Source organism: Protopterus annectens, chromosome 5.part0, assembly GCF_019279795.1.
Source record: "Protopterus annectens isolate FY-2018-M chromosome 5.part0, PAN1.0, whole genome shotgun sequence".
Taxonomy (NCBI): Eukaryota; Metazoa; Chordata; order Ceratodontiformes; family Protopteridae; genus Protopterus; species Protopterus annectens.
In genome coordinates, this window is record NC_056735.1 from 1,726,680,858 (window position 1) to 1,726,825,036 (window position 144,179).

Here is a 144,179-nt window from a genome sequence, read left to right on the forward strand (position 1 = left end):
TCTCAGGTCATTGTTACTAATTCCATCTCCTCCCTGTGCTTTGTTTGGATCCAGTTTATGCAATTCTTTTTCAATATAATCTAATTTGTTTCCAGTATCTGGAGTTACTTGATGTCACTCGGGCAACTTATCACTCCTTTTGTGGAGCCAAACTGTTTTGCAAAAGATTTTGAAAATATATCTATAATCTGTTGTGTCTGAGAGTAAATTTTAGAATCTGCACACAGTTTTAGACCACTAGACTAAAAAACAGTTTCTTTCCGCTATCCATTAGACTGTTGAATTCTTGGGAAAAACAAACCATGATATCTGTTACATAAGTAGGCTGTCAAGGGGCTTATTTTATGCTTGTGCAATAACTAAGTGCAATACTAAGGTAGCCCACCTACAACACTGAAGGACTGTAAATATACAAACTGTGCAATAATTCAGTCTATTCATAAATATGCTGCTATTGTTTTAATTTTACTTTGACACGATTACCTTCATATTGTTCCTTGTCTTCCTTGTCTCCTGGATGGGTGTGGGTCACTGCTGTCCTACTTTACTTACAAATTGCTACTTATTAAAATTCTATTGTGATATTTTATTAATTTTTCTCTGTCTATACGTGCAACTGATTCCTGCATTGAGAACGAAGCACTGTAATTTTGTTCAATTATACTGCTGTGTAGTTCTTTTTTTTTTCAATAATATTTCTTTATTGTTTATTTTTAGTATACATCATTTCACAAGAGTAAACACAAGTGATATATAACTGGTACAACAACAATATATTTAGAACATATTTACACTATTTACATGAATGCTTTCATATTTTAATAGTATGGAAGGAGATAAGAGTTGTTTTCTCCAGGGTTAGTACATCAGGTTAGTATAATGCCCTATAATGTTATGATTTTTATTGTGTATGTTGTAGCTGTCTTCCAAAATCAATGTTTTATGCAAGTATTATATTGAAAATTTGTTCCCAACATTTCAAATTATTGGGGTTTTTGTTTTGTCTGTTTATTATGTATTTGTGGGCTAATATATGTTTTATTGCTAGGTTCCTAAAGTTATTCCATGAGATTTTAGATGGGGTCAGCCAGTTTGTAACTATGTAAAGTTTCATTAATAGGAAGATATTAATGAGGATGATTGTTTGACTTTTAGATAGGCTAATTGGGGGAATATGTAGTATCGTAAATTCCCAAGTGAGCATTGATGATTGATATCCCATCTTTTGTAGCTGTACGTTCAGGGAGTTCCAAAGTTTGAATACACGTTTACAGCTCCAGAATATATGTAAAAGGTCAGCAGTTTCATCTTTACAATGTGGGCAAAATTGTGAGTTCCTAGAGTTTAATTTATGCAGTCTAAGGCGTGTATAATAAGCATTATTATATATCATGAGTTGGGTAAATCCTAGCTTTTGAAGAGGTATGGATTTTATTGTTAGGTTGATTGCTTGTAATATTTTATGGTTTTCTACCGATGGTATATTTTCTTTCCAATAATTTGATAAGAGTATGTGTTCTTGAAATTTCAGGTCCTTGATTTTATATGAGCATGTTATAAATTTACTGTGTTGCAGAAGGGCTTGCCATAATGAGTTAAATTTCATTAAGTCATCTTTATTGATGTTTATATCTTGTAGGTAGCTTATACGCAATTATTTGATCTGTCATAAGATCAGCAAATATGTCTTGGGAAGGCCCAATTGGTTTCTTATTTCGTGAGTGGGACAATTCAAATATGGGTATATATCTTGTAGTGTTATATTAATTATGAGTGGGAATTTTTTTAGGTCTAGTAGCTGGTTATTAATTCTCAAGTTAGGATTTTTGTGAATAGGTTGTAGTATCATCATGGGTTGAAGGAGATTTACTGACTTAAAAATATTTTGTGTTAATATTATAGAATTTTTAAGGCATTCCAATAGGTTATGTGCTTTAATGTTTTTACTACTTAAGAAAGGTATTGATTTGGGATTTATATTCAGACTTTCAATATGTTTAAAACCTAGTTTTACCCAATGTGGGGTCCAGCTACTTCCTAGCATATTGTATTTTGCAATTGTTAAGGTTCTATTGACGTTTATGATTGAATAGTAATTTTCAAAATTTGGTAGGTCTAATCCATCTTTGTTTTTCGGAGTCATCAGTTTATCATATGAGATTCTGCTATTTTTTGGTTCCCAATTAAATTTAGCGAATTCAGTGTGAATTTGCTTGAAAAATTTCTTAGGTATTGATAGCTTTAGGACATGAAGATGTATATAAATCTGGGCAAGATATTCATTTTAATAATCGAGACTTTGGCTAATGGTGGTAGTTTCAGATTTTTCCATCTTTTTAGATCAAGTAGAATGTAATCCCACTTTTGTTTGACATTATTAAGATAGAATTTTTTGTTATCTGTAGAGAATGTAATTCCTAAACATTTAATATTTGACCTATCAATGGGAGCAGTGAGAAAGGTTTCAGAGTTTTTAAAGGGAAGATGTTAGTTTTTTTAAGGTTTATTTTATAGTTTGAAATTAGTGTGAAGTCTTCAATAGCAGATAGTATTTTTTGGTGTCTGTGGTTGGCGTTGTACAATATATGTTGAGGTCATCAGCAAAGGCTGACAAAGAAATTTTTGTGTTATATATTACTGGGGCATTGTGATATACATTTTGTTTGATGTTTAAAGATAGGGGTTCTAGATATAGGTTGAACAATAAAGGAGATAAAGGACACCCTTGACGAGTGCCATTTCTGATTTGTATTCTATTAGACCACCTTTTATTTATGTATAATGTTGTATAAGGGTTGTTGTATAATGTTTGTAGGGTTAGAATAAATTATTGGGGTATGTTGAAGTAGGGTAGGATTTGGAATAAAAATGTTATGTTGACTCTATAGAAGGCCTTATGAGCATCTATAATTAGTGCATATATATTTTGGTTATTCTGATTAGCATATGAAATTAGTCTGTGCAGTGTTAGTGTATTGTCACTGGTTTGTCTAGATGTTAAAAAAACAGATTGTTCTCTCGAAACAATTATGTCCATTATTTTTTTCAGTCTATTAGCCAGGATAGATGTTAGAATCTTAGTATCAATATTGAGTAATGAGATGGGTCTGTAACTATCTGGATTTTGAGGATCTGCCTTTTCTTTGGGTATGAAGTTCGTTTTGGATGCATTAAAGTGTATATCATTAATTTTATTGTGTATTATATAGTTTAATACATGATATAATATTTGTGCAGTGATAAGATAGAATGTTTTGTAAAACTCCACAGTAAGGCCATCTGGGCCGGGAGATTTGTGTGATTTCAATTTTTTGATTGTTGTTATTATTTCTTCCATGGTTATTGGTTCTATTAATTCTTTTCATTGTTTCGCATCAATTTTCGGAAAATTTAGTTTTTGTAGGCAGTCTGTACTGTTTTGATTTGTAAGTAGGTGTTTTTTTTCTCCATAAATTTGTGAGTAGTTTTGATAATGTCTTCGGTTTTCGTGTAGGTCTTATTCTTATAACATAATTCGGAAATTTGAGAAGGTGTTTTAGACTGGTTAATAATTCTTGCCAGTGCTTGTGACGGTGTTTGTATATGGTTAGCATATTTTGCAAGTATTTTAGTTTAATGAAATGATAAATTATTGTTGTGAACCAAGAATAGGTCTTTCTGGCATTTCAATAGATCTGTTTCAGTTTGCGTGTTATAGTTTTTAATTAGATCCTGTTCCAATGATTTAATTTTAGCCTCTAGTTGTTGTTCTTCTTTAAGTTGGATTCTCTTAAAGTGAGAAGCTTTCTGGAGAAAGATACCTCTTATCTGGGCTTTAGTTGCCGCCCATTCAATATCAGGAAGGTGTTTTTGTTTTGTTAAATTGTCTAGGGACATTTTAAGAATATCCTGAACTTCCTGAATTATTTCCTTTTTATTTAAGAGATTGGGGTTTAGAGACCAGTTGTATCCCCGATGTAGTGTGTTCTTTTTGGTGGTCTTAATAATGTATAAGGTAATTTTAGAATGGTCAGACAAGTAACGAGTATGTACGGATACTGTGGGGTCAACATTAATTAGTGCTTCTGAAATTAGAAAAAAGTCAATTCTCGACTACATTTTATGACAGTTGGAGTAAAATGTAAAATTATTTGCATTATTTGTGTTATTACATATTTGAAGGGATCATATAAATTAAAGTCATATTTAAGTTTGCTTAATGTTAAAACTGCTTGTTTGTTGCATTATCTCTGTGGACTTGATTTATCCCTTTTTGGGTTCTGATATGTATTCCAATCCCCTCCTATGATCATGTAGTGGTTATTGTATTGGTTTAAGATAGGGTACAATGAAGCGAAGAAGGAGTGCTGGTTATTACAAGGTGCATATATATTGAGAAGTAAAATGGGTTTATCATAAGCAGGAGTTGAAAGGGTTACATAACACCATCTTCCTTCTTTATCTATTTTGGATTCTAAACTTTTATCTTTGTAATGATTCTTAATGATTATAGCTACTCCTGCACTGTTGGTTTTGCCTTCAGAGGCTATAATTTCTCTTATCCACTTTTTTTCTTTGATTTCTGACCATTGTTCATTAGTTAAATGTGTTTCTTGAATTAGTAAAAAGTTTGCCTTAGACTGTAGAGCTAGGTGAAGAAACAATTTCCTTTTCTTAATGTTCTGGAGCCCTTTAATGTTCCATGAGTCTATTTCCCACATTTATAAAGCTTTTATTTTGTGAAAGTAGTCTTATGAAAGCATTCTTTTATTCCCGTCCCTTCCCTGTGCCTACCCACTAATCTCCTGGACCAGGAATTTAACAGGACCTTGCAAGATTTGGTTTTTGTATTTGTTTGTATTATTAGTATATAAATACCTTGTATGTTAGTAATCAAGCGGTAAAAGAGTCTTAATGTCCCTGTGTGACCTAAAACTATTTGTACAAAGCCTATCCCACTCATTCCCTAACAAACACTACTTCTGAAATCCAAGTCTCTTCTTGTGAAATTTATAATAAGGTATCAAAGTTGAAAAATCCATTTTAACCAATTTTGATCTTGCCGAAAGGCAGGTAACATCAATTTAAGAAACTTATCTCTAATATTTTTGAAAGTTTATCCATTATAAATTGTTATTTCAAGTTTAATTTGTTAACCATTTTCATAGAGTATATTCATGCCTCATTTAAACTTAGTTTGTATGTGCCTCTTCCTCCCCTTGGTAGGAGATTGATGCCTCTGATTATTACTTTCCTTACTTTGGGGGAATATTCAAGTTTGAAGTTCAAATGCTCCAAGAATCATTACTCCCACCGGTTTTATTACCCCTGCCTTGTGTTGTTTCAATCTTGAATGGCCTTATGTTTAAAGAAGATCTTAACGTTACTTTTGTTTTACAACAGATTCACTATATGTCAGCTGTTTTACTTTACACATTCTTATTCTGATAAGTCCGGGAGAAAACGATATAACTATATAACAATATACACATATGCATAAACATGAATATAGACACACGTAGTTAGGCAATCATTAGAGATCAATTCAAGTAGGTGTGAACCTTATTGTTATTATAGCATTGTGGAATATAGGATAGAAACAAAAAGAAAATAAGTACTCTACTACCCTTAATGCATTATCCAGAATATAATATGAGAGCACCTAGTTCCAATCTGAACTCCGTAGTAGACTCAACACATTAATATATGTATTTTCTTTTTCATCAATGTTATGCAAACTTATTTTATGTTGATTTCAGCATCAAATGTATTGTGTACTATATGCATTTACTTAAACTGTAATTAGGTTTAGTGTGTCATAATAAAATTTACTCAGTAGCATATCTTATATCAAGCACATCAAAAAGCATTGTTCCTTTATATTATTGTTGAATAATTGTATGTGCAGACTTTATTTACAGTTCTATAAGGTTAAATTTACCTGGGTCTACAATATGATTTCCAAAGTAGGATGCTTTAAAGCTGATGTCTCAGGTATTATTAATATGTTTCTGTTGGTGTCAGCTTATTACATTATTACATTTTATTTGTATTAGAATTTGTATTAAATTACTTCATTCACTACCTTCAGTGTAATGTCAAACCTGCAAATTTCAAGTCCTGACATATTAATGTCATAAAAGTGATTTTATATAGAATAGATATCTCAGCTCTAGTGTGTGTGTTAATGCTAGCGCAAAGATTCTCATGTTATGTAGGTTATAACAGGTTTGCTTTTATATAAGGTACCAAACCTGCCATATGCTCTCATATTAAGTATAGGTAGAGGTTTAAAGAGGGCACAATAAGCTATGTTAAAATTATCATAAGTGAAAATAAACCCTATGTTTATAAACTCAAGAGTGTGTTCCTTTAGGAATATGTAGTTTGTTGTATTACCATTTAGTATTTTCATGGCTATTAGCAGTGTAATATACTTAGTATAAACATACGCAAGAAGGAGCACATGTTATAATAAACAAACAGAAATTCAAGATCATGGGTAATTATAATTGTGCTACTAGAGCAGTGGTTTATGTGGCTTTGTGTAATAAATGTCTTGCCTTCTATATAGGGAAGACTGAGAGGGTCCTGCGGAAACGCATATATGAGCATCTATATGCAATATCTAAGATGGACATAAATAATGCATTGGCCCGTCATGTGATGGAGTACCCTGGCCATACCTTCCAATTTTCAGTGTTAATACAGGTATCCACAGAGCAAAACTCAGGCCCCTGGCAGATTAAATTGGAGAAAGAGGAGCTCTTTTGGCAAATTAGGACAGGAGCACATATCTTCCCTGGTCTAAATGAGTCTATTTCCCTTACTTGTATTCTCAAACATCTAGCTTTAAGGAGGTAATTCATGGTCTCCACACAGTTCTTACCATATTGTAACTCTATTGCTAATTATTACCAAGGTTTTATCTTTTCATTTTTATATTTCATTATACTTAGTTTTTAGTATTCACATATATGCTTTTATAGTTGTAGAGAATTTTAAAATGTTAAATGGCTATAACTTAGCAGTCTGCACCTGGCAATATAGCGCACAAACATATACACTATGGATTTAAATATTTGTAGGCATTAATGTTTCGTTATGTTGCAATTTAAAATTGTATTTAAAAGTTTATTAAATTGTTAGTAAGACAATGTATGATAGATTAATATATTAATATATGTATATGGTTCAAATGTATCATATACATTTTTCACATTTTTTTACGATTTTATGATGGTTTAAAGTGAATGTGATATTTTATAATGGGATGTTTGCACCTATGAGGTCATTAATAGATTAATTAAGTGCATATTTAAATAACGTCTGTTTCTGCATATTTGTTTGTCTGAGGAAGGAAGGCTACAACGCCATCCGAAAGTTCTTGTACATTAATAAAGTGCTAACATTACGGATTTCATTTCGTGATTATTTTTCACTTATTGGATTCACCGTAATCACCATCTGCAGAAGGCTTCCTGGGTTGTTTTTTGTTTCACTAGTTTGTTCGGCAGTTTTGGTTGTTCATGTTAGTGTAATATACTTTGGTAACTCTATTTATGCTATATGAAGCTGGGAACATTAGTTATAAATGTTGACATTTAAAAGCAACTTTTGATATCTGTGTGTAAAGAGACTATGTGATTTAACTGTAACATTTACATATTTTAGAGATTTCACGTCAGCATTTAACTTTTTTTTTTTTTTATTTACAGTTCCATTGTTCTTCTCTTCGAGCTTCTGGACAGCTAAGCCGATTACTTAGCTTCTCGAAGGGGGACTCTGCATGCAGGCGGACTTCCAGAAGTGTCACCTCTTAAAACGGCTTCTGTAGCAGCAAAAGAACTTTCAGTTCCTCCCATGGGAAAGCGAATGTGACGCGGATGATATGTACTTCCTGTTGGGGCTCTCGTGGCTTGGAGAATGAGAAATAGGGTCATGCCATTCCAAAAAAGCGGCCTAGAGCAAGACAGGAGCAAACTATGGGAAAAGCAACTCCACGACTGTTATTGTGAGTTATATCCGATCTCAGAGGTTCAGTAATCACATCAGAGAGTGAAGATAGTTGTCCAAGGCGGGAATTCTTTTAAAAACAGACATAAAGGTAGATTTTGCTTCTGTATTGTTGGTGACTGAGTATTTAACCCCATCCACAGAAAATAGTAAAGTATTTGGATACTTCATTTGGAATTTTAGTTTTTTATCAATTAGAAATTTGCAATAAGGAGACATAAGCTGTCTGGCTTTCCTAATTTGAAGAGGCAAATCCTGGGCTAGAGAGATTCTGTTGTTGTTCCATATTAGGGGTCCCCCATTTTTCTTTGCAGATAATAATATTTTATTAACATCTTGAAAGTTAAGTAATTTGACATAGACTGGTCTTGGAATTTTTGAAGTTTGAGATTCGCTCAGGGCTCTGTGAGCTCTCTCAATTATTATTTGCTGGGCTGTTTTTTGGTCCTTGAGTAGTGTTGCAAATATATGTATGATAGAAGGAATCAGTTCATTGTGCTGTATATTTTCCGGTATGCCTCTAATGATTATGTTATTCCTTCTGGATCTTGCCTCCAGGTCAATGATTTTAGCTTGCATGGTTTGTATGTCTGCTTCATGTGAGTCAGCTTTTTTGGATAGAAGGGCTATTTTTTCCTCATTCTCCGCTGTTTTGGCTTCATATTTGTCCATTCTTTCCAAGATTTGGTTGAAGGAAGTTCCAAATGATTGCAGTTGAGCAGACATTTCTTTTATTGCCTCTTAGATAGGCAGTAAAGCAGCTTTTACATCATCAGGGTTTGCTAGTTGATCTGTTTTATTTTTATTCCCTGATTTTGCAGTGTCTTGTTGTCTTGTTATTTACTGCCTTTTAGAGTTCAGATCTTTCTCAGGAGATAATAATTCTGAGATTTTAGTTTTTGTTGTTGTAGTGTCCATATTTTTATCTTTTTTTGACATTTTGTGGAAGTAAGGCGTCTTGGTTTGTAGATAGAAGTGGATTTGTAAAGTGCCCTGAGCACATGGCTTCTTTTCCTTGTTTCTTTCCTCAGCTCCAGGTAATCTGATGTAATCTTGATAGATTTGTTAATTCTTCAGGTTTATTTTCCCTTTTCTGGTTTTCTGGATATAGATTAAAGTTGTTAACTCAGAATATTTTGTTTAAATAGGTCCTGGTATTTCCTCTGGGTTGATTTTATTCCATGAGTATTGAAGAGCTGTAGATTGGCAGTGCTTACAGAATGGCAGCCATCTTTGAATCATACTGCTGTGTAGTTCTGAATGACAATAAAGTTTTCTTTGACTTTGACTTTATCAGTTTGTATGTCTTTACTCCTTCCACATGTTATGTATCTATAAAAAGGTTTCCTATTATGCTCAATATCTTTATATACATTTTCTTCAATTTTTTCTTGATCTTGCCTCACACTATGCTTAATCTGTTTTTCCAGCTTGTTTATTTCAGTTTCCAAAATTGTAGTTTGACCTCTCTTCCATTTCTTATATTTTTTGTCTCTTACCTTAATCAGATATCTAGTTCTTATGGAAATATATCTCCCTGACATTGTACGCCTAGCTCCTGATGTTAAACATTTTTTTTTTTGATTTTTTGCACTCAAAACAATTTCTCTTTCAAATCTTTCTGCATTCTATCTGCAGTTTTTCCACTGAACACTCCAATTAGTTTTACATAGTGACTGTTTTGCTTCCATATAGTCTGTAATTAACCTTCTGTGCATTGGTTATGATTTCAGTTTGGCAGAATTTTCTAGCAACAAATTAACCTTTATAACCCCATGATCACTGCACATCAACGGTGGTAAAACCTGAATTGAAGTAACAGTAATTTCTTTAGGAACGCAAACAATGTCTAGTATATTCCATCCCCTGGTAGTTTTTTTTTTTTTTGCAATTTGAAGCATTTGTTGTTCCTGTATATACATTGTGAATAATTTCCTTACTAACATTGTTGAATCAATATTATTGCAGTCTGTTTCTGGTAAATTCAAGTCCCCAGCTAATATTATTCCTTCTCCCTGTGTTTCATGCAAGAAATGTATGAATTCCTATAGCTCATCTGCACTTGACTTTGGTGGTCTATACATTCCAGCAATTGTTATATGTTCTAGGGTTGTCTTTATTGTCACAGTTACACAGTCTATAATATTGGTGTTATCATTGAACATGTAATAATCACAGGTCTCATAACTATCTGTAATCCCTGTCATAACACCTCCACCTGATTTTTTGTTAGAATGTCTGTTACAGTAAAAACATTTATACCCTGACAGAACTGGTTTCCAGTCATTGTTCTTTAACCATGTTTCACAAATATTAACAACATCAATCTTGTGGGAACATAGCAAATTTTCTAATAAAACACTTTATTATTAATGTTTCTATTATTAACAACCATCAGAGATGCATCAAATGTTGCTCTCTGTGAACCGTTAAATTTTCGACCTGGCAAAAATCCTGCCTAGTGTTTGTCAAATATTGCAAAATATCTGCTGCAAAAATTCTCTTCCCAGATCTTGACAAATGCACACCATCCTGTCTGAACACATGTTCCCAAAACTAGGCTTGGATGTTCTACACATTTCCATTTTTTTCTGTGTAGGTATTTACCCCAAAAATCTTTTCATTAACGGTGATCTGACTATCCTTTCTATAGGTGATTTGTGAAAAATACGTCCTAACACCAGTACAAGCTATATTGTCTAAGAGGGCTGTCAGTGCCCTACTAACAGAGAATCCTTATAGATGACATTATTTGTACCAACATGAATAAAAATTGATCCGTACTTCTTAGATTAAGGCATTCCAAGGCTTGTCTCACATCTTCTACTTTTGCTCCTGGCACACATAACACTATTCAATGTTTATTATCATCTCTGCAAATATAAGTATCAGTTCCTGTAATAACTGAATCTCCAATTACAAGAATATCTGCTGGCCAGCTCTGAAGAATCTTCAGCTTCTAATGCAGTAATATCTGCTCTATCAATTGTTATGAAGGACAGAGCTTCATCACCATTAGTTTTATTAATCCCACTGTTTTCATTGTGTATTACATTCTCATCCAGTTGGTATTGTAAATCCACAGCTTGAGCCATGTAGTCAACATCTGTCTTTCTCTTCTTTTTTCTTACAGTAATATTCTTCAGTCTTCATAATGCTTTCATGTTGTTACGGCAACTAAGAAAATATTGCTAATATCAACAACTGCTGCAATAAACAATGTTTTGTATCTATTTATTTTTTTCATAATAGCCAACATTATTCAGTTTAGTTTTCTTCAGCATCACCATGTCATATATATGACACCAATGGAAAATGATTCTACTTAGTCTTTAGTTCAGTTTTACAGCCAGTCTGAATAGCATGTCATGTAATGATCCAAGGACAAATCACAGTTCTGCTGGGTTATCAAGAACATGACATTCTTATTACATTTATGCAATGATAATATTCATAACTATGTCTATGAACATTCATCAGTATTAACTGCCCCATGCAATGCTGCCACTCTATTTCTATGCCATTTTCTTACAAGCACCATGGTCTTGTAAAAGATTACTGTCCACGTGACCCTGGCCTTCCCCCTTCAGCAATATTACATTTCATGTGAAAGATATTTAATATTTGCATAGTATTTCACAAAAAAGGCAATAATTTCATTCATGTCTCATGTCATTGTCAAGTTTTCATGAGTTCTGGTTAATAATTATGTAGGCATTCACATGACACATGTCAGAGATACTTTAGTTCATTTATTTATAAACCAGGTAAGTGAATTGATCTTTCTCATACCCTTTACTGTCATAACCTGAGCCACAAAGGTGAGGATAAACATACCTCTCAACCTCCAAGCCCAAGAAATCTGGACAAAGCTAAAAGTAAAAGGGAGAAAAAGGCCCAAAATCAGGGGTAAATGTTAAATATCACTGTTATGTTACAAAGTTATTAGAATTATAGGTTTTGCATTAGTATGCATTTTCTGAAGAAAATAAAGTCTGAAACTCAAATGTATGTAATTATTTAGTGACTTCCAATCCTTAGTGATTTACCAGAAAAACAAAAACCCTGGAATTCATGAAATTCCATAGCAGGTCCTTCCAGTACAGTGGTGCAATATGCCCATATGTGATTCAGAAACATGCCAGCTGCAATGCGGCCGGATCTCATTATCAGCTAATTTACATGTTTACTGAATGACAGGTACTACTGAAACATGCACGTCATGGCTGATCTGCACAGAGTAGTAGAACCCCGCTCTTCATGTACACAGAGGAATCCCCCTTCTGTCACTCTCTCACACACATGTATACAAACATACATACATACATGCACACATACACACACTGCAGTCCCCATACCCATCAGTGCTCTCTCTTGACTCTCCCCATTCCCATAACACTTTAGAACCATTACATCATGCTTTACTTAGGCCATGGTGGTCTAGTGGATTCCATACCCTCTAATCCCTGTTATGATGTTGGTGCCATTATGGAACTTTAAAGAGTCAGCTTTGGTGGTTTAGTGGTTCCCCCACCCCAATCTCTGCACTAATATCGGTGACATTATGGCACTTAAGCTTGTAAGCCCTAGTATCCATTGGGTTACTCCTGGTCTCTGACATACTGTATGTGCCTTAGGAGTATTCTCTGGTGTCTAGTATATCCCCACACTTCCCATCCTTATAGTGATGTTGGTGACATTATGGCACTTTAGAGACCCATTTGTGATGTCCAGTGGCTGCCCTCACCTTCTGATCCCCATACTAACATTGGTGCCATCGTGACAATATATTCTCTGGTGGTCTACTAGTTTCCTACACCCCTTATCCCAATATTCCTGTTGATGTCATTACAACCCTTAAAAGTGCGTTCAGTGTTTCTCCCCATCCCTGTCATGCTATTCTGTGCCTGAGGGCACTAAACGCTGGTGTCTGGTGTACTCCCATCCCTGTAGTAACACTGGTGCCAGAACAGCACTGTACAATATGTATTCTTCTCACATCCCTATAGTAATACTAGAAGTGGTACTGTACTTTTAAACTTTTTACCTGGTATCCATTGATTCTCCCTACCCCCATCCCCATTTTGATGCTAGTGCCATTATGGCACCTTTATGGTAACCCCTGTTGTCTAGTGATTGTCTTCATGCCACGTTCATGTTCAATGGCTGAGCATGGTCTTTTGGCTGTGTTCACTACTGCAACATGGTTGGGATATCCATGCTGATCTACACGGTCAAGCATCTTGTTGAAATGCTTGTCTGTGTAGATGGCTTCCTGGAGTTGGCACTGGAATAGAACATATTGCTAATTAGCATATGCATAATCCCTCTAGAATGCCTCATTAGAATTCAGCACACCCACAGGGACAGCCCTTTGAGGTGCTGCACATTTTCATATTGGAAGATGGTGCAGAATGGCATAAGGGTGCTTGCTGAATGCAAAAAATGTACCATGACTTATACACAGCTGTGAGCGCACTGATGTACATTTATGAATCCAGGCCAAACTTTAGGAGGAACAGACCAAATATATGAGGTAAAAATCTGGACATTCTATGTAAATATGGATAGTTTAGAAGTATGAGGGTAAATGTGACATTGACAGTTTTGATGAAGTCAGTCAACCAGCATGGTTTGGTAGGGTGGATGGAAACGAGCACCTGGAAAACAAATCTGCACAGACATATGGGGGACTTGCAAAACTCTGCAAAGGCAGTGACCAAAAGCCAGGAATGAACCCAGGAGCTATGTAGCAAAGATCTTTTCAAAAAGTCACTGAGATGTCAAAGTAGTTTACTACAATATCATTATATCCATAAAGATATGAACTATTACCATTATTCATAATGACCATGATGAGCAATGTGATGGGAAAAGTGTAAAGAAGAAAAAATGTTCCATGAATATCTTATTTTGGAATCTATTTTATTGCAATATGTCTCATTATTATGTTAATCTGTTTTTGATTATCTATTTCCTGACAACATGAATATTGCCAACATAGAAAGTTCTAACTTGAAGTTTGGAACTTGTGCCTAATAGGGAAAGGCACAAATAAGGGGGTCAGTTGATTCTTAATTATCAAAAGTGAAAAGTTTTGATTAGTCAGAGGCTATAGTGTAATAGAGACAATATTTTCTGCCTACATACAAAAATACTATAAAAGAATGAAGTTTCTTGTGTTCTGGAGACAAGACCTTAATTGCTTAGTCTCCCACATATGTGTGTTCTCAACAATAAACAAGACTACTTTATTCTGCTGAACTCTGTTGCCTGAAGTTATTTGGTACCATAACAACAATCATTTTTATCTAAGTTCTGTATTCATGCACAACAAGCTATCTGTATATAATATGATTTTAAGCAATGCAGATAGATTTCTTACCTCAGGGAGGTGCTGCATGGAGCACATATCCGATCATACTAGTTTATATTTATATTCCAAGTGAGAAATACATAAAATAATGCAGTGACTGGTAGCCCTAAAACAAAGACAGATGATCATGAAAGGTGATATTAGCTAGGTTTTATAGACAACAGCTACATGCCTGCAAAATGTTCATATCCAAGGAGCTTTCTGTACAACATTTCAGCAGAAAGGAAACAGCACCAAGTATAACATTACAAACAGAAAAAACAGTCACAGCAGTACTATGAAGGGCAGTGCTATAGAAGAACTCAGCAGGATCAATGTCTGTCATCAACACCCTGGACAAAGGAAAATCAGTGCATATGGTCTGCCTAAACTTGGCCAAGGCCTTTGACACAATCCCCCACTCAGGCATCAATGAAAAACTCACCCATCTGGAGGTCAACCCATATACCGTGAGGTGGGTTGTAAACTGTCTCACTGACAGAACACATACAGTCAAAAAAGGGGACTCCACCTCCACCAGCAGATCCATTCTCAGTGGTGTTCCACAGGGATTGGTGCTGAGGCCCTTGATGTTTGGAATCTACTTCTCAGAAGTACAGGCAAAAAGAAAAGGTCTGTGGCTGAAATGTTTGCTGATGACTGTAAATTGGGAACAGATGATGTCAACTTTCTAAAAGAAAGACTTATGCAAACCCAATGATTGGCGCTAAAGTCATGGTCTTAAACTCAATGCAAAAAAATGCATTATAGCTCCCTTTGGCAAAGGCATTTTCCCAGCAGATCACCATATTAATAACAACACCCTAAGCTGTAAATCAGTAGTAGGTGATTTGGGCACCAAGGATGACAGAAACCATATTTTTGATCACCATAGCTCACCTCATAAGCAAGGCCATAGATTTCAGAACAAAAGAGGTTATAAGCCCCCCGTACTCTTCCCTCATCATGCCAATAATAGAGTATAATGCTCTCTTTCATATGTTTCTAAACAGGCACCTGTAGCAACTGGAGAGACCTTAAAGGTTCTTCACAAAGAAAATTCAGGGTCTACAGCCCATGTCCTATGTGGACAAACTGAAATCACTGTTACTATACTCTGTATCGTATAGACTACTGAGAGGTAACCTGTGCCTTGCACACAGAGCAACCTCTGATCCTGCTTTAATGGAAATGCTGCACATTCATAAGTCAAATGGTACAAGTTTCACTCTTTCTGGGGACCTTAAACTAGCATGTGACATCAACAGGACTTACTGGAGAGACAGATATGTCTCCCAGAGGTTGCTTCTCATCTGGAATAAACTTCCAATACTGGTTTAACATAATCCCTCATTAACCCTTTTTAAGTGTAACTTGGATGATTGGATAGAAAAATGCAAATTCACCCCAGTAGTTTCACCTGTGTCCCTCTTGGATAGGGGCAGTTGGTGATGATTTGGTATTTATAACATAAGCCATATACGTAGACCCTTAATGGAACAACCATTGAACTTGGCGAGGCTTATAAGGGCCCTAGGGCTATTTTGTAAGGGCCCTAGGGCCTTTAGCCTAGTAATCTCCTATGAAGCTATGAACCAACATGTATTTCTACAGGAGTGACATAAAGGATTTGAGCTCAGACACACTAGCCCCCTGCCAAAATGTATGGTACCATGCACAATGCACTGGTACATAGCTGCAACCAGTGTTCCAAAACCACAAGAAGAGCAACACAGCTCAGCTCAATGACAGACAACTAGTACTTGTAGTACTTCTTCAGGTTATTCGTCTGACTGTCCACTCTGCCCTTCTTCTGCTTTTGCTACAGCTGGTATGGAAGGCCCTGTAATGATGCCCATCTGCTGCTTCATTTGTTTTCACTGTACTATGTTATGGAGCATGGCACATACAACACGTATCTTGCTGTATATGTCCAAACTGTATTGCAATACCTCTCCCAAGGTATCTTAACATTGGAAGTGTTTCTACAGTAACCTGAATGCCCACTTTGATATGTTTTGGGTTTCTGCATGGGGTATATTATAGGACATTTCATACTTGGTCTGGATGCTGCTTATTGGAGCCATTAACCGTGGCTGCAGGACATATTCAGCATTACCTGCAGCACTCAGCTAACAACATAATAGATGTAGCCTGCTTCCTGCATGCATCAAACCTGTATGCATATGCTTGTGTATGTGGCATATGTCTGCACCTGCCAACCATATAACCCTATGGAAAGTCCCTCCACAGGAACTGCTGATATAGGACAGACAGGTGCCATATATGCAGTTTATGTGTACTGCCTGGATGGTGCACTGACACATTATAAATAATTCCCTGGTACTTACAGATCACCTGAAAGTTCAGGAAGTAGAAGCCCTTCCTGTTGGTGTATCTCAGAACATCCGAACCAGGAGAGACTTTGATATCAACATAGATGCAATCTATGGCTCCCAGGATGTTAGAGAATGTGGCTATCACATAGAAAGGACAACAGTAAAACTGAAAACCAAACAATGAACTTTGTAAACCAGGCTGCTGAAAACAAAAAACTGAATACAAACCACACTGTGCGGAACAATAAAAGTACAGTTTTAATAAGTTTATCACAAGAAAAAGTTTAAATGCTTTCATTAAGTTTAAAACACAGACTTCATCAGAAACAATTTGTAAAACATCAATCCTTTAAATACCTTCCAAACCTATCACATGACAATGTCCATCTAATCAGTGGAAACAAATCAATTTGTCTAAATTCATTCTTAAATCATCAAATCTTATAAAATTAAGCATAAAATAAAATGATATAAAATCACACCAGAAGAACGTAACTTTAAAATACTGTTGATCTAAACACATTCATTTAAACCAGGAAAACTGTATGCATTCAATTTTATTTGTCACTTAGGTTTATAGGTTCATAGGTAGGTACTAGGCTATCTGCCCAAAGGCATTTATAAGCCTAGCTGGAATGTGTTGGCTTTCGTCGCCCCCTTAGATTAGTTCCCTGTGCCTCTGTCCAGCAGAGCCATTGAAGTGATCCCCAGGGTAAACGTTCTGTTTCCCATCCATTTGTCAAGGTTTCTCTTGAAGAGGGTTAGTGAGGAGCTCTGCCTAATGTATATTGGAATCTTGTTTGACAGCATGGGAAGCCTCTGAGACAGGAATCTATCCCTCCAGCACGTCCTATTTATTGTTGTGGTGAGGTTTATATCCCTAGAGCGTGTGGCTCTAGGGGATATTTTTTTTTTTTAGGTGGAGAATGTCCGTTAATTCTGCGTTGGACACGGCCTTGTATGTCAGGTAGAGATCAACTCTGAGTAGGCAGTATGCAACTGAGTACAGCTGGTGTTTCTTCAGTCGAGCTGCATAGGGCATCTGTTTGAGGCCTGTGATCCTCTTAGTGAGATACTTCTGTGGTCTTTCCAGCTGTTGCAGGTGTCTTTTAAGGTACATCCCAAACGGGTCGTTGTACTCTATGATGGGTCTGATGCGTGATGCGTAGAGGGGCAAAATGACCTCTTTTGATCTGGATGCAAAACCTTTTGTGATTAGGTGGGCCACATAGAAGGATTTTCTAACCACTTTGGCAATGTGATTATCAAAGGAGTTTACTATTTACTTGGATCCCCAGATCCCTTATTAAGTCTTCTGTGTTTAGGGGGCTACCACCTATGTGGTAGTTTGTGGGTACTTTGTTTTTTCCAAAGGGGATGACTATGCACTTTTTGGCATTTAGCTTGAGGCAATGGTTTTAACACCAGGTATCTGTCTCAGTGAGACCCTTTTGGGGGATGTCTGTGTCAGCCGGACAGTCAATTATAGCCCCTAGTTTTCAGTTGTCTGCGAACTTGGTCAGCCATAGTCCTCCTGTGCTTTCCTGTACCTATGAGAAGTATATGCCGAACAGGAAGGGTCCTAGGACTGAGCCCTGGGGAACGCCACTTGTAACCAGTTTGGAGACAGACCTAGCTCCCACAACTCTTACATGTGGGTTCTGTCCATGAGCCAGTTGGCAACCCATCTCGTGATGTAGGGGTTTATGTTCAGGCTGGTGAGCTTGTCTATAATACCTCAATGGGGAATGGTGTCGAAGGCCTTTGCGAGGTCTAGGTAGGCTGTGTGGACCACCTTTCCCTTGTCTATAGCCTGGGTAACTGTCTCAAAGAAGTCCACCAGGTTTAGGAGGCATGATCTGCCTTAAACAAAGCCGAACTGGGGAGGGTCCACTGTTTGGAGGTTCCCAATGTCTCTATTAATGAGATCCACGATAATGCGCTCCATAGCCTTGCAGACCAAGCTAGTCAGGTTTATAGGGAGATAGTTCCTGGGGTCTGTTGTGGCTCCACCTTTGTGGAGCAGAATAGCCATTGTTGTGCACCACTCTATGGGCATGTAGCCTGTGGAGAGGCTGATTTTGAACAGTGTGTTTAGGTGAGGGGTTAGTTCATCTTTGACCTCGTGTGGGACACAGCCTGGGACATCGTCCGGTCCCATTGATGCTGTGTTTTTGACTTTGGAGAGGGCTGTTTTAACCTGATTGTCTGTGATTTCAGGGGCACTACATTCTTCTGGTATGTTTATGGGCTCTTTTGGGGGTGAGAGGGGGGTGAAGGTTGCACTGAACCTGTCTGCCAGGATCTTGGTGATATTGGTCAGTTCAGTGTATTTTGTGCCATTCTGCACTAACTCCAAGCAGATCTGAGCATTGCCACTTAGATTCTTGACATAGCTAAAGAATGCCTTGTGGTTATCTTTGGAGTCCTTGGCAATTTTTCTTTTGAAGCTAGCCCTGGATGACTTTATGAGGGATCATAGTTTCTTGCTGATACTGATCAGGGATGTCTTCCCTTCTTGGGATTTTACTTTTCTGTACTAGTTTCCTCCTTCTATTGTATAGCTAGTTTATAGCAGGGGTCCACCAGACTGGTTTCCTTTTCTTGGAGGAGTGAGTCTTGGTTTTGCTTGGGAAAGCATGATCCATGCATTCTTGTAGGTGCCCGTAGAGTGCATTAGTAAAGGATTTTGCAGCTTGGACAGCATTATCCTTTAACATGGGGGCTTTGAAACCTTCCACCTTGGTCTTAAGTAACCTAAAGTTTGCTTTTGAAAAGTTTTTCTTGGTGGTTTCTTTGACTGGGGGTGGGGGCGGAATGTGGATATCCAGCATGATTAGTTTATGGTCAGATCTAACCAGTGAGGGGTTGACCTCCGGTGTGGAACACCGGTCCCCCATGTTGGTGATGACCAGGTCCAATATGTTGCCACCTCTGGTGGGGGTGTTGACCAGTTGATCCAGGGCATTTGAGTTTAGAAATTCTAGGAAATGTTGGGCAAGGGAGTTAGTACTTGAGTAGTTCTCCCAGTTAATGTTTGGGTAATTGAAATCACCCAATAATAGGGTGTTTGGTAGGACCTCTATGTTTCCCAGTGTTTACAGAAATGCTGAATGGGGGTCCTGGGACATGGTGTGTGATCTGTAGCAATCTACAATTTGAATTGCAGTTTTGCCTGTTGTTAGTTGCACGTGGATGATCTCTGAAGCATTGTACTGTGCCACTAACCTGGCCTTAAACCAGGTTTGTGTTACTGCACATATATTGATTTTCTCCATACTGTGGAGTGCCTCGAGTGCGTGCATTTTGAGGTTTAGACTTCTGGCATTGAGTAGCATTACCCTCAGTTTTTTGTTACTTGTGCTATTTACAGCTGTGGGTTTGTCTTTTGAGCCTTGCCTACACTATGGGGGTGGCAAGAGCCTTGGATGACAGGTGCAGGCCATCTCTAGCTAAGCAGCGTGGCTTGTCGAGCATGTCATCCCAGGCTGACAGACACTGGATCCCCTTTGAATGACACCAGAAGCTTAGCCAGCTGTTGAAATTGATCATTTTTTCTTTATACCGTCGTATCATTTTTGGTGAGGGCTGGATACTACTCAGGGTCAGGGTCATACTGGCCTGAGCTACGTCATCAGAGAGCTCCTCCATGTGTATTTTCATGTAATCCACGGAGGTACAGCTCAGGTCATTCACACCAACATGGACAATGACAGAGTCGTATTTGTACTTGTTCTGGAGTGACCTGAGTGCTTGTCTTATGTGGCAGATCCTGGCACCTGACAGGCAGCTAACAGTAACCTTCTCCTTGTTCAGCCTAGTGAGTGGGACATCACTGTGCCAGACTATAGAGTCACCTATTACTAGTGTGTTGGGTATGTTATTTTGCCTTAAGGGCTGTGATTGCATGGCACGCTGGTTTTGTGAAGTATGTGTTTCATGGTTTGTGTTGGGGGTGGATGTTGCTTGGATGTCTGCTTTGGAGGTCTCTGTTGTTTTTGCAGATTTTTATTTAGAGCCTCCGAGTATGTTTTCATGTATTTATGTGTGTTTTTTGCCGATGCTGGTTTCATAGGTCTATGTGAGACTGGTGGTGTGATGCAAGTAATTCCCTTCTCCTCTTGACTGCCTAGTCCAGTCTTGGGTTGAGAGAGCTTAACCTCCAGTTTGGCTGTATAATTGCATCTCTCGCATGTATTTGTGTTTGGTGGTAGGATGAGAGGGTTTTCTGTGTACATGAGGCAGTTGTAACATTGCCTCAAAATGCCCAGATTCACCAGTTGGAACAGAGAGTACACCTGAATCTGCCCTTTGGACATGCCTGGATAGGTACAGTGAACTGTTTTACTGATTGGCTGGTAAGGTCGAATAGAGAGCCTTGTTCTTCTCTGCAGTATGGGGGGGGGGGTCTAGTGCTAAGGTTTATTAGTGCTTGCTATGAGTTTTGAGCAAGATCTGGCCTGAGAAGTGAATGGTTTGAGTGCTTAAGTTGAAAATTTGTCTAGTTCCAAGGGAAAAATTGAAGAGTAGACTTTGTGGAGCCGGGAATAGTTATACCCTACCTAACCGGCGCTGCCCGGCATGCAAAACCACGCAAATGCGGGTTTTATAGCAGGAAAATTAAAGTGATAGAAATTAGCCCACAATGGCCAATAAACTACTAATTTCTGGGCTGAAACCACTCCTCCAGGGACAGATAGGCTGCTCAAAGCTACCCTATCTCACAGATGAACAGAGAAACTTCCTTCTATCCAAGTAAGGTATGGGCAAACACAGAAACTCGTAACACAGCCCTGAATTCAGCACTAACCTGAAAACTGGACTATACTTTTATTTATTTATTTAATTTATTTTACATTTGTTGACCGGAAAAGTCCATCTTGATTACAAGTCCATTTTCAGTGGAGGCCCGGGGAGAAAAGCTCCAAGAGAACAATTTTATTTTACAAAACATAGTTTTAAGGAAAGACTTTTGACATACAATTTCCATAGAAGAGACTTTGACATACATATTAACTAACAGATAGGATACATTCATTCTGTATAATATAATATTAAATTTTAGAAGATATTCCTAAGTTTAGGATTGCTGTGATAGCTTTACTATCAGAGTAAAAGCAGAGAGACGTAGAATAAAAGGGTCCGAGAGAGCAGATGATGTTCACTATAGTTGAGAAAAGATAACAAATTGATTTACTATATGTCTTCGCCTGGTTTTAGTTGAGAAGGATAACAAATTGATTTACAATATGTCTTCTCCTGGTTTTAGTTGCTTATGGAAAGCACAACATTGTTGGGGTAGTTTTCCCTAACTCCTGGAGAGATGGGATGAGCAGTAGATTAACAGTCCTAAGTGGGTACAGTACTAAGATTGGTTGGCTTAGCAGAGTTACTGAAGTTAAGTGAAGTGTTCTAATGAGACATTAGACAGGGGGGATACAGGAGCACAGTCAATTATTCAAAAAGTGAGTTTTAACAAGTTTCATGAACTGTGATGGGGATTTGTTGTCAGTTATTTGGGCAGGAAGGGAGTTCCAGGTTTTTGCTATACAGTGGCTGTAGACAGACTTACCAGCTTCATTGTTATATTTGGTTACTTTGAGGAGGTTTTGTGTACTAGACTTCAAGGGCTTGGTGGTTGTATAGTGTTGCAAAAGATTTTGTTGGGCTGGGGTGTTATCAGAGTTATGTATTATTTTGTGGGCTAGTGATAGTTGATTGAGTTGAAGTAGTAGTGGTAGTTCTAGCCAACTGAGTTTTTTTAGGCATTCACAGTGATGTGTTCTGATGGGCGAGGTTGTAGCAAATTTGGCTATAACGACTATCAAGTTTGTTTAGGTCAGATTTGCAGAGATTTGTAAGCACGGGGGAGACATAAAGTAGGGTGGATAGTAGGTGAGTCCTCACTATTGTAGTTTTGGAGTGGTCAGTGAGGAATTTTTTATTGCGATACAGTAGGCCAAGTTTTTTTATGTACTTTTTTTTATGGTTATAGAAATATGTAGGTCAAATCTAAGGTGATCATCTATTTCAACCCCAAAGAGTTTGCTATGATTTGTGGGGGGTGATTGTGGTCTTGTTAAAGGAGGAGATGGAGAAAGAATCAGTGGGAGGTGTGGCTCTGTGGGAGCTAAAGAGTACTAGCTTTATTTTGCTTGGTTTCAGAATAAGCCTTTGGTTTGTAATCCAAGTATCTGCTAGGGAAAAGCATACTTGTGTTAGGGATTGAAGGATGTCAATTGATTTGGCTGTGCATATTATGGTGGCATCATCTGCATATTGCACTATTGAGGCTTTAGGAATATGGTTTGGGAGCTGATTGGTGAAGAGGGTAAAAAGAAGTGGCCCCAGGATGGAGCCTTGGGGTACTCCTAGAGAGACTGGTAGGGAGGGGGAGAGTTGGTTTTGCCACATAACAGCTTGTTTCCTTCCCTCTAGGTAGTTTTTGAACCAGGAGATGGCAGGGGTGGTAAGGTTTAGAGTTGCTAGTGAAAGAAGGAGTTTATTGTGGTTAACCATATTGAATGTTTTGGACAAGTCAAGGAAGGTGGCAGATACATGGAGTCCATTGTTTCTGTGAGTATTGACAATGTGGGTGAATTCTGTTGCACGGTGGTGGTGCTATGGAAGGGTCTAAAGCCATATTGTTGTGTTGCTATTAGATTATTTTCTAGGAGATATTTCATTAGTTGCTTGTGTATTACCCTCTCTACAATTTTAGATAAAGGGGGTAGTATGGCTATAGGGCGGTAGTTATTGAGTTCCAGGGAGGATCCCCCTTTATGTAATGGGATGATATGTGATATTTTCCATAGCTTGGGTACTATACACTCGGAGATGGATCTGTTAATTAGGATGGAAACAGGATATGATATGGCTTCTGCAGCCAGGTAGAGATATTCAGTGGGTAATTTATCTGCGGCTAGAGACGTTGGCTTGAGCTTGCGGAGTAGTTTTTCAATGGATTTGGTTGGTTCTGGGTGGAAGCTGAACTTGGGGCAATTGTTAGTTGGGGTGGGGGTTGGATTTGCAGGGGTGAGGATATTGTCATAGGGTTGGTTGTTTGCAAGGGTCTGGATAGTTTCTGTAAAGTATTTATTAAATTGAGTGGGGATGTCTTCTTGGTTGTTATCTATTTTTGGGGTTGGGGGTAGTTGTTTTACCTGGTTGTAGAATAGAGTTAATTGCTGCCCAAAAGTTTTGTGGGTTGTTCCTGTGCTTATCCTGTAACTTTTGGTAGTAAGATATTTTGTCTATTTTAGTGAGTTTTGTGGCTTCATTACGTAGTTCAACGTATATTTGTTTGTTCAACTGGAATTTACTGTTGAGGTAGTTGGTCCGGGCGTTGTTTCTTTTTTTGAGGAGGGATTTTGTGTCTGGAGTTAACCAGGGGGCATATTTAGTTTTAATTCTTGTTGTTCTGGAGGTGGCATGATGGTTAAGGGTATTTAAAAAGGTAGCATTGAAATATAGTACAGCTTCATCAAGAGGTAGGTTTTTTAGGGGGGTCCAGTTGCACATTTTTAGGTCGTTTATAAAGCTGGAGCGGTTAAGGTGTTTTTTTGTTTCTAATTAGGTACATAGATATTTGGGTCAGTTGTGGTGATTTTGATCTGAGTAAGAATGTGGCTTGGTGGTCACTCAGGGTATCTGGTAGACACCCTGCCAAGGATATCAGTGATGGGTGGGATACGAGTATCCAATCTAGAGTGGATTGGTGTTTGGTTCTCTTGTCTGTTCTTGTGGGGGAAGTGATGAGTTGGGTTAGGCCATGTAGGTTAATATGGGAGAGTGGGTTATGACTGGAACAGTTTTGCCAGTCAGCATTAAGGTCTCCTAATACTATGCTTTCCTGGGGGAGGGGGTTAGAAATCCATTCTAGGAGTTTATATGCTATTAGATAGAGAGAAGTTTATATTCTAAACTATACTACCTTAGAAAGGTGGAAAAACAAGTATATTTTTTTTTTGGGGGGGGGTTCGGAACATAAAGCAGATACAATCAAAAAACACTTTAAATGCACAGAAATGGCAATCACACTTGAGTGTGTAGCCTGCAACAGTTAAACAGGTAATTTAATCACAGAAACAACTTTGTTAAAGTACAGGCAGTAAAATAAGTACAATATGTAGCTGAAACAATCTTTTTAAATCACAGAAACTCTAGAAAATCAGTGTTTTAGGCGGAATTAGCTAAAGGCAGCAAGAAAATGTATAAAAATTATACTTAATCACTCCAAAGTCTCTCATTTGTCTCTTTGCTGCTGTAGAACTCTGCAGGGCACGAGGCAGTAGCTTGCTGAGCTGTATACAAGCGCAAAAACCTTGCAAATGCTGGTTTTATAGCAGGGAAATGAAAGAGAAATCAGCCCAAAATGATCAATGAACTACTGATTTCTGAGCTGAAACCACTCCTCCAGAGGCAGATAGGCTGCTCAAAGCTCCCCTTTCTCACAGGTGAACAGAGAAACTTCTTTCTATCCAAGTAAGGTATGGGCAAACACAGAAACTTGTAACACAGCCCTGAATTCAGCACTGACCTGAAAACTGGACTATACTAGATTAGAAAGGAGGGAAAACAAGTATTTTTTTTTTTTGGGGGGGGTTGTTTTTTTTTCAGAAAATAAAGCAGATGCAATCAAAAAATACTTTAAATGCACAAAAATGGCTATCACACTTGAGTGTTTAGCCTACGACAGTTAAACAGGTAATTTAATCACAAAAATGACTTTGTTAAAGTACAGGCAGTAAAATAAGTACAATATGTAGCTGAAACAAGCTTTTTAAATCACAGAAACTCTAAAAAATCGGTGTTTTAGGCAGAATTAGCTAAATGCAGCAAGAAAATGCAGAAAAATGACACTTAATCACTCCAAAGTTTCTCTTTTGTCTCTCTGCTACTGTAGAACTCTGCAGGGCACCAGGCAAGCGCTTGCTGAGCTATTCATGCAGCACCTTCTAGGGTCCCCCCTAGGATCTTCCCTTTCTATGCCTATACCCATAAATAAAAAATGGTGTTCCAGATAATGTATGATGTGTTTTGCAAGAGAATTGTTAACATTCTGCTTCCTAATATCCAGAGAGTGCTCGTAAATACACTCACAAAATTTTCTCTGAGTCTTGCCCACATAGAAATATACACATTTTATACATACAGCCAAATAGACAATGCCACTTGTATTACAGTCACAATAAATACTGGGCCTAATAACCACATTGTTGATTTTGAGCTTATCACCTACCCGCACAAAGTTACATTGCCTGCAAAAGCCACATTTATGGGTCCCTGTTTTTTGGGGGGTGTTAAGGTGAAGGACACTATTCATCCCTTCCAAGTGTTGTTTAATTGTCCTCTCTTTTCTATAAACCACTTGGGGGCCAGTTTCCAAAATGTCCATGTACCCATCAAAACAAGAGAATATGTTCCAGTTTTTCATTAAGATATCAATTAGATGTTCAAGTTTACTATTATACATGGTTACAAAGGAATAATGAAAATTCTTATCTGTCAGTGGTTTTGTTCTGTCCAAGGTTGTTTCACTCTCTCCATCAATCCTGAGCAGAGGTTTAAACCAACCTTCCCTTCTTTTAGCTTCTACTTCTTCCTTCACATTAACAATTAAAGTGTCAGGATATCCCCTGGCCAAAAACATATCGGCTAAAACCGAAGCCTCTATCTGGTAGACATCCTCTTCTGACACCAATCTTGTAAGCCTAACATATTGTCTCTTAATGATGGCTTTTTTTTGATGTACAGGATGACTTCTATTGAAATGAAGAATGCTGTTGCAATATGTAGGTTTTCCCATGTTTGTCATCTTTGGATACTTTTATATCCAATTAACTGATTTTAGTAACAGCGAAGGAAGATGTAAATTTTAAAAATGATGTGGTACTATTTAAATATTGAACGAAATTGTCAAATTCACTAGATGTCTGTTTCCATATAACAAAAGATCATCCAGGTAATGTATGTAAAATTCCCAGGGTGTTGATGTCACAGGTTCAACTACAAACTTGGTTTCCCAATACATCATAATGATATTTGCAAAAATGGGGGCACACGCTGCCCCCATTGTCACACCTTTCTTTTGCAGGAAATATTGGCTATCTAGAAACACATAATTGTTTTTCAAAACCAGTTCCATCAAGGTGACCAATACATTAACTTCACTGTTGCTAAATTCCGTAAACTCAAACAAAAATTCTTGGAACCAATGTAATCCTACCTCATGTGAAATAGCATTGAAAAAATGATTCACATTAATGGTGGCAAGTGTGTGATTGCTTGCATATTTACTTTTTTAAGCTTCAGTAAAAAGTCCCAAGAATCCATACAAATGTGTAAAAAAAAATCCACAACGTTTTTCAATGTGATGTCAATATATTTGGCAATAGGCTGGGACTTGGATTTGGAAGCATTAACAATGGGTCTCATGGGGGGGAGGGGTTAAATTTGTATGTATTTTTGGCAACCTGAAAATTGATGGTACAACAGGGTGTTGGCATTGTAAAAATACCCATTGATCATATCTAATCTGTTCTTGGTCCAACATATCTTGCAGTGCTAAGTCAATTCTAGAGTATGAAATGTTTATACAATTTAATGATGTTTCTTCATACTATTCATCATCAAATACAAAGTCATGCATTCATTTTTTATTTATGGGTATAGATATGGAAAGGAAAGATCCTAGAGGGGGACCCTGGAAGGTGCTGCTTAAATACAAAGAACTTAAGTGGCAAATAAAATTGAATGCATACAATTTTCCTGGTTTAAATAAATGTGTTTCAATCAACAGAATTTTAAAGTTACGTTCTTTTGAAGTGTGATTCTGTATCATTTTATTTTATGCTTAATTTTATAAGGTTTGGTGATTTAAGAATGAATTTAGACAAACTGATTTGTTTTCACTGATTGGATGGCCATTATCATGTGACATGTTTGGAGGGTGTTAAAGGACTGATGTTTTACAAATTATGCTTCTGATGAAATCTGTGTTTTAAACTTGATGAAAGCGCTTAAACTTTTTCTTGTGATAAACTTATTAAAACTGTATTTTTATTGTTCCGCACAGCGCGGTTTGTATTTGCTTTTTTGTTTTCTGCAACCTGGTTTACATATCTTATAGAAAGGTTACATGGTGTTGTTTCTTTATTCTGGTGTCCTGAGCAACCGGACATGCTTCACACTTGTTGTAGCATAATATCAAGGGACTGGTTTAGGATTCACAAGGCTGATGCATGAACCTTGACTGAGGATTCCATGTGTTATGTAAATAAGACAGTATAAGTACAAAAATAATAAAATACATACTAATTCAGGATGTTGGTATAATGCAGATGTACTCTTTAAGTATCAAATATAGGAGCCACAACATTAAGCATTTAGGAAAATATTTTCAAACTCTGTCCACACTATATACTTGTTTGCAGGAAGTTCACTATTTAATGGAAAATGCAAAGAGAATATAAAACATCTCTTACCTAAGAACATACATAGAAATTCAGTTTCAGTTAGAAAAGAAATGTGTGTGGGGGGGTGGGGTGAGTGATCAGGCTTTGCCTGGTCACCTTTCTTCTGGGGGGGGGGGGTTTGACAATGAAGTGCTGGTGGAAGCAGGTTACTTTCCCCTCATTTCAGTACAGACCAGTAGCCTAGCTAAGCTAGGCACATGGGTGGGTTTGGCAGGTGTTCCCATCCTTTTATCTGGGACAGGAACATTTCTAGGGCATGGCTAATAAAAGTGAGACCAGTGTGTAGGGCCATAACATGGTCAAAGACCATACCTCTCTGTTGAATGACAAGTGTAGCCAGTAAATGGAAGTTATCAGCAGGTTATTGTACACCCAACATAAATCCATCTGCATACACATCCAAGACTTGCTTAGAACCACCCCGCACATACTGCCTTAACTACAGTGGCTGTCAAGGTACAAACCAACAGAACATAGTCATTGTTCTACAGCCTCCCTCTTTAACTTTGTCCCTTATTTCAAATGTATGAACAAAGTTTGTTTTAATATTTTCTATAAACACATTCAAGAATTAAAAATCATATTAACAGTTCAACATAGCCTGTCTGATTTCAGGTCTAATTCACTGTATATATTTAGGATTGGGTTTGTAGACTCTTCCTGCCCATGTCACATACAGATTTTGATTTGAATTAGAAACAGGAACTGTCTTTAGAAGTTTATTCAGTACTGTAACATTACTTTGTACTTCAGAACTGTTTGAATAAGGCTGTTGGTCTTCTTGGAGTTGATTGGTTGGTGATTCAGTCGAGGAACTGGAATCATTAGTACACACAGTCTGTTGTGGCTTTGGCTCTGGGAGAGGCAAAATGTGTCTGTAATTTCTTCTGTAGTCTACTCCTTCTGATTGAATTATGTAGGACCTTGGTTCAACATAAATGTCTCTCACAATTCCAACACGATCATGACCTTTCAAAGTCTGCATTCTAACAATGTCACCTTGCAAAAATTGTCGAAGAGGTCTGCTGGTTTTGTCATTGAATGACTTCTGTGAGTGGTGCTTTTTTGATAGTTGAGCTTCAAATACCTCATTACTCTTTGAGGTTGGCACTAACAGTTGTTTGCCAATTGGAAGAGTCGTTTTTGATTATCTTGACAAAAGTCTGAGCTGGTGAACCAAGTGTCTGGTCATGGGAACTGTTTCAAAGGTTTCATAAACTGAGGAATATAGCAATAACCCACGCCTGGGTGTGGGTAATGCTGGATTTACCAAAGACAACCGTGGGTAAATCCAGCATTACCCACACCCAGAAGTGGGTTATTGCTATTATACAATGACATTATTTAAGAAAAGAAATAATTACTTTTCTTAAATAATGGCATTGTATAATGCCTCTTTGCTGCCCTTCCGCAGCTGTCTGGTGTTCCGCGGCAGTTCTGATGTACTGCGCATGCCTACGCAGTACATCAGAGCTGTGGGCAAAAGCAACAGAGAACGCAAGATCTCCGTTGCTTTTTTTTTTAACCTGTCTCGCTATGTTAAATGAGTTTAACATAGCGAGACAGCTTTAAAATAAGCGGAGATCTCCGTTGCTTATTTTAAAGCTGTCTCGCTATGTTAAACTCATTTAACATAGCGAGACAGGTTAAAAAAAAAGCAACGGAGATCGCAAGATCTCCGTTGTTTTTTACACACTGTGTCGCTATGTTAAAGGAATTTAACATAGTGAGACAGCTTTAAAAAAAGCAACGGAGATCTGTGTTGCTTTTTTTAAACCTGTGTCGCTATGTTAAACTCTTTTAACATAGCAAGACAGTGTTTTATACTAACGGAAAAAGTCCGGGCGACCAGACCTTTTTCCGTTAGTATATTGAGGGATTTACAACGGGCACGCTGGTTGAGCTGGCCAATCAGCGTGCACGTTTTAGAGGAGGCATTGTATAATACATTAGTTCCATCTCTTTTGGAATTTTCCATTAAAAGCTTTGCACTGTGGACAGAATGTTCAGCCAGACCATTAGCTTGTGAATATTCTGAGCTGCTGGTTACATGAATAAAATCCCAAGATGCAGCAAATTCTTTAAAATGTTGACTAGTGAATTGTGCACCATTATCTGAAATGACTTTATGTGGGTTACCATGGAATGAGAAGTGCCTCTTGAGTTTTCTAATTACTATGCTAGATATCAAATTACAGAGTAAGTCAACTTCAAACTATGTGGAGTATGAATCAACTAGCACCAGGTAATGCTGACCGTTCTATTCAAAAATATCTACTGCTACTGCTGACCATGGTAAATCAGGGATAGGGTGTAGGAGAAGAGGTTCTTTTTGCTGCTGTGGTTTGTTACTGTTGCAAACTGAACATGAAAATGTCTGTCTTTCAATATCTTTAGACATTGAGGGCCAGAACCCAATGCTTCTTGCCCTACTTTTATTTGATTCAATGCCTGGGTGGCCTCTGTGCAGAATTTTTATATAGTCCTTTTGCAATGATTTAGGAACTAATAGTTTTGGGTCTTTCATAATGAAAGCACAGCTCCACCACGCCAGTAATAGAAAGTGCATGGCCAAAGTGCAAATGCTCAAGGAAAACACCCATGCCAGCACAACTAGTCAGCAATATCATTTAATAAAGCAAAAAATAAACAAACAGACTGGTTTCAGCTAACAAGCCTTCATCAGTTTAAGCACTTATGAAGGCTTGTTAGCCAAAACCGGTCTGTTTGTTTATTCTTTGCTTTATTAAATGATATTGCTGACTAGTTGTGCTGGTCTGGGTGTTTTCCTTTCATAATGAAGCTATCTTCCACCATGAACTCATCCCTGAATCGGAAATACTGCTGAATTTCAAGTGGCAGACTTGTTTGATGTGTTGGCCAGCCTTGGTTGATAACATTACTCAATTTTTGAAGAACTAGGTCTGTAGTAGTGTGGTTTCTTAACACATCAAGCCATGATGATGAAATGTGCTTGACTTCCATGACTTCAAAAATCAACTGTTTCATTTTTGTGTTTTTCTGTCATCTTTCTGGGTGTGCATGACAAGGCATCAGCAAGATACGTGTTTACCTTTTGTGTAGACAATGCTAAAGCTGCATTTTTTCAGCTTTAACATAATGCTTTGCAATCTTGCTGGGGCTGTATGTATCGGCTTGTTCAAAATCATTACTAGTGGCTGGTGATCTCTTTCAATGTGAAATGGTCTTCCATCTATATAGTCATTGCATTTGGAGCATGCAAACACAACAGCAAGAAGTTCTTTTTCTATTTGTGTGTAGTGCATCTCTGTTTGAGTCAAGGTACGGGATGCATCTGCAACTGGACAGCCCTCTTGAAGACATGCTGCACCAAGTCCATACTGAGAGGCATCACAGGTAAGTGTCACAGGCTTATGGAGATCGTAGTATCTCAGTGTGAGTGGACTGGCAGTTCTCTTTTTTAAAGTATCAAATGCGTCTTGGTGCTGTTCAAACCAAGACCATTTTATATTCTTACGTGTCAACTCACGCAATGGTGCAGAAAGCTCATTAAGGTTTGGGATGAATTTTCCTAAACAGTTAATCATACCCAGGAAACGCTGTAAAGATGTAATATTCTCTGGGAATGGCATTTCATTGATTGATGTAGTCTTTGAGGATCTGGCTATAGTCCTGAACTTGTGAACAGGTGACCAACGTAGGTAACTTCTTTCAGCTTAAATTTACATTTTAAAGGATTTAGCTTGAGGATGGCCTCACGTGCATGGTCTAGAACTTTATTTAGATTTCTGTTTCGTTCCTTTTCTCCATTGCCTCTAACAATAATGTCATCCACTATAATGGCACAAGGATATCCAGCAAATATCTGTTCTATGGCATGTTGGACTACCTCACTGGCAGAACTGATCCAAAACAGCATCCTCAGAAACATGAATCTCTCAAATCCTGTGCTGAATGTTGTTAATAAGGAATATCTGTAATCCAGCAAGTTTTGCCAAAAGGAGTTCTTGGCATCTAAAACTGAGAAAACATTCAGATTTGGCATTAGTGCTGCTACCTCCTCTACTGTGCACATTGGGTGATGAGGACATTTAAGGGCTTTATTTAAGTCTCTAGGATCAATGCATATCAGAATATCATCTGAGATTTTGTTATGGACAGCAGCCATAGATGATACCCATCCAGTAGGCTCTGCCACAGGAGTAAGAACACCTAAATTCACCATCTTGTCTAATTCTGCTTTTGCTTTACTTTGCATTGCTACTGGGATCTTACATGCAGGTCTAACAACTGGGTTTATTTCAGGGTTCAGCTTCATGGAATATGTAACTGGAAGCTTACCAATTTCATCTTTGAAGATGCCGGCATATTCTGTAAAGATGTGTTATGAAAACTATTATTTTCGTTTGTATTTAGATGGTGAACTTCTTTATTGAGCGAAATCAGTCCCATTCTTAGGCTGTCTTCTAGGTCTAGTAATGACTGTACATCTCTTCTGACTACCTAGAAGTGTAAATCATAGGTGTTACCTGAAGAACGACAAGAAAGAACTACAGCTCCATCTGTCTGAATTTTTTCGCCACTGTAAGCAAATAGTTTTCTGATCCTTACTGAGTCAAGGTTCTCTCCAGTTTTTCCTTTTATATAAGCTTTTGCTGACATGACATTACATTTTGATCTGATGTCTTTTTTAAGCTCTACCGGTTTCCCATTAATTTGTACAGCGCAAAATATTTCACTCTTTGCTGATAAGTGGGAATTCACTGTCTCAGCTGTTTCACTGACCACAGAAATACCATCAACATAAGTTTTCATCACTGTTGTCAGTGTCTGCTACAGTCTCAATTGAATCCACTGTCTTCTTTGGATACATTTTATTATGAGTCTGTGTTGATTTCCAGAATTTTTTGAAGTGATTCCACTTTTTTGCATTTGTGACACTGCTGAACATAGGCTAAGCAGTTTTCTCATTTAGGTTCGTGACTGCCTCCACAATTGCAACAATTAACAATGGGAGGTTGTACGGCATAGCCCCTCAATTTAAACTTATGATGCCTTAGTTTTTTGTTGCACACTGTCGACATTTGCAGCAGCAGATACAGAAAGTATACTAGTATGTTTTTTTTCTGTGATTTCATGTACCTGGCACATTTTAATAGCTTTGCTCAATGTTAATTTGCTACCAAGCAGAATTTTCCTGACTGTATCATTATTAATGTCACATACAAGGTGGTCCTTTATTAAATTGTTTTGTAGATCCCCAAATCTGTATGTCTTGGCTTTATTTCTGAAGTCAGTGCCATGTGCATCAATACTTTTACCAGGCTTTTTTTTTCTTGTGTTGAATTTATGTCTCTCCGTCGTTATATTCACCTGGGGGTTACACAGTTCTAGGAATTTAAGCTTTAAGCATTCCGGATCTTCATGCATTTCAGCTTGAGCAATGACACTATGGTTTTCTCCTTCTTCTGCATAAACAGGGAGGGCTTATACAAAAGAACGTTCTCATTCAATAGCCTCCAAGCCTGCCAAACTGAGAACTATAAATGCTCTTGTGCGTGCGTTTTTGTCTGAATGTGCAGCCACTATGAAAATATCATATTCTTGTGCAAACACACGCCAATTATCCACAACATTGCCAAGTCACTCATTACACTTTAATGAGACTTGGTTACTGACTACTTCTGACACCATATTGAATGATGAGTGGAGCCAGTAAATGGAAGTTATCAGTGGTTTATTGTACACCCAACATAAATCCATCTGCATGCACAGCCAAGACTTGCTTAGTACCTCCCCCCCCCACATACTGCCTTAACTACAGTGGCTGTCAGGGTACAAAACAACATAACATAGTTACTCTTCTACACTCTCCTTGTGGCTATCATAGCTCTGTAGTCCTCTTTCTCCCAAGCAACCTCACTTGTCAACTCTCAAAAGGTTCTGGCAACTCTGAGGGAGAAGCATAAGCTATTTAATATGTGTGAGAACTGAGGTGGTTAAAGGGCTCATGGGGATGCTTTGTTTCAGTAAGAGAGCAATCACGACTCAACTATATTCAGATAAAGGCTTTTAAGAAAAAAAAATTTGCTGATGCAATTGTGGGCAAGTGAGTAACAGGAAAAATGGTGGGACTGCTCATTGATTCTTCCATGGTCAGAGCAAATTAAACAGCTATTAAGTGATACTATAAGAATTAAAATTACTAGATTACAAGCTATCTGTATTATGTTACATGCCTATTATTATGAAAGTTATAAGTAACCTTACTGCATACTTATTCATGAAATATTTAATCCTGAAGTATTGGAATCAGATTGTTCCTACTTCATTTTGTTTAGAAATACAGGAGTGATATTTCTTACAAGAGACTCAGTTTAGCAATATATCTGGTTAATGAGATGTTACATGCCAGGAACAGGATAGGGAGAAGGGTACCTTAACTGTTTGCTATGTAAAAATATATTTTTTAAATATTTTTATTACCATCACACATAGCATAGTGACATGAGTATAACGTCAATTATAAAACAGATAAAAAATTACATTTTTTCAATTGTACACATTGTACAGGTATGACTTTTATTTTTGCTTTAACAATTGCTTACTTAGTTTAATCTTACATAAATTGCTCAAGTCCTGCTTTCCCTGAAATATCACTCCTGAGCATTATTATGTTTCATTCCAACAGATTACATTTATTTCTATGTAGTTTACTCCTTCCATTTTCCAAAAATGCCACTTACAGTTCTTTTATCTCCTTTACAGCATTCAGCAATTTTGTTACAGTTGATTTAGTTTTTGATTTCCATTTCCTTGTAATTGCTTTTTGGGCAACCAACAGGATTAGACTTAGTAGGGCCTTACTGTGTCTAGACAATTCAGTTTCTATATCCTAGTGTGACGACTGTGCCCTGGCCCAGCAATCAAGGAGCCTCAATCCTCACCACTAACACCAGGGAGGTTGTCTCCTAGAAGAGGAAAGGATAACTAATACAGACAGTAAAATACAATTTCCCTTAAGTACACACAGAGATCACAGTCAGTCTGGAGTTGTTTGATCCCTTGCTCTCCAGGTCCCCAATAAGACTCCCCACTGGCACAGGTATAGGGTCCAGATCTCAGCCTAGCTGGCAAGCTAACCTCCAGTATCCTTAATGTCCAACCAGTGCTTCGTGTCCCTGCCCAGGTAGCTGACACACACCCACACTTTGAGATAAGTATTTATACAACTTCACATACACTCCTGGGAAAGGCTGACATAGATTCTCCAGCTGTGCCCCTTTACCCAGACTATATGGTAGTAATTCCTGCCCCCACCAGCTAATATAATTATCAGCTACCCAAAGACCCTTGAAAGGATGTCCAATTATTACTGTGCAATATTATTATCCAATTGGTAATGTGACCATTCAGTCTAAGGCTTATTAGAGTGGCCTATTACGATAACCTCTATAAATATGCAATGTACTCTAGAGCTTAACTTGTCTCTACACAAACCAGCCACAGGTAAATGTTTTTAAAATATTTAATAATAAATAATTAAAACACAAGAAAATACTACTACACCACAGAGATATCTAAGAGTTCAGAGATCACACAGAAACTTAAAATAATACAGAAGGACAGATCTGATGTCAAAGAAAAACACTTAATCTAACTTTCTAATCTTTAGCTATTGTCAAGAGAAAACACAGTGCTATAATCTTACATACATAAAGGGCATAAGCAGTGCTCAGGTTGATGGTCCAAGACAAATGCTTTCAGTCTCTCACTGAACAATAGTTTTTAAAACACTAACAAACAGTTCTGCGAAGGCCCTCCCAAATTACATGATTTTGACACTTAGGTTTTCCCAGTATTCACATTACATCATTTTGACACTTAGTCTGGAGTTCCCAGCCAAACAAACTGCATTATTTAGCAAGCTAACACCTGCTCAGGAAACTACAACAATAAAAGACATTTCATATGTACACTCTAACAATTATTCCTTAAGTTAAGGCAATAGAAAGAATGTGTTCAGCCAGCCGCTTTGGCATCACTTTTTAGATAATTGTAACTTCAAAGAACATTTGAAATGCTTGGCTTGATTTTCCTTACAGCAGATGGCAATGTTGCAACAATCTTGAAGTTCACATTTTACAGCATTTTCTTTCATTTAAAAACACAAGCCTGTATTTTACATTTATTTTACAAATGATAGAATTATGTATCAAATTCTATTTGATTAGGCTGGCAGCCTTCGCCCATCTTTCCCCAGTCTTCACACCTAGTTCAAAAGAATCATTTCTTTAATTAAACTAATTTGCTCCCTCAACATTTCTGACAAAATACCCTGTTGGGAATTTTTATAATCTAACCAATCATTACATTCCCAAAAACATGTCCCCACATACCTTTCCTATTAAATTTCCATCAATTGCTGTCTACCTGTAGAAAAAATTCTCTGAGTTCTACTTGGGGTATAAAAATACGAGTGCAAATATGTCCATGCAAAAATCTTAAACGTTCTAGATTTTTTGCATACTTGAGAGCCTTACATATATCCTCCAGTTATTTCTTTGCATATTACTTTTCTATTCTCATTTCCCAGTCTTGTCTAACATCTTCTGATTGATTCTTATAGTTAGTCTGCATTATTTTATATACCTTACTAATTATCCCTTTTTTACTACAACTTCTGTTCTCGACTCAAGTATAAACTCAGCCAGAGCTGGCTTTTCATTGAAAACTCTCCTATCCCTTTCTCTATGTCTATACTCTGTTATCACTCCCTGGTAGGGAAGGTAGTCCTCAACTAGCAAACCTAACTTTTGCTTGACTTTATCACACTCTATGATCTTTCCTAAGTTATTTGCTTTCAATATCTTGGTTCCTTTGCTAATTTCCCCCAATAAATTCCAGCTCCCTCTAGTCTATTTTCTTTTCCCCTATGTACAGTCATCCCCGCCGGTACACTTTCTTTTCTCCATTTCTGTATTGGCTTAGTTTTCAAGATACTTTTGCTACTTTGTACATATTATAAGTTAGAATTAAAGGACCTTTATCCTCTTTGAACAGTATAGGCAAAAGACGTGCCTTCCAAGATATTGGTGCTCTCCGTCCTTTTAAAATATTGTTAAACAAAACCATCCAGATATTTAGCACTTTTTCTCTCCCAGTTTCTAAATTTCTACAGGAATACCATTTATTTCTGGAGGCTTCCCTATTGGTTGATTATGTATCACTATGTGTATCTCATGAGAATTTCTCTCCCATATTAGCTGTTAATTCTTAAGCCTTATCTTCTTCTAATCATGGCATATTTGTCTTCCATAAATGTATCCATGTGCGCATTGTCTTGGTTTCCCTATTTGTCTGCTCTATACATATCTTCATATAATTGCCAAAATATCTCTAATAACTCTCTAGGGTCTCTAGTTATTTTTCTAGTCATAAGCTCCCTTAGCTTGGCAACACCCCTTTCTAGGTTCTGTTGTAGTCCTTTTGCTAATAGTTTTTGTGCTCTGGGGTTGTTATAAAAATATATATGGCCTTTCTATATTTCTGTGTATCATCCAAATGCCCCCTATCTTTCTTTTAGCACTCATTTTATGTAAAAATGTTATAGTTACAAAGAAATAGATGTAGTGCATTGCAAATATTCATTAAATACTGGCAAAAATACCAGTCCCTTCACAGTTTTTTAAAAAGGGACCTTAATGAAGACATGAAAACAAGTAAGTTTGAATGTAGTGCAACAGACATTAAGCTTCTAGAATGGCACTTGGCTGTAATTGTGTTACTGAAATGATCAACCTATGAAATGATGCATAGTCCAACTCTGAGAGCAAGAGTTCATGTGTAGATGGTAGCAGTGGGCTGATATCAGCTGTGGCTAGTTGCCCTCATGCCAGAGACTCCCAGCTCTCCATTCATCTGCATAACAGATCTCTTCTTTTTTTTATTTGTTCTTGCAGCACTAAAAAACAGCAAAGCCACCAATGAATAAAACTAAATAAACAAGTAAAGGGGGGCCAGACAAATAATGTGCGCAGAAAGTGGAGGTGGAAAATAAAAAACAGAACTTGATCCACACAATTCAAGGACAGAAACCACAATTTATTGAAAAATTAAATGCCTTTGTTCTGTTACTCTCATCAGAATGAAGGAATCAAAACAAAACTATCACTTAAATAGCAGACATACGTCCTGCCCTTCATAGGATAATCAACTAATTAAAACAGCAATCAATGAATTCTTAAAAAAAATCCCATTAAAATACATAATGCAAAGCATTTCTAAATGTTATTTCAGGACATGCCTGCTATTTAAGTGGATAGTTGTATTTTGATTCCTTCATTCTGATGAAGTCCTGAAAGTAACAGGAGAAAAGCATTATATTTTTCAATAAATCGTGGTTTTGTTTCTCGAATTGTGTGGATCAAATTCTGTTTTATATTGTCTGCCTCCACTTTCTGTGCACCTTATTCCTGGCCACCCTTTACATGTTTATTTGTATGTGTTAGACCTAGTGAATGCAGTCCTCTTATTCTGCTGTAGTTTTACAGTTTAAGTCTGACTTCATCATTTAGCTGTAATGACGTATTTTGTAAAACATTGTGTACTTATATATCTCTCAGTCTGAAATGGTGCCTTTTATAGTTTTGCAAATATATTCTACTAGAATGTTAAGAACTACTGAAATGGATCAGAAAGTCCCTCTACACCAAGGGTCTATATTAGATAAACGAAAGTTTATCTTACCGAATGCTAACATGAGCAAAAATCCCAGAACCCGAAACCGGAATTGTGAGATTGCAGTACAGTGAAGATGGGAATATTTGCCCTTTCCTCTCTGTAGTGTGATCTCGGAGTTGGAATATATATTTAGCAGGAGGTGTGGGGGGGCACAGCCCCCCACAATTGCAGTTTCGAGTTCCGGGATTTTCGATAATGTCACCGTTAGGTAAGATAAACTTTCATTTATCTAATATAGACCCTACACTAACACTACCATCATCCTCACATCCAATCACTGTGACTTATTTCAGGTAAATTCAGAAGCATGCATCAGATGTGGGCTCTCCACTACCTCCACCATCCTCACATCCCATCACTGTGACTTATTTCAGGTAAATTCAAAAGCATGCATCAGATGTGGCCTCTGCACCACCATCACCACCCTCACATCCCATCACTGTGACTTATTTCAGGTAAATTCAGAAGCATGCATCAAATGTCACCTTTTGAATTGCCACCACCATCCTCATAACCCATCACTGTGACTTATTAAAGTAAATTTAGAAGCATGCATCAGATGTGGCCTTTCAAATTACCACCACCACCACCCTCACATCCTATTGATATGACTTATTTCAGATAAATTCAGAAGCATGCATCAGATGTGGCCTCGTAAATTACCAACACCGCCATCCTCACATCCTATCACTGTGCCTTATTTTAGGTAAATTCAGAAGCATGCATCAGATGTGGCCTTTGTACCACCATTGCCACCCTTACCTCCCATCTGTGTGATTTATTTCAGGTAAATTCAGAAGCATGCATCAGATGTGGCTAGATTGGAATTTGTAGAAAGCAGGACACTGAGGAGATGAAGCCTGTAAAGTGAATGGCTAGAGATATCATTCATTCACTGATGTTCTCCTGATATACTTTCCACTCCCACACTTAAATGGATTGCATAGCATCACACCAATTTCAGAACTGATTGTTGAAATATTATTACTCCAGCCTCTAACCTGATTTGGGACCATATCTGAAAGCTTCTGTCATACTGCCTCCTTAGGTTCAGTATTCACCTATAGAAACTGCTTGACTGGGAATCATTATGGGAATTCAGCTCCAGTTCGACTGCCAGTAGATAGAAATTGAATGAATGTAGGGTTACTGTTCGTCAGTGTTCATGTATGTGATCGTTAGACCTTGAGTAACAGCACTAATAAAATAAGTTATCTGCAGACTCTGACTTGGCTAACTATAGAGTGAACTATTTGACTAACCTAAACTGTTGCTTGTTTCCTTTTTTACTGTGTTAACTTGGTAAGCCCTGGACATAATTGTCCCTTTTTAGGGCCAACCTAGCAGCACTATAAGGTTAAGTGATCTACCCAGAGCCATACACGGTAGGTAGATGGAGGCTGAGGAAATCAAATGTGACAATACAGGAAGGAGCATGTTAGCAACCCACAGCCTTAATCTTCTGTGCCATCTGCCAGACTACACTGCTGTTTCAGAACACATGAACTCACTGAGGCTACAGTTGGTCTGTCAAGAGAGCAGGTAAAGAGGATTCAGTACTCACTGCTGTTTCAGAACACATGAACTTGCTGAGGCTACAGTTGGTCTGTCAAGAGAGCAGGTAAAGAGGATTCAGTACTCACTGCTGTTTCAGAACACATGAACTTGCTGAGGCTACAGTTGGTCTGTCAAGAGAGCAGGTAAAGAGGATTCAGTACTCACTGCTGTTTCAGAACACATGAACTTGCTGAGGCTACAGTTGGTCTGTCAAGAGAGCAGGTAAAGAGGATTCAGTACTTAGTACTTTTTGTACTTATGAGCTGTTAACTTTTTCAGAAATGTTCACTGATTTTAGATAAAGACCTCATGAGTTTGGCTCAAACAGTCATTTGGCCTAGTGGAACTAATCTGGCCAAAAAGTGTAAATACAATTAATAAAAATAGTGTCTCTTCCTTTTCCTTTATCTTCTAATTGTTTGCAACTAATGACCAGCCACCTTCCATCATCTAAAAGAATTTCCTTACATCAGTCTAATGCAGTCTTCAATTCTACTGCTGCTTGTGATCGCACTGCCTTATTCTCAGTATATAGTCTTAGCATTTAAATTTGTCTCAGTAGGAAATCAGGGTTAGAAAATTAATTTGATGTAATTAAAAACAGATGTAAAATAATCACAGTCAAAAGTTTTATTTCTATCTGCTTCTTTCTTTAAATTTACAGGTTTATTTTTCTTGTTATCAGCAAGCTTTGTCTGTATATTACACAGTTATGTAACCAATTGGCCACAAGATGGCAGTATCATATTTATAAAAAATACCAACACCTTTGTAATTGTATAAGCATACACTCCTAGATGTCATGATGTACAGCTTTTGTGTAGGGTAAAACTTGCACTAAAGTCTGTCTCTGTCCCTCAAAGGTTTATTGATGACTTTCATTATGCCAGTCCTATTTTTAGAGAAACAGAATTACAATATCAACCTAGCACATATAAATTTTGTGATACTACATGCAGACAGCCCACTATCCGGACACATTGTATTTCAGATTAACAGTGTACGGTATATGCTAACAATATACATTACTTTTTTATGGCTATTGCTTTGCACTTCACTGCTAACAAATTAAAAGAAATTCATGCACAAAGAATGCTTAATAATGTGCTGCATTTCTTTTTACTGTATACAGTTAGGCAATGTAACTGCAATTATTCAGCCGTGTAGCTGCTTTGTTCATCTTTTTATATAAAGAAATAGTCATGAAACATTTTGTCATATTTTAGCTATGCTGCCATTCACAAATTCAGACATGGGGGAATTTAATCAAGCCTACATGGACTTATTTTCCATGTAGGCATCATGGCACACTGCTTACACGAAAGTAAGCAGGTTTGTGATCCAGTAAACAGTGCTGGATGGAGCTCACACAAGTGCCAACACAGAAATATCTGTGGCATGCAAATCACCTCATAAGCAGGTGAATAGCATGCAAATGAGGGAGGTAGAGTGATCCAGCAAGCGGATAGGCAGTCCTGCAGACCCCGTGTTGGTGTCCATAGTGTACATGGAAATATTCTGTGTACAGGAACTTAAACAGAGAACAGGGGCAGCAAAAGTGTAGTTAGAAGGACAGAAATAGGATAGCAGACACAGATATGTGCAAAATTATCCACCATGTGTCCAAAACCATGAGGCAAATACTTTAAAATATTTTTTTTAATGATCTGTGTATGTTTGCATGTCACGCTGCAGTGCACAAACATGCTGTTATGAAAAAAAAGAAAGAAAAAAGATTGCAAAACCAAATTTAGTAGTATGTGACAGTAATGTATTATAGGACCCTGTGTGGAGTATCTACAGTGGTGGAATGGTGCTGTTACCATGAGGCAGGACCTGGAATTGTATAGGTTCCAGGTTGTGTGCACAGATTCTTATTCAAATTAGGTGGGGTTAATGAATAGCACAAATGGATATCAGTGTCCACAGATCCCATTCGTGTAGGCACAGAACCATGTTGGTGTCCAGAGAAGCGGTAGCTAACATCAAGAGAGGGGTGTGTCTGAAGACTTGTAAGCTCAGTGGAGCGCAGCTGCACCTGTTTGCGTGGTGTGCCACCAAGCTCAGCAGGGGGTGTGTACACTGGCTGCTAAGCTTTGTTTACCTTCAGGGCCCATGTTTCAGTGTGTTTGCATGGTGCACCGCCGTGTGACCTTTTACGGACGGGTGTGCCATGACGGCTGAGCATTGTTTACCTTCACAGTGCCTGTTTACATGGGGTGCTGCTGTGCTCAGGAGGGTGGTATATACACTGTCTGCTAAGCCTTGTTTATGTTCAGGGTGCATGTTTGTGTGGCACACCACATTGCTGAGCAAGGAAGGCTGTCCAAAAAAATTTGGCTGAAAAAGCCAATGGTATATTAATTACTGGTGACCCCTATTTCAATTAAACTAGAGCCATTAACAGTCTGTAATGATGTACTTGGCAAGTGGAATCCATCATAGGTAGCCAATCACACAGGCTGCACCTACAACAGAGCACTATAAAGGTTGCATACACCCTACAATCTGATTTCACCCCCATACTCTGCACCAGTGGAGTACAGACTTGGGATTTTTAACTGAAGGAATGCTAGGGGGTGCTGCAGGTCTGCTACATCTATATGTGCTAGATGCTGAGGTCAATCCTGCTGCTGCTGTGGCTGACAATAGGCCTAGACTGAGAAGGAGAAGATTGTTCAGGCCCAGGGTAACCTTCCAGGGGCTACATGAGCTGGAGATTATAGAGCATTAAAGGGTGGGCAAGGGCATGCTACAAGAACTCACTGAGCTCTGCTGCCCTCAATTCAGACTCAGAGCCAACAGAAGGGAACCCATCCCAGTGGAAACAAAGGTATGTGTAGCTCTTAGGGTACTAGCTACAGGTACTTTTCAAAGACCAAATGGGGACAAGATGGGGGTCTCGCAGGCATCTGCATCCAGGGTACTCTACCAGTTTCTGGATGCCATGCTACCACATGCCAGTAAGCACATTTATTTTCCCCACACCCCTGGGAGAAGGGCCAGCAGTATGCAACACTTCTACCGTGTAGCACACTACCCTGAGGTACTGGGTGCCATAGATTGCACTCATGTATACATCAAGACACCACCCAGTGAAAAGAGTAGAATCTATGTCAACCACAAGGGGTATCACTCCATCAACTGCCAGATCGTGTGCAATGCCCAGGACATTATCATGAATGTGCATGCTGGCAGCCCTGGCAGTTATCATGACTCCCATATCTGGCACACATCACAGCTGTACCAGATGTTTGCTAGGGGGGACATCCCGCACAGCCCTGGAACCGTGGATGATGACACCCATCAAAAATGCACACACCCATGGAAGAACATGATAATGAGGCACACACACAAACTAGGAACATCAAAGAGCGTGTTTTTGGGCTGCTGAAGTGACAGTTCTGGTGCCTTGATATATCTCGTGGAGCCCTGCAGTACTCTCCAGCCACATGTGCACAGATGTTCACAGTATGTGCCATGCTACATAATATGAGACTGTGAAAACAGCTGTAGCAGGATCAGCAAAGGGAAGGGATACACAGCCCCCCACCAGTGCCTAGGTTCCCACAACCACACCCACAGGGGGACTCGGAGGAGAAAACCCCTGAGGATATCCCTGTAGGCAGATGTAGGTATGCCCAGCATGCCCTGGCCTTGGACAAGAGACAACACATAGAACATGCACTGACAACCTAAGGCCCTAGGGACTGACACCTTACTCTGACTCACAAACATATAGTAAAATTGATGCCAGGCAACCCACACAACCTGTATCTAACCATGTATCGGCTGTGTACTGTGTGCATCAGACAGAGTCAGCCCTGAACTACAGTTCTGTCAACTCCTGCATTCACAAGGTTAGTCACTCACCTACACATCACTTGTAAGGAGTACTATAATATGCTATCATATGTATGGAACTGCTGCACGTATGCAAGGGAATATAGTGGACTATTTGGAGAGATGTAACATCCACATTGGACTATTCATATAGTATGTGTTCTATAATATTCACTAGGCCTCATAGTTGGAATATTCACTACAGCAGTCAAGGGAGATGTTAAACAATGGGATCACATGATATTTTCACTACTATTTATGCCAGCAGATCATGTACTGTTTTCCCCACCAACAAACACATTAGTGTTCTCATACAACTGCTGTAACAGTAAGTCTGCAATGATATATCAGCAGACCAGCCAATTCCAGGGCTGTGACATAGAACCTGGCCAGACGTTGTATGTCTCATGTAACACAGGGTTAACAATGTACTTCTGTATGTCTGTATGCTGTTGATAGTGTGAGGAATTACACCTCTCTGTCTGGTGGCTAGTGTGGTTCACTGGACTATGGACATTAGCATAAGTGATGGTGTTGATGGTTTGAATCTGACAGCATCCAACATCTTTTGCATGTCAGGTACTCATATGGTGGTATTCCCACAGACTATCATACCAATCAATTTGTTACTTCTGGAAAACAGGACAAAGTCAGACAGAATGGCGGGACAAAGGGCCAAAACTACAGACAGACATTACACATGCTCTGATGAATCTAGAAGGTGACTAGTATAACAGCAGGTTGCAACAGAACAGAATAGCTGCAGGATGTAAAGGCCATCACGTAAATGTGTCAGTAGTTAGAACAATTCAGTGACTGCATTATACAATATTATACTGGAACACCATAAATGTATGAGGAACAGACCACACATATGTGGCAAAATGCTGGACATTTTGCAGAAACATGTACAGTGAGAAGGATGCAGACTGTCATCCTGTGTGCGGTATTACATTATGTATCCCATTCACATATTAAGTACAGCACACAGCCGGGGAATGCCTTGGACAATTTCAGAGAAGTGATGTACTGTGGAAACAGGTGCAGCAACCAATGTCTGCACCACACAAAATCCCAGACCGGAGTACAGGTAGCTCAGGCCTGGAGTCAACTTGTAAGTTTTGACAGTCCCACTGGGCATGCTGCTACACTTAGCTAACTTGAACTCTAGTCTGTTGCCTCTTCCTCACAAAGACCTGCTGTGCAGAAATACATCTGTACATACAGATAGCTTAATACACATATCTGTCTGTCCCTATCCCTCTCACACATGATTAGTGTATCTATCAGTATGTATCCCATATACATATGATACCGATATACGTATAACTATATAAGTCATGACGCCTCCAGGTGTACCTGCAGTTAACTCCTACTGACGCCTCTAGGCATCAAATATTGCTTGTTCATATTTGCATCAATAATTCCAAAACCATGCTATATACAAGGTATTAAAAATTTCCATCTTAAAACTTACACAATGGCAAACTCAACTGCATTAATATTTGACCTCTGTCTAGTGCAGATAAAGAGATATTAACTTTGTTTTTATGATATTAATTTATATAGATATGATTTTCACATTCTTCTAAATATTTCAACAACCAAGTAACACACAGAATTCCTTAGCCTCTCATGAAAGCTCTCAGCTACATGAACAAAATGCTGCTGACAGTATGTGTGTAACTTGAGTGGTTGCTGAGATACTGTAAGTTGTTTACAAAATATTACAGATGTAATAGTTACTGTGTCTACTGTGACTTATAAAATTCACTTTAAGACCTAGAACCTAAAGAATACTACCACCATAAAAATAGTTTGTGCTGAAGGGTTTGCTATTTATACTTCTTTCATAACTCCTGTGGTTCCAGAGATATGAACAATTGTTTGACATGTGAGGACATAATCTGATAATGTAAAAAGGCTTAGGCTCTGCCCATTGGAAGTTACAGTGCAAACTCCTTCAGCTCCATTGGAGTGAATGAGATAAATTACAATGATACATAGACTCTCCACGTATATCTACCTAACACATGTACAAAACGTGCACACACAGCAACATTTACAGAGACATCCCTGTTATGCATACACACACACACACACACACACACACACACACACACACACACACACACACACACACACACACACACACACACACACACACACACACACACACACACACACATATATATATATATATATATATATATATATATATATATATATGGATCTATGTCGTTAGATCGAAAGCATACAACATCGATCTAACAACATCGAAGCCCATAAAAGAGAAAATGCACTATATCGAATGTGCACTTTCACAAAAGCCGGTTTTCGTAACCGGCAAACAACAGACTAACAACCTCTAAACAGTATTTTGCAGAGGGGCAAGCCCCCCTGCACCCCCCATGCGGGGGGCTGCGCCACCCCAATTTAATATTCTAACTGCGAGATTGCACTATAATGAGGAAAAGGGAATATTCCCTCATCCCCACTGTACCACGATCTCCACAAGAGGTTTGTTAGCTGTACAGCAACAGTATATGCAGGGGCGGCTCGTGGCATAGGGCTGCCGGACTGCAGCCCCCTCAAAAATAAAAAAGAGAAAGAAAAGGAGAAAGAAACATGAAAAATAAAAGGTCTGTGCGCATGCTCAAGGCAGTCCGGCCGTCCCCATAGGGGGACACAAGGAGACGTCTGTGCACTTTTACAGTGCACAGACTCGCCAGGATTATGGGACACGTCCGGACTGCAAGAGCAGCAGCAGGGACTCGGGACAGAGCATTAGGGATCTCGGGAAGGAGCATTAGGATCTCGTCGGGCAGGAGCAGATCTCGCGGGTCTTTCAGTATTGCGCGGGAAATATTCAGGTAAGGTGCCTTTTAATTTACAATGTTTATTTGTATGGTGCTTATGTTTTACTGGAGTTTGTGCTTTTTAATTTACAATGTTTATTTGTGTGTGTTGTGTATGGTGCTTATGCTTTACTGGAGTTTGTGTATGGTGCTTATGCTTTACTGGAGTTTGTGTATGGTGCTTATGCTTTACTGGAGAGTGTGTGTGTGTGTGTGTGTGTGTGTGTGCTTATGGTGGTGCGGTAGGGAATGCCTCAGGCTTGAACCCTGTACCCTGTATGCAGGTGTTAAAGACTTGAGTTCCCTACCCACCACCATTTGTAAAAAAATTTCAGATTTTTGCCTCATATTCGATCTGATCTGTTCCTCATAATATCTGTGGTTTGTAAATGTTGCAATGCTTGATATTTGATGGTGTAGTAGTAGCATTGTTGCCTCCCAGCTGCAGGTTCTTGGGTTTGATTCTTGGCTGGGGTTCCTTCTTTGTGGGATCTGTATCTTCTCCCTGTGTTTGTGTGGGTTTGCTTTTGTGTCCTCCCATGTTACAAAGACATGTCTGCATTATTTCTTCCTGGGCCTCTGCTGAAAATTGTTTATTTGTTCCAAGTCAGACTGTCCTGATTAAAAAATGTTAAATAAAATTGACAGGCATTTGAATTTCAGACTTAAGGGTTTCTGAATTTTTAATTCCTTGCATATTTGATGGTGCAGTGGTAGTATTGTTGCCTCACAGCTGTAGGTTTTCCGGTTTGATTCTTGGTTGGGGTAGCTTCTGTGTGGAGTCTGCATCTCTTCCATGTGTTTGTGTGGATTTGCTCTGGTGCCCTGCCATTTTACAAAGACGTGTCTGCAGTTTTAATCCCTGCTGAAAATTGGTTTTGTTCTGTCCGCAGTAAAATTGACAGGCATTTGAATTTCAGACTTCAGGTTTTGGAATGTTTAATTCCTTGCATAATTGATGGTGCGGTGGTAGTATTGTTGCCTCACAGCTATAGGTTTTCTGGTTTGATTCTTGGTTGGGGTGGCTTCTGTTTGGAGTCTGCATCTCCTGCCTGTGTTTGTGAGGATTTGCTCTGGTGCCCTGCCATTTTACAAAGATGTGTCTGCAGTTTTAATCCCTGCGTCTCTGCTGAAAATTGTTTTTGTTCTGTCCGCAGTAAAATTGACAGGCATTTGAATTTCAGACTTCAGGTTTCTGAATGTTTAATTCCTTGCATAATTGATGGTGTAGTCATAGTATTGTTGCCTCACAGCTATAGGTTTTCTGGTTTGATTCTTGGTTGGGGTGGCTTCTGTCTGCATCTCCTCCCTGTATTTGTGTGGATTTGCTCTGGTGCCCTGCCATTTTACAAAGACGTGTCTGCAGTATTAATCCCTGCGTCTCTGCTGAAAATTGTTTTTGTTCTGTCCGCAGTAAAATTGACAGGCATTTGAATTTCAGACTTCAGGTTTCTGAATGTTTAATTCCTTGCATAATTGATGGTGCAGTCATAGTATTGTTGCCTCACAGCTATAGGTTTTCTGGTTTGATTCTTGGTTGGGGTGGCTTCTGTCTGCATCTCCTCCCTGTATTTGTGTGGATTTGCTCTGGTGCCCTGCCATTTTACAAAGACGTGTCTGCAGTATTAATCCCTGCGTCTCTGCTGAAAATTGTTTTTGTTCTGTCCGCAGTAAAATTGACAGGCATTTGAATTTCAGACTTCAGGTTTCTGAATGTTTAGTTTCTTGCATAATTGATGGTGCGGTGGTAGTATTGTTGCCTCACAGCTATAGGCGTTCTGGTTTGATTCTTGGTTGGGGTGGCTTCTGTGTGGAGTGTGTATCTCCTGCCTGTGTTTGTGTGGATTTGCTCTGGTGCCCTGCCATTTTACAAAGATGTGTCTGCAGTTTTAATCCCTGCGTCTCTGCTGAAAATTGTTTTTGTTCTGTCTGCAGTAAAATTGACCGGCATTTGAATTTCCAACTTCATGTTCTTCAGAATACATAGTAGCACAACCTTTTTTTTTTTAGCAATTTTCAAAGTTTATAAGATGAATATTTTAAATTTGTCCCTATTTTTGGGACTGTATTCCCCCATTATTGGCTTCGTCCAGGTTTTTGTGCTAAGGTTGACAGCTATGGCAAGAACTGAATTCACTGAATATGTTTGAGGGCTTCCTCATTACTGGGTTTGTCCAGGTGTTTTGTACTAAGAGGTTGACAGTTATGGTGAGAACTGAATTCACTAAATGATAGCCATTTAAGTTTCAGTCTTCCTCTCTTTTACAAAGCAGCTGATGTGGCGTAGTGGTATGTTACTCTGTTTTTTGCTCAAGGACCTTGGCAGTAAAATATATGGTGGCAACACAACATTTTATTCTAGCAACTTTCCAAGATTATACAAGCAATGTTTAATGTGTCCCTGTTTTTGGGCTTTTGACCCCCCCCCCCCCATACATTTTGGCTTTTTCCAGTTTTCTTGAGCTGCGAAGTTGAGATGCAGTTGAGTATTGAGTAGATTTTACAAGGAACTGAGAGCTGCAGGGGAATAGAAGTTTAGTGCTTTGCCAAGTTAATACTATAGCACAACAGGCTGTGTACTTGCTTTTGGTGCAGAAGGTTGTGGGTTCTACTCCCACTAGGAGTAGATGCTGCCGTACTGAGAATGTTCTCCTTGGGGAAGATACTAACTATGAGTTCGTTATCAGTTTGCCATCCATTTCCTCTTGCAATATTATTACTAGCTTATCATTTTTTTAATGTAATATAGACAATTTATTCCTGAGGGGCAACAGACACTTTATATTTCGATGAAACCATGAAATATAAAGGTGATTGCTAGCAGCAACCACTTCATTAGTTACAGATTTCTTTAATGTGAAATTATTTAGATGACTGACTTCAGAGATTGTGCATATTTACTGATAATGGACTATAGAATTGTGCATATTTACTGATAAAGGTGGACTGTAGAATTGTGCATATTTACTGATAATGGTGGACTGTGGAATTGTGCATATTTACTGATAATGGTGGACTGTGGAATTGTGCATATTTACTAATAATGGTGGACTGTGGAATTGTGTATATTTACTAATAATGGTGGACTGTGGAAGTCTGAGTAGACTTTTATGATAAATGTTCTCAACTGGGCAGTTTTGCCATTATGGGTGCATATGGTTTGTTTCATTGCTTACTGGAAAAAATGTTCAAAACAAATTTAAAACATCCTGTAACAAGTGTACTGTATTGTACAAGGAATATAATTTTAGTACAATGAGGAAGGTGTATCAAAGAGCACATGTATGTTTCATATGCAAGGAGCCTATGATTCAAAACAGCCCAAAATTAATCTTTATCTGCCACTGGCAAAATGTATTTTCTTTGAATGTGGGTTTCAATGCTGTTTCAATGAATGTGAGTTTCAAGGGCAGAGAAGTTTTAATGCTAAGTTTTCATTGTGAGACTGCATTGCTTTGTTTAACAGATGACTTAGTGTTTGTGCTGTAAACTACAAAATAAAACTTTCAAATGAAGTCCAACTCATCATAGAAGTAAAGCAGTATGCACATTAGTGTTTATGGTAAATGGAGTGAAATAGCCAAGTATAATGGTTCATTGGAATGGCTGCAGAGGCTCCATTCAACCATTATTTTGTCAGGGGGGGAAGGGCAGAAAACTCAGACAGGCCCAGCTGAACTCTACCTCCCAACTGTCGAGATTTTCAAAGAATGAATAGATTTTGCTTCTTATTTTTGGTTTGTTCATAAAATTTGTAGTTTTAATTCCTAAATGATTTGCCAGAAGTCACTCTAAGTTTCAGACTTCATAACCTTCAGAAAAATGCATGTTAAAGTAAGAGCTGTTCTATCAACTGTCTCAATTTATACAAGAGCAATTTTAGTACTGTTTATATGTGCCCCCAATATATTTGGCCTTGTTCAGATTTACTGCATTAACAGGTTGAGAGGTACATGCAAATAAATTGCTTTATAGAATTAGGCATAGCCAACCTCTCAACTGTCCCCAATTTTGGCTCAAAATGTTGCTCTTCCCCCTTATAATCCCTCCATAAAATAGCAATTTTGGAAGAAAACATGGAGGGTTTACAATTAAGAAATAACTGTAATAATCAAAGTTATAGATTACTTGAAATGCATGTAGATTCTTTTATATTTTGTCAGCTGCTCAAGGTAGCAGTACTAATATTAAAGTGTCCCTTCTTTGACAGGTAGCAGCTGTATTGTGTGTCTATTTTATATTTTGCATCACGTTTTTGTCCATTTTTCATAAAATTGTGTTTTTTGGCAAATTAGTGACATCACTAAAGACTGAAGTTAGAAAATGACAGACATTTGAGTTTCAGATTTTATACCCTTCAGAAAATTCATACTAATGCAAGACCTATTCTATTATCTTTCTAAGTTTATTAGAGCAATATTTAAAAATTGTCCTTATTGTTGGGCCTTTGTCCCACTTCTGTGTATGGCTTTGTCCAGATTTCTTGCTCTTCAGGTTGAGAGGTATGACAAATGTGTCAGGGCCATCACAGTCAGCCAGAGAGATTTCAAATTGTGACATGCTTGTTGCACCCCACTCCCCCATGTAGTGACTCTGGATGTGTCCAAGCAAGGCAAGGAGTAGTTGTATCTACCTTGGATGGGGAGGACACACTGCATAAGTACTACAGTGGCTTTTCATCTGTCCTTGATTTTGCAGAATGGTCTGGTTTCTGTCATATTTTTGTACTGTTGATTTATGCTTATTACTCAAAGTGCCTGTTGCTCTGTGTTTTTAAGTAGCAATGCTTTAATGACCATAAGGTAAGCTTGTCTGAGATCGTAAGATGCAAGTAAGCTTTAATAAGCATACTGTTAAAGAATTGCCAACATTGAAAGCCTTTCTGTTGTTGCCATGCAGAGAATACTTGACTACATAATGTATACTTGGGTATTAAAGGACAGGATTCCATTATTTTAAAAAGCTCATTACACTTGTTGGAGACTTCCAGTCATCTCTACAGACTTTACCCGTAAACTAAACAGAATGCCAATCATGTGTGGTCCATAACCTGTACAGTAATCCTTTAAGCAATGTATCTTGAGCTTGTTTCTTGTTTGCTTTTCATTTTTACTTTTATCATGTTTTCCCCATGAAACAAGTTGTCAGGCAGCAGGTCTTTTTGGATAAGAAACATTTTTACAAGTGGGGGCATCACATAGATTTCTACTTTCAGCATGTTACTTGGTACTTTAATAAAGCTGAATATATTATAATTAGGACTGCAGTGCAAGGAGAAGTGGTTTGAGTTGAGTGCTTCTGGTTTTCTTATACTTGATTTTGACTGGCATTCCAGTAATGTATTTAAAAAGTAATTTATTTTTTCATGCCTCACAACCTTTTGTTTCCATCTAGATATTAAGTAAGCTGTCATGCAGCCAATGCATTGAAATATTTTTATTCTTCTACACTTATTTTTGTCTTGATTGGACTTTCATAATGATGGTTTGCCACCCAGGGCAGCGTATTTAATTAAAGTTAGTTTTTTGTGGTTTTGTGCATAGCTCCTCCCCTTTCTGGTTGACCACACTCCCTCCCCTTGACCCCACCCATTCAGCTGTCTCCTGCAGCCCCCCTGTGATTTGAAGTCACCAGCTGCCACTGAGTATATGTTGATGTACAACTAACAAAACATGCAAACAGCATGTTTTCTCCTTTTTTCAGTCTCCTTTAGCGAAAGTGCATATTCGATGTTATGCACTTTCACTAAAATGTGTTCATCAAAGTACGGTTTTATGAACTGGGCTTTTGATGTTTTAACAGAGACTCATATATATATATATATATATATATATATATATATATATATATATATATATGTGTGTGGGGGGGGGGGGTGTACGAATGTCCCCACATACCTTAGAAATGCTGAGGTTGTCTGCACTTACACATCACAGCAGCTGTCTGAAGGAACCAGACCAAGGCTACAACAGTGCATAATCCACTCACCCACAGACCCCTGTGCCTGTGGAATGTCACCTTGTAGACAGACACAGGTGAGCAGGCATTGTAATGTACAATGGTATCAATGCATGCCTTGGACAGGCCATATTGTCCCTGGCCACATGGTTGCCTATCTAACTGCAACCGGCCACATATGGCCATACTAGTAACTGTACACACATAGCAGGGATATTAATAGGTGTCCCACTACTAGAACACTAGATACAATAACAGTACCAAGCAATATCACTCGGCAAGCCACACATGTTGTCTAACACAAGGCTACTTTGCATACTCCACAAGTACTGTGCCTGCAATCCCATATGCAACAGACATAACCTGTGGCACCTACAGTAAGCACTGTGAGCTATAGTAGATAGGTAGGGGTCTAATCTCACATCAGCCAAGTGTGTGTGTGTGTGTGTGTGTGTGCGTGTGTGTGGTGTGTGTGTGTGTGTGTGTGTGTGTGTGTGTGTGTGTGTGTGTGTGTGTGTGTGTGTGTGTGTGTGCATATGGGCTGTCTCTGTAAAATGGTTATGCATTTTACAGCCCTGTGCCTACCTGCTGGATTCTACATTGCCCTCCTCTAGAAGGCCTGCTGATGTCATCCACCTTAACAGTCTAATATTAGATAAACACTGTAGTGCATGCAATAAATACCGCAAGCTATAGTGTGTAATAGTAGACAGGTAGGGGTTCTAATCTCACATCCGCCAACTGTGTGTGCGTGTAAATATGTCCCCTTGCAGGACTACAGACATGCCCATGTGGGCCATCTCCATGCAATGGTTATGCATTTTATGTCCCTGTGACTTCCTGCTGGCCTCTACATTGCCCTTCTCCACATAATCATAACTGATGTCCACAACCTGTCTGACCTGGACATATGATATTTGTAGATGTGTCAACTCCATTGCCACACCTTCTAGATTTGTAAGTTCAGAAAACCCAAGTGACACTTAGCAAGGGTAGCAGATCTTATCACAAAGTATGAATGCATGATTACATTGACTGCCTCCATTGTCCCTGATAGACTGTTTGACACATATGCACCTTGGAAACCATGCATGTATACTGCCGTACTTTGCTGACATCATATGTTTGTTGTGCTACCATGTCATCCAGTGCAACTGTATTGATGCCTTGTGTCCATAGTTTATGCCATCAGACTCCTAGAACAGAAACATACACAGGTCCATGACACACATGTCATTCTGTAATACTACCACTAGTCCAACATCATATGACAGAGATACACAAAGTGTGATGTGTGGTCATGATACATGCCTGCATACAGTACTTGTAGAGGCCCACAACAAGTGGCAGAGCAAAATAGCACTGCACTCACTGCACTACACAAGTACATATCAAGTAATATAGGCATCCTGTGCATCAGACACATAGTAGCATTTCACTGCTTTGATGGCATGGATGGCAGGGATGTGGCATATGTATCATCATATGCACAGGGTGTGGTGTGGGGGTGTCAGAGGCCTAGGCTGTGCCAAACAGTTGACAGCATGTGTGTGAGTCAGGAAGGGGTGCAAATTAGATGAGCCATGGAGAGGTGCCGTGTGTGTCTGTTGGTGAACTGCAATGTGACAGTGTTGTTTGAGTGAGTGCGTGTACACAGTCAAGCCCAGTGCTATCCCTACATGTGTGTATGTTGGACAGCTGCAGACCATACATGGCAGAGTGGACAGTTTATCATCTCTGGCCATAAGCATGGGAACTGGTTCTGCCAGGAGTAGCACTGGCACCACCATGCCCAAGGTCAGATGCGGTGCTAGTATCTGGTGGTGACTGCTGTCTGCTGGGGCTATGTCCCCCACTGGACTGCCCTGGACCACGTGTCCATGGCCTGCCATGTCATAATGTGGACAGCACTCCTCCCTCTGTAGCGTGGAGGTACAGCCACTATGAGATCGTGACTCTGCACGGCCATGTGGACACTCAGCAGATGGTGTTGATGACCTACATCCATGTGTCCAATGCCCAACTCCAACCAGATGTTCCACCACAGACAATGTGCGGTCCAAGACAGACACTGTCTCAGCCCACCTTCTGACCACTGCATCAGTAAACCAATCCAGGGTGTCCCCAAATTGGTGAAGGCAGTCATGGATGTCAGACTGTGCTGAGTCCATAACCCTAAGCATCCATCTAGTGTTGTGTTCAGAATGTGCCTGTGCCTCCATGATGGCCCAAAACATGCACCAAGTGACCTGTGATATGACACCTGCAACAGGTGGTGGATAGACAGAAGTCCTCCTACAAGCACCCCTGTCAATCCTCCTGTGTGGGACCTTGCCAGATCTCTGGCTATGGACATTGTCTACACTCAGTGATGCTATATTTGAAACACTGCCCTGTTTAATGTTGCCACCCTCTGACTGTCCAATATCTGTGGTCTCTGGGGCCTGAGTATGTGTGGGCATACTGACTGTGTGATGTGACAATGGGAGCAGAAGAGGGATGTCAACCTCTGGAACAGATTCAGCCTCTGATAACCCCACCTGTGCCTCACTATGGCCACCATCATCATCAGAGACCAATCTGACACTGACATCAGATTGCGAGGGGAACAGACTCCAAACAATCCGGTCACCTGTGAAACCCAAGACAAAAGCAGTACTTTACTACCTGCACTTTTATGTATGGTAAACCACACAGACTAATACAAATGATGATTCACAACTGCATTACCTGTCTCATATCTTCTCATCTCCACTCCCATGCACAACAGACAACCTCACACCAGCATACACAGACATGTCCAGCCCTTTATAAGATGCACTTCAGCCACATCCATTTAAAATTGCCAGTACAATCTGCCTACAAGTTATGCAATATGACACTTTACATGATAGAACTACACATAAAACCCAGTACACATATCTTGAGAATAATATGCCAATACTAGTGTCACTGACTCAGGTATGTACCATCTCCCTTTTGTGTTTAAACAGGCATCTGGGAGTAACTGCCTCATGTATACCAGGCTGTATAGCTGCTCATAACTATAAGTACAAACACGTCGATAGTCATTCAAATACACACCTGTGATTACCCAGTCTATGAACCATAGTTAACTGCTCCAGAATGGAACATACAAATACCCTACTCTGGATAAACAGCACATTTGTACAAAGGGAAATATGGCAATCCTTAACTTTCATAGGTTATATATGATCCATAAAAACAGTATCACACTTAACAGGTACAGGACCATGGAATTGGGCCACACCTGATGGACCTATGAAAAGGTGAGGAAGATTTATTGTCAGCACCACCAAATGTTGCAGCACTGCAAGGTAATATGTGCATATATCTACATGTACAGTAACTACTGTGATGCTGGCTGTATTGCTGACATTCTGAGTATGTGTGCACAACTGAGCATAAACCTCAACTTATCCCCTCTAATTCAGATAGACCTGACACTCTTGTACAGGTATGTACAGCCTGCCACAATGCCTGATACAGTATTACATTGGTGAACACAGTATACTTACCTGGACGCTCCTCTGCTGTGGATACTGTGGTATAGTGTGATGGATGCCTGAGAGCTGTCATGTGTTCCTAGGTTCACCAGGAATTCTTCTGTGGCTGAGAGTGGTTGTTCTGTCACAGGCCCTCCAATGGTGGTGGCACGATCCCTGGCAACATCAGCTGCCCTTCATCATGTAGCATTCAGCCTGTCTGTGGCCCAATCTTGGACCTGCTCATAGGTCCTCTCCTGTTAGCCAGTATGATTGACATCCTGCCCAAGGTCTGCCCACAATGCTGCCCGCTGTTCCTGATTATGCCTCTCCCTGGAAAACAATATATAATAGTGCTGTCAAAGTCCATCCACTATTATGTCATTCTCCACATCAGAGAAGGGAGCATGTCTTCTGTGGTACATGGTTCCTGAAAGACAACAAAAGGGGAACACATTGCAGGACCAGATACATAGATGTCCACTATGTACAGATACAGCACACCCATAATGGCCTGCACTATCTACTGTTGCCTCACACATCATACCCCACAGTCTGGCAAAACACTACATGTGTGAATACCACCAAGATAGTAGCAATACTGGGGTATGTCCCTGTGTGCCATAACAGATTCTGCTATATGTTCCTACACCCAGCACTGCAGTCTGCTGTGGTGTATCCCTTATGGGCAAACTCCCACTAATACGTCATGCGGCCACTGCCAGACAAATAGCAGTGTGCTATTACAATCACTATATGGGGGCATCGAGCAACACCAGTGTACCACAATGACAGAAAAAATGCAAACCTGCTGTAGTATATGTTCCCTGTAGGCATCATACCTCTCAACTATACAGATGTTTGCAGGATGCCAAGATGTTTGCCTCATAGTTTTGGTCATTTTCACAGAGCATTGTCGATTTCTGACAAAAGGTCAGCCAATCATTGATGGCTGATGTCAGAAAATAAAGGCAGACATCTGAGTTTAAGACATCATACCCTTCAAAACACAGTTATGTTGCTGTAATATCTGTTATTCTATTCACTTTCTTACTTTGTATGAGCAATAGTTACAGTGTCCTTAATTTTGGGCCTTTGTCCTTCCATTAATTATGGCTTTGTTCAGATATCTTGCTGTAACAGGTTAACAGCTATGGTAGGCATAGCTCTCAACCAGACAGGAAACAACGTAAACAGGATCATGGACTTAGCCAGAGTACATCAGGGGTAATAAGGGACACTTTTAAAATGTTGGACATATTTACGTGAGACATTGACAGACTGAGAGGAGGTGAATTAGTGTACATCATCTGAAGTTACAGGAGTATATACCCTTACCTCTTGTCACTATGTTTTACATGAAATTCACTAGCTTCCCTACAACAGGCAACCATTGTAGGTGAGAATAAGAGGGACACAGCTAAGATATGAGTAGAAATCGGGACATTTGAGAGGCATGCCTGTAGGTGTAGGACTGCTGAGTATCAATGACATGTCATTATGATAGAGCTAAGACATGCTTACTGCTATGATTCCTATTCATCATACCTCCATCCTACCATCTACATCCTGTTATATGGAGAAAACAATTACATATCTGGTTGACTGCAGTACTCCTTTGTTGAACTTTGCTTCTGGTAATCTTTTGAAAATAGACTTTCTGTGTGAGGTAAGTCTCATATAGACTTGTTTCCCATAACCAGCTGCTTGCCTTTTTAAGGTACTGCTCATTAGCAGGTAATTACCTCTTCACCAGTCTGTGGCTCTGCTATGGTAATTGCAGCCAAAACAGCTGAATTGCACTATCATTAGCCAATGACATGCCACCACAATGCAATATATAAGGCCTTCATGTAGACCTTGGCCTCTTTCTTAACTGTTAATATGGACATTACTGAGGTGTGGAAACTACAGCACTACAGAAGGTACATAACATAAATGTCAACTGTAGAGATTTATGCAGTATTCCCACAGTTTTGCCTCATATGTGTGGTCAGTGTCCCATGACATTGTGGTCATCTGGCAATTCACTGGCAAACATTGTAGGTTGAGGTCAGTAATGGAAGAGACACATTTGAGTGTCAGACATCATACCCCTCTGAATATGCATGCTAATGCAATAGATGTTATTGTAGCAACCTACTATCAATGTAGAGGCAAACTGTAAAACATGTCCCAATCTCTGGACCTTTGCCCCCCCCCCCCATTAAGTATATCTGTGTCCGGTTTCTTTGTGCTAGGGGGTTGGGAGGTATGTTAGGTCTGTAGTAGCTACCTTTACATAGATATGTGTGTGTGCTACAAACTGCAGCTACTGATGCAGCCTAGAACACATAGAGAGGAGTGTGAACACTTTGGAGGACAACAAGCTATATATGTAACCAAGGCAACTGTTGCAGCCCTGTCATTATGTCAGAGCCAGGGTAAGGGTACCCTTTACAGTCTAATTAAGGAATGTGATTAAGGTACCTCTGTTATGCAACTGTGCCAGTAACAGAGTAGTAGGCGACAAATACTTATGCTATACAGATATGTGCAGTGTGTCCCCCACCTGCAGGCCTTTGACTTGAAAAATGGATAGTAGTTCATTAATTAGTGGTAACCTGTGCAGATAAAGATTGCATGACTCAGTCTTTACTTGCTGTCTTTACAATAATGTAACTGAACTGCAACACAAGACTGGATTTGAACCCAGGACTGTGTGTGGCAAAATGTATGGCATGCAAAGCATTTAACAGACTGAGCTACTGAGTCACTGCTATAGCAGATGTATTCACAAGATATATGTGCACACATACAGGCTGTGACAAACATTTTCTACATCCATCAGTATCTGCACGGCTTTATATAGATGTATTTCTGCACCAGAATCTCAGTTGAGGATGTATTTTTCCATGAATGCCTTAGCAGGTGTCTTTCTACATGTTGTTGATGCAAGGGCATATTTACCTGCTATCACAGGCTTCAGTTGCATCCATTTTTATGTCTTTGGCTGTCTAGTGGTATATAATTGCACCAGAGTCCAAGGTACACTCCCATTTTTCCCATTATTTTTTTATTTTAGTTTGTTCAGTGTGGCACGGTCCACAGCTCCTCTGCGACATGCCTAATGACTGTAAGTGGTAATCACATGGTTTGAGAACAAAACCTGCTTTAATTAAATCTGTTTGGTGTGGTGAATTAATGCAGTATGCTGCCGGTGTGATGGGCTTTGGTTTGTAACTTGGCAGAGGTGTTTATTTTATACATGTGACTTACAATGCTATAAGCACATATACTCATTAGAGCTCCATTTAGCTGAGCTAAGCAAGGCTGCTTGATGTGATACTCTGCGCAGCTCCATGCTACAAAAATATAAAGAAAAGAAAAAAGAGGAAAGTCATGAAATGGAAGCAAGCAGGGGCAAAACAGTGAAAGGCATATAGGGATGTGCAAAGAAGGGTGTAAGAAAGAAACATAGTTATCCATTTCTTGTACAGCAACAGCTGTACACTTTGACAGATTTTGTTGATGAATTTGAACTCTGAAACCCCAGTGAGAAAGGGGAGGAGAACATAACTGTGTTGTCAAGCCAATTGGACCAAATTACTTGTGTCCAGTGGACACGTGTGAAATGCAGAGCTATGTATGGAGCAATATTTTTTTGGGACAGGTGCCCTTTTTTTAATAAGGTGAGAGTGGAATGTTGGGAAATGGACTTAGGTATATATGGAGAGGTAAGTTGGGTAGAATAGGATGCATTTCTGGACAGACAAGACAGCAGACAGTGGCAGTGTGTGACACATGAGGTGCGGGAACACCTTGGATGGGGAGGGTGTTGTTGAATCCAAGTCACACGTGCCTCCAGATGGCAGCAACATGACTCACATCCCCACCCATTGGAAAGCTGACACTGCTCCTTAACTGCCTGAGAGTGGCTGTGCTGGAGGTTGGGTGCCAGGGCAAGGCTGCTTCACCAGGTTGACCAGCATGCCATCAATCTGGCGCAGGTGGCATTCATAGCTCCAATGAACAATCCTGCACACCATGAACAGCAGTTCAGCCTGGGTGACAATGCCACCACTGCTCTCAGGGGGAGGCCAGGCCCAGTTCCCTGAGACAGTCCCACCTGACACCACAGGTGGTGCAAGGGCAGTGGAGGGGGCACCACTCGTCTGGGTCCCAGATATGCTAGTACCCATTGCCATGGCCACTTGAGGCAAGGTAGGCACATCACCCAGAACCGGCCTACCCTGATGTGTTGTAGTACTGGAGGTATAGCAATAAGTATAGGTTAGTTGTGAACAAATCATTGTTAGTAATAACAGCATGGCAAAACATGGGAAATAACCCACTTATATATCAAAGCATATTACATAAAACACAACAATAAATAACAGAACAGTCAGTATGTTAGCATGCCAGTAACAGTTATAGCATAATGCCAACAAAATAGATAATGTAACAATATATGTTAATATGCAACCATTATAAAACAAAACAATAATAAAACACATGTCCCAAAATACAGTTATTGTAACAACATATGTTAATAGTAAACTATAACCAATGAATAACAATAAAAAATAAATGAAGATTAGGGGTGGGGAGAGAGAGAAAAACAGTCCATTAGTAACATTTCTGGTTATTTCTTTGACAACAGTACTACTATCTACTCTATGGGTCAGTATTTTGTTTATGTGTACAGTGACTATAAGTCTCATATAGCTAATGTAGCACATACATACCTCTCAAGCTATTTGCATGGGACACTATGGGCCAAGCAGTAACAACTGCAGGTACACAACTACACAGAACACTTGCACATCAGGTGGACCTATATAAGTACCAAGGTGTTCTGTGGGCTTATTTGGTGATACTTTGCAATCTAGGTAATCATTTTCATGATAATCCTGTGACAGATGGATTACACACTATTAATTACATAACATGAAATCATGACATTTGAGAGACATGTATGTGTACAGTACAGTCACTAAACAGCTGTCACACCTTGGTTGGCAGGCATGGGAATAGAACCCAATAGCAGTGACTGCAGGGGACATCTGCAGGGTCTACTTCACATTGTCATAAGCTGACAATATCGAGTCTGATATTGTCGGCACAGCAATATCGAAAGTGAAGAACATCGTGCAAGTAAACAGAAATCTCCGTAATGGGAGATTTCCATTTACCTCAATGTAGTGCAGTCTCGGAGTTGGTATATTTAAGTAGGGGTGTGTGTGGGGTGCAGCCCCCCACGTGGGGGGTGCAGGGAGGCTTGCCCCCCCTGCCTATGCCATTTAGGGTTTTTTTATAAATTTGTTTTTTTTTTACGTTATTCGATGTTTTACTTAATCGCTCAATAAAGTTTGACCTTTATTGATTCGATTAAGTAAACTTTTGATAGCGTGATATAGACGCCATCTGCATAGGATGTATTAATTGACTGCAGCAACTTTTAACAGACACTCCAGGCATACAACCATACCGGGATTACACATTTTATTTCTGACTGAACACTGATGAACACATTCTTGCTAATGATTTTAACAGTCTGTGACATCTAAACACACAATTATCTACTCATAATATGGGCTACCTCACTCATTTACCTGTAGTTCCTCTTGTGAGAGAATTTGTAAGCATTACGTGACTGCTACCATAATATTTAGTGCTACATAGCCCTGGATTTGAACCCTGATCTGTGTGTGGCAAAATCTACTATATACAGAGCATTTAACAAACTGAGCTACTAAGTCACTGCTGATTACTGACTGACTGCTATTTGCCTAGAGCTCACCTGGAACCAAAATATGACCTGGTAGTACTACTACAGTGCTACACTAGACTGCAGTGGCAGTAGAACACACATGCATGAAATACAAGCATAACTCAGATAGTAGGTAAGCTATATATCAGTATAAACAATGCTGGTATACACAAGTTATTGTTAGTGGTTTGAAATATCTGTGAAGTCAGCAAACAATATCAGCTCATGAAGTGGGCTGCCTCACCCATATACCTTTATTACCTAATGTCTATGGATGACAATGCATTATGTCAACAGTATTAGCCTAGAGACAGCCTTGAACAGTACTATACAAGTTAACCACTACAATTTGCATCCATTAGATTTGCATTCTACAGCTATGACAGTGTTATACTTGACTGCAGCACCTTACCTTACAGCCTGAATGCATATCTACTGTAATGGTTACAACAAGACAATTCTGATGTACATTTTCTTTGGTGTCATTGGTATTGTTTCATGTTTTATTGCACAACAGTTGGCATTATTCATTTATTGCAATACAGCTCTAATTTCACATTTATTGCACTACAGACTTCATTGTGTATACTTTAATGCAGTTACTGGTATTCTCTCATGGTTTTATTGCACTATAGTTGGCATTATTCATTTCTTGCAATACAGCTGTAATTCCACATGTATGGCACTACGGACTTTATTGTATATATTTTAATGCAGTTACTGGTATTGTTTCATGGTTTTATTGCACTATAGCTGCCATTATTCATTTCTTGTAATACAGCTGTAATTCCGCATTTATGGCACTACCAACGTTATTGTATATACTTTAATACAGTTAATACTTTACTCTTTCTTGCTTATTTCACTACAGTTAGCATAATAGATCTGTACTCATCACACTCACAGCACAACCTGGTCAAGCACCTAGCATGCAACTTGACACTGTGAGCCCTCTCAGCTGCAGCTGTTGGGAGAGAAGCACACCATTATGCATACCAGCTTTGCAGACATTCAGATTACATTTTGTTAAAACACAGATAAAATGACTTGCATACTTGTGGGGCATTCCTTGCCTGAGCTTATTAGACTCAGGTGTTTAAGAGTCCCCTCTTTCATTGTTTCAGGTCATCATGGTGGTGACGACACTGCTCATCTGTATGGGGGATACCAGTAGCACTGGTGAGTTCTCTGGCCAGCTGCTCCCAGGCCTCTGCCTTACACTCCAAGCCCTGGAAACCTCCTTGCAGCAGCCAGTCATCATGGTTTTTGACTAGTAGTCCAACTATGACCCTGGACTCCAGAATGCCCCAACACTGTGCCATAAAGTGCACATCTTCACCAACACCAGCCATAGTAACAATCAGAGAAAGAATTCCAATAATTTCTGCTATATTCCCTCCTATTGGGCTTAATATAGGCTATTTTCCCACCTGTACACATCATTGGGCAACATTCAAAAAAGCACTGCATCATTTGGCACCATGCAAAGCAGCGAGCTGAGTTGAGAAGTGTGAAAACTCACAGAACCTTAGACTTAGCGGAGCTTAGCAGCATGCAAAACAGCCAAGCAGAGCCAAGCAGGGCACAAACATTGGCAGCTGTTACCATGTTTATGCAGTGCTTAGTAGGTCTCAGCATAGCTGAGCAGAGCTTGACAGAGTGCAGCGAGGCCATCTGTTATTTAACAAATGCATAATTTGTATATCAAAATTAAATACATATTTTCCCTTCCATGTATTCAAATGCTGGACCTACTGCACATGAAGCTGTAACTCTACCCATTTAGCTATGAGGATGTTAAGAAACCCCTGTATATCTTCATATATACCACTGACCTACTTATAAGCAATGCTGAGCACTGTGCCACACTGCATTGCGCAAACACAATTAGATACACTTAAACACACCTTTAAATAGATAATTAATTGCATCCAGTTTCTATTTTTAGATGTCTGGCAGGTGTCTGCTAAACATGTTTGTTTTTAAATAAAATAAAAATAAAACAAAGGAAAAAATAAAATAAAAATAAAATATAGAACATGGCAGGGGGTCTCATACTTATCTGCAGCTATAGTTATCACTACATCTCTCCCTACACTGATTCAATAACCAAGTTCCTTAGCTCTCCCTCTGTACCACACCATCATTAATATGCATTGCATGCTGCCGAGGGGGAACCATGTACACGGACATGATAACAGTCTGTGCAGGCTCTACACAGTGTTTGCATGGATGCAGGCTTTCTAAGCAGGTTCTTAGCATAACCGTTCACTGCACTCAGATGTAATTTTATGTACAATGCAAAATGTTGACTTCTCATAAAAGAAAAAAAATGACTACATTATTATAAGCTGTCTTGATCCTTCATTGTGATATCCCAACAGATGGATACACTGAGGTTACACTCAGACTAACTGCAGGCTAAGTAAAGTAGGTGCAGCTCTGTAGTATTTTACTTCCCTCATTGTAAATATGTCCATCTCATTTCTGCATTTCTGAAGACGAAGATTTCTGCACAATATTCTAAACCAAATCATAACAGAAGTTCACACAAAGGATTAACTTATTTCTATCAGTATATAATAGAAATACTTGATAATGTCACATCCTTTATACCTCGGTAGTCCTTACTGCCTTCCACATTGTCTCTCTGCTTGCAGTTCATTTGTGATTGCCACCCCAATTATATTCACTTTTGTAGTTTTTAATAGCACACTCTCCCCCAACCTTCAATCTGTGTTTTAGTGTTCGATTCTTGCTATCAGTCATCTCTTCAAAACCACCATATGCAGACAAGGCACTCACTAAAGCAAACCTTTTTCTTTTTTTTCTGCTTTGTATGAATGGCTTAGTGCCTTGCAATAGCATGATTCATTTAGATTTTTTGGTATGAAGCATACTGATTAATGCTTTGTACCATTTACTACACAGAGAGTTTTTTCTCATAAATAAGAAAATATATAAAATGGATAATGGAAGATCTTTCCTTTGGAACTTGTAGCAATCTTTGAAGGGGCAGCAGAAGCACTTTATAAATGACTTGGTGTGCATGTTGCTCATCTTGACCTTGCGAAGGCATTGAACTCCATTTCGCATAAGAATATAAATGAAAATTTTAAGGTATTAAATTCTAGTCCATTTGTGGAGCAATGAGCAAAACACTGGTTAAGTATCAGGACAGAACAAGTCAGAGGGAGGGTGTTATCTATTTTTTTTCAAGTGGGCATTACCAATGGTGTCTCATAGGGCTCTGTGCCAGGACACTTTCTTCTCAGATATAAAAGTGAAAAATAGCTTTTAGATAACCAATTGTGCTGCTGGCTGCAAAATGAGTAGAATAATTATATCAATAAAACATGTCAAAGTTCTCCAAGAGTGTCTACAAAATTATATACATGGTGATTTAGTAATATCCTCATCTTTAAAGCTAGGCTTGGCAAAAAGAACACACTGGAATTATAAAACAAATAGTCATATCATAAAAGTAATATATTTATTAATGATCTACAGACAGGGATAGACAACTTAAACTTTGACAAGTGCAGTTCTGTCTAAGTAAGAAATAACTATCTAATTCAAACAAGCATGTTTAGGTACTCCAGGGACATCACTGTACAAATGTATATTTCATTTATTTGAACCATTATTAAATATTGTGCTTCATTCCATAAACTTTGAACAATATACCTGTAGTAACTTGAAAATGTGCAATGAGCTTTACTAGAAAAGCCACAGAGTTGGAAACAATGAACTACATCAAGGCTTTAAGAATTGTAATTATATTCTGATTCTTATAGGTAAATTAAGAGTGATCAGTATTTGGTCTATAAGGGAATGTCTGGTCTGGTTCTATTTGAAAGTCTGTGTGCATGGAGTACACCTCTGGAGAAGCTAATTCCATAATGGGGAACCTAATATTAAAAATAAGTATCCATCACAACAAAAGCATGACAGTAACAAGATAGCTGCATTACACAATGTTTTCTATGGTTATGGAATAAGTTTCCCCTTATAGTCAGAAATAAATCAGCAGTTAACCTCCTATGTATGTGTGTGTGTGTGTGTGTGTGTGTGTGTGTGTGTGTGTGTGTGTGTGTGTGTGTGTGTGTGTGTGTGTGTGTGTGCGTGCGTGTGTGTGTGTGTGTGTGTGTGTGTGTGTGTGTGTGTGTGTGTCTGTCTGTCTATGTGTTTGTATATATGCATGCATGTATGTATGCTTGTATTTATTTGTTTATTTATTTAACATTTATTAACCTGGAAAGTTATCTGAAAATTATTTTCAGGCAAACTACACCACAGTACTACATAGCAGAACGTTATGATTTGGTGACATACCCTATGGTACAGTGCATTTGCAGATATAACAATATTCTTTTGTATATCCTATAATTTAGCACATTTAATAACCTACTCAAAAGTAAATGGCTAACAGTAAAAACTCAAACATTTTAAAAATATCAAAATTTTATTTAATAATCTCATAATGATCAACATATCAAAACAGCTTGAACATTTCCTTACTGTATCTATAACTGTATATATAGCTTTCTGTCTGTCTTTCAATCAGTTAATGTATCTATCTAGCGTAATGGGGAGTTAAGGCACTTATTTTTCTAATGCAACAAACGACTCAGGTACTATCTTGACAAAACAAAATCTTTCAGCTCTTTGGACCAATAGTTCATTTCTTGTGAAGGTTAAAAAAGGGAAAACCTGTGTCAAAGCAGACTGTTTCCAAATGTTTTTCCCATGCTATTAACGTTTGCTGTTACCACTACACCTAAATATTCCAGGCAGGGTCAATTCACATTCTACTTGGAAAGGGTTAAACTCTAGAAGTTTTCTAGAAGCAACAACTCTGTCCTCTGTTCATACTTTTTTTAAAGTTCTACAAGCTGCAGCATTGGGCCTCAGAATACCCCTGGGCATACATTATTTACACAATAACATACACCCTATTAGGCTTTACTACTTACATACCAAGTCCACTTTAAAACCTACAATCTAATGAACACTTCCACTGTAAATATTTATTTGTGCTGAACAGTTAGTATTTTACATTTCATCAGTAATGATTAAGATAATTATATTTGTTTGAAATATGAGGGTGTGACGACCCTCCACCTCTGGGCCAGTAATCAAGGAACCTCAATCCTCACTACTGGCACCTGTGAGGAATGTTCACTGGGAGGATAACAGGTATATACACAGTATCTCCAGATGCAGCTGTCTGCATCAAACACAATTTCCCATAAGAGCACATAGGAAACACAGTCAGTTTGGGGACTGGTTCCTCTCTCTCTTTCTCCAGATCTCCAATAAAACTCCCTATTGGCACAGCTATAGAGTTGATTCCTTAGCCAGCGTTCCATGTCAAGTCCTCCAACACTCTCTCTGTCCAACCAGTGCTTTGTGTCCCTGCCCAAGTAGCTGACACACACACACTCTTTGAGATTTGATTTGCATAAATACACACACACACACACACACACACACACACACACACACACACACACACACACACACACACACACACACACACACACACACACACACAAACACCTGGGAAAGGCTGGCACAGGTTTAGTAGCTATGCCCCCTTCTGCTCAGATTATAAGGTAGTTATCACTGCCACCAGAACCCCTCATCAGCTACTTTAAGGCCCTTAACAAAGGGTGTCCAATTTTACTGTGCAATATTAACACTAATGCAAATGATAGTTTGACCAAGAGCAAGGTTATTAGGAGTGGCCCACATAGTGTCACAAAATAGATATGCAAATATTCTCAAAACTTAAATATCTCTACAAAGATCAGTGACAATGAAAGGTTTAAATATATTTAATAATATATAATAGAAGAACAAGACAATACTAAATATCTATTCACAGTGACATCAGAGATCAAAATCACAGGAAATAGTTAAAATACCATTCAAGGACAGATTCAGACAAATAAAGAAAAATAATATCTAAACTAAGCTTCACTATATTCTTGACTAAATCTAAGAGAATCACTATTCTCTACTTACTTAATTGAGCAAGGCAGATGATTTGGTGAATTGTTCTTCTTGCTGTCAGGCCCAGGACAGAATATAGAACGCTCAGTCGCACTAAGAAACTTCTCAAATAATATCTAAAATATTACTTCTGGGATAGCTTGCAGAATGACATCACTTCTGGTCATCTGACTTCTAGTTCCCATGCAAACCCCCATTCCTGGAAGCTGATAGGATTTATCACCTAACTGTAAAAATATACATACAAGGGTGTTTGCTCAGATCAGTGGTAGGTGCTGGAAATCATAAAACAATTGCATACCTCCCCACTTTCAAAGCAGTAATTAGTTCACCCCAAAGACAATACAGAAAGATTCCTAGTTCAGATTTTGGGCCGGATTCATGAAGGCTTGCACGAAGTCTAAGAGTAGAGTAAGACTCCAGCAAGCCAACATGTCCGCCAAGCGATCCAGGAACAGCCGGCATGGGTATGCAACTGAGCTCTCCAAACTAGACCTACACAGACAGGGCTGGGATATGCAAATTACCTCAATTGCAGGCGAAAACCATGCAAATGAGGTAAAATTGAGATCCAGGAAACCCGAACCTGTCCAAGTAGGAGTAGTGTTATTTGCAGAAATGTACTCAGTTGATAACTGATTACGGTTCTGCAAATAGCAAAATGGAGCCATGTCAGCTGGAACAAAAGCATGCATTTACAGGAGGAAGCATGCCAATGGCCAAAAATATGGCCATTGGCAATGGGAAGTGTTGCAAATTAAAAATAAAATATTTTTTTTTTAATCCCGATTTCCGGGGTTTAACTGTAGCGCAGCGCTGCGCAAATGCACTGCGCCCTAAAAAGCAGAAAATTAATAATTAAGATCCACAAATGTGGATTTCATAGCTAAAATGAATTTACAATGCAAGGGCATGGCAGGCTGAAGACAACATGGCCACCGAGTAGAGGTTGCTAAGGGGGGAAGCTCGGTATAAGAGATATAACTAAGCATTAGTAGGCAATTCTATGCAAATGAGAGTTATGATAGTAAATCGCAAGTTCACATAGCAAATGAGCACAGTCAGTGGAGTGTAGGAGTAGGATAAGGGGAGTAACAGAGTAGAAGATAGGTGACATCACGAGGGGGGGTATGTATGAAAGGAGTGCAGCTCATTGGAGAAGAGTGACATGTGTCAGCTTATATTTACATAATAGTGAAAGAGGTGTTTCAACAGGTAGGCCAGGTAAAGTCAAGAAATCGAAGGTGTATGCTGTGGATAACACCAAAGTTTCTTGCTAAGCGTGCATGCGCACGTGTGCGCACCAGTAAACCTGAGTAAGACAGTGTGTGCGCGTGTAAGTGTGTGTGCACGTGTGTAGGCTTGAGTAAGCATATGTAAGGCTGTGTAAACAGTTGTAAGCGTGTTTGAGCCGGTGTGCGCGCATTTTAACAGGAATAAGCAAGTTTTAGTCCGTCTTAGCATGTCTGCGTGCCTGTGAGCTGGTGTGCGTGTGTTTGCACTTGTTTGCGTGGCACTGCCCCCTGATGAAACAGAAAGGGAAAAGGAAGCACAACAAATAGCAAGAAGTTAACCAGGGAGTACTAGCAGAGCTAGCAGGTGAAAACAATCAGAATCAGCCAATTACACAGGCATTACACTAGCCCAGCCCAGCACTCAAAACTCAGCAAAAAACATTCCAGTATGTATTTCTCAGACACACTGCAACACTGCAGTAAGCTAATAGAAGTGAAAACTGAAAAAGCTTTACTGAGCCAAAGAAATGTTAGGGGCTGCCATTACTGTCATAAGGCGACATATGCAACATGCTGAGGGTGGTGACAATGCAAATGCTGCTGAGCAACCCACAGTGAGGAGACGGAGAAGAGTGTACAGACCTAGGGTAACCTACCAGGGGCTACATGAGCTGGAGATAGTGGAGCACTATAGAGTGGACAGAGACCTCATGCAGCAAACTGTTGAGCTGTGCAGGCAATGCCTCACACACAGAACCAACAGAGGGGAACCCATCCCAGTGGAAAGTAAGGTATGTGTTGGCCTAAGAATATTAGCAACAGGTACCTTCCAGAGACCAACTGGTGATATGATGGGGATTTCACAGGCATCAGCATCTAGGGTACTGCACCAGTTCCTGAATGCCATGGCAGCACATGTCGGTGATCATGTATAGTTCCCCAATTCCAGTGAGGTATTGGCCAGCAATATGCGTCTCTTCCAGCAAATAGTGGAATACCCTGAGGTAGTGGGTACAATAGACTGCACGCACATTCGCATCAAAGCACCAGCCAGTGAGTGGGGTAGGGTCTACTATAACCGCAAGGGTTACCCCTCCATCAACTGCCAGGTCGTGTGTGATGCCCAGGACATAATAATGAATGTGTGTGCTGGCTGTCCTGGAAGCTACCATGACTCCCATATCTGGCATCTGACACAGCTGTACCAGACATTTGCCATTGGGGACATCCCTCATGGTCACCTAGTGGGGGATGCTGGATATGCACTCGAGCTGTGGCTGATGACACCCATCAGAAATGCACACACACCTGAACAGGAATGCCATAATGAGGCACACGCACAAACACAAAATGTAATCGAGCGTGTGTTTGAGCCGCTCAAGTCATGGTTCCAGTGCCTGGACACATCTGGTGGAGCCTTGCAGTACTCACCAACTACATGTACCCAAATAGTCATGGTATGTGCTATGCTTCACAATATGATCCTGCAAAACAGCTGCAGCAGGAGCAGCATAGGGCCGGGCACAACAGCCCCCCACCATTGCCAAGGCCATCAAAGGCAGAGCGTGACTCAGAGGAGAAACAACCTGAGCCTGCCCCAGTAGGCAGAAGGAGGCATGCCCAGTATGCATTGGCCTTGGCAAAGAGGCAATGCATAGCATATACACTGGCTCAGTAGGAACCCTGGAAATGATACCTCTCTCCGACTTGCACATACAGTAAAAGCGATGCCTAACTTGACACTACCTGTTTAGGCAGCCCTGCAGCACCACCTGAGGCATGATTGCTATGTGTTAAGCAATATAAAGCACTGCTAAACAGCTTTCACCACTATTTAGTATATGTAAACAAAATTGCACACACTAAGTAGCACAACTACTGGCAATGTTCAGCAATATTGTGCACTGTCCAGCAATGTTGGGCAACATTGAGCAATGTTGTGCAAGTCTGGTAAAATGTGGGTATAGTTCATCAAAAGCAGGTTAACAAGTTCATATTTGCTTCACTTTTCTTGAAGTAGTCTGTTCTGGCATGTATGAAAATATAAAGCAGTGACAGTCCTCAAACCCAGGATACAATGAACTATAGTCAAAGTACAGAACCACTAAACCATGACAGTATGTCAATGGTCAGCTTGTATGAAAAAAATTTTGATAAGTCAATGCTAAGTATATCATGGAAACCTTGCAGGAATAGGATAATCCCTGTTGAGTTAAGACACAAAGGTAAGGCCTGCAGTAATAATAGAACCTGATATTCAACACACATATAGTATAAATGTTAATATTAGTAATGTTCACACACATCAACAAACGTAGTGGACCTCAGACAGCAACATACTGCAAGGTCACACTGGGCATGCTCACAAACTTGAAACTATGAGACAAATGTCAGGCAACAAAACACTGAAAGTCTGAACCGGGCATGCTCACACACTTAGGGCAAGTTTGAGTACAGCAGTGGGCTACACATATCCCTCAGTTGCAAGTGTCAACCCAGGAACCTCGTACTATTCACCAATCCACCATGTGCACACAGTGATATGACAACAGACACAATATAATATAGTGAAATCCTGTCACAATCAAATATGTTATGCAGAAACCTAGGTTGTTCATAGGAAGTGGTAAAGCAAAGAAGAAAAAAAACCTGCAATCAGTACCATCACTGAACAATGTGCATCCCGAACATTAGCATAGGTACAGAGGTTGACACTAGGCTATCTGCCCTAGGGTATGTAGAAGCCTAGCCACAGTGTGTTTGTATTCTGCAATCACGCTAGATCAGTAGACTGTGCCTGTCAATAGTAGGTCACACAAGATATCTCACATATGTTCATTTCATTCTGCCTCTGTCTAGCAAGGACCCATAACATATCCCAGGGCTAAACATACGATCACCCGTCCACCTGTGAAGATGTCACCTGTAGGTGGTGAGCGTGGGTCTGTGCAGATGTGGTACAGTGATCACATTCCCGAGTGAGTGGAGCCTCTGTGATGGCAATATGCCCCTCCAGCATATCCTATTAACATCATTGCTCACGTACCTGTCCCTGGAGCATGTAGCTGTAAGGGACTTTGATATCCTCATGTGGAGCCTGTCCAGCAATGTTGTGATGGACATGGCATCAAACAAAAGGCACAGACTGCATCCAAGTAGGCAGTAAGCAACTGAGGAGAGCTGGGTGACCATAGCCAAACTGTGCATACCATCTGTGTGAGTCCCTAGATCCACTTGGTTATGTAAATCTGTGTACATTCCAGTTGCTGCAGGTGTTGGGTAAGGTACATCTGAAATGGGCCATTGTATCCAAGCATGTGCCAGATAACTACAGAGTCACAATGACCCCACCTGATCTGGATGTAAAACTGTATGGGATAAGGTTGCCTAAATAGAGGGTGTGTCCAACAACATTGGCAACGTGAATGTCAAAAGCAAGAGTACTAAGTATTCATGTCCCCAAATCATAAACCACACACACTGTATGTTGTAATGTGTGTGCACAATGTTACTACCAAAGGTGATGACTATGCATCTAAAGTAAGGTAGCTGTAGGCCATGGCTGGCACCAGTCATCCATCTCTGTGAGAGCCTTTATGAGGATGCTTGTGCCAGCTGTGGAGTCGAATATGGCACACAGTTTGCAGTCATCTGCAAACATGGTCATCCATATTCCTTCTGTGTTATGCAATATGTATCAGAAATATATACAGAACAAGAGAGGTCCCAGGACTGAGCCCTGTGGGATGCCACGTGTAACTGGTGTATAGTCAGACATGGCACCTGAAAAACTGACCATGTGTGTGTGCTATCCATTATCCAGTTAGCAATCCATCTTGTGACATATGTGTAGATATTGAATCTGGTGATTTAATGTGTAAAGGCCAAGTGGGATATTGTGTAGAAGTGGTGTGAGAGCTCCAGGTAGGCTGTGTGGACAACCCTGTGTATTTCTATGGACCTGTTAACTGTTTAAAGACATCAAACATCTGCAAGAGGCAAGATATGCCCACAACAACACCAAATTGTGTAGAATCCAGTGTCTGTAGGTTCACAATGTGTATATGTATGTGTTCCATGATGATACACTCCATAGCATAGCAGACCAGGATAGTTAGGCATATATTGTGACAATGTCCAGGGTCCCTTGTGGCACCAGCACTGTGGAGCGGGTACACCGTAGCTGTACGCCATTCCATGGGTACACATCCTGTAGTAACTGTGATATTGAACAGTGACATAATGTGAGTGTGAAGTTTGTCATGAATCTCGTGTATGCCACAGTCTGGGACACTATCTGTTCCCACTGATGCTGTGTTGTCTGCTATGGAGAGGGCAGCACACACATGTTCATCTGTGATGTCAGGGAGGCTACACCCTGTTGTGATGGACATGTGCACTGCAGGAGGGATGGTGGGGAAACATTCCCACTGAACCTGTTGTCCAGGATGTTCACAATGTCAGTGGGTTCACTGTATCATTTGTAATTATGCAGTAACTCACAGCATATCTGTGAGTTCCCACACAGGTCCTTGGCATAACTAAATAAGGCCTTGTGATTGTCCATAGTGTCTGTTCCAAGTGTCCGTTAGAAGTGGGCCTTAGATGAATCAACAACTGATCGTAGCTATACCATAGTACTGCTCAGAGATGCCTTCCAGATTGTGATTGTGCTCTATAATGTAGTAGCCTCCTCCTGTCCCTGTATAGTTCAGTAATGGCCGTGGTCCAGTAGACAGGTCCCCTGCCTTTGGAGGAGTGAGTCTTGTAGTTATCTGGGATAGCATGATCCATGAATTCCAGTAGTTGTCCATAGAATGTGCTTGTAAAGTATGAAGTTGTCTGAGTCGTAATTAAAACTGTCCCAGGGTCATTGAGGGATACCGCCTCAGTTTGTACAAGTGTGCCATTTGCTCATGAGAAGTATGTCACTGAGATCACATAGGATGTGTGTGTGTATGGGATATGTATGTCTAGTGAGATGAATGTATGTTCCAACCTTAACAATTACAGGTATACCTCTGTTGTGGAACATAGAGTCACCATGTGGGTGATGATCAGGTACCACATGTTTAACCCCCTGTGGGTGTGGTGACCAGGTCTGCCCTAGCATTTGAGTGTAACAATCTTAGCAACTGTTGTGCGAGGGTGTCACTGCTTGAATAGTATACCCAGTCAATGTTTGTGTATTTGAAGTCACACAATATAATGGTGTTTGGTGAGACCTTCACATTTCCCAGTGTTCCCAGGAATAACGACTGTTGTGCCCATGTTTGGGAGTGTTGTCTGTAACAGTCTACAAACTGAAATGCAGTTTTGCCCACTCTCAGTTGCACATGTACGTTCCACAATGCTTTGTGTACTGCTACCAACCTGGAGGTGTGTGTATGAATGATATATATGGATTCCCCCCTATTGTTGTTGTCCGGTCCGAGTCTTGTGTCTGAAACCATGGTATGACATAAAACCTGTTAGTGCTGCTGTGCTTTTGTGAGCCTGAACCAGGTGTTTGTTACTGCACATATATGGACAGATTCCATACTGATGTGAGTCCTGAGTGCATGCATTCTGAGGGTTAGACATCAGTTGTTGAGCACCATCACTCTCTGTTTCCTATACCCTGTAACGTCTATGGCTGTGGTTATGTCTTCTGACCCTCGCTTCAAACAGCCACTATGTGTGCTTCAACAGCCTAAGGCAGTCTGTGAAAGCCTAGGGGTGACAGGTGCATGGCGTCCATAGTGAATTTACATGGCATGTTGAGCATGTAATCCCAGGCTGACAGACACTGGATCCCCTGTGAATGACAACAATATGTTAGGCAACTGCTAAAAGTGATCATGTCATCTGTATACTGTGACATAGTACTTGGTGAGGGTAAGATGCTACACAAGGTCAGGGTCATACTATCCTGGGCTACATGATCAGAGAGCCCCTCTATGTCTCCTGTCATGTAGTCCAGGGAGGAACGTCTGAGGGTCTACACACCAGAATGGTCAATGATGGAGCCAAATTTGTACTTGCAGTGGACTGACAACAGTGCATGTGTCATGTGGCATATCCTGGCACCCGACACACAGCACAAAGTGACCTTCACCTTGTTCAGCCTGGTGAGTGGGATGTCAGTGTGAAGGACAAATACACTCACCTAATACAAGTGTATGAGGTGTGTTGTGTAGGCCTAAGGGTAGTGACTGTGTGGCACAATTACTTTGTGAACTATGTGATGATATGTGTGTATGGTTGTGTGTTAGCAGTTGTTTGTGTGTCTGTTTTGGATGTCTCAGCTGCTTAGGCAGAGTATATTTAGATGCTCCAAGTATGTCATTGTGTGTCAATGTATACGGTTTGCTGTTGTCATAGGTGCATGTATGACTGTATTTGTGGTGTGTGTGGTTACCTTCACCACCCGATAGACTCTGCCAGTCATGGCTTGGGAGAGCTCAGCCTCCTGTCTGTCTATACAGTTGCAACTCTCACAGATATCTGAGTTTGTTGGTAGGAGGACAGTGTTACCTGTGTACATAAGGCAGTTGTAACAATGCATCAGAATTCCAATATGCACCAGCTGGACTGGAGAGTGCACACAAAACCAACCTTTGGACATGCCAAGATTTGATGATGACATACACTGTCGACTGATCACAAAGGATCAGTAGTGTGTCAAGTGTGTAAAAGAGTATAACAGGGTTTTAGTGTTCAGGTTTGTTGTTGCTGTGGAAAGATAATCTGCAAAGGAGTACAGACAGAAACATTACACCTCCTTCAGCTATGCCAGAAATATTGATGTACAGTCATATATGTCCTGAGTCAGGGTCAGCTGTACCTGACTGACAATGTCAACATCCTGTCAGACAGGCCCATACATACATACCCACCTCCCAGTGACAAAAGGCACTAACATCATACCAGGAAATATCACATGTAGAATGTGTAAACTGGTCTTCCTCATGCCAAATGAATCCCATCATGTGGATAACATTGTTTCCCCACATGTTTCATAAGTGAACGACAGGACAAACAGACACTGCACCTGAACAGTCTGTTGAGCCTCACACTCTCTACAGGATCTTACACTGTTGAATGTGTTACAGCAACATGTGGCACACCCCACAAGTGTTGGTGTACAACACACCATGGGGACTATATTCCTATAAGCCTACGAAGTCTGAAATGCTAGTCCATGGAGTCCATCATGATTGCAGTCAGGAACAGAGATATTGTAAATGGACAAACACACAACACAAACTTCTGTGGTATGTTAATGAGCACATCATGGTCCCCAAACCTGCTAGATATCTTGCAAGGCAGCCATCCAGGACATACATCACTGACAGGAGCAACACAGGTCCCACATAGACTTTGAATAGCCCTTTACCAACATCACAGACACATGTGGTATCCACAAAACCTACAATCCATGCACGAATATGTATTGTCATATGAAGGAATGGTAATTTGTCCACAGATAGATCACACCAGGTATGAGTTGTGTATTCCTGTTCAAGATGTTCACACCTGCTGACCCACAAGGTTCATTCGTGGGATTGCATAACACTAAGTGCACACACATTACCATGTCCAGTCTGATGATGTCAGCAACCTACAAACATAGCATGTGAATCAAAACCACACAGTAAAGCATATAATGCATCGTGTTAATGTGTATCTAACTAGTATCATAACATAGTTAGGTAGTGGTTTGAATCCTGCAATTGCTGAGTGTGTATGTGTCTGTGTATGTGAGATTGGCTGTGAGAGGAGTGGCCTTTTTGGAGACTGTGGAAGCACATTAGGAGTGGTGAATAACTCTTTGCCAAGTGTGATGATGTCAGCATCCTACAAATAAAGCTTTGGAAATGAATGCTCCCAGTAAAACAAATAGCGTGTCGTGTTAATGTGTATCTCACTAGTGCCATAGCATAGTCAGGTAGGGGTTTGAGTCCTACAAATGCCAAGTGTGTGTGGGGGGGTGTGTGTATGTGTGTGATTTCCTTTGACAGGAGTAGCCTTTTTGGAGACTGTGAAAACACATTTTAGGTACATCCCTCTTCAGAAAGTCTGATGATGTCAGCATCCTACAAATATTCAAGGAGAACGAAAACCACTGAGTAATGCATATAGCGTGCCATGTTAATGCGTATCTCACTAGTGTCATAACATAGTCAGGTAGGGGTTTGAGTCCTGCAAATGCTGAGTGTGTGTGTGCGTGCCACAGGTGGTCAATGCAGTGTGGGTTTTGCTTTTACTACGGTATGACGTATGTTTCAAACAATATGTGCATTGCACACATCAGGTATCTGCGTGTCAAATAGATTTGTGTACATGTGACCTCAATCAGTACATAGGTGTGAAGCCTGCATACTACATGAATACATTTGTAACCTTCGACAGATTGTGCTGCTGCTTCTCAGATCATAGGCCACATATGTATGTCTGCATCAAAACCGGCCAATGTAGTGATCCGTGGCCAAGGACATCCCTGCCACACACCCATGACACATACTATAGAGTACTGTGAGTGAGGGTAATTGCTGGGGTGTATGTCAGTCATGTTCATACACAACAACAACTGGCAATAATGGACAGTCATGATAGGTGTGCACTAGCCCTGTGGATATGCATGCAGGCCCCTAATGTGTTATGTGAAACACTGAGGAACCCCACAATACCTATAGATATGTGGATGCCAAGGGACAGATTACAAAACACGTGTCTGTACACATTGGTACCCAACATACATGTTCAGGGCTACCACCTATGTGGTACTGTCAGGATAGTATGTATAGTAAATGTGGATGACTATGCCATAGACGGCGTACTGCTATACAGCATGTATTGGACAACATGTATCTGTCTGTATGATACCCTTGTGTAGGATATGCGTCCCATCTGGGGAATGCAGTGTAGGCCAATGCATGCATTTCCAGATGTGGATGGACATATCCCTAGTATGTTTGCATGTACTGAAGAGGGCTTTATGCCACACAGGTGTGGTCCCAGGAACGTGTGGCAGTCAACACCACTGGTTACTGTTCTAGTATAGTACTGGAAGGATCCAACTGTTACTGAGTTCCCTACAACTGTGAGTCATTTGTCAGGACATCATCTAATGATTGTTTATAGTCATGCTGTTGAGGTGGTGTATACTGCCAGACTGCAGATCATTGACAGATATCAACGGTATCACCCACAGCATAGTGCCAACCCATGTCATACACACATGTATATCCATGTTATTACATATCTGTAGTAGAATGCATACTGGCCATGGAAAGATACCATGAGATGTTAACAATGTGTAGAACAGGGTATGTCGCACATCTCACATGTCCACTATGCATGTACATGCAGACAGTGCGCACACACCATGTTCACAGATGTACACCTGCTAATTTGTAATGCACACATCACACACGTACTGTCCACTCACTAACACATGCTGGCAACACTGTACACTTCAGCCAAGTGGCACATGGGTGGACAATACATTCTCAGACCTAACACTGGTGTAAACAATGCTACAATGACTATCAGAGCTGTGATGCGCAATGCCTGCTCAGATATTAGGTTAGTACACCTTCCTGTTGGCAACTTGCTACTATTGCTACACTGCTATAATGTCACCCTGTGCATCAGAACCATGTTAGCCTATTCCTGCATCAATGTGACAGATGACAGGAGGTGGCACAGGTGTCATCATATGCACAGGATGTGTTCTAGGTTTGCCAGAGCCCGACATTGACCCATTCAATCGGCATGTGTGTGTGTGTGTGTGTGTGTGTGTGTGTGTGTGTGTGTGTGTGTGTGTGTGTGTGAGAGGAACAACAGTACTGCATGGGCCAATGTTGATGTAATGTGTGTGTGTATGTGTGAGCCCTAGTTGTATGGTAAATGTGTGTGTGTCTGCATGCACACAACTCCACCATGTGGCTGCCATATACGGGCGGTTGTGGGACAGCCACAGACTGTACCTGCTAGGCCATACAGAACACTGTCTCTGGCCACGGACACCATACCTGTGCCTAGCAGGGGTGCTACGGGCAGTATCAGGTACCAACCCTGACTGGGTGCTATCATCAGAGGCAGAGGTATGATGACTGGACCCATGTCCCTGCTGGGACTGGCCAGCGCCACGTGCACGTGGTCTAGTAGGATGGTCAATGGACAGGCCAGCCCCAACATTGCTGGGGCTGGTACTGCCACTACAGGAGCGACTGTGATCCGTGGTCCATCCACAACGACTGCCAGCTGATGCTGTTGCTGGCATGCATCCGCGTCAGCTTCTCATCTTTCCCACATGGTCCTGGCTCATGGCTAACACATTGTGGAGGACATCTAATGTCTCCCTCCAACGGCTATCAATGACGGTGTAATTCCGGATGGCACCGGCAAGGTCACGGATGCTGTCATTGATAGCAGTGTAATGGGCCCTCTGCGCCCTTAGTCCCTGTTGGGTGTACCATTCCATACATGCCTGTGCCTGCTTTACAGCCCAGAACATACTGGAGGTTGTGATACCTCCGGCGGCACATCTGCCAAGGGCAATATGACCAGTGGTGCTCCCCCGAGAACCCCTGGACATCCGCCTATGTGGTACTGTTCCGGTAATCCAGCTATGGCTGCTGTGAGGGGATGCATGTGCCATAGGTACCACACTCTCCTGGTCAATGCCAACTGTATGCTGTCCCTCAGCTATGGCCATTGGTGACGAGGGATGTATTGGCAGTATGAGTGTGCGCATAGATGGGGTTGACCGCTGTGTACTGTCGATTGGTGGACCAATGACAGACCCTGTCAGACCTTCCTGTGCCACAATACATGTCTCATCATCTCCACTATTAGTGGCGGTGACATCAGGTTCCATGCTGCATTCAGCCACGCCTAACACAGCACCTGTGGAAGGAAGACAGGAAATGCACTTTACAATCTGTACATGATGTTAGCACACATGCACACATGCAGAAATGCACACATGAACACATGCACACATGCACACATGAACATATGCACACATGCACACATGCACACATGAACACATGAACACATGCACACATGCACACATGTACACATGAAAACATGAACACATGAACACATGCACACATGCACACATGCACACATGAACACATGCACACATGCACACATGCACAGATATACACTGCTCACCACAGCACATACACACACACACACACACACACACACCAGCAATCCAACACATACACAATAGTGGGTGATGGTGTGTGACAGTATCACAAGGAAAACAGTCACCGCACACGTGTCAGCAGGCAGACCACGTGTTGCTCAACACCATGCAGTGCAAGTGTAGTCAGCCATATCTAATGACATTATACATGGCTTTGATGCATGTGTGTAGTTGTTCAGTGATTGGCTACACCCTGGAACACAATGTGTACATGGACACAGCACTGCTGTGCAAGTATTATCTGCTCTGCAATGTCATGTTCACCATCACTCAATGGTATACTTGCCATGTCTGATGACAGTGTCTGTGTCCATATCACGTAATAGTGGGCACAGGTGTAGCAAATGCATGCAATGTACAGACATGGGATGAGTGGTGTATGTAGATGTGAAGGAATCACAATGCACGACATGGACATTGCACAGTGGTTATGGTGTGTGTGGGACATATTGCTGATATGTTGTTGCCAGCCATGACATGGCATGCTACATGACTGCAACATTAAACACCACACATACCCAATGTGTGTCATGTGAGCATTCCAGGACATATATGTGACTCTTTGTACAGATGGCGACTGTTGTGCAAAATGTGTATACTAGCATATGTAAGCACACACACAACATGCTATGCATGGTGTGTATAGGTGCATATGTTTGCACACACAGAAAAATGAGGTGCACAGCAAAGACTGCTATGTGTAGTACTGTGGTCACTGTAACTGGATGGGGTGTAGTACCATGTGCCATCATCATCATCATCATGCATCTTGTGGTCACTCATGGCTACTACTGTGTGACAGACCACCACCTAGCATGCTGTACCTGAACTGCAGTGCCGTGGATATGTTCACTATTATACAGCCACTTTGTACATGGGTGTATGAGGTGCCCAGTAGGGTGCATTGCCTAACATGACTGTGTTATGTGTTGAAGAGTGTTGCACAGCCCCATGATAGGCCTCTACCCCTGAGGTACATCATGTGTGTGTGGATGATATGTGGGATACTGATGTGTGACCTTACAGCGGGTGTGTACTTATGCCATATGTAGCATGACTTTGTGTACTGCATGTGATAAATGTCTTATGTTGTGTACAGGTGTTGCAACTATGCCTATCCAATGTGCAATACGGGGTTGACACAACTGTGTGTCATGCTCTGTGTATTGCATGTCATTGAGGCAGCTACTGACATTACTGAGCTGTGCATCGTCTCACAGCAAACATGCATGGCATGCATTATGTGTAGGTATGTTATGTGTACATGGCCTACACCTCACCTATGACATGCATATTTCATTACCAGCATTGCAGGTATAACACACTCACCAGCATGGATCAGCTGCCCTGCTGTCACACCAGAGGGACCTACAAGAATATGAGAGGGTTCATCAGTGGCCATAACTGTGGCATTGCTACAGTGGGTATGCTAAACTGCAGTACAACAACAGTCAACAATCACAGGTGTAGGGATATTATACAAACTATCTGTATTGCACAACAGTAGGCAGCGGAACTGCTAAACACACAGTACACATCTCACGTACACATAATCTAACAATACAGTTCACTGTAGTCTACAGATAGGGCATATTACCTGCTTGCTCCAGGTGGATGTGCTGGGTGGCTCCAGCCTCCATTACAACACATGTCAGAGGTTGCTGTAGCTGTTGGCCAGGAGCCACCATGCTTAGGAGCAGCTCCTCCGCTCTGGTGATGGGGGGGATGAATGGCCACCCCACCACCTGTGGCAAGCTGCTGTCTTTGGATATCAGACGCACGCCGCCGGATTTGTCTAATTAAATCACCTGCTCATATGTCCAGTTATGCATGCCTATGTCATTTACCCAACTAACAAGTTCCTGCCACAGTGCAGTCCACTCCTGCTGGTGCTGGCTGCTTCTGGAGAATAGCATAGTGTACTGCTGCAAAAGGCTGTTGACTATCACCTCTTCCTCTTCTGCTGCATAACCTGGGTTGCATTGGTGGGCCATCTGGCTGAAAAAGATAAGAACAATATGTGTGAGAGTGTCCTGTGTCACACTTTACACCTTTACCCACAGATATCACTTTACTGACATATATACCATCCTATTGTCTGTCAGTGGTTACACACGTTCAATAACACTTATTGGTTCTCAGGCCACAACTAACACTGCCTGGCAGACTCTATATATCACACCACTATACAACAGTACCCGACACACTGTTTGTGACACATTGCACAACCTCAAGACAGGGGTGTATATCACACCAATGCACGAACAGAGATGTCATCCATTGCAATGGATGTAAAGTACAGGTACAGTAGTACCAATCAAACACCCTAGTCATTGATGCCATAGCCCTGCCTAACAGATGTGTCCAGTTGTTACTATAGGTGGCATACTGCTGTAACAGACTATATATGTTGCTGGATACACACGTTAACCCTGTAACACACATATTATTGCAGCCATTGTACAGGGATAATCACACACACATCAGGCAAACATACAACGTACCACTGTATGCCAACACAGATGAGCATTACCTGTGTACCATACAGTGCTGTGTGCCACTACTTACACACCCTTATGCCTGCAGTCTGTCCTCTGTGCAGACTACAGGAAACACACATGACAGTGTTTCCAAGCAATGTGAACGCACACCATACTGTGCTGTTTAGCCCTACAGCTTCAGGTAGTACTACAGTTCATAATGGTGATGGATTCACCAGCAATACCACTCACTAAGCATACATGTATTGCTTTAGCCTACAATGAGACACCACATTTGTCAATGGAGAACTACGTCACATCATATGCCGTACTACTATGTCTGCCTAACAGTACATTACACATCAGTTGCTGTCCTCACAGCTAGGATAAGCACTACCATGTCAGATACAACATCACACTAAGCTATCACACATTTACAGACCTTGCACACATTCAGCGTTACACCTATTCAACCTCACATAGCAGCTATTGCATTCAGTACATGTGTGAGTGCATCGTGTCATAGGTAGGTAATATGCTATTGGCCCTAGGGCAGCCTAGCTATATGCTACCCTGGCCTTTGACACACATGTACTTTGATTACACTTGCCCCTGCCAAATGGAACCACAGAGGTGTTTCCTGGGGTGTATTAACAATCTCCCAAGCAATCATCAGGGGTATTTCTAACAACTGCTAAAGAGGAGCCTTGTTTGCTATTGCTATGTGGTCTATTCCAGTGTATGGCATATGTCTGAGATGGGAACCTATCCCTCCAGCATGTGCTGTTTAGTGAGCTGACAAGGTTTAGGGCCCTAGAGCGTGTAACCCCGAGGGATTGTGATATGTTGCCATGGTGGTTGTCCCCCAGCTATAGGTGTGACATACCTCTGTATGTCCGGCAGAGGTCACCTCTGTGTGGCCAGTATGCAATACAGTGTAGTTGTAGTTTTGTGAGTCAGTCTGCATAGGACATCTGTTTGCGGACATTATTACCCTTTGGGAGGTCTGTCTGTGGCCTGTTCACCTGGTGTAGTTGTCATGTGAAGTACATACCACACAGGGCATTGTGATGAGTAGAGGGAAACTCTAACCTATACTTCCATAGATGACACACCTGTTGTCATGACACATACCACACAGACAGATTACAGGTGTAGTGTGGCACTGTCTTCATCAAAGTGGAGGCTACAGTCTACCTGTGTCCCATGTTCCCTTATCACACCTTCACTGTTAGGTAGATCTCTGCCTATGTGTTAGTTAATGGGTACACTGTTTTGGGAAGGTGGAATGGCACTGCAGTATCAACACTTGTCTACAGTCCATCTCTTGTTCACCACACACCTGTTGCGGTACATATGACCCCGTGTCTCTCTGTCTCTCTCTCTCACTCTATATGTATATATATATATATATATATATATATATATATATATATATATATATATATATGTATGTATATATATATATATATATATATATATATATATATATATTATATATATGCATATCTATACACATACATGTATACATCCATTGCTGTACACATGGATGTACATATAGGCACATGTACAGTCCACCTTTCATGGTGGGGATCTCACTTATGTGACAGTTGTGGGATGTACAGGTATGTGATTACATTGCACAGTGTTGTGCAGAATGCATGTGGGTGTCCTCAGCCCTTGTAGCATTAGCAGGCCTCACTGTCTGTAACACATCAGATCTGACAAATCTGTCCCACAGCATTTAACCACCACATGACATATATCAGCACTACGATAGCTGACTTTAGACATAGGCCTACTGGGTGGCCACCTAGGGCGCGGCTCTAGCAGGGGTGCTTTTCCACTGTTTATGTGGACACAAGGATGGGGTCACCAGGAAGTGTGGTAGGGGGTGCCGTGGGGCCCTTTTGCCTAGGGCACCAGTTGACCTAAGGTCACTCCTGCGCACTGCATGCTGTCTTCTAGGCCACACACTACGACCTACATGGATATATGCACATATCAACATTCACTGACAGATAGCTGTCCACCCTTCACTAACAGTTGCAGTATGTCCCTTGCCATATGCACATGTGCAGATACAGATAGATACATACTGCTGCCACACATGGATGATTTGCAGTGTGTAGAGTACTCTTCTGGAACATCTACAACATGCCAACACATACATTTGAGTTACATACCTTACCTTTGTATTTCCCTGCTCCGTGTGTTACGTTTTTTTTTTATTGCTGTTTTGTTTTGGGTTTTTGCCCTCTATTTAACCTTCGGTCTCTGTTTCTCCCTCTCTTCTGTCTCTGTCTCAGTCTGTGTCCGTGTCTCTCTCTCTTTCACTCTCTATCTCACATCACCTGCAATGATATAATTGCATGTGTGGACTGCAGGTACAGCTGCTTTTCTAGGTATCTGCACTTGTGCATGTGACAGCCTCTGCACCAATTGCTGCCCACCATTCAGTAATTGCATGCAGCCTGCTGTTGGTGATTGCATTACTCACTGTGATTGCAGCCCACTGCTATAAAATGCTAGGTTAGGTAGGCGTAGCCCTTTCAGATTTCAAAGGTGGGGCCCATTCTTGTTTGCTCTGGACACCGTTGTGTTAGCCTGAAGGTTGGTATATGTCTCTTATCTGATGCTAGGGTTGTAGCCAGCTATATGCATGTTGTACTCATACCTGCATGTTGCTGCTTCCAGTACACACATTTCAGTGTAGACATGTATGCACCCCTCCAAATGCCAACACAGGATACATGGGAATATGTACTTTTTTCTTACTTACACAATTAACTGCCATACAAATGTGGTTATTGTACTGTATTCCTGTGGACAGTATTTATCCTGGTCTGATACTGTGCGTTGTTTGTAAGGTGCTACTGTAACATTTTTCCCTGCTAGGATGGCTGGTTTTCCTTTCACAGTCATGTCATGCAATTCCACAACCACTGTTGGTAAAGACCCACAGAAAAGGGTTTGTGTTATACCATTCCTAATTTCCATTTACATTCCCTCATTGTAATGCATGATATATTTATTTCAGAACCAGGTTATTTGTATATCTGCTGTGGCTTAGTGGTAATTCATGCAGTCTGTTGTGTCAATGGTCTGGGGTTCAAGTCTGGCAGAGGTTTTATATTTTGCTGCTCAGCAGAACAAGGGCCCTGCCATAGAGTGACTAAGGCACTTTTAAGCAGTAGTAAGCGGGTTTGCACGGGTTTGAATGACACTTAGCTAAGCGCACATATGCGCACACTCGCTTAATCCCGCTTACTACTGCTTAAAAGTGCTTACTCCCGCTAACCCCCGCGCTAATTTCTTTGAAAGAAAAGAAAATGGGGAGATAGGAAAGTGGTGAAAAAGGGGGCACAGAGAGGGAAATACAGTAGGGAAACAAGCTTGGGATGTGCAGGACGGGTGTAGGGAAGGTCCATAGCTGCCCATTTCTTTATCAGCAACAGCTATGCATATGATGAAAATTTGGAGTGAAATTTGAAACCTTCCACCCCTGAGAGAGGGGTGAGGACAACATAGTTTCTTGTACTGCCAATTAGAATTATCAGTGTGCATGTCCAATGGACATGTGTATGAAATAGGAAGCTATGTATGGGGCGTAATTTTTTTTTCGGGTACAGATTGCCCTTTTTGCTTTTTTTTTGTTTTTTTCAGTTTTCAGGGGAGAGTGGAAAGTGAGGTAGAGGAAGTAGGTATATTTGGGGATGTAGGTTGGGTAGATAAACAGACAAGACAAACAAAATGCATACAGGGGCAGAGTATGACACATGGGGTGGGTAAACACAATTGATGGGGACGGATGTTTGGAAATCGCAAGCCCATGAGCCCACAGATGGTAACAGTGGGACTGAAATCCCCACCCATGTGCAGTCACCACTGGACCTTCACAGACCCAAGGGTCATTGTGGTGGGGGCTGCGTAGGAGGGACAGGCTTACCCTTGAGTTGTGCCACTCTCACCTCGAGCTGGCATAGGGGATCAGTGACTAAACGCTGCATCTCCCTACGCACCACAACCCGGACCCTTCGGAGGGTGACAGGAGGACTTCTCCGCCCATGCTTGCAGGGGGGGGGGGTGAGCCCCATCCCCTGCAGCACTTCCACCTGAAGGTGGCACAGGACCTACGGAGGAGGGTGGCCTGGGCTGGGCACCAGACCTGCTGGTGCCAGGTGCAACTGCCAGCTGAGGTGGGACAGGTGGGTTCGCTGGGACCGGCCTTCCCATACATTCTGTGATTAGGTGTGTTTAATTACAACATAGACAACAGCATTCCAAGTTAGTTGTAACAGCATGCAGTAATATTCCCATGAACCCAACACACCAAGTTTACAACAGTTGAACAGCAAGCATAACACATGCATGTATTGAATGACAGTGGACATTCCAACAGCATGCAGGGATGATTGGTGGCAACAGGCCACCAAGATTGTGGTGTTTTAACAGGGGACATGCATCAGAGTAAGTGCAGATTTTATATAACAATAGGACATATGTCCCAACAAATGTTATGAGATTAGACATACCTACTGAGGTGTGGAATTGCATTGTTTATGCACATGGAGTAGGGTGTAAAAACAAACCTCCATTAACATCTTATTAGTACTTTAACTGTGCACTACATTCCTATTGTCTGCAGGTGTATATCCCCTACATGTATTCTTACACTAGGCAACATGCATTTGATTGCATTATGGGTTTTGCTACTTCATGATATACCTGGCCTATGTCTGACATGGTAACTGTCCAGGATGCAGATGTTACTGCTACATACTTGTATTAAATTGACTTGTTTATGTATCTGCACATCTGGATGTGTTCACATGGCTTTTTCACTTGTTTTCTACACAACCCTACTTTTCAGGTAACACACTAACATTTCTGGGGAACACCTTGACAGGCTACTTGTGTGCCAGATTTACCTATGCATGGCAGCCATTTCACAACTGTTAAGGACTGTTGCATACTTCACAGCTACTGGCACTTCCTTCATCCACTTTATATGGGACTGCACTACTGGGGGTTGTCAGCACTTACTACAACAGAGTAACATTTCTTCATTGCAAGGGTACAACAACATTTCTGAGTAACTGGCACATACACACTGCAAGTATTATACCTTTCTCATTTACAATAAATCTCTTTTCTACAGGCTCTCTCCTGTATTTGACATTACACTACATACAGTAGACCTATTCAGTACATGTTATACCTTTATTGATAGGTTATAAGACTGTTTTACAGGCTCACTCACGTTTTATCTATGACAGTGCATGCAGAGATAGTATTTCAGACATGTTTTTGCTTTATTCATGGGTTACTACACTCTATTCCTGCCTATCTGACTTATGATATGTAACAGTACATGCAGATGATTTATTCAGGGAATGAATGTTTTATACTTCACAGCTACTGCCACTTCCTTCATCCACTTCCTATGGGACTGCACAACTGTGGGTTGACAGCACCTAATAAAACAGTACTATTTATTATTGCAAGGGTACAACAGCATTTCATAGTAAGTGACACAGACACACTCCGAGTTTTATATCTTTATTAATTACAATGAACACTCTTTTCTACAGGCTCTCTCCTTTACTTGTTATTACAGTGCATACGGAAGAAATATTCAGGACATATTATACCTTTCTTGATAGGTTACAACACTCTTTTTCAGGCCTGCTCACTTATATGTTATGACAATACATGCAGGGATAGTATTCCAGAATTATTTTAGCTTGATTGGTGGGTTAGTACACTCAATTTCTGGCTCACTGACATTTGTTATATAACAGTACATGCAGAGGATTTAATCAGGACATTTTATTGCTGTATTATTGGGCTTAAACACTTTTCTCATGCTCACTCACATATATCATGTAACAATTCATGCAGAATATTTACTAACCTGCCTAGTGTCACAGCCTTAGCAGCCTATCTGCATAGGCTTGCTGATTCATAGCATGAGCACCTGCAGCTGTGGAGTAAATAAAGGGATATTGAGACATACCTATCCATTATTTAGACTATATTAGCTTATCTTACATACTGCATTCCATGGCTACCTACTTAGTAATGGGGCATCCCGCATTTGACGGGCCTCCTGGATCCACTGGTTCAGAAGGTCCTGCTTCCACCTTTTCAGGTCTGCATGGTGGTGATGGAACTGCTCATCAGTCCGAGGGACGCCTGTGGCACTGGTGAGCTCATGAGCCAACCGGTTCCAAGCCTCCGCCTTATACTCTGTTCCTTGGAACTGGTCCTGCAGGAGTCGAGTCTCATGCCGATGGACTAGGAGCCAAACCATATATCTTGACTCCTCGATGCCCCAGCGTTGCACTCAAAAGCGTGTTCCCTCTCCAGCACCAGACATTCTAACTGCAGATGGGAGCTACAATCAGTTATGGCGAGTATTCCCGCCTATGCGGCTTACATATGCCGCATTTCCCGCACTTTTCTGTGATTGGCCATTTTTGAATATTCTCGGCTGACTACAGACCTGCTTAGCAATGGTTAATCAAACATTTATTACTATATATATGTTCACACTGGATGTTTATCCTAAGCTGTCTTGGCTTAGTGGTTCAGTACTTTGATTATGGTGCACAGTGTCCTGGGTTCAAACCTTATCATTGCTTTTTATTTTACTACTATCTAGACAGGTTAGGGGGCGTGGCTGTGTTTAAGCTGTGTTTAAGCGACTTTGCTCTACGTTGCTCCATGTTGCCCGATGGTGCACTGGTTGGCGCGGCGCGCACCTCCGCACAAAACGATTTAGCTATTTAGCTTTGGGCAACTATTTTGCACTGGGTAAAGCACAATTTAGCTATGGGCAACTACATTGCACTGTGTAAAGCGCAATTTAGCTATGGGCAACTACACTGCGCTGGGTAAAGCACGAGTTAGCTATAGGCAACTATATTGCGCTGGGTGAAGCGCTGCTTAACTGCGGGCAATTTTATATTGGGATCCTTTAAAATATTTATTTTATTCACTGATACATTGGCCATTTCACTGCTTTTTAGTTATGTTTAAACATATATGTTGGGTATTATTCCATATACTGATTTAAAAAATAAATATGAAAGGGAGTGGTGGGACTCGAACCGTGAATGCCTCTTCTTTGTGCGAATGCTCTACCATTAAGCTATTGCTATTTGGAGTGATTTGCATAAACATTCTTTCTTATGCTCTTCCATGTGAGAATTGCTAACTGTAGCTAAGCAATGGGCATACCCACACACACGCGCACAAATACAGGCAGCTATTTTGGGTATTTAAAAATAATTTTAGGGTTATGCGTTTTAGATGTGTGATGGGGGTTTACAATATTAGGCAGTGAGGTGTTGGGTGCAGAGACATTTGAGCGGACTCGCTCTTGTTTATTTCCTTTTATTTTAAACACTTGCAGGGGCGTGGACATTTAGACTGCTCGGCAGTCAGACACGCCCCCTGCTTTCTTACACAGTCCGTGTAGGACTTACGGTTGGGTCAGCGTGCCCTCATGTATATTCATGGCACACTGACGTCATACCGTTCAACTGCAGCCTCCGAGTAAGACTTATTTAGTCTTACATGGAGGATTCGTGAATCCGGGGGTTTGTGTCTCTGGCTGCATTGAAACCTGTAAGATAGCATCTTTTTGACCTAGCCAATAACGTGATTTAATTTCAGATATATTTTAAAGTCTGCTGAACTGAAGTTAACCTCCTATATTCCAGTTTCCTCCATTAAAACTTATACATTTAAGCAGTTAAAATAGTGTATGTACATTTCTGTTCTCTACACTGCGGTACACTGTGGATACATTTCAAACACAAGCACTTTACAAATACCTTTTCAACACAAACATCTGTACAAATCAGTTTGATATACACATGACATACAGTTCTAGTACATGTGTAGCACAGCATCTTGTATAAATGAGTTTGATATTCACAAATAACATAATTATTTCCAAAATCCCAGCTAGCTGTGCTGGCAGTACTTGCTATCATGACACCCCCCCCCCCCAAAGACCTAAGCTAGTTTTTCAAGTGCCCCTTTATAAATGCTGCTTGAGTGGAAAGAGCTTATTTGGAAATATATTACCCCATACCCTGTCTTGAGATTCCATCTGCCTTTGCATTGTTGACCCCACTATAGTGTTGCACTGTCATATCATATGCCTGCGACCCTAGGCTCCACCATAGTAATTTGTGGCTTTGCTAGCTGGCTCCCTATAGCTGTAGATCCCCTCAGACTCATCCTGCCTCCTACTGAAAATACTCAGCACAAGTGCCTCTCTATCATAGTAAGGCTTCATCATGTTAACATGGTACAATTTGTGGTCCTGCCTCCTGCCTAGCAGTTCTACCATGTAGTTAATATCACTGGCTTTCCTTACTACTTTGAAGGGTCCATCCAAAGCTAACTGCAGCTTATTGTGTCTGACAGGAATGAGAACCATAACCTGCTGCCCCACAGCATACTTTCTGGTTTCAGCATTCCTGTCATACCAGGCCTTTTTCTGCTGTTGGGCTTCTGCCAGGTTTTCCTGGGCCAAGCCCATAAGTTCCCTGTGCCTTGTCCTGAGATTTAGGACATATTCCACAACAACCCCCTTGTGGGATTCATACTCACTATCCCACTCATCAGGAATCAAATCTAGAGGTCCTCTCACCCTATGCCCATACAGCAACTCAAAGGGTGAAAAACCTGTGGATTCCTGGGGTACCTGTCTGTAAACAAATAACAGATGGGGCAAATATTTGTCCCACTCCCTCTTAAACTGGTCTGTAAATGCCCATAGCATGGTCTTTACTGTAGAGTTTAGCCTCTCCAAAAGACCATTAGTCTGGGAGTGGTACAGTTGGTCTTTAGGTGCTTCACCCCACTGCACTCCCACAGACAAGACAACAGGTCTGACATGAAACTGGCACGTCTGTCAGTCAATATTTATCTTGGGAAACCTACCCTGCTGAAAATCCCTAGCAAAGCATTTACCACCTTCTCTGCCTCGATGGAGGACAGAGCCTCCACCTCAGAGTATCTAGTAGCATAATCTAATACCACTAGGATATACTTATTCCCTGTGGAACTTTGAGTATTCAGAGGCTCCAAAATATCCATAGCTACCCCCGGAAACAGCCCCTCAATCACAGACAAAGGCATCAAAGGAGCGTTGGACTTGTCTCTTGCCTTGTCTTCTTTTTGGCCCTGCTCACAGGTCCTGCAGTACCATGCTATATCCCTTGTGATCCCAGACCAAAAAAAGTTCTGCATTATACATGTCTTGGTACACTTCATGCCCATATGCCCTGCAAAGGGAATGTATAGGGCTATGGCTAGAATTGCCAGATGGTAGGCTCTGGGAAGTACCAAATGCTGTCGTCTCTCACCCTCTCGCCCTGTCTCATGGGTCCATTCTCTATACAGTAACCTACATGGAATCCCCTTTTCCTTGAGAATAAGGCGCTTCCCTTACTACTGACACCTGTGGGGAATGTTCACTGGAAGGAAAACAGGAACACACACAGTATCTCCAGATGCAGCTCTCTGCATTAAGCACAATCAAGCACAATTCCCCTTAAAAGCACACAGGAAACACAGTCAGTCTGGGCGCTGGTATCTCTCTCTTTCTCCAGATCCCCAGTAAGACTCCCTACTGGCACAGCTACAGAATTGAGTCCTTAGCCAGGTTTCCAAGCCAAGTCCTCCAACACTCTCTCTGTCCAACCAGTGTTTCGTGTCCCTCCCCAAGTAGCTGACACACACACTCTTTGAGATTTGATTTGCACACACACACACACACACACACACACACACACACACACACACACACACACACACACACACACACATATCTTGGAAAGGCTGGCACAGGTTTACTAGCTATGCCCCCTCCTGCCCAGACTATATGGTAGTTATCACTGCCACCAGAACCCCTCGCTAGCTACTTTAAGGCCCTTGACAGAGGGTGTCCAATTTTACTGTGTAATATTAACACTAATACAAATGGTAGTTTGACCAAGAGCAGGGTTATTAGGACTGGTTCACACAGTGTCAGCAAATAAATAAGCAACTACTCTCAAAACTTAAATATCTCTTCAAAGATCAGCTATAATAAAAGGTTTAATCAGAGTTCAAAATCACAGGAAATATTTAAAATAAAATTGAAGGACAGATGCAGACAAATAAAGAAACACAATATCTAAACTAAGCTTCACTATATTCCTGACTGAATCTAAGAGAATCACTATTCCCTACTTAGTTAATAGAGCAGGGCAAATGATATGGTGAATGGTCCTTTTTCTTTTCACACCCAAGACAGAATACAGAATATTCAGTCTCACTAACAGACTTCTCAAATAATATCTAAATTATTACTTCTGAGATAGCTTGCAGAATGGCATAACTTCTAGTCACCTGACTTCTAGTTCCCATGCAAACCCCCATTGCTGGAAGCTGGCATAATTTAGCACCTACCTGTAAAAATATACACACAAGGGCTTTTGCTCAAATTTGTGGCAGGTGCTGGAAGTCATAAAACAATCACGTACCTTCACACTTCCAGAGTAGTAATTAGTTCACCCCAAAGACATTATAAAAAGCTTCCTAGTACAAATTTTGTGTTTCTGGCTGCATCAAAACCTGTGAGATAGTATATTTATGCCCTAGCCAATAAAGTGATTTAATTTCAGATATATTTTAAACTTTGCTGGACTGAGGTTAACCTTCTATATTCCAGTTTTTGCTGTTAAAACATATACATTTAAACAGTTACAATAGTGCATGTACATTTCTGTTCTCTCCAGTAGGGCACACTGTAGATACATTTCAAATGCAAGCACTTTACAAATACCTTTTCAACACAAATATCTATACAAATCAGTTTGATATACACATGACATAGAGTTCTAATGCATTTGTAACATGAGCATCTTGTATGAATCAGTTTGATATTCACAAATTACATATAATTATTTCCAAATTCCAGCTAACTGTGCTGGCAGTACCTCCTATCATCTCAGAAGGCATAACTTAATGTTGTCAAAAACCTCAGGATGCATTCTTTGGAAGTTAGAGTACAAATATTCACACCTCCACTGGAGTGAATGAGTTAGGAAATATTATTCACAGCAGCTGGAATTGCCTGAACCTCTGCCAGCTCCTCCTGTTCTTCCAGCTTTGGAGGATATTTTTATTACATCCTGTAACTTGCCTGACAGACAGCCTGTTGCCTCCAAGAATGCAGATAAGATTATATGAGTTCCTTACTCTTATAAGTTTTTATATTTTAACCCCAGATCAGACCCAGTAGTGATTTCATTGGTAAACCCAGCTGCTGCTGAACACCTGGTTAATGCCAACCCACCCCTTGTGACAGTGGCAGGAAAGCTTTCAATAGATTTTGAGAAAAAATATTCTTCTGTAACAATTATTTTCAGAATTCTCAGTTGTCAAGCTCATGTGTTGAAGTTTATACTTGCCTCTTCAGAGGAAATAAACATTATGGCATCTCTTCCCGCATTCCCTCAAATGAGGAAAAAGCTTAAATCTTATTCCTCCTGTGCCTCAAGTGACCACCCACTCTTTGAAATGTGCTTATGATTCAGCTGAGACCTCTTCTAGGCCTGCTGCCACTGGAATTATAATGAGGAGGTTTGCTTGGTTGTATACTAAAAACTTCCTGAGGATGTTGAAGCTGAAATTTTGAATTCTCACTTAGACAGAGAGGTAGTTTTTGGACTGTCTGCAGCAGAGATCCTTAAGAAGTGGGGTGAGAGAGGCAAACTAATTCAGAGAATTTCACAGATTTTTCAGCCTTCCTTCTCTAAATTTGTCAAGAGGTTTAGTGCTAACGCTGCAATGTTTTACTTTTACAAAAAGCAAAATAAGCAGACACAGCAAGCTGCAGGTAAGCAGACGTTTAGAAAGTAATGGCAAAGAGGTGTCAAAAAGAAAGGAGATGCCCCCCCAGAATAATGGACAGTCTAACAAGTCTGAAGGATTATCTTCAAAATCTTTCCCCTTCCCACCTTGACAAACCTTTAAACTTTCCCAAAAATCTGAACCTCCATTTTTTTCTCTGGCAACAGACTGTTTTAGACTAATGGCCTTTGAAAGTGATTTATCATAGATACAGGTGACAATGGGAATCTTTCCCTCCCTTTCAAGGGGTTCTGCCTCATCTGCCATGTCAAATTTCTCTTTTTCTTCCTGTCATTAAGCACCTGCTGACTCAGGGGTAATAAAAGCAGTATCTCCTCTTCGGATAAGAGAAGGGTTTTATCCAACAATGTTTCTGGTGCCAAAGAAAAAAAGCTTCATGAGGGCCAGTTCTAGATCTTCTCCTTTAAACCAATTTGTGATAGTGCCTAAGTTCAAAATGTTATCGCTTCACAAGCAGTCAACTCTCATTCCCCATTTAAGTTTTCTGGTAGCCTTAGCATTAAAATAAACGTATCATTACATTCCTATAGCTTCAGATTTCACACGTTGTTTAGGGTTCTCTATGTCTGGATCATGCTTTCAGTTCTTTGCATTTATAAAGTATATAGCTATGGGGATAGCCCACTGCAGAGTGCAAGGTATGCATGTTTCTCAGTTTAGTTGATTTAATCCTCATTGCTTTTTCAAGTGTCAAGAATCTCTCAATTGGGTGAGAGATCTCCTCCCTGCACAGACTGGGGTTCCAGGAGAGCATCTACAAATCTTGTTAAACCCCTTCTCACAGGATTGTTTTCCTGGGGATGTCACTTAGATACTTCAGTTCATAGGTTCATAGGTAAGCACTAGGCTATCTTCACCTGTAGGCCATTTTATGTCTATCTAGTTTACCTCTTTGTGCTTCAAATAACCTATCCTATTTTGTTATATACTGGCCTTACCTATCCTAAGGTCGATAATTATATATTATTTCTAATGAGAATAACTAGGATCATACCATAGATAATTTGAGGGGATCCATTGCAAGGGATAAAACATTTAGGAGCTGTATCTATCCATTAGTATTACAGGGGGCAATCCTGTGGTAAATTTTCAGTTTCCCATCCATAGGTCTAAGTTATGCTTGAAAATGGACAGGGACAAACTTTGTTTTGTGTGAATGGGGAATCTGTTCCATTGCAGCTGTACCCTCTGCCAAATATACCTGTCCTTCCAAACCATTCTGTTTAGATTCCTAGACCGAGTATTTCTTATGCCATTTGACTTGCTGATATGCAGGAAATCCATCAGTAATGGGTTGAAGGATACCTTATATGCTAGACAAAGGCAACCTGTTAGCAGTCTGTAGGATACCAAGTATAGTGACACGAATTTTAGTCAGTCCATATTGGGCATGTTATTTAGGTATTGTATCCTTTTAGATGCATGCTAGTCGGGGCATTATATTTAATGATTAGCCTAATGAGGGCTGAGTAAAATGAGACAATGACATCCCTGGATCTAAACGCGATCCCTATATTTATAAGTTGTGCAACATAGAAGGACTTTCTTACAACAACAGACCCATGTTGGTCAAAAGTTAGGTCACTGTCCACATAACTTCCCACATCCCAAACAAGTGGGTCAACTCTTAGGGGCATATTGTCAATGTGGTAGTTCCTGGGGTAGATGACTTCCCAATGGATACAATAAGGCATTTTTTGGCATTTAATTTCAGACCATGATTTTGACACCAGTTATTTATTTGAGACAAATCTTTCTGTAAGATAGCTAAGTCATTTAGGGACTCAGTCACTGTTCCTAACTTGCAAGTATCTGCAAACTTAGTCATCCAGAGCCCTTTGATATTGGCTTTTCCCTCAGAAAAGTAGATACCAAACAGGAAAAATCCCAGCACTGAACCCTAGGGGACTCTACTGGTGACTGGTCTCTTTGCAGAGGTATCTTCTCTTATTTTATTATCAGCATCCCATCTGTAAGCCAGTTGGCAATCCAACAGGTGGCATAGATGTTTATTCCCAGTTTATTTAGCTTTTCTACTATGCCAGAGTGGGAAATTATGTCAAAACTTTGACCAGGTTGAGGTATATAGTGTGAACCATTTGCCTTCATCTATTGCTGAACATCTATTTGGTGACCTTTTCAAACAATTCCAAAAGATTGAATAAGCATGTCATATCCTTGATTAATCTAAACTGAGATGGGTCTAGTGTTTGGAGGTTCCCTATGTCCTAATTGATTAATACCATGATAAGTATTTCTATGGCTTGGAATATGAGGCTGGTCAGACTTATGGGTCTGTAATTGCCTGGGTCTGTGGAAGGTCCTCCCTTATGCAGTGGAATAATTGTAGCTGTTCTCCATTCATTTGGTACAAAACCTATATGGAGACTAAGACTGAACAGTGTTGTTAGGGATGTGGCTAAATTGTGCTTTATGCTATTGGAGACGTATCCAGAGATATTATCAAGACACATCAATGCAATATTTTTAGCTTTTGATAGCACTTTTAGAACATGGTTTTGTGTGATAGCTGGAGGTGAGCCAGTTTCAGGTATATCTTGAGGGAGAGATGGAGAGGAGAGGGAGTAAAGTTAGAGCTGAATTTATTAGCCAGTATGTTCACTATATTTACAGACTTAGTGTACGTAACATCATTCACAATCAGCTCAGCGCATTGCTGTGTAGTGCCTTTGAGATTATGAAAATAACTAAGAAATGCCTTGTGGTTGTCTTTGTCTTGGGTAAATGCTTTAGCCTCAAATTTGGCTTTGGTGGATTTTATTAGGCTCCTGAGTTGTTTGTTTATTTCAGTGAAAAAGGCTGTAACATTCTGGGAATTACCTTACTTACTTCTGGTCAAAATTATTTTCCATGTATTATAAATCTTGTTGATGTTATGGTTCCACCATGTGGGTTTGTTTCTGGTGTTTGCCCTGCACTTGTTCCTATGGGGTACAGCTGCATCTATGCAGCTGTTTACATGCTGGTATAGTGTAGTGGTATACATTTTTGTGTATTCAGTAGAGTGAACTGGGTTTGATGGGAATTTGAAGATTACCAAAGTATCACTTACAAGTAGGTAGTTTGTCAAAGAAATTTGCAGAGGTACCTTGAGTGGATGTGATCTGTGGTTTCAATTTTATCTTGAAGGAGACTACTTTATGGTCAGACATAACAAGTTATGAAGATATGCAAGGGATGGTGCAAAATGCTCCCAAATTCGTAAGGACAAGATCCAAGATGTTATTCCCCCTGGTTGGTATTCTGACTAATTGTTTCAGGATATTTGTATAGGCAAAGTCCAGGAGTCTCTGTGCTTGTGCATTAGTGGTGGTGTAGGTTTCCCAGTCTACAGCTGGATGGATTAAATAATCTAGGAAGATGGTACTGGGTTTAATGGTAAGTGTTTCAAAGAGCTTTTCTTCCACAGGAAAAGGTAGAGCTGTATCTGGATCTATTCCTGAGTTTTTCAGCTTAGACAACTGCCTCAGCAAGGGAATTTCTCAGTATTCTAGATCTTGTAACATCTATTATTCTCATGATTCCTCCAATAAGAGTCTTCATAACAAAAATAAAATGCTAAGTAAAGTCTGTACAGTCTCAATATCAGCATCTCCTGACAGTCCAGATTCCAGTTTTGGGGTTTATGAGTAGGGAGATTCTTTGGTGGACAGAGCAGTTTTATTTGAATCCATGTCTCACATTTTTCCTTCCAGATGAAGCACTGTCTGAAAAAATATCTCTCAGACTTTGCTTGGAGAGCAGTGTCTATTGGAGTAAAGGTGCAGTGTCTTTGGAAAAGAAAAGGCAGGTTAAAATGAATAAATGTAAAGAGATTTTGGGAGTTAAAACTGCTTTCAACACTCTCAGTCAGCTACAGCCCCCAGTACCATCCCACGTGTTTGCCGACAAAATTGCAGTGATGTGGCACACAAGGAAACAGAAGGAGCCAGATCCTGCCCTCTATGGAGACTAGCTGTAGTTGTTTGTGGTACAGGTTTTAGCACAGTCTCATACTACAGGCATTTTACATACTGTCAGAGCAAACATTTGTGGAACACAAGCTGAGCAGGACCATGGTAGAACCTCATGAATAAAAAATTATACAAGGGTTTCACCTGGAATTTATCCAGTTGTATTGAACACCACAGATAGATCTGTTTTATTTCAAAGCACTCATTTGGCAAAATTCTGCTCCAGGACTTTTTCTTCTCCTTGGAAAGGAATGTTCCTGTATGTTTTTCATCCTTTCCAGTAATATCTAAGGTCATTCTTAAAATTTAGATGGACTTTCCAAAGATCATTGTGCATTGTGGTGACTTCCTTTTGGCCCAGGCAATAGTGGTTCTCCCTTCTATTGGAAAAGGCCAAGGACAGTTATCATGCACTTTCTTACAGACTGGACCTACTCACATAAGATAAAGGGTATTTGACACTTCTCAGCTCCAAACTACTGCAACTAACTGCCTGGATGATAGAGCCTTAATACCTTTTAGGCACCTATTTTCTTAGAAAGTGCAGCACGTATTAAAGGAGACAAGAAAACCTGATACTAGAAAATCATATATTAGCAAATGGAAAAGATCTTCTAGTCCATGGCAAAACGATAACCAGGACCATGTTAAGGTTAATGTTTCTCTGATTCTTCATTATTTGTGTAAGTTACTCCAATGTGTTTTATTTATAAGTTCGTGAGGATTTAAATATTTAGTCTGAGTATTTGTGAAGCTGTTTGTTTTGTGAAGATGCAAGATATCAAGGAAGGTTAGGTCCTTAGAGACATGGGATGCTAGATGTAGATCTCCACAGAGGAGTTCATAAGAGATAAGTACAGGGAGAGGACTTCAAGACTCTCTTGCCACAGTATAGTTCTGTACATTTTTGGTAATCTGACAGAGTTTACTAGAAAAAATTATTAGACATCTTGGGACTCACTAGTTTTTTGTGCCCAGTGATTAGATGCATATTGAAGACTTTTAGCATTTGAACAATATACATATCTAGGACAGATGATGTTGAGTCCCACATTGCACTAGTCCATTGTTGTGAACAATTCTAGAGACATAAATATGTTTTTATTCTCCTCATTTCAAAATAACCATTGGAAATTACAGATGTATTTTTGTATTTAAATGAATGTTGTAACTGTTTTATTGCCCTGTGTATATTAGTCAAGGCATGTGGTACACAGACATTACCCCATAAATGTAGATGGGATATAAATAGATTGTCCCGTTTTCTGACAGTATACATATAGTCACTCTAGCTTTGAACTGTTCTGCTCAATGTAAGTTACTGCACCTTTGGAAAATGTCCTTTTCTAGAAACAACTGATATATTATATTACTCACCTCTTTAGAAAATATTTTAAAAAAATAAGTATTGTAACATTGTGTATATGAACTTTATGCAATGCTTGTGTTCACTTGGAGATGCTTTTTTGTTCTTGAACAGCATCATAGACAGAAATGCTTTACTGAGAAACCCTAAATATATACAAAAGGGTCTATTAGAAATCAAAACCAAAACAGAGACATTCAAATGTTCCGTTATTTATGTGTACAAAGTATCTAAACAAGTATCTTAACTTAAGGAATTTGTGTTTAAAAAACATTGAATTTGCTTTACCACAGCACTAAACATTTGAATAATGTGATTTATGGTTGTTTAGTCACATGGCAACAATTGCATGGTCTGTGTTTTAGTTCCAGGATTGCAAAGGGACAAGAGTTTTGCACTGTTATATAAATTACCACATTATTTTAAAGTGCATCTGAATGTAAATTAGAAACATTTATTGTGAAATAACAATAGCTATTTTGTATATTATAGTTATGTAAACTGCTACATAAATGACACTAGAGCTAAAACTAGAAGTCCTACTTTCTAAATCTTGATTGGAAACAAGCATTAACACGCTCTAATGATAGGGTGTAGAGACTGTAATATATCAGTCACACAATTGTTTATTAGATAACATTTTCTACAACATAACTACTATATGGAATTTATAAAAGTGAAATCAATACTGGCATATTAAGCACCCTATAGTTTTTGGATGCATAAATATCAATACACTCACAGATACTCATATACAGTTACCCACAAGCTGATTACATTATTTTTACAAGATCTGTAAATATTGTTATACAAAGCTAAGAGGTCAAGAGAAATTGATATAAACATTATACACATACTTAGAAGGTTTGATTGGATAGTTTTGCTAGTCAGGCAAAGAGGTATAATACCTCATAGAGATAGTAAATGGGTTATATGGTTAAACATTACAAGTTTGGAAGTTCATTTGTTTTTTTATAATGATATGGTGTCTATCAGAAATATGCAGCATTTGTACATAAAAAAAATTAAATAATTTTCTTAAAACAAAATCAAGAATCACAACTATTTACATATACCGTTATACAAAATCAAACATAAAAGTAAAGCATGAAATATTTGTCTATAAATGTTAATGGTCTGAATAATAGCAATAAAAGGAAAAGTCTATTCAAGCATATAAATCTACACAAGCCACAAATAGCATTCCTTCAAGAGACACACTTATTAGACAAGGGCATAAATAGTTTAAATATCAACAAGTACACAGTATTAGTAAGCTCTCAATATAGACAGAAAAATAGAGGAGTAACTGTACTACTTTGTAATACAACTAGTCACCCAGAATAGTCAACACTTATCAAGACACATCTGGTATGTTTTGTCTGGTGTCTATGGAATTAAATAAGAAAATATACACTTTGGTTAACTTATATTGGATACCAGGACTAGGAGTTGGAACAGTTAAACATAATTTCAAAGATATAATACATTTAACTAAAGGCAGCCTGATAATAGCAGGAGATTTCAACCGTATAACAGATGACAAAGATACAGATTCAAAAAAACATAAAAAGAAAGCTACTTACATCAAAGGCACTTTTAAAGTTAATAGACACAGCATGCATAAAAGATATAAATGATTTGCAGACCCAGATTCATTATTTTTTTCATTTTACTCACACAGGCATAAAACTAACCCAAGAATTGATAGGATATACGTATCTGATGACTTAACAGCAAAAATTGATACAATTAAAATTATAAATTTCCCCTTGTCAGATCATAATGCTCAAGTTTTTGAGATAGAACTTACACCAACATGTTTGAATCCCATCACTAGAATACCTTCTTAAAGTACAAAATTAACAGAGTTTAAAGAATTCTATGAAAAAGAAGTAAAAATTTTCTTGAACTAAATAGCACAGAGGATGTTTCAGAAATACATATTTGGGACTCACTAAAAGCATTTATATATGGGAAAATACTATCCTGGTACATTAATAAAAGAAAAATCATGGAATAAAGATATGCTTGAATTACAGAAAAAGCAGATAAACTAAAGTTAGAAGTTCAAAAAGGAAATACTGATCTAGTTCAAGATCTATTACAAACCAATAACAAATATGCAGAAATATTACATCATAAAATTATGATTAATCTAAAGAAGATAAAATTAAACTCTTATTCTACCAATCCAGCACACCAGAGACAATTAGCTAATAGAATAAAAAAAAATCAAATCCAAAGAAATAAAAGAATTATATATTCCTAACACTAAGAAAAAAGTTACAGATCTAAATGGTATTTTAGAAGATTTTAGACTTCAATATAACTCAGATAACTCCTCAAAATTACAAGAAATACCTACCAAAGCTATAAAAAAATTACAATGAAAATAAAAAGCTCTCTAGACTGACACAACAACAAATAGGTATTATAAATAAATCAATTACCATGACGGAACTGAAATCACAAATTAAAACTCTCAAACCAAATAAAGCACCGGGCCCAGATAATATGTTACCAGAAATGTATAAATGAATACCAAATCAAGCTATATCTCTACTTTTAAAAGTATATACTATAGTTAAACAAATCTAAATATTCCATCCTCTTGGAAATATTCATTGATATCCCCAATAATAAAAACAGGCAAAGATGAGAAACAATGCTCGTCATATAGACCAATATCCCTATTATATAAAGATTACAAAATGTTCATGGCAATATATGCAGACAGGATCAAACACTAATCCATAAAGATCAGGCAGACTTTATTAAAGGAAGAAATACATCTGACAACCTTAAAAGAATGATTTTGTATGATTTATATAATGAATAATCTATTTGTATAATAAAATGATTTGACATTTAATATTTCTGTTACCTTTTTACCACGAGTAACAGCTAATTCTTAGAATGACCACTGCAAACATCCCCTTCTGTCTGCAAAAATTGACAAATCAAAAGGAGACATAGAGGTGAACACCTTAAAAGTTATGCCAACCATCAATCTTAGTCCCTCTTTATCCATTAGAGGAGTTACACCATGGGCCCTGATGTGATTTAAACACATGAACATTGCCCAAATCCCTAGAATATAGAACATGTAAGTAATGGACCCCTACTCTTTTTAATAAATACCAATGAATCTTTTATATTCACCAGAGTTATCAGCCACCTAAAAGATCTCATACAAAGGATGTCACAAGTACTGTATCCAGAACTTTGAGGTAATATTCCATCCGAAGGATGACACACTTATATATAGTAGTGTTTGTCACTTATAAGTATAGGAGCCTCCTTATACTTCTCTCCAGTATCAGCAAACCATGTAAATAGTGTGGGAATAGAACCTGTAATCTTTTCTAACAAAGGTGAGTGGGTTATCTGAGACATCACTGACAGTAACATAGTATCTACACTATTTACTAACTACCTGCTACTTATTTGTTTATGATAAAGTCCCTACTTACCAAACAGGCAAATAAGTATTGATGCCAGATCAGGTAATCTACACGAAAGCACATCAAAACTCGAGGCAATATTCTTTCACTCCTAGAACGGGACTGTCCTGTAATGAAGTAGTCCAGAACAGCATTCTAAATGAATCAGCAATGACACTGACATCGTAGCCTATTTGCCAACCCTTTATCCCAAGCATGTCTCATTCAATTCCAATTCTGTTAAAACGATCAACAATGCTGAAAAGGATGAGAAAATGTACAAGTCTTTCTACTGCAAGTTCCAAGACAAATAAATAAAAGGCCTCACAAATAAACACAAAACTGCAGACTGGCAGTGGTGAGTGAGAAGAGTTTGTTGTGCATGGACATATGACTATACTAATGGATGAAGTTGATCTGTTGAAGTAAGAAAGAGACTAAATGATGCTTTATGTTCACTTTCTAGGTTTGTTTGCCATGGTGACTGAATTATAGATGTGCTTCATTTTTATTTGCATTTGTTAATCTAGTAGCCAGGTAATGCTAATGTTTTTCTTGGTTTTTGTTGTACTTATTGATGTAGTTCACATAACCACTTCAACTGTCTTTCTTCACTTTTTGAAGACTGAACATGGTTTAGTATAGATCAAAACATTGTACTATATGGCTCAAGGAAGTTAAACACATTTTATTTATCTATTTATTTTTTAGTTTTAAATGTTTTCATTTACAGGTTCTGATTTAATCAGTGAAGACATTAATATCAGTACACTTTTGTGACCCTGTTTGCCTGATGCTAAGATTGAGTTCTGTAGTAGAATGCAAACATAAGTTGTGGCTTATTTCTGGGAAGCCAAAAAAGCCAGTCGAAGAAAGAAATAAATTCAGCAGCTGTGATGATACGTGGAGAAACGTTGTATGGTAAAAACCACAAGTACACACAAATAGCGTAATAAACTTTACTTCATACACGCTTTCGTAAAAACTTCTTCAGAATGCATTACAAAATCCACAAACATTGCTTAAATACCCAATTCATTAACACTCAATTATCCAATAAACATAAAATTAGTTTTTCTTAAAAAAACAGCCTAAATAAAAAATTCAGTTACTGTGTTCTTATCTATAGATAATTTTTTATTCTTTAAAAAACATTTGATATTAATGGAATCATTCAGACCTGGGGGTCGGTCAGATCTCAGACGAATCTGCCACAAGGTCTCCCTTTGTTCGACATAATTCCTGAAATCACCTCCCCTCAGGTCTGACTGACAAACTTCTAACACAGAAAAAAGAAACTTCTTAAAATTGGGACACACCACTGAATGTTTGAACAAGGCATTATTAATGTCATTACTTTTTATGCTATACAAATGCTCACATATTCTTGTTTTTAAACTTCTAGTGGTCATTCCTATATAAAAGGAGGTACAGCTATCACATAAACTAATGTAAATCACCCCCTTTGTATTACAATTAACATACTGTGGAACTTCTAAGGTTTTATCCATAGAGTCTATCATAATATAGGGGCCCTGAGAGATGAATCTACACATATTGCATCCATAGCAAGGGAACATCCCCTTTGTTTGTGTAACACTACCTTCCTTAGTTTTATTGTAGTTCTTAGCTTCAAAGGCTCTTTTTATATTATAATTATTTCTTAGTACAAAAAGGGGTTCTTCCCCCATTATATGCCCGATATCCACATTACCTTGCAAAATTCTCCAATTTTTTCTCACTACTTGTTTAATGTCTCCACTATCAATGGTCATGTCCAAAGAACAAACCACTTTTTTATTAAATTCATCTTTGTATGTCTCCAAAATACCCAAATTGTTTTTATTATTTAAGATGGCTTGATATTCTGTACTACGTTTTTCCACCACCTCTCTTTTTATGTCCTCTAAGGACGTGAAATCATATCCTCTGTTAATAAACATATTAGAAATGAATTCTAGTTCTTCATGAAAATCTTTGTCGTTAGTGGTCATTCGACTGGCTCTTATAAATTGCCCTTTTGGAATATTCTTTTTAACATGGAATGGATGACCACTTTTAAAATGTACATACCCATTTGTAAATGTCTCCTTCCTAAAAATGCCACTTTGAAATCTAGATTCAACTGAATCCCACCAGAACAAAATGTCTAAAAAACTAATTTTCAAACCTGTTTCTCCCTTGGTAAACTTTAAAAATTCAACTGTGTTGTTAATGGCTACCAAAAATTCATTAACTGTTTCGTTGTTTCCTTGAATAACAAAAACCAGATCGTCCACAAATCTATAATATAATAGAATATTAAAATTATATCTTAAAGGTCTAAGAAATTCATCTTCCCACCGGTTCCCCCGCAGCTCCATCTTATGCTAATTTGGTGATGTCATGGTGGGAAGATGAATTTCTTAGACCTTTAAGATATAATTTTAATATTATATTATATTATAGATTTGTGGACGATCTGGTTTTTGTTATTCAAGGAAACAACGAAACAGTTAATGAATTTTTGGTAGCCATTAACAACACAGTTGAATTTTTAAAGTTTACCAAGGGAGAAACAGGTTTGAAAATTAGTTTTTTAGACATTTTGTTCTGGTGGGATTCAGTTGAATCTAGATTTCAAAGTGGCATTTTTAGGAAGGAGACATTTACAAATGGGTATGTACATTTTAAAAGTGGTCATCCATTCCATGTTAAAAAGAATATTCCAAAAGGGCAATTTATAAGAGCCAGTCGAATGACCACTAACGACAAAGATTTTCACGAAGAACTAGAATTCATTTCTAATATGTTTATTAACAGAGGATATGATTTCACGTCCTTAGAGGACATAAAAAGAGAGGTGGTGGAAAAACGTAGTACAGAATATCAAGCCATCTTAAATAATAAAAACAATTTGGGTATTTTGGAGACATACAAAGATGAATTTAATAAAAAAGTGGTTTGTTCTTTGGACATGACCATTGATAGTGGAGACATTAAACAAGTAGTGAGAAAAAATTGGAGAATTTTGCAAGGTAATGTGGATATCGGGCATATAATGGGGGAAGAACCCCTTTTTGTACTAAGAAATAATTATAATATAAAAAGAGCCTTTGAAGCTAAGAACTACAATAAAACTAAGGAAGGTAGTGTTACACAAACAAAGGGGATGTTCCCTTGCTATGGATGCAATATGTGTAGATTCATCTCTCAGGGCCCCTATATTATGGTAGACTCTATGGATAAAACCTTAGAAGTTCCACAGTATGTTAATTGTAATACAAAGGGGGTGATTTACATTAGTTTATGTGATAGCTGTACCTCCTTTTATATAGGAATGACCACTAGAAGTTTAAAAACAAGAATACGTGAGCATTTGTATAGCATAAAAAGTAATGACATTAATAATGCCTTGTTCAAACATTCAGTGGTGTGTCCCAATTTTAAGAAGTTTCTTTTTTCTGTGTTAGAAGTTTGTCAGTCAGACCTGAGGGGAGGTGATTTCAGGAATTATGTCGAACAAAGGGAGACCTTGTGGCAGATTCGTCTGAGATCTGACCGACCCCCAGGTCTGAATGATTCCATTAATATCAAATGTTTTTTAAAGAATAAAAAATTATCTATAGATAAGAACACAGTAACTGAATTTTTTATTTAGGCTGTTTTTTTAAGAAAAACTAATTTTATGTTTATTGGATAATTGAGTGTTAATGAATTGGGTATTTAAGCAATGTTTGTGGATTTTGTAATGCATTCTGAAGAAGTTTTTACGAAAGCGTGTATGAAGTAAAGTTTATTACGCTATTTGTGTGTACTTGTGGTTTTTACCATACAACGTTTCTCCACGTATCATCACAGCTGCTGAATTTATTTCTTTCTTCGACTGGCTTTTTTGGTTTTTGTGTTTGTGGATTTATTGGGTGTTATTTCTGGGAAGGCTCACTTACATTGCCCTTATCTTTAAATTTGTTTCTTATGGTTCCATTGCTGAGATTGAATGTGCAGTGACATCCACAGGTGAGCGACAGACCCCAATCTAGCATCTCTTTCCTTGTCAGCACCTACCTGACCCCGGAGTATAATTTCTGCTATATGGCTCATCAGGAAAACAGAACATCACTTCAAAACCTGTGCACATCAACGAAACATTGCTGAAACTTCAGATTCCAGCTGTCCTGCACCAGAGCGGTGATCACACAAGCAAGTGTATGCTTCTGAGAGACTTGTTATAACAGCATGGTCTGAAACCTTCGCTGCCACACCAAATCTGCAGTTTCTGTTGCGAGTCAATGGCAAGACCAGAACCCCGCCTGCAACAAAATATGGAACAAGGCTTTGGAGTGTAGCTATCTTGATCAGTGGATGTGATAGATGGCATTTGCTTTTTTTCATCTATGAGTATAAAGTTGGGATGCACAGGGGCATGATAAACTGATGTTTGGTTAAAATGCTCTGCTACTATATTCATCTGGAAATGATACATTGATTTTTTTAGTTGTTTGACCATAAAGGATTGATGTGGTTGATGGATTATTCCAGACATAAATTGCATCGCTTGCCAATGATTATTTCCTAAGGTATACCTAGTCTAGAAAATGACTACCTACATATAATTTGATCAGTGAGCTATAGGCACAATGTTGTATAATGTAAAGTATCTAAAATATACAGATCCTATAAATGGATTTTATTCGTTGGCTGTATCCTGGGCCTTTTCATAAGATCAAGTGATGCCCTCACAGTTAAAACAAATTTCTATATCTTTTGGGACCACTGAAACTAATAAGGACTTGCAAAATGTAAAGTATATTTTATTAGGGGAAATGAACACAGTATAATAATAGAGCTATTGCTTTAAGAAACTAGCTCATTTCCGCATTTTGGGTCTCTGCTTCATGATGAAATGATTACAGTGTTTCAAGGGACTATATACGTAAACAGAGAAATGTCGCAGACTGGATTTAATGTCTGTAGTGTTGATGGTGCTTTATAGTTAATATAAATAGCTCGAGGACCAGGCAGGAAGGAAAGAGTAATTTTTTCCCCTTCTACAATCAAGGTAAAATTCATGCGACTACAGTGTACTGTTTGCATTTTTAAAAAATGACAGTTATAAATGCTTTTATGTCAATTTCAAAAAGCAGTAAAGTATAAAAAATAACAGAAATATTAAACTACTCATTTCTATGAATGGTTTTTCCTTTCCTTTTTTTTTTTTTTCCCCTTTACAAATTTAAAACTGTCTTTGCTTACAAGGGCATACAATAGTAAATTCTAAACATTTTTACAGCTAATTTAAACTATTAAATTTAAGACAAATGAAACATTTATATGTCAATAGGAGTCTATAGAAGAACATTCCTGTTTGTTAATGTTTTAAATGTATTATATATGGAAATATCCATATATTGTCTTGTATGTTTTATTAAAAGAGTATAGAAATAATTAATAAAAGACTTTAGGATTGAATTTATTCAGTATCTTATAATACTAATAGTAATTAAGTAAATAACTGTAAAGATGTACCTGTTTTAAGTTGTTTTTTTTTTTTTTTGCTTGTTGCTCCTAAATCATTGTTAATGTTTTAACATCATTTAAAAATATTTATGTTTATTTGTCTTTCAGTTTTTTTTTCTTTTGTTCAACAGTCTTCCAGTTGCTTATTTCTGCATTTCTTTTTGGTGTACTATTTGTCCATTCCATAGATTCTTTTTGTATTAGTGTATTGTTGTCGGAAAGATATTTTATTGCTAAATCAACTGTTTCAAAGATTTTTATTCTCTCTGGGAGAAAAATTTTTAATCTTGCTGGAAACAAAAGATGAGTTTTGAGTTGCTTCTTCTTTAGAAATTTTATTATTGGTAGGAATTTTAGAAACCACTTTTACAGAATAGTCGTTGTCATATCTGATAAGAACATCTTTATATCCGATGGGTGAATTTGCCCAGGCATTTCTTAGGATAAGATCTTTGTCTTGAGTAGAAAAGAGTCTCACAATTATGGATCTTGACTTATTTTTGATTGAAGAGGTATTTACAGAGAATGTTAATGATCTGTGTGCATGCTCTATGCTATATAAAAGGGCTTCAGGTAATTTTACTATATCTGGTATCCAGGTGGTGAGAAAGTTTATTATGTTGTCCCCTTCTGTTTTCTCTGGTAAACCATATATCCAGATGTTTTCTTCTTGTTCGGTTTTCCGTATCATCAAGCTTTTCTATTAAGTAAGTATTCTGTATAGTAAAAATTCTGTTTGATATTCTTCTGTTAGTATTCTTGAGTCAATGTCATTTAATGACTGCTCCATAAGTGAAATTTGTCCTTTCTGTTGCATAAACATTTCCTGAAGTTGTTCAAGTTTTTGTGAACATTGTTCTTTGAAAGTATCTATTTTGTTATCCATCTTGTCAATTTTGATTGTGAGTTCCTGTGTATTAGAAATAAGTGAGTACAGTTCTTTTTTGATGGTAGAGTCCTGAGCTGAATTCTTAAGGTGACTCATGATGTAAAGCTGATTGTAGTGCTGTTCTTCCAGTAGTTAATTTGACAGGAATTTTCCAAAGACAGTCAATGAAATTTCTTCTGTAGATGCTCCAGGGTAATAAAATGATGTTAGTAATAGAAATGTCCTCAAATTGTTCTTTATTTTATTAATTTCCTGTCAGGAATAGTAATGAGGTAAGAGATCTGAAAGAAAGTGCTGTTACCAGATCAGCATGTTGGCCACGCTCCTGACACCTACTATCTTTGACACATCTCAAATAAATAAAATGAATGCACTAAAGAAAGAATCAATATGCTTTTGGCATCAACTGATAAAACAAGAAAAAGTATTAACTAATGACCAAATAATCACCAAATACAATATAAACAATGATTTATGGTTACTTCTACAAAATCAGAGACAGCACCTTATAAATAAAAGAACAAATGCAACCATCGGTTAAACATACTGTTCCAAAATTCATTGAATATTTTATTATAATTACAAATCAACCTTATCAAGGTAGTGTTTACTTCTCTAATATTTACAAAATTGTAAAGAAAACAAAAGTCTATCATCTAAACTCATATATTGAAATTATAACACACAAATAAATACTCACCGTCCTACTGAAGAAGAAAAAACGATTATTTTAAAGTCTTCAAAACAGTCAACATTGTCAATTTACTGGCAATTATTCACCTGGAGATATTTAATAGAAGTTTTTGTGCACCACACAAATTAGCCATAATATATGCTAGTGAGGATCAATGTTGGAGATGTCAGACTAAAACAAGAGCTGATTGGTAGCATGTTTTCTATGAATGTAAGTGTCTCACTTTATATTGGAATAATATTAACTATTTTTTTTTCAGATTGCTTTTAATGATAAATACCAATTAACAAAATCAATCAGAATTAATCTCCCATACCGGACTTTGTACCCAAAAAAGACTTTAAAATCTTATGGACATTAGTGGCAGTAGCACGCAAAGTCATCACTGTTCACTGGAAAAGTGTGACCTTTCACATTCAAGGAATTTAAAAACTTAACTTTAACAGTTGGACATATGGAAATATCTACACTGAAGATCAGAAATACCAGACTTACATCATTTTACAACTCTTGAATGAAAATACTGGAAATACTTGAGAAAATGGACAAAGGCATATGATCTTATGCTTCATTCTTAATAAAATGTTCATATGTATTTATTTCTTTTTTCTGTATGGACACCAATGTATATAGTTTTACAATGATTTGAAGTTAATAGGTTTTAAAATTGTATATATATTATTGATTCTTACTTCATGTAATGTTCACAAAAACATGAAAATAAAAAAAAAATTTAAAGAAAAAAAAGAATGCCTTGGAAGCCAGGGGCCTTTGGATTAATAATCTTTTTAGTTAGGGCTTCCAAGATGGCTGCATACTCATCAACAGTTTAACTTCAGCTCTCCAAGTATGAAAAAAAACTAAAAGATGAGGGCTAGGAACTCTGCAACTTTTAGCAAATTCAGTTACTGGCTAGTAAGTACACTGCCTGGATGCCAGCAATGAAGAAGCTAAGAAAATCTGAAAGAAAATCAACTTGGAAAAGGTGAAGAAAAAACACTGACTGTGAAGAATCCTGCAGCTGTTCAAAAAAGAAGTTTAAGCTCCAGCTTGGTGCAAGACATGGCTTCTGGTATTCTAGAGGAAAAAATAAGTAAAATGTGCTCATAGCTGATAAAATAAATGAAACAATAAAGGAGTATATCAGTTCAAATAACAAAAGAATGGAAAAAATTGAAGAAGCTTTAAACTGATATTCAGATGAGTTGCTAAAACTGCAAAAAAACAGAGGTAAAAATGTACAAAAGCCTGGCTAACTATGAGACTGCTGCAGCTGGCAGACTTTAAAAGTTTCTTGCAGGTGAAAACAAGATGGCTACAGTTCTGTACACACTGCTATTCCTAGCTCTTTCAAAAACCCTGTATAAAACTATAATCCGTAGAATAAAGGGGAACCAAAACCTGGAAATAACATACAGAATATCCTTAAGATACACTTCAACAACAGTTGGATGCCTCAGAAACTTTGAAGGAACTGCAAACAATCAAGATTAAGAAAGATCAAAATACACAACTGATGACATGTGGTGGTAAAGGCCTGTATGATATTCTGAAAAACAAGAAACAGACACAATGTCAAAGGAGGAAAGCAGCATCACAACAAAAACAAAATATTCAGTCTTAGCTTCTTTCACCAGAAAAGGACATAACATCAAAAAGACAAAGAACAGCAAAACAACCCAAAAATACAAAAACGTCATCTAAAAATTAACCAGAACAACTAGCTAATCTAGAAGACATTAAATTAGCTCTGTTTCTCATTCAACAAGCAATGCAGGCTGTGATTTAAATCTTTTGGAGAATCATTCAACCAGATTCTATCCAGAATAGAGAAGTCAGAAACTAAAATAATGGAAACTGAAATAAAAATAGACAAAATTCAGCAAAAAAACAGATGCGAACCTCAAAGAAATACAGGACATACAATATAAAATAACAAACCTCGAAGCATGTTCAAGTAGACACAGCATAATTATCAGAGGAATACCTGAATCTATCACACATTATAACTTAATGACATCCATTAAGCAAATACTATGCATCTTATTAGAAAGCTCTGTTGAACACCAGCAAATTATAACTGAGAGAGCCCACCGTGCTTTAAGAGAAGTGCAAACATCAAGTAAACCCAGACTAGTGTATGTCAAAATCTTAAACTACCAGGACTTTTCAACCATTCTAACTCAAAAAAAGGCTTCATTACTTGGACTAATAACCAGATCACCTTTGCTGAAGATCTTCCTATCCAAATACAACAGGCAAGACAAGCATTATTCCCATTCTGCAGATTCCTGATTGACAAAAAAATAAACTTCCAAATGAAATATCCCAATACACTAGTGTTCAAATATGCAGTTGCTATGATTAAAGAAGCCAAGGAAGTCTTCCTAGCAGTTATCAAGGAAATACCTGTGCTTTGAATCAGTTGTAATGGAAAAATGACCTTTGGGTACTTTTCTGACTGAGACCATGCTTCCCCAATGGGTTGAAGACTAAAACTAAGCCAAGGTTTCTTTTGTGCCTATTACTTGTCATATTCTAACAAGAGGTAAAGGGGGAAGTACAGTGGAGTCCTCCAGGAACAAAAATGATGGCCCAAGCTTTCCAGTTGATCAGATCAAGATGAAACCAGTTCCAGTGGCACCTGCAAATAAAGCACTTCCCCCTAGCTTGTTAATACCTTCTGTTCATCACAAAAGCCAATGCATTGGAGTGACTTTACAAAGATTACCTTCTTGAAAATGCAACACCAATTGCTGGAAAGGAAACTTTGAGAAACAACGTATTTTTGCTCTCTGGATGTATTGCTATTCTTCAAAGATACCGTAAACTAATTTGATAGGTGAATCTTGCATAACGTTTATCTAAAATGTAATATTTGCTAGGCAACGTTGAACTGCAAGAAGATAAATGTGGAAAGGAACTTCTGTTTTTTTTCTTCTTTTTTTTTATGGTCACACCCTGATTGAAGTTAAGCTAGACAAACAGTTTTTCTATACCTACAAGAGGATAATTGTTATAAGCAAGCACAAGGAAGATGAAATACGTTGTTTGGTCTGTTGATAAGAAATGCTAACTCTGGATAGTTTGAAAGTAAAAAAAACAGTTCCATACCTAAAAGTTGTATACTTTGAATTCACATAATACTGGTGGGTCTATATCATATGACTGAATCGCTCAAATTGCGAACGCTCATAATATCGAACGTAATGGACTTCAAACTTCCTATTGTGGGAGGTTGCACCCTCCTCCCCCCACTAAATATATATTCCAACTCCGAGATTGCACTACAGTGAGGAAAGGGCAAATATCCCATTCTTCACTGTACCACGATCTCAGAAAAAGCACTTTGAGGTCCGGTACGTTCAATATTATAAGCGTTCGCAATTTGTGCGATTTGCTCATATGATATAGACCCAATACTGGTAGCATAAATCATCTGTATGCCTGCTTATGTAAACTGCACTAATGCTAACAATAGTTTTAAGAGACTAGTTTTAACAGATTACTGACACTAGCCTCAAATGTCTATGATTAAGGGAATACAAAGTTATATCATTCTTATACAAGGGTAAAAATAAATATTTTTTTCCTCTCAGGAACCTTTTCAAGATTGGGTTATACAACTAAAGACAAATCTATAGTTGAAGATGTAAATGTTAATTGAATGAGTTGGTTATCGATATTTACTAGTTTTTGGAAAGAATGCTTGTTAAATGCTAACACAGCAGTTTACTGTATATATGAAAATGTTAGCTCAAAACTGGTTTATAAAAAATTAAATAATCCTACAAGGTAAGATTCGTAAGTCTAAACTATACACAGATTTGAAAATAAGAGTCTTGAAGCTGACTATTGGAAAAAACAAGTAACGTTACTTAGGTAAACTATGAGTTATTGTATAAAGCCTTAGTAATTTAAACCATTTTGATCCCCTTGTTTTCTGGAACACAAAGTAGTTAATATGTTAAGAAGAGTTAGGAATTAAATAGAAGGTGATGAAAAGAGAACTAGTAGGTTAGGCTTTTTCTATATAGAGAGTGCTACTACTGAGGGGAAATACAAGTCTGAAATACCACATCAGTGGTACATGTATTCCATATTTATGGAATCAAATCAATCAATCAAAACAACATTTCTTACATCCCCATTCCTTCTTGGTCCAGAGGGATAATGGGTATGCATTGGGGAGGGACAAGAAGGGTTAGGTGTCATTCATCTAAATGTCGAAATATAAGGCACACAAACAGTAGAAATCATACTATACACTTCCAACCTCTAAGGCTAAAAAATAGTTTAAAAAATATGTGGGAGACTGAATCATGGAATGGGAAAGGACTACAGAAAAGAGATAAAAAGAGACCTATTTTAACATCTCACTTTCAAAACTAAAGTGGATTTAATTCTAGTCCAAAAATCATATCTGACAAAGGAACAATGGACAAAGGTGGGGGAGAAAAAATGGATCAAACCGATTGTAGCTTCCAGAGAACATTCTAACAGTTCAGGGGTGGCTATAATAATTAGAAAATCATTCCAAGACAATATTATAAAATGTGAAGCTGACAAATATGGAAGATGGTGTTATATAATGTGTAAAAACTCAGTTAGTCAGGAACTTATTTTAATCCTGAATGTCTATGCACCCTGCACCAACCAGCGACACTTTTTTTATGTCCCTATATAATATCCTCACTGAATTCAAAAAACACTATATAATCATAGGAGGGGACTGGAATGCTTACCAAGACCCAGCAATGAACAGATATAACTGTAATAAAACATAATAAACAGGCTACTCTCACTCTTGCAGAACTTAAAGATGACTTTAAACTATTTGATCCCTTCAAACAGAAAACTAAGGACACCAAAGCAGAAAAATTCACCTTCTACTCACAATGCCACAAAATGTGGTCCAGAATAGATTTTTTCTGATCTCAGACCTATTTTTAAACATGAAGACATAATGTTTTATTAATACTAGATTTTTCTCTGATTACTCAAAAATATCTTTAAATATTAATTGGACAGATAAAACTTATTTAAAAGAGGTTATAACTGGTCCCTTAATCTTAACCTTCTTTTAAAGCAAGATATAATAGAAGGGATCAATACATTTTTAAAAACATTATTGGCTAAAATTCCTTCTTCCCAACTCCCAATAGATATCGAATGGGCTACAACTAAATCCCAAATAAGAGGTTTCCTTATCAGTAAAGCGGCACATTATAAAAAGTCACAGAGGAAAGAAGAATTGTTAATAAAGGAAATGATACAAAAACTGCAACTAGAATTACAAAAAAAAACTGAAGAACTACTACTTAAATCCCAGAGACCTAGACTTACTGGAGGCCAAAAATCTCTGTTTTCACAATATAAAATCTCTCACCAAATATGCCAAAGGAGTACAATTACCATCCAGGGGACTAGCTAGATTAATCTCACTCTATAAATTTACACCTACTATAACAGATGTAAATTACTCTGGCAAGACATATGGTAGCAATAGTGAAATCTGAAACCTTTTTGAACAAATATATATACACATTTATGGAGTACAAACTCTTCCAACATCGGAACATGACAGAACATATTTCCTCTAGAATGTAGTATTTCCAAAAATTGACTCTAATCAACAAAAAATGTTAACAGAGCCTATCTCACTAGAGACAATTGTTAATACAGTAAAGAAATTAAAGCCACACAAAGCACCTGGCCCAGATGGCGTCACATCAGAATTTTACAAAGGCTTTATCCCATTAACTGCCAAAATATTGCAACAGCTATTTAATTACATTATAAACAATAGTATAAATGACATCCATTTTAACACTTCAAAAACAATCTTTATTTTGAAAGATCATGCAGATCCTAAAGACCCCATGAGCTATAGACCCATTTTGCTACTAAATAGTGATATAAAAATCTTCATATCTATCCTTGCTAATAGACTCAAAAATATCATATCACATGTCATCTCTCCTGAACAACCTGGATCTATCCCTTTTAGACAAACCTGTGGCAACACCCTTGCACTTGAAGCTTTAATAACATTTGCAAATCAAAAGAAAATTCCAATTTTTCCAGTGGTAGTTGATGCATATATGGCATTTGATAGATTAAACTTAAATTTTCTGCTATCAACATTATCCTATTTTGAATTTCCTAATAAATTAATTTAAATAATTACAATATTATATGATAAAGCATATACAAATGTATCCATAAATAGTATCCTATCTAATAGAATCATCATTAAAAATGGGACAAGGCAAGGCTGCCCACTATCCCCATTTCTCTTTAACATTTATCTTTAACCACTTTTCCTGTACATTAAGCAACATAGCTACTGCAATTCTCCAACACTCCTTAATAATAGAATATCCCTGACAGCCTTCGCCAATGACTTAAATTTATATTTTTCCTACCCAAGCTCTGATATAGATAAACTACTGAAGGCAACTGATAAGTTTTCTAAACTATCTAACTACAAACTTAATCTAAACAAAATCAGTATATTCCCTCTAACTCCCCCTAAGCTAATATCATTATTACCATTCTTAGACACAATCAAAATAAGACAATCTATAAGATACCTTGGAGTCACTTTCTACCAAAACAATAAAGAATTTTAAAAAGATAATGAGCCAGATTCACGAAGGCTTGCACGGAGTCTAAGACTAGAGTAAGACTCCATGCAGCCATCATGTCCGACGAGCAATCCAGAAACAGCCTGTAGGGGCGTGTAAGAGAGCTCCTAAAATGGCTCTTACACAGACAGGGCATGGATATGCAAATGACCTCAATTGTAGGCGAAAGGCATGCAAATGAGGTAGATTTGCGATTCAGGAAACCCGAACCTGTCTGAGTAAGAGCAGTGTTATTTGCAGAAATGTACTCAGTTGACAACTGAGTACCGTTCTGCAAATAGCAAAACGGAGCCGTGACAGCTCCAAATAAAGGTTGCATCCAGTGCAGGAAGCATGCCAATGGCCAAATATACGGCCATGTGAAATGTTTCCTGATGCAATATGAAAATAATATTTCATTTTTTTTACTGATTTCCGATGTTTAAGCGTAGCGCAGCACCACGCAAACGGGGTGTGCTCTAAAACCCAGAATACTAAGCATTAAAACCCACAAATGTGTATTTTATTGAAATTGTTAATGTACAATGCAAGGGAATGGCAGGCTGAAGACAACATGGCCACTGAGTAGAGGTTGCTAAGGGGGGAAGCTCAGTCTAAGACATGTAACCAAGCATTAGTAGGCAATCCTATGTAAATGAGCGTTAGGATAGTGAATCGCAAGTTTACATAGCAAATGAGCACAGTCAGTGGAGTGTAGGAGTAGGATATGGGGAGTAACAGAGTAGAAGGTAGGTGACATCACGAGAGGGGTATGTATGAAAGAAGTGAAGCTCATTGGAGTGTGAGTGGCATGTGTCAGCTGTCATTCACACATCATGGAAAGAGGTGTGTCAACAGGTAGGCTAGGGAAAGGCAAGAAATGGAAGGTGTATGCCGTGGATAACACCAAAGTTTCTTGCTGAGCGTGCATGCGCGTGTGTGCACATCAGTAAGCCTGAGTAGGACAGTGTGCACGCGTGTAAGCATGAGTGCATGCGTGTAAGCTGGAGTAAGCATGTATAAGGCTGTTTAAAGAGTTTTAAGTGCGTTGCACTGGTGTACGCGTGTTTTAACCCGAATAAGCAAGTTTTAGTCCATGTAAGCATGTGTGCACACGTGTTAGCTGCTGTGCACGTGTTTGCGCTTGTGTGCGCAGTGCTCCCCCCCCCCCGAGGAAACAGAAAGGAAAAAGGAAGCACAACAAATAGTAGTAAGCTACCAGGGAGTACTAGCAGAGCTAGCAGGTGAAAACAATCAGAATCAGGCAATTACACAGGCAGTACACTAGCCCAGCCCAGCCTAGTACTTAAAACTCTGCAAACAACAGTCCATTATGCTTCTCACAACAGACACTGCAGTAAGCTAATAGAAGTGAAAACTGAAAAAGCTTTACTGAGACAAAGAAATGTTAGTGGCTGCCATTGCTGTTATAAGGCGACATATGCAACATGCTGAGGGTGGTGACAATTGAAATGCTGCTGGACAACCCACAGTGAGGAGACAGAGAAGAGTGTACAGACCCAGGGTAACCTACCAGGGGCTACATGAGCTGGAGATAGTGGAGCTCTATAGAGTGGACAGAGACCTCCTGCAGCAAATTGTTGAGCTGTGCAGGCCATGCCTCACACACAGAACCAACAGAGGTGAACCCATCCCATTGGAAACCAAGGTATGTGTTGGCCTAAGAATATTAGCAACAGGTACCTTCCAGAGACCAACTGGTAATATGATGGGGATATCACAGGCATCAGCATCTAGGGTACTCCACCAGTTCCTGGATGCCATGTCAGCACATGTCGGTGATCATGTATATTTCTCCAATTCCCATGAGGTATTGGCCAGCAATATGTGTCTCTTCCAGCAAATAGCAGAATACCCTGATGTAGTGGGTGCAATAGACTGCACGCACATACGCATCAAAGCACCAGCAGCGAGCGGGGTAGGGTCTACTTCAACCACAAGGGCTTCCCCTCCATCAACTGCCAGGTCGTGTGTGATGCCCAGGGCATAATACTGAATGTGTGTGCAGGCTGCCCTGGAAGCTACCATGATTCCCATATCTGGCATCTGATGCAGCTGTACCAGACATTTGCCAATGGGGACATCTCACATGGTCACCTAGTGGGGGATGCTGGCTATGCACTGGAGCTGTGGCTGATGACACCCATCAGAAACGCACACACACCTGAACAGGAATGCCATAATGAGGCATACGCACAAACATGTAATGTAATAGAGCGTGCGTTTGGGCTGCTCAAGTCACAGTTCCGGTGCCTGGACACATCTGGTGGAGCCTTACAGTACTCACCAACTACATGTACCCAAATTGTCATGGTATGTGTTATACTACATAATATGATCCTGTGAAAACAGCTGCAGCAGCACCAGCATAGTCCTGGGCCAAACAGCACCCCACCATTGCCAAGGCCATCACAGGCAGAGCATGACTCGGAGGAGGAACAACCTGAGCCTGCCCCAGTTAGCAGAAAGAGGCGTGCCCAGTATGCTTTGGCCTTGGCAAAGAGGCAACGCATAGCACATACACTGGCTCAGTAGGAACTCTGGAAATGATACCTCTCTCTGACTTGCACATATAGTAAAAGGGATGCCTAAGTTGACACTACCTGCTTTCAAACATGTACAGGGAGTTTAGTATGTGCATCCGACATAGGCAGCCCTGCAGCACCACCTAAGGCATGATTGCCATGTGTTAAGCAATATAAAGCAGTGCTAAACAGCATTTACCACCATGTAGTATATGCAAACAAAATCGCACACACCAACTAGCACAACTGTGGTCAATGTTCAGTAATATTGGGCAACGTCCAGTAATGTTGGTGAATATTGAGCAATGTTGGACAAGCCTGGTCTAAGTAGGGTATAGCTGAACAAAAGTCAACATGCTCATATTTGCTTAACTGGCCCTTAAGCAGTCTGGTCTGCTCAGTATGAAAATATAAAGCAGTGATGGGCCTCAAACCCAGGATACTGTGCATTATAGCCAAAGTACTGAACCACTAAACCATGACAGTATTGCAGTAATCAGCCTGTATGAAGGAATGCTGATACGTCTATGCAAAGTATTTCATGGAAACCCTGCAGGCACAGCATAATCCCTGTCGAGTTATGACACAAAGGTGAGTCCTGCAGTGAGAACATAACCTGACTTCCAACACACACAGTATAAATGTTAATATCGGTCATGTTCGCACACATCATCAAATGTAGGGGACCTCAGATAGCAACATATTGAAAGGTCACACTGGGCATGCTCACACACTTGAATAAATGAGACAAATGTCAGGCAACAAAACACAGAATGGCAGAACTGGGCATGCTCACACACTTAGGCCATGTCTGAGTACAGCAGTGGGCCACGCATATCTGGCAGTTGCATGTGTTAACCCAGGAACCTGTCACTATACAGAAATCCGCCCTGTGCATACAGTTATATGACAACAGACAAATCTATAATATAGTGGAACCCTGTCATAATCAAATATGTTCTGCAGATACTGAAGTTGTTCATAGAAACTGGTAAAGCAAAGATGATAAAGACCTGCAAACAGTATCAGCAATAAACATTGTGCATCTTAAACATTAGCATAAGTTCAGAGGTCGATACTAGGCTATCTGCCCTAGGGCATGTACAAGCCTAGCCAGAGTGTATTTGGCATTCGCAACCCTGTCAGATTACTACACTGTGAGTGTGAATAGTAGGTCACACAAGATAGCCCATGTACGTTTAGGCTAGTGTGTCTCTGTCTAGCAGGGACACAGAAGATATCCCAGGGGTAAACATACGATCACCCATACAGTCGTCAAGATGTCCCCTGTAGGTGGTCAGTGGCTGGCTCTGCCTATGTGAAACTGGGATTACATTCTGGAGTGAGTGGAGCCTCTGGGATAAGAATCAGTCCCTCCACAATGTCCTATTAACATCTGTGCTGAGGTATACGTCCCTGGAGTGTGTAGCTCCAAGGGCGTCGGATATCCTGAGGTGGAGCATGTCCAGTAATTCTAGGTTGGGTAGTATATCTGTAAACAACAGGCACACATCATATCTGAGTAGGTGGTAAGCGACTGAGTAGAGCTGGAGTTACTGCATCTGAACTGTGCATGGCATATGTGTGAGTCCCTAGATCTGCTTGGTGAGGAACATCCGTGGCCAGTACAGTTGCTGCAGGTGTCGGGTAAGGTACACCCCAAATGTGGCATTGTAACCAAGCATGGATGTGATGAGTATAGGGGCACAATGACCTCACTCGATCTAGATGTGAAACCATATGGGATAAGGTGGCCCACATAGAAGGTGTGTCCAACCACTTTGGCAACATGAATGTCAAAGGCGACAGTGCGAACAAGTCATGTCCCCAAACCCCTAACAACTCCTACCGTATGTAATGGAGTACTACCTATGTGGTAATGTGTGGGCATGTTGTTATTCCCAAAGGGGATGACTATGCAACTAATGGCATTTAGCTGTAGGCCATGGCTCAGGCACCAGTCATCCATCTCTGTGAGACCCTGTTTGAGTATGCATGTCGCAGCTGGAGAGTTGATCATGGCACCCAGTTTGCAGTCAAGTGCAAACATGTTCAGCCATATTCCCCCTGTGGTAGCCTGTACGTCAGACAAATATATACTGAACAAGAGAGATCCCAGGTCCAAGCCATGTGGGATGTCACATGTAACTGGTGTATAGTCAGACATGGCACCTGCAATTCTGACCATGTGGGTGCTATCCCTGATTCAGGTATCAATCCATCGTGTGAGATATGTGTCCATATCGACACTGGTGAGCCTATGCATAATGGCCTAGTGGGTTATTGTGTTGAAGGGTTTTGCAAGGTTCAGGTAGGCTGTGTGGACAGCCGCCCTATGTCGATGGACCTGTTAGCCATTTAAAGAATACAAACAGGTTCAAGAGGCAAGATCTGCCCACAACAACGCTGAAATGTGTAGGACACAGTGACTGTAGGTTCCCGATGTCTACATGTATGAGTCCCATGACAATACGCTCCATAGCTTTGCAGAACAGGCTACTTAGGCTTATAGGGCAATATTGTCTGTGGTCCATTGTGGCACCAACTCTGTGGAGCAGGACCACTGTCGCTGTATGCCATTCCTTGGGTACATATCCTGTGGTAACTCTGATATTGAACAGTGATGTAATGTGAGGGTTGCGTCTGTCATGATGCTCATGTAAGATGCAGGCTAGGACACCGTCTGGTCACATTGATACTGTGATGTACGCTTTGGAGAGGGCAGCACTCACCTGTTACTGTGTGATGTCAGGGAGGTTATACTCTGTTGAGCTGGATAGTTGCTCCTTAGGGGGGATGGGTGGGAGACATCTGCACTGAACCTGTTTGCCAGGATGTTGGCAATGCCAGTGGGTTCAGGGTAGGTTTAGTCAGTATGCAGTAACTCACAGCATATCAGTGAGTGTCCACCCAGGTTCCTGACATAACTGAAGAAGGCCATGTGATAGTCCTACGTGTCTGTTGCAATTGTCTGATAGAAGCAGCCCTTAGAAAAGTTCATGAGTGATTGTAGCTGTCTGCTAGTACAGATCACAGATGCCTTCCCAGTCTGGGATTGTGCTTTATCATGTAGTAGCTTCCTCCTGACATTGTACAGGTTATTAATGGCTGGGGTCTACCAGACAGGTCCCCTGCCATTGGAGTAGTGAGTCCTGTTGTTATTTGGGATAGCACAATCCATGCAGCCCACTAGGTGTCCATAGAATGTGTATGTAAAGGATGCAGCAGTGTGAGCCATATTTGCCAGTGTCTCAGGGTCTCTGAAGGACACCACCTTGCTTCGGTGAAGTGAGACATTGGCTCATGAGAAGTTCACCAAGATTACCCAGGATGGGTGTGTGGAGGGTATATGTATGTCCAGTGAGATACATGTATGTTCTGACCTTACCAATGAGGGGTATATCGCTGGTGTGGAACATAGAGTCCCCATGTTGGTGATGATCAGGTCCAATATGTATTCCCCCTTGTGGCTGTGCTGACTGGTTGTGCCATAGCATATGAGTCTACAAATTTGAGTGACTGTTGTGTGAGGGTGTCGGGGCTTGAGTAGTCAATATTTGTGTATATGAAGTCACACAATATAATGGTGTTTGTGGAGACCTTCATATTCTCCATAGTTCCCACGAAAGCTGAGTGTGGTTCCTGAGTTTGGGAGTGTGTTCTGTAGCAGACAACAAACTGAAAGGCAGTATTGCACAATGGTAGCTGTATATGTATGGACTGTGATGCTTTGTGCAGTGCTACTAACCCGGAGATGTGTGTATCTGTGATGTATATGGATACTCCCCCTAGATGTGTTGTCTGTTCCAAGTCTTGTTGTCAGACAGCATGGTATGAAACATAACCTGGTAGTGCTGGTGTGCATAAGCGAGCCTGAACCAGGTGTCTGTCAGTGCACAGATATCGCTATCCTCCATACTGAGGAGAGTCCTGAGTGGCCGCAATATGAGGTTAACACAACTGTTGTTGAGCAGCATTACCCTTAGTTTCATTTAACCTGTAATGTCTATGGAGGTGGGTTTGTCTTCTGAGCCCTGCTTAAAAAAGGCACTATGGTGGTAGCAGGAGCCTTAGCCAGCATTCCGAAGTCCAAGGGTGACAGGTGCAAGCTGTCCATAGTGAAGCTACGTGGCATGTTGAGCATGTCACCATAAGCTGACAGACACTGTATCCCCTATGAATTAAACAAACTTGTTAGGGAACTGTTAAATGTGATATGTGTATAATTGGTGGGTATAAGATGCTAGACAAGATCAGGGTCATACTGGCCTGGGCTACATGATCAGAGTGTTCCTCCATGTATCATGTCATGTGGTCCAGGGAGTAACGTCTGAGGTTATACACACCAGCATGGACAATGATGGTGCCAGTCCTGTACTTGCTTTGGAGTGACCTGACTGCCTGTGTTATGCGGCACATCCTGGCACCCAACAGACAGCCCAAAGTGACTATTCCCTTGTTAGGGCTGGTGAGTGGCATGTCAGTGTGTCTGACAATAAGTGTCGCCTATTACAAGTGTATTAGGTGTGTTGTTTAGCCCAAAGGGCAGTGACTGTGTGGCACACTGACATTGTGAACTATGTGATATGTGGGTATTGTAGTAGGGTAGCAGGTGTGTCTCTATCTGCTTTGGAGGTCTCTGCTGCTTAGGTAGAGTACATTTACAGCATCCGAGTATGTCTATGTGTGATAATGTGGTTTGAGTGCTGTTGCTAGAGGATATGTGAGACTGATATGTGGTGTGTGTGGTTACCTTTACCACCTGATAGACTGTGCCAGTCATGGGTCGAGAGAGTTCAGCATCCTGTATGTCTATATAGGTGCATCTCACACATATATCTGAGTTTGTCAGGAGGAGGAGAGGGTTGTCTGTGTTCATGGGGCAGATGTGACATTGTGTCAATATCACAATATCCACCAGCTGGACTGAAGAGTACACACGAAACCAACCCCTGGACATGCCAGCATATTATCATGACATACTCTGTAGTCTGATCACAAAGGATTAGTAGGGTGTTAAGTGTGCTAAAGAGTATAACAGGGATTAGTGCTCATGTTCGTTGGTGTTTTGTAAAGAGTAGCTGAGAAGGAGTCCAGACTGAATCATGACACCTCCTTCAGCTATGTCATAAATAGCAATGTACACCCATATATGTCCTGAGTCAGGGCCAACTGTACCTGAGTGACAATGCCGACATCATGACAGACAGGCCCATATGTACATACCCATCTCCCACTGACAATAGTCCACATCATCATACCAGGAGATATCACATGTAGAATGGATGAGCAGCTACCCCCACTGCCAAAAGCATGGCAGCAAGTGGAATACATTGATTCCCAATATGTGTCATGCACAAACTACAGAACAAACAGATCATGCACCTGAACAATCAGCTGAGCCTCACCCCCTACACAGGACGTGGAACGGTTGAATGTGTCACAGCTACATATGGCACTCCCCACAAGTGCTGGTGCACAACACACCATGGGAAGTCAAGTCCAGTACGCCTATGAAGTCTGATCTGCAAGGTCATGGAGTCCATCATGGTTGCAGTCATAAACAGAGCTATTGGAAGCTGACATACTCACAACCCTACCAATCGTGGTATGTTCATGTGCGGATCATGGTTCCCAAACATGCTAGCCTCTTTGCAAGGCAGCCATCCAGGACATACATCAATGAACACATCTACACATGTGTCACATAGACTTTGAATAGCCCTTTATCAACATCCCAGACACATGTAGTATCCACAAAACCAACAAGCTGTGCATAAATATGTGTTGACATATGACGGAATGTAAATGTGTCCACAGATAGATCACACAAGGTAAGGATTCTGAGGTCTTGTTCAAGCTGTTGACACCTGCTGACCCACATGGACCATTCCTGGAATGGCATAAAACAAAGTGTACACACATCACCATGTCCAGTCTGATGATGTCACCATCCTATAAATACAGCAGGAGAAGAAAAGCCAGCCAGTAAAGCAAGTAGCGTGCCGTGTTAATTCGTCTCGCTCTAGTATCATAACATAGGTAGGGGTTTGAATCCTGCAAACAGTGAGTGTGTGTTGGGGGGGTGTGTGTATGTGTACAATTGTCTTTGAAAGGAGTGCCCTTTTTGGAGGCTGTGAAAACACACTAAAAGAGGTACATTCCTCTTTGGAAAGACTGATGATGTCACCATCCTACAAATACAGCCGGAGAAGGGAAACCAGCCAGTAAAGCAAATAGCGCGCTGTGTTAATGCATCTCTCTCTAGTATCATAACATAGTTAGGTAGGGGTTGGAATCCTGCAAACAGTGAGTGTGTGTGTGGGGGGGGGGTTGGTGTATGTGTGCAGATTCTTTTGAGAGGTGTCCCCTTTTTGGAGACTGGGAAAACTCACTAAAAGAGGTACATTCCTCTTTGGAAAGACTGATGATGTCACCATCCTACAAATACAGCCAGAGAAGGGAAAGCAGCCAGTCAAGCAAATAGTGCGCCTTGTTAATGTGTCTCTCTCTAGTATCATAACATAGTTAGGTAGGGGTTTGAATCCTGTAAACAGTGAGTGTGTGTGTATGTGTGCAGTTTCCTTTGAGAGGTGCTCCCTTTTTGGAGACTGGGAAAACTCACTAAAAGAGGTACATTCTTCTTTGGAAAGACTGATGATGTCACCTCCTACAAATACAGCCGGAGAAGGGAAACCACCCAGTAAAGCAGATAGTGCGCCGTGTTAATGCATCATTGTCTAGTATCATAACAAAGCCAGGTAGGGGTTTGAATTTTGCAAATGCTGACTGTGTGTGTGTCACTGTTGGTCAATGCAGTGTGGGTTTTGCTTTTACTATGGTATGACATAGTATCATTACAACAGTAAGTGCATTGCACACATCAGGTATCTGCATGGCAAATATATATGTGTACATGTCCCCCTCAATCAGTACATAGGTGTGAAGCCTGCATACTACATGAATACATGTGTTTCCATTGACAAGTTGTGCCGCTGCTTCTCAGATCGTAGGTCACATATGTATGTATGTGACAAGGCCATCCACTGTCATGTTCTGTGGCCAAGGTCATCTGTGGCACACACACCCATGACAGTTACTTAAGAGTAGTGTGAGTGAGGGTATATGCCTGGGGTATATATCAGACATGGTCATACACAACAAAGACTGCCAAGAATGGACAGTCTTTATAGGTGCATGACTGCCTTGTGGATATGCATTCAGGCCTCTAATGTCTTATGTGATACACCTTGGGACTCCACAATACCTATGGATATGTGGATACCAAGGGACACATGACATAACATGAGGCTGTATGTACACATTGGTACCCAACATACATGTTGAGGGCTACCACCTGTGTGGTACTGATGGGATAGTATGTATAGTACATGAGGATGATTATGCCATAGTCGGCTTACTGCTATACAGCATGTATCAGACAATAGGTATCTGTCTGTATGATACCCTTGTGTAGGATATGCGTCCCATCCAGGGAATGCATTGTAGGCCAATCCATGCATTTCCAGATTTGGATGGACACATCCCTAGTGTGTCTGCATGTACCTAAGGGGGCTATATGCCAAACAGGTGTGGTCACAGGAATGGGTGGCGGTCATTACCACTGGTTAGTGTTATAGCGTAGCACCGGAAGGATCTAATTGTTACTGGGTTCCCTACTACTGTGTGTCATTTGTCAGGACATCATCCAATGATTGCTTATAGTCATGCTGTTGAGGTTGTTTATACTACCAGACTGGAAATCATTGACAGATATTAACGATATCACCCACAGCATAGTGTCAACCCATGTCATACACACGTCTACCCATGTTAGTGCATAACTGTAGTAGAATGCATACTGGCCATTGAAAGATACTATGAGATGTTAACAATGTGTACAACAGGGTATGCCACACGTCCCATGTGTCCACTATGCACGTACATCCAGACAGTGCGCACCCACCATGTTCACAGATGTACACTTGCTAATCTGTACTGCACACATCACACATGTACTTTCCACTCACAAACACATGCTGGCAACACATTACACTTCAGCCAAGTGGCACATGGGTGGACAATACATACTCAGGCCTAACAGTGGTGTAAACAATGCTACATTGACAATCAGAGTTTTGATGCATAATGTCTGCTCAGATATACCTACAAGGATGTTGTTACACTTCCTTGTTGACAACTTGCTATTATTGCTAAACTGCTATAGTGTCACCCTGTGCATCAGCACCATATTAGCCTGTCCCTCCATCAATGATGCAGATGACAGGTGGCGACACAGGTATCATCATATTCACTGGGCATTTTGTTGTTTGCCAGAGCCTGACAGTGACCCATCCAATCAACATGTCTGTGTGTGTGTTTGTGTGTGAGGGACAACAGTACAGCATGGGCTAATGTTGATGTAATGTGTGTGTATGTGTGAGCCCTAGTTGTTTGGTTAATGTGTGTGTGTCTGCATGCACACAGCTCCACCATGTGGCTGCCATATATGGTAGTTTGTGGGACAGCCACAGACTGTACCTGCTAGGCTGTACAGATCATAGTCTCCGGCCACGGACACAGTACATGTGCCTGGCAGGGGTGCTACAGACAGTATTGGGTACCAACCCTGACTGGGTGCTGTCATCAGAGGCAGAGGTATGATGACTGGACCCATGTGTCTGCTGGGACTGGCCAGAGCCACGTGCACGTGGTCTACTGGGATGGTCAATGGACAGGCCAGCCCCAGGGTACTGCCACTACGGGAGCAGCTGTGAGCTGTGGGCCATCCGCGACCACTGCCAGCTGTTGCTGTTGCTGGCATGCGTCCGCGTCGACGTCGCAACTGTCCCGCATGGTCCTGACTCATGGAAGACATGTTGTGGAGGGGATCTAATGTCTCCCCCCAATGTCTATCAATGACCTCGGTGTAAGTCCGGATGGCACTGGCAAGGTCATGGATGCTGTCATTGATAGCGGTGTAATGTGCCCTCTTTGCCCTAAGTCCCTGCTGGTGTACCGTTCCATACGTACCTGAGCCTGCATTACAGCCCGGAACATACTGGTCGTTGTAAGACCTGTGAGGGCATGCCTGCCAGGGGCAATATGACCAGTGGTGCTCCCCCAAGAACCCCTGGACCTCCGCCTATGTGATACCATTCCAGGTCTATGGCTATGGCTGCTGTGAGGGGATGCAATTGCCATGGGTACCACACTCTCCTGGTCAATGCCAACTGTATGCTGTCCCTCGCCTATGGCCATTGGTGGTAAGGGATGTATTGACAGTATGAGTGTGCGCATAGATGGGGTTGAACGCTGTGTACTGTCAAATGGCGGACCGACAGACCCTGTCAAATCTTCCTGTGCCAAAATACATGTGTCATCATCACCACTATTCGTGGCAATGGCTTCAGGTTGCCTGCTGCTTTCACCAACCCCTAACTCAGCACCTGTGAGAGGAAGACAGGAAACACACTTTAGGCTCTGCACATGCACACATGCACACATGCACACATGAACACATGCACACATGCACACATGCACACATGCACACATGAACACATGAACATATGAACACATGAACACATGCACACATGAACACATGAACACATGCACACATGCACACATGCACACTAATACACACCTCACTACAGCACATACACACACACATACCAGCAATCCAACACATACTCTATAGTGGGTGAAGGTGGGTGTCAGTATCACAAGGCAGACAGTCACCACACATGTGTCAGCATGCAGAATATGTGTTGCACAAGACCATGCAGTGCAAGTGTAGATGCCCCTATTAAATGGCAGTATACATGGCTTTGATGCAACTCTGTAGTTGTTCAGTGATTGGCTACACCCTGGAACACAATGTGTACATGGACACAACATTGCTGTGCAGGTATTATCAGCTCTGCAATGCCCTGTGCACCATCACTTACAAGTATACATGCCATGGCTGCATGTGGTATCTGTGAGACACATAGATATCCATGTCTGAGTGCAGTGTCTGTGTCCGTAGCAGATAATAGTGGGCACGGGTGTAGCACATACATGCTATGTACACACACGGGATGTGCGGTGAATGTTGATGTGAAGGAATCCCATTGCTCGACATGGCCAGTGTACAGTGGTTATGGTGAGTGTGGGACATATTGCATATATGTGGGTGCCAGACATGACATGGCATGCTACACGACTGCAACATTAAACACCACACATACCCAATGTGTGTCAAGTGACCTATACACCCACTAGCATTCCAGGACATATATGTGACACTTTGTGTGGATGGTGACTGCTGTGCATATTGTGTATACTGGCATATGTAGGCACACAGACAACATGCTATGCATATTGTGCATAGGTGCATGTGTTTGCACACACACACAACACTGAGGTGCAAAGCAATGACTGCTATGAGTAGTATTGTGGTCACTGTAACTGGATGGGATGTAGTACCCTGTGCCATCATCAACATGCATCTTGTGGTCACTCACAGCTACTAATGTGTGCAAGACCACTACCTAGCATGCTGTACCTGAACTGCAGTGCCGTGGCTATGTTCATAATTACACAGCCACCTTGTACATGGGTGTGTGAGGTGCCCAATAGGGAGCATTGCCTAACATGACTGTGTTATGTGTTGCAGAGGGTTGCACAGCCCCATGAAAGGCCTCTACCCTTGAGGTACATCATGTGTGTGTGCATGACATGTGGGATACTGAAGTGTGGCCTTACAGTGGGTGTGTGGTAATGCCAAATGTAGCATGTTTTCGTGTACTGCATATGATAAACGTGTTCTGTTGTGTACAGCTGTAGCAACTATGCATATACAATGTGCAGTACAATGTTGCCACAATTGTGTCTGCTGCACTGGGCATTGCATGTGATTGAGGCAGCTACTGACTTGACTGAGATGATTGATGTCTCACAGCAAACATGCACAGCATGCATTATGCGTGGGTGTGTTACGTGTACATGGCTTACACCTCACCTATGACATGCACATTTCATTACCAATATTAAAGTGTTAACACACTCACCAGCATGTATTGTCTGCCCTGCTGTCACACCAGAGGGACCTAGAAGAATATGACACAGTTTGTCATTGGCCACAACTGTGGCATTGCTACTGTGAGTGTGCTAAACGACAGTGGAACAACAGTCAACAGTCACAGGTGTATGGATACTATTCCAAATATCAGTATTGCACACGTTAGGCAGCACAACTGCTAAACACACAGTACACATCTCACATATGCATATTCTAACAATACAGGTAACAGTAGTCTACAGTTAGGGCGTGTTACCTGCACGCTCCATATCATCCTTCTGGGTGGCTCCGGCCTCCATGATGACACATGTGTAACGCTGTTGCTGCTGTAGGCCAGGAGCCACCACGCTTAGGAGCAGCTCCTCCACTCTGGTGAGGGGGGGTGTATGGCCACCCTACCACCAGTGGCAAGCTGTTGCCTATGGATATCAGACGCACGCCGCCGGACATGTCTAATTAAATCAGTGCAGTGATGGTGTACCTGGTCATATGTCCGGTTATGCATGCCTATGTCATTTACCCGGCGAACAAGGTCTTGCCACAGTGCAGTATGGTCATGCTGGTGCTGGCTGGCCCTGGAAAAAAAAACAGGCTGTTTAGAATTTCCTGCTCCTTTGCAGCTGAATATGTTGGATTACGTTGATGAGCCATAACCCTGGAAGACAATTAAACAATATGTGTGAGCATGTCATGTGGCACACTTAACATTATGAAGTACAGATATCACTTAACTGCCATATATAGCATCTATCTGTCTATCAGAGGATACACACATTCAATACCACATATCAGTGCTCAGCCCACAACTGGCTGGCAGTGCCTGCAACACTCCATATAACACACCAGTATACACCAGTAGTTGGCACACTGTTTGGGATACAATGCACAACCTCGCCCCGGGGGTATATATCAAGCTAATGCATGAAGAAATATGTCATCCAATGCAATGAATGTCATGTACATTTACAGTATTACCGGTAAACCACCCTAGTCTTTGATGCCATACCCCTACCTAACATATGTGCACAGTTGTTAATATAGCTGGCATACTGCTGTAACAGAGTATACATGTTGCTAGGTACACACACATACCCTGTAACACACATGTCATTGCGGGCATGGTACAGGTATCATTAAACACACATCGGACATACATACAACATACAGATGTATGCCGACACAGATGAGCATTACCTGTGTACCTTATAGTACTGTGTGCCCCTACTTACAGATACCTATGCCTGTGGTATGTAATCTGTGCAGACTACAGGAAACACACAAGACAGTGTTACCAGGGACTGTGAACATACACCATACTGTGCTGTTTAGGCCTACATCTTCAGGTAGTACAACAGTTTATATGTGAGCTGGAGTCACCAGCAGTACCACTTACTGAGCATACATGTATTGCATCAGCCTACATTGGGACACCACAGTCGTACACAAGGAATTACGTCACAACATATGCCATCCTACTATGTCTGCATCCCAATAACTGACACATCCTTCTCCGGCCTCACACCTAGGACACAAACTACCATGACAGACACAACCTACAAATCTTGCACACAGTCACTGTCACACTCATTCCACCTCACATAGCAGGTATTGCACTGAGTACATGTGTGTGTGCATTGTGTCATAGGTAGGTAATATGCTATTGGCCCTGAGGCCTAGAGCAGCCTAGTCATATGCTACCCTGGCCTTTGACACACATGTAATGTGATTTCACTTGCTCCTGTTAACCGGATACACATAGGTGACTCCCAGGGCATATTACCTATCTCCAAAACAATCATCAGGGGTATGTATGACATCTGCTAATGAGGAGCCTTGTTTGTTCATGCTGGGTGGTTTAGTCCAGAGTATGGCATATTTGTGGATAGTAACCTGTACCTCCAGCATGTGCTGTTTAGTGAGGTGACAAGGATTAGGGGCCTAGGTCATGTAGCCCGGAGGGATTGTGAGGTGTTGTCATGTCATAGGGCATGTGTTTGAGGGCAGTATTACTCTTTGTTAGGTATGTCTGTGGCCTTTCCACTTGCTGTAGTTGTCATGTGAGGTACATACCACATGAGGCATTATGATGAGTAGAGGGGAACACCGACCTATATTTCCCTAGATGACACACCTTTTGTGATGACACGTACCACATAGAGAGATTACATTACTACTGTTGTCACTGTGATTATCAAAGGGGAGCCTCCTGTCCACCTGTGTCCAGTGTACCCTTTTGACACCATCAGTGTTAGGCAGGCTACCACCTATGTGGCAGTTACTGCGTAAGGTGTTTTGGAATGGGGTATGGCACTGCGGTATCAACACTGGTGTTAAGTCCATGCCTTGGACAACAGGCACCTGTTGCAGTACATATGACCCCATGTCTCCCTCACTCTCTCTTATAAACATATATATATATATATATATATATATATATATATATATATATATACATATAGGTTCATAGGTTCATAGGTAGGTACTAGGCTATCGGCCCAAGGGCCTATGCAAGCCTAGCCAACAAGGTTCCCTGGCTTACGCCACCCAAGAAAGTTATTTTCCTGTGCCACTGATGAGCAGAGACACAGAAGTGATCCCTGGGGTGTATTTCCTATTTCCCATTCACTCATCAAGATTTTTCTTGAAGAGTGCTAAAGAAGAACTTTGCTTGACATAGATGGATAGCCTGTTCCAGAGTATGGGAAGTCTCTGGGATAGAACTCTATCCCTCCAGCATGTTCTGTTTATTGTGGTGACAAGGTTTAGGTCCCTAGAGCGTGTAGCTCAGACGGATTGGGATTTCTTTAGGTGTAGCATGTCCATCAGCTCTGGGTTTGACATAGCTTTATATGTTAGGCAGAAATCACCTCTGAGTAGGCAATATGCTACAGAGTAAAGCTGGTGTTTTTTGAGGCGGTCAGTGTAGGGCATTTGTTTGAGTCCAGTAATCCTCTTTGTGAGGTACTTCTGTGGCCTTTCCAGCTGCTGCAGATGTCTTGTGAGGTACATTCCAAAAGGGGCGTTGTACTCTATAATGGGTCTAATGAGTGATGAGTAGAGGGTAACGATGACCTCTTTTTTCCTGGACAAGAACCCGTTTATGATGAGGTGTGCCATGTAGAAGGACTTCCTGACTACTGTGGTGATGTGACTATCAAAGGAGAGACTACTGTCCACCTGGGTCCCAAGGTCTCTTATCATGCATTCAGTGTTAAGTAGATTGCTGCCTATGTGGTAGTTCATGGGTACAGAGTTTTTACCAAAGGGGATGACACTGCACTTTTTGGCATTGAGCTTGAGGCCATGGCTCTGACACCAAGCATCTGTCTCAGAGAGGCCCTTCTGTAGGATGTTCACATCATTTGGGGACTTGACTATGGCTCCTAGTTTGCAGTCATCTGCGAACTTCTTTAGCCAGAGGCCTTCTGTGTTAGCCTGTACTTCAGAGAAGTAGATACCAAACAGGAGTGGTCCCAGGACAGAACCCTGTGGTACTCCACTTGTCACTGGTTTGAGGTCAGATTTGGAGTCTGCAACTTTTACAGTGTGGGTTCTGTCAGTGAGCCAGTTGGCAACCCATCTTGTGACGTAGGGACTTATGCCTAGTTTATTGAGTTTAGGTATAATTCCAGAATGGGGGATGGTGTCAAAAGCCTTGGCAAGGTCAAGATAGGCTGTGTGAACCACTTTACCCTCATCTACGGCTTTGGTGACTGCCTCAAAGAAGTTGATCAGGTTCAGAAGGCATGATCTGCCTTTCACAAACCCGAACTGGGTGGGATCCAGAGTTTGGAGGTTACCAATGTCTTTGTTTAGGAGTTCTATGATGATACGTTCCATGGCTTTGCAGACCAGGCTCATCAGGCTAATAGGTCTATATTTCCCGGGAAAAGTTGTGGCACCCCCTTTCTGGAGTGGGATAACTCCATATCTATCCATATCTATCCGTATCTATCCATATCTATTCATATCTATCCATATCTATACATATCTATTCATATCTATATATATCCATACATATTCATACATATCCATACATATCTATATATATATATCTATATATATCTATATATATCTACATATATCCATATATATCCATATATATCGATATATATCTATATTTATCCATATATATCCATATATATCTAAATATATCCATATATATATCTATACACACACACATATATATGTATATATATACATGTATATATACACATACATGTAAACATCCATTGCCGTACATATAGCTGCACATATAGGCACATATACTGCCCATCTTTCATGGTGGGGATGTCAATTATGCAACAGTTGTGAGACATACAGTTATGTAATACTATTGTACAATGTTGTGCAGAATGCATTCTGCTGTCCTCAGGCCGTATAGCTGTTGCAGGCCTCACTGCCTGTAGCTCAGTCCCACAGAGTTTAACACCACATGACATATACCGGCACTGCTTGCTTTCTGCAATGCCACACACTACAACCTACATACATATGTGCACATAGCAGCCTTCAACAACATACTTATGTCCAGCCTTCACTAACAGTTGCAGTATGTCCCTTGCCCTATGCAAATGTGCATGTACATATAGATACGGACTGCTGCCACATATGGATGATTCACAGTATGTAGAGTACCCTTCAGACACATCTTTCGGATGTCACCAAATACATATCTGTTACATACCTTACCTCTGTATTCCTCACCTCCTTCTGTTGTAGGTGTTTTTTTTTTATTGTTTATTTTTTTTTTTTATTTTTTTTTTGGTTTTGTTTCCTCTGTGTGTTGCTGTTTGTTTTCTGTGTCTGTCTCCTTCTGCCTGTTTGTGTCTGTCTCTGTCTGTCTCTCTCGCTCGTGCTCTCTCTCTCTCTCTCCCAGTTGTTGCAATGATATTATTGCATGTGTGGACAGCAGATACAGGCTGCTTTTCTAGGTATCTGCACATGTGCAAGTGATAGCCTCTGCACCAATTGGTGCCCACCATTTAGTAATTACATGCAGCCTGCTGTGTGGTAATTGCAGTTCTCACTGTGATTTCAGGACACTGCTATAAAATGATAGGTTAGGTAGGAGTAGCCCTTTCAGTTTTGCAAGGTGGGGACCATGCTTGTTTGCTGTGGACACTGTTGTCTCAGTCAGAAGGTTGGTATATGTCTCATATCTGAAGCTGGGTTGTAGCCAGTGAAATGCATGTTGTACTGAAACCTGACTGTTGCTTCTTCCAGTACACTCTTCTCAGTGTGTAGGTTTACTCACACCTCCTAATGCTAACACTGGATACATGGGAGTATGTACTTTCTTTTCGAATTAAAGAATTAACTGGCATACAACAGTAGTTATTGCAATGTATTCCTATGGCTTTCCTATTTTCCCTTTACATTCACTCATTGTAATGCATTTATATTTCTTTCAGCACCAAGTTATTGTGTATCTGCTGTGGTGTAGTGGTACTTCATGCAGACTGGTGAGTCCAAGGTCCCGGGTTCGAGACTGACAAGGTTTTTTATTTTGCTGCTGCGCAGTACAAGGGATTTGTCATACAGAATGACTAAGGCACTTTTAAGCAGTTGTAAGCAGGTTTGTGCGGGTTTGCGCAATGCTTAGCAATGCTAAGCTAAGCTTATTTTATGTTAGCAATGCTAAGCCAAGCTTGGCTTAGCTTATCATATCTTAGCAATGTTAAGCTAAGCACACACATGCGCACACTGGTGCTGGTGCAAACCCTCTTAGTACTGTTTACGAGTGCTCACTCCCGCTAACCCCTGCGCTCATTTCTTTGACAGAAAAGTAAATGGGGAGATAGGAATGTGGTGATAAAGGGTGAACAAAGAGGGGAAGACAGCAGGGAAACCAGCTTGGGATGTACAGGATGGGTGTGGAGAGGGTCCATAGCTGCCCATTTCTTTACCAGCAACAGCTGTGCATATGCAATACATTAGGAGGGATATTTGAAACCTTCCACCCCTGAGAGAGGGGTGAGGACAACTAAGTGTGTTGTACTACCAATTATGAATATCAGGCACATGCACTGTTTGTGAACTGCTACACTGTCATTAGTACGTTACTCACTTCTGAACAGTTTGTGGTTTGTTTGTGTTGACATTAGCAAAGTCTGCTCAGGACAACTGGACATATTTCACTACTGTGTATGCCTACCTACACCCTTGGTTGTGCCTGACTACATGGGTATATAATACCTTTGGGTAGGGGTGCAGAAGTGCAGAGTGCATTATTTATTATCATGTGATGTTTATCTTACTGAACATGCAGAGTTGCTGTGTACCTGTAAGTCTATAAAGGCTAGTAGTCTGTCTGAGTAGCTCCCACCTGTGGACATATCCAGATGGTAGACAGAGGTCAGCCTAGTATTCTTTGACTGTGCACCACAGCAGTCTTTTCAGCACCTGAATAATGACATTGTCACATGTGGTTTCTAGCAGGACATGGCTACATCTTTTGATATTTCTGTGTTGTACTTCTACATAAAGGCATGCTTGTGGGATTCATTCTACAGCTATTTGCAGAGTGTGTAACAGCAGGCAAGCTGATATGCCTGTGTGTTTCTGACTCTTCCAGGCCTCAGATACTCTCATGTATATATTTGAACAGCCTCAGGGAAAGGTACATATAACTGGGATACACCTGTGATATATTTCAGACATTTTGCAGTTCAGACTTTGGGGGATTCAGAGCATATGTATTACTACACCTTTTCTGACGTGCAAGCAGTGTTTACTCTCACTTATTGACATTTGTTATTAAGTGAGATTCCCCACCTTTCTGCCTACTTTTAGTACATTTCACAGGGAGTCAGAGGGGCACAGCTAACATTTGTTGACAAATCAGGGTCATCACTGTAGGGCAGTCACTGTTGGGAGGTCTGGCCTGTGACCTATGCAAATATGCCAGTGTTTATCCTGTTCTGATACTGTGTGGGGTTTGTGAGGTGCTACTGTAACATTATTCCCTGCTAGCATGGCGGATTCTCTTTTCACAGGCATGTCATGCAATTCCACAACACCTGCTGGTTAAGGCCCACAGAACAAGATTTGTGTTATGCCATTCCTATTTTCCCTTTACATTCACTCATGGTAATGCATGATATATTGCTTTCAGCACTAAGGTTTTGTATATCTGCTGTGGTGTAGTGGTACTTCATGCAGACTGGTGAGTCCAAGGTCCCGGGTTCGAGACAGACAAGGGTATTTTATTTTGCTACTGAGCAGTACAAGGGCTTTGTCATACAGAGTGACTAAGGCACTTTTAAGCAGTTGTAAGCGGGTTTGCGTGGATTTGCGTGACACTTAGCAATGCTTAGCTAAGCGCACACAAGCTCACACTCGCGCACCCCCGCTAACTACTGCTTAAAAGTGCTTACTCCCGTTAACCCCTGCGCTAATTTCTTTTACTGGAAGACTTCAACTACCCAAACATAGATTGGGTACATTATTCTAACCCTAACACCCTAGCCCAAAGGTTCCTGGAATTCATAAACTCAAATGCACTGGAACAACTAGTCACCTCTCCCACTAGGGGAGATAATATACTAGACCTGATCATCGCAAACATGGGGATAAAATGCTCCACACTGGAGGTATACCCCTCACTAGTGAGATCTGACCACAAACTAATCATCCTGGATATACATATCCCACCTCCACCCCCAGCACAAAAGACCACAGTGAAAAACTTCTCAAAAGCAGACTTCACTCTTCTTAAGACTGAGATGGTATCCTTTAAGCCCACTGGGCCAGTGGATACCACATCCCACAATGCCGAATCCTTCACAAATGCTTTCTATGGACATCTCCAAGAATGCATGGATCATGCAATCCCAAATAAATCCAAGTCCCTCTCCACCAAAGGCAAGCGTCCTGTCTGGTGGACCTCAGCCATTAACAAATTGTATAACAAAATAAGGAAGCTACTGCACGTCAGAGCAAAATCCCATAAAGGGAAGACATCTCTGATCAACATTAGCAGAAAACTACATTCTCTCATAAAAACATCCAAAGCCAACTTTGAGAGAAAAATCGCTAAGGACACTAAAGATAACCACAAAGCCTTCTTTAGCTATGTTAGAAACCTGGGCGGAAACCCTCAGATATGCTCAGAGTTAGTTCACAACAACAAAAAATACACTGAACCCACAGATATTGCCAACATTCTGGCTGACAGGTTCAGTGCAAATTTCTCCCCTCCCTCACCCCCAAAAGAAGAAATACTTATCCCAGCGGAATGTAATCTCCCTGTCATCTCAGATGTCCAAGTGAGAACCGCCCTCAACAAAGCTAAAAACACAGCATCAATGGGACCTGACGCTATCCCAGGTTGCATGCTACGTGAACTCCAAGAGGAGCTAAACCCGCACATAAAAATGCTATTTAACCTTAGCCTTACTACAGGATATGTACCTGAACACTGGCGTACAGCAACAGTGGTCCCACTCCACAAAAGGGATACCGCTACAGACCCTGGGAACTACCACCCCATAAGCTTAACCAGCCTGGTCTGCAAAGCTATGGAAAGAATCATTATGGAACTCATAAACAGAGACATAGGGGACCTACAGACACTTGACCCCACCCAGTTCGGCTTTGTAAAGGGCAGATCCTGCCTTTTGAACCTGGTTGACTTTTTCAAAACAGTCACTAGAGCCATTGATGAGGGCAAAACAGTCCATACAGCCTACCTAGACTTGGCTAAGGCCTTCGACACAATACCCCACTCAGGCATCATAGATAAGCTCAACAGCTTAAACGTAAACCCTTATGTCACTAGATGGGCTGCAAACTGGCTAAAGGACAGAACCCATAAAGTTAAAATTGCTGGAGCAATGTCAGACTCAAAGCCAGTCACAAGTGGTGTCCCACAGGGATTTGTCCTGGGACCCCTCTTGTTCGGCATTTATTTCTCAGATGTTAAAGCAAACATGGGAGGGTTGTGGCTGACAAAGTTCGCAGATGACTGCAAACTAGGCACCATAGTCGATACACCAGCGGACACATACATCCTACAAAAGGCCTCACAGAAGCGGACAACTGGTGCAGTCACGGCCTTAAACTAAATGCCAAAAATGTATAGTCATCCCCTTTGGGAAAAACAAAGTACCCACAAATTATCACATAGACAGCAACCCACTGAGTATGGAAAAAGTAATCAGAGACCTAGGGACCCAAGTCGACAGCGACCTCTCATTTGACACCCACGTTGCCAAAGTGGTTAGAAAAACATTCTACCTTGCACACCTCATCATGAAGGGATTCACATCCAGATCCAAGGATGTCATCGTACCCCTACACTCCTCCCTCATCAGACCCATGATTGAGTACAATGCCCCATTTGGTATGTACCTCACCCGGCATTTGCAACAGCTAGAGAGACCACGAAAGTACCTCACCAAGAGGATCAAGGGTCTCCAACATATGTCTTATTCTGCCAGACTAAAGAAACTTCAGCTCTATTCAGTAGCATACTGCCTGCTCAGAGGTGATCTCTGCCTGATGTACAAGGCCATGTCCAATCAGGATCTGATGGACATGCTCCACCTCAAAAAATCCAAATCCATCAGGACCACGAGAGCTAAAGACTTAAACCTCGGCACAAGTATGAATAGGACATGCTGGAGGGATAGATTCATAACCCAGAGGCTTCCCATGCTTTGGAACAAGATCCCAGTTCATATTAGGCAGAGCCCCTCACTGACTCTCTTCAAGAGAAATCTTGATGAGTGGATGGGAGATCGTAAGTTTACCCCAGGGGTCACATCTGTGTCACTGCTAGACAGGGGCACAGTAAACTAATTCTATTATATAAGGGGACCTTCATTGTGTCACTACTAGACAGAGGCACAGTATTCTAAATTTATTCTGTACATTTTTGTACCATTTCATGGGGTGGCAAAAGCCACATCATTATGGCTAGGCTTACAAATGCCCAAGGGCAGATAGCCTGGTACTAAACTATGAAACTATGAAACTATATATTGAACGACAGTGGATATTCCAACAGCATGCAGGGATGTTTGGTACCAACAGGCCACCACGAACATGGTGTTTGAACAGGGACATGCATCAACATCAATGCAAATATTTAAGGTTACACATACCCATTGAGGTGTGGAATTGCATGGTTTATGCACATACGGTAGGGTGTAGAAAAAACTTTGGTTAACATCTTATAATGACCTTTTAGTCTGCACTACATTCCCAGTGACTGCAAGTGTATATCCCCTACCTGTATTATTACACTTGCCACCATACATTAGGTTATGTCATGGGTTTGGCTACATACTGCATTCCATGGCTACATACTCAGTTGTGGGGCATTCTGCATCCCACGGGCCTCCTGTATCCACTTGTTCAGGCAGTCCTGCTTTCATCTCTTCAGGTCTGCATGGTGGTGATGGACCTGATCACCAGTCCGAGGAATGCCTGTGGCACTGGTGAGGTCAGGAGCTAACTGGTTCCAAGCCTCTGCCTTGTACTCTGTCCCTTGGAACTGGCCCTGCAGGGGTCTTGACTCGTGATGGTGGACAAGAAGCCAAACCATGTATTTGGACTCCTCAATGCCCCAACGTTGCACTCAGAAGTGTGAATCCTCTCCTGCACCTGCCATTCTGACTGCAAATGTGAGCTACAATCAGTTATGGCGAGTATTCCCACCTATGGGGCTTAAATATGCCGCATTTCCTGCACTTTTTTGTGATTGGCCGTTTTGTAAAATTCTTGGCTGACTGCAGACCTGCTTAGTAATGGTTAAACTACCATTCGTAAGTATATGAATGTTAATAGTGGCTGCTTCCCCTATGTTGTCATGGATTAGTGGTTCTGTACTTTGATTATGATGTACAGGGTCCTGGGTTCGAACCTTGTCATTCTTTTATTTTAATACTGTCTAGACAGGCTAGGGGGTGTGGCTGCGTTTAAGCAACTTAGCTCTACGTTGCTCCACGGTGACCTATGGTGCCCTGGTTGGCACGGCGTACACGTCCGCACAAACACATTGTGCTGGGTAAAGCACTTTTAACCTTTGGGCAACTCTATTGCGCTGGGTAAAGCACTATTAAACTATGGGCAACTCTGTTTAGCTGGGTAAAGCACTATTAAACTATGGGCACCTGTGTTTAGCTGTGCAAAGCATTGCTTAACAGCAGGCTATTATATATATGGGTCCTTTAAAAATATTTAGTTTGTTCACTGATACATTGGCCATATCACTGCTTTTAATAAAATTTTAATCATATATGTCTGGTATTATTTCAAATACTGATTTAAAACATAAATAAGAAGGGGAGTGGTGGGACTTGAACCGTGAATGCCTTCTCTTTGTGCATACGCTCTACCATTACACTATTGCAATTTTGTGTGATTTGCATAAACATTCTTTCTTATGCTCTTCCATGTCAGAATTGCTAACTCTAGCTAAGCAATGGACACACCCGTGCACACACGCACAAATACGGGCAGCTATATCATGGATTTAAAAAAATATATGTAATTATTTACTTTATATAAGTGTGATAGGGGTTTACAGTGTCAGGGAGTGTGGTGTTGGATGCAAGTACATTTGAGCGAACTCACTCTTGTGTGTTGACATTATGCTTTTTAAAACCTTGCAGGGGCGTGCACATTTAGACTGCTCGGCAGTCGGACACGCCCTCTGCTTTCCTACTCAGTCCGTGTAAGAGTTACGGTTGAGTCAGCGTGCCCTCATGAATATTCATGGCATGCCGATCTCAAACCGTTCAACTGCTGCCTCAGAGTAAGACTCATTAAGTCTTACATGGAGGATTAGTGAATCCGGGGGAATATTTTGAAAAATAGCAAAATATAATGCAGGACTATTACAGATGGAAGAATCTAAAGTTACCCTTTCTATCAAAAGTAGCTATAGTCAAGATGAATATACTGCCCAGAATATTATATATATTTATGACCTCCCAAGTCATAGTTCACAACAAATTTTCCTAGAACTACACACATTTTTAGCTGAATTTATATGGTCCCCTAAATCAGTAAGAATATCATACCAAAAATTAATGCAGCCGAAACCAAGTGGGGGACTAAATTTACCAGATTTTAGGTTGTATTTCAACATCATTAACAGTAGTAGGGTAATAAAAATTGCAGATTATAATCCATTAATCCACAAATGATCACCATTATGGTTAAAAATATAGCAGAGATATTTAAAATCACTCAATTTCAATCCAAGAACACTTTCTTTTCTTTACAAAAAAAAAAAACAATTGACAACCTACAAGATCATTGACCCATTAAAATACTTTATTACTGATATTCAAAAATTATTTGCAGACTTAACTTTATCGACAGCATCAGAAACCTTACAACCCCTACATCTTAACCCTAACCTAAGACTCAATAATCTAATGATTGACCTAAATAATTTCCCCCTGCTAAAGGATAAAAGAATTCTGGATTTGTACCCCCACCGGGAGAGTTCCATTACAGAAATAAGAACTCATCTCAAATTACCTAAGATGTATACAGTTATTCTCAGGCAAATTAAATAATTATGCTTTAACTACCTACATAATAATAATTTAAACAATGTGGATACAGAAAGCTGTGAATCCTTGTGAAAACTAATGCTATATAGAGGAAAAATGATATCTAATGCATACAAAATGATAACTGAGATCAAATACCAGGAAAATTTAATCTTCTCCAACTATTGGCTAAAATTTATCCCATCCATATCAAAGCAACAGATAAAACAAGCAATTGCAACAACCAAGGTACTTCTTCTAAAGAAAATAATGTACACCCAACTCATGATTATCAACAATGCTTATATTATCCCCATG